The 144,179-nt window shown below is 38.7% G+C and overlaps 2 protein-coding genes and 2 long non-coding RNA genes across 6 annotated transcripts; 1 reads left to right on the top strand and 3 right to left on the bottom strand.

Moving 5' to 3' along the window:
- Nucleotides 1-7,014: 7,014 nt before the first annotated feature.
- LOC131679999 (uncharacterized) lies at nt 7,015-7,542 on the bottom strand. The gene has a single exon (XM_058960737.1). The coding sequence runs from the start codon at nt 7,540-7,542 to the stop codon at nt 7,015-7,017; it is 528 nt and encodes a 175-aa protein (XP_058816720.1).
- A 9,867-nt stretch (nt 7,543-17,409) lies between these two features.
- On the bottom strand, nt 17,410-18,955 carry LOC131678770 (uncharacterized). Its single transcript, XR_009303733.1, has 4 exons — nt 18,537-18,955; nt 18,375-18,466; nt 18,196-18,319; nt 17,410-18,139 (listed from the first exon to the last, which is right to left on the bottom strand). It is a non-coding gene; the product is annotated as an uncharacterized LOC131678770 (long non-coding RNA).
- Nucleotides 18,956-32,056: 13,101 nt separating this feature from the next.
- Nucleotides 32,057-33,715, bottom strand: LOC131678769 (uncharacterized). The gene is made up of 4 exons (XR_009303732.1): nt 33,189-33,715; nt 33,027-33,118; nt 32,848-32,971; nt 32,057-32,791 (listed from the first exon to the last, which is right to left on the bottom strand). It is a non-coding gene; the product is annotated as an uncharacterized LOC131678769 (long non-coding RNA).
- Nucleotides 33,716-51,646: 17,931 nt separating this feature from the next.
- LOC131682771 (eukaryotic translation elongation factor 1 epsilon-1) lies at nt 51,647-127,570 on the top strand. 3 transcript variants are annotated; one of them, XM_058964491.1, is made up of 4 exons: nt 51,650-51,887; nt 51,944-52,156; nt 116,940-117,035; nt 121,100-121,775. In XM_058964491.1, exons 1-4 carry the CDS (start codon nt 51,807-51,809, stop codon nt 121,250-121,252), a joined length of 543 nt encoding a protein of 180 aa, XP_058820474.1. In that variant the 5' UTR covers nt 51,650-51,806; the 3' UTR covers nt 121,253-121,775. The 3 variants fall into 3 exon arrangements, with proteins under 3 accessions (XP_058820476.1, XP_058820474.1, XP_058820475.1); XM_058964492.1 differs by lacking the exons at nt 116,940-117,035; nt 121,100-121,775 and adding exons at nt 126,740-126,873; nt 126,934-127,570 and having other exon boundaries at nt 51,676-51,887; XM_058964493.1 differs by lacking the exon at nt 116,940-117,035 and having other exon boundaries at nt 51,647-51,887.
- The last annotated feature ends 16,609 nt before the right edge of the window (nt 127,571-144,179 follow it).

The raw sequence follows: 144,179 nt of genomic DNA, 5'->3' as shown, positions 1-144,179 counted from the left end.
CCGTGCAAGTCTAGCACGATTGTTTTGCTCGGAATCGTCATCCGAGGTACTTCTATGTGTTTCAGTTCGGCAAGTGATGCCTCATACTTCATCCATGCATTGAAAACGTAGTCTGGCACTTCGTCGTCCCAGCTAATATTGTGAGTCCATAACTCTTGCATCAAAATTTTTGCTGTTACGATCAGTGCTGGGAAAATCACCGAAAATCAAAAATCATCAGTGATAATTATCACTGCTGATCATGCAGTGCTATGATCACAACCATAAAAAATCGCTAGTGATTTTCTCTGAAGCGATAATGTGCTTAGCAAAAAATCATTGCAACAAAATCACCGCCTGTGATCACGGCCTGAATATGATTTTTTTTTGATCAGGATTATGAAGTTGAGAAAATCAGGTACGATAGAAAAGATGCAAAATCGGGGTTGATGGTATTGTACATGATTATTGTAAGAAACTCCTTATGATGATGATTTGGCCATATGATTTTGGGAGTGAGAGCGATCCAGCACACATGTAGGGATGCAAAATAATCCAAATGCTAACGATTTCAGCTTTTCAGGAATGTGTTTTATATTGAAGGACAAGTTGTTGGTAGTTGAACATCAATAGTTTTGAACATTTTCAATGCACAGGGGGGTCCGCCGATGTGCCAAAATGGATTTTTTTTTCAACTTTTCGGGAAAGTGTTTCATATTGAAGGACAAGTCGTTGGTAGTTGAAAATCAATAGTTTTGGACATTTTCAATGCACAGGGGGTCCGCCGACGCGCTAAAATTGAATTTTTTCAACTTTTCGAGAAAGTGATTTAAATTTAAGGACAAGTTGTTGGTAGTTGAAAATCAATAGTTTTGAACATTTTCAATGCACAGGGGGGTCCGCCGATGTGCCAAAATGGATTTTTTTCAACTTTTCGGGAAAGTGTTTCATCTTGAAGGACAAGTCGTTGGTAGTTGAAAATCAATAGTTTTGGACATTTTCAATGCACAGGGGGTCGCCGATGCGCTAAAATTGAATTTTTTCAACTTTTTGGGAAAGTGTTTTATATTGAAGGACAAGTTGTTGGTAGTTGAAAATCAATAGTTTTGGACATTTTCAATGCACAGGGGGGTCCTCCGATGCGTTCAAATTGATTTTATTTAACTCTTCGGGAAAGTGTTTTATATTGAAGGACAAGTTGTTGGTAACTCAAAATCAATAGTTTTGGACATTTTCAATGCACAGTGGGTCCGCCGATGCGCTAAAATTGAATTTTTTCAACTTTTCGGGAAAGTGATTTATATTGAAGGACAAGTTGTTGGTAGTTGAAAATCAATAGTTTTGAACATTTTCAAAGCACAGGGGGGTCCGCCGATGTGCCAAAATGGATTTTTTTCAACTTTTCGGGAAAGTGTTTCATCTTGAAGGACAAGTCGTTGGTTGTTGAAAATCAATAGTTTTGGACATTTTCAATGCACAGGGGGGTCCGCCGATGTGTCAAAATGGAATTTTTTCAACTTTTCCTGAAAGTGTTTTATATTGAAGGACAAGTTGTTGGTAGTTGAAAATCAATAGTTTTGGACATTTTCAATGCACAGGGGGTCCGCCGATGAGTTAAAATTGATTTTTTTAACTTTTCGGGAAAGTGTTTTATATTGAAGGACAAGTTGTTGGTAGTTGAAAATCAATAGTTTTGGACATTTTCAATGCACAGGGGGTCGCCGATGCGCCAAAATTGAATTTTTTTCAACTTTTTGGGAAAGTGTTTTATATTGAAGGACAAGTTGTTGGTAGTTGAAAATCAATAGTTTTGGACATTTTTAATGCACAGGGGGTCCGCCGATGTGTCAAAATGGATTTTTTTCAACTTTTCGGGAAAGTGTTTTATATTGAAGGACAAGTTGTTGGTAGTTGAAAATCAATAGTTTTGGACATTTTCAATGCATAGGGGGGTCCGCCGATGCGTTAAAATTGATTTTTTTAACTTTTCGGGAAAGTGTTTTATATTGAAGGACAAGTTGTTGGTAGTTGAAAATCAATAGTTTTGAACATTTTCAAAGCACAGGGGGGTCCGCCGATGTGCCAAAATGGATTTTTTTTTCAACTTTTCGGGAAAGTGTTTCATCTTGAAGGACAAGTCGTTGGTAGTAGAAAATCAATAGTTTTGGACATTTTCAATGCACAGGGGGTCGCCGATGCGCTAAAATTGAACTTTTTTCAACTTTTTGGGAAAGTGTTTTATATTGAAGGACAAGTTGTTGGTAGTTCAAAATCAATAGTTTTGGACATTTTCAATGTACAGGGGGTCCGCCGATGTGTCAAAATGGAATTTTTTCAACTTTTCGGGAAAGTGTTTTATATTGATGGACAAGTTGTTGGTAGTTGAAAATCAATACTTTTGGACAGTTTCAATGCACAGGGGGATCCGCCGATGTGTCAAAATTGAATTTTTTTGGAAAATTGTTTTGTTTATTTCTTTCTTTTTTATAAATATGACAAAATCGTCAAAAGCTGACAAAATTGGGGATAAACAAAATCGGGGGCTGATAAAGGTCTTTTCTTTGTCTACAATAATTTAAGGCTAAAGATTGCGTTATCCATTTTTTTATTTTTCGAGCAATTCAAAATTGTTCAAGTTGTTACTTAGAAAAGTTAATAAAGTTAAGACCCGATTTTATCAGCTCCCGATTTTGTCTACCCAGATTTTATCAGCTTTTTAACCCGATTTTGTCAGCCCCTGATTTTATCAGCTTTCTAACCCGTTTTTGTCAGCCTCATATTAACATATGTTTGATAAGCTCTAGCAGACGAACCAAGCCCAATTCGTTCAAATCCTTTCTTGAGCATATTTTCCGTGCCTTAGTTTTTTTTTAATTTTGTGCTGGAAGACCTCTTTAAGTGAAATTTATACAAAATCAGAAAAAGTTATAAGCCTATGTTTAGGGACTATAGAAGAATACATTAACAGCTTCGGTTTATAAGAGTAAATTAAGTGTTTATTATAGTAAATTAAGAGTAAAAACGAAATTAAAGTTTGTTTGCTATTGTTAGGAATATATTGATTTGTAGACAGAGCTGCGCTAAATAAATTTAAGTGTTGGATACGTTGTACATAAAAACGTATTGACTCCAAAAATACGTCTGTTGAACTTTTATTTTCATAAATAGTTCTTCGGGATAATGACGGATATCAATATTTTTGTAATTATCTTTGTTTTTGGAACGAGTTTGACGAGTGGGTTTAGAAATACCGTCATCGGTGATTACTTTACGCCAAAAATAGAACGTTTTGTACATTACACTCAAGAACTACGATCACGCGACTTCAAATTTGAAACTGTTCGATGTTTTACATATGGCACAAGTACCTCCAAAGTCATTGAAAAGAACTTTTGGAAAATCAAGATTGAAAGTGAAATCTAAAGAGCTAAAATTGGCGTAAAGTCACCCCCACAAGGGGGCTACTTTACGCCAAATTTTTTTTTCACGAAATCATGTTAACTCCTAGATTTATTGTTATGGATTATGCTCGTTATTTATATGTGAAAGCAAATGAATGTAGTGCTCGTAAAAATAAAAGGATGTGTTCAAAAACTGCGTACCACGCATCCAATAACCTTGTTTTGGAGAGTCGATAAGTCCTACAATGAAAAAAAGCAAGCCGAGAAAAAAAAGCTCTACATGATATACTTGATATTGATGATATTGAGTATTAAGAATTAGACCACCTTGTTTTAGTATTTTTCTAAAAGTAGTTTTAATTGTGTTACGGAGTGCAAAGGCTTATCCAACAGAAACGTTTTAATGGTCAGGTCAGTTCGGGAAATATTTTTTAGAGGTGAGCCGCCTCTAATTTTTACCTACAATCGGCGGCGGCGGGGTGCACGCTTCTAATATTTTTTCTTTCTTTTTAATAAATCGAAGCTATTAAAATATTCTTCTATCGTCCCTAGACATAGCCTTGAAATCCTTTCGGATTATTTCGTAAAAAATTCCTTAAGGGGTCTTCCAGCGCAAAATTTAAAATAAATGATTTTTTGGTTTTTGCTAATTTTGCATCTCTAAGACAAGAAAAATATGCTCCAGAAAGGATTTACTATTTTGCCAATTATAGAACCTCGTCCTTCACATAGTGAAAAAATCATCTTTTTAAAAACAAATCTACTTTGAAAATTTGTTCGAGGTCTGTCTCCTTTGCTTAAACATTTATCAAAAGCCCCTACTGTTTAATATTTGTAATACATTGACAGACCCCAAGCTCATTTAAAATGTCAACAACTGATTTTTACCTGCCAACAACTTGCCCTTCACTATAAAACACTTCCAAAAAGTTGAAATCATTCCCAATTAGATACTTCGACAGAGCCCACTTTCCCAAAAAGTTGAAAAAAATTCCATTTTGACACATTGGCGAACCCCCCTGTGCATTGAAAATGTCCAAAACTATTGATTTTCAACAGACCTCAACTTGCCTTTCAATATAAAACACTATCCCGAAAAGTTGAAAAAAATTCCATTTTGACACATCGGCGAACCCCCTTGTGCATTGAAAATGTCCAAAACTATTGTTTTTCAACAGCCCTCCACTTGCCTTTCAATATAAAACACTTTCCCCAAAAAATCGAAAATAATTCCATTTTGACACATCGGCGGACCCCCCTGTGCATTGAAAATGTCCAAAACTATTGTTTTTCAACAGCCCTCAACTTGCCTTTCAATATAAAACACTTTCCCCAAAAAATCGAAAATAATTCCATTTTGACACATCGGCGGACCCCCCCTGTGCATTGAAAATGTCCAAAACTATTGTTTTCAATAGCCCTCAACTTGCCTTTCAATATAAAACACTTTCCCAAAAACTTAAAAAAGAACCATTTTGATGCATTGGCGGACCCCCTGTGCATTGAAAATGTTCAAAACTATTGATTTTCAAAAGCCCTCAACTTGCCTTTCAATATAAAACACTTTTCCGAAAAGTTGAAAAAAATCCATTTTGACACATCGGCGGACTCCCCTGTGCATTGGAAATGTCCAAAACTATTGATTTTCAACAGCCCTCAACTTGCCTTTCAATATAAAACACTTTCCCAAAAAGTTGAAAAAAATTCCATTTTGATGCATCGGCGTACCCGCCTGTGCATTGAAAATGTTCAAAACTATTCGATCGTGATCCGACAAATGGGCGAAACTAACAAATGTACACAAACAGAGATTTGATTAATATCTGAAAGAGGAGTAAAAATACTTTATAAAACATATAAAAACTCATTTATAAATATTTCACACTTCATGAAAATCAATAAAAAACAAAACGGCGAATCCGACTTTCAACTGTAAACAAAAAGCCAGGCGGGTTACGCCTCTGCATTACTAAGGTAGTGTATACAGGCGAAATTGACAGCATCATTGTTTACAAGGTCCGTAAACAAAATCGCCCCAAACAAAAACCAAGTGCTTGTTACGCCCAGGGGGAAGAACAAATTTTCCCCTCCAGCGAGCACAGCGAAAGCCACATTTGATTTTTGTTTTTTGGCGACACTGCAGGGCGAAATTGAGAGTCGTCAAAACAAGAGGGCGACTCAAAAATGGCCTAATCAACATTTCATAACAACACTCGGCGAAATAATCTGTTTTCAATTTTATCAACGAAAACGTTATTATATAAAACATTTTAGTTATGCTTCCGAAAACTAGTATTGTTTCAATACATTTGAAGGCGCAGTATGCAAACACTGTTAAAATACGATTTAATTTTCTGAACCGAATTTTCAAAGCTATTTTTCTCGATTCGATATCATTGCGACTTCGGCCCTTTGGTCGATTCATGATCGTATTGATTTTCAACAGCCCTCAACTTGCCTTTCAATATAAAACACTTTCCCGAAAAGTTGAAAAAAATTCCATTTTGATGCATCGGCGGACCCCCCTGTGCATTGAAAATGTTCAAAACTATTGATTTTCAAAAGACCTCAACATGCCTTTCAATATAAAACACTTTCCCAAAAAGTTGAAAAAAATTCCATTTTGACACATCGGCGAACCCCCCTGTGCATTGAAAATGTCCAAAACTATTGATTTTCAACAGCCCTCAACTTGCCTTTCAATATAAAACACTTTCCCAAAAAATCGAAAATAATTCCATTTTGACACATCGGCGGACCCCCCTGTGCATTGAAAATGTCCAAAACTATTGTTTTCCACAGCCCTCAACTTGCCTTTCAATATAAAACACTTTCCCAAAAAGTTGAAAAAAATTCTATTTTGATGCATCGGCGGACCCCCCTGTGCATTGAAAATGTCCAAAACTATTGATTTTCAACAGCCCTCAACTTGCCTTTCAATATAAAACACTTTCCCAAAAAGTTGAAAAAATTTCAGCTTGGCTCATTGACACCCCTAACATATCCATAAGGTCCGAAAATAGATAATGATCAATGATCCAAGAATTAAATCAAATCGCAATCATGGCTGATAGTGCTCACTTGTGATTTTTTCCGAATTGCTCGCTGCAGATAGAATCATGCCGTGATCACCCTCTTAATTATCAAATTCAACCACAGATCAAAATCACCACTGATAGAGGGCAAGAAAAAATCGGTAGTGATTTTTGTGAGATGATCTTTTGACAGTTGAGAGAGTGATCACGGCATGATTTTATCGGCAGTGAGAATTTTCGAAAAAATCATAAGCGATAATTATCAGCCATGATTGCGGTTTGATTTTTTTTTGATTATGATTTTCCCAGCACTGGTTACGATCACGGGTTGTACTAAGCCCAATGGATCGTATAACCTTAGTATTTTGGAGACCATTTGTCTCTTGGTGAGGGCTTTCAAGGCCTTGCTTATTACGTTGACACTGATGAACTGGAATACGTCTTTGTTAGGATTCCAGGCAACTCCTAATGTTTTGATAACCTCCTGATCTCCAACTTGGATCAGAGGCTCCAAGTCTTGTTCTGGTATCCCTGCCAGAGCACTCATGTCGTTTGCTGCCCACTTTCGTAGCGGAAATCCGTGGCGCAGTAATGCCTGTTCAATGTGTTGTTTCATGCTCATCAACTCCGTAGTGGTTGATGCTCCGGTTGTCAACGTAAAATGATTGTTGAATAATATTAGCGATTTTTGGATTTATCTCTCGATATTTTTCGGCTGGTTTATGCAGTGCCCTACAGGCCAAAAATGAAGAAGATGCTTCACCATACGTGACAGTCATCAAACTGTATGCTTTCAATGGTTTTTCTGGACTGTCTCGCCACAGAATGCATTGCAACCAGGTGTCTTGATCTGCAATCAGTATTTGCCGATACATCTTAGCTATATCGGCCATCAGTACCAAGTAGTGTGTTTCGAATTCGATCAGTTGATCAAACAATTCTCTTTGAATGGTGGGTTCCACGATTTGAATATCGTTGAGGGATATCCCGCTAGTCGTCTTGGCACTAGCGTCGAACACTACTCTCACCTTAGTAGAAGTGGAATCTGGTTTCACTACGCATGAATGCGGAATGAAGTATTTAATCTTATGAAGGTCCTCTGCGGCGATGGGTACCGTATGCCCCATATCCTAATATTCTTGCATGATGGATTTGTATTCGTTGTACAGCCCTGGATTCTGTCTAAGTCGCCGCTCGAGCGACATGAACCTCTTGTTAACTTGTGGGAAAGAGTCACCCAACGACGATGGCTCCCCCCGTAACGGGATTTTCGTGATAAATCTGCCGTCTGCAGCAACTTTGTGAGTGTTGCGAAAGTGCGACTCTGCATCGCATTCATCAATTTCTTTTGGTTCCCAGTCCTTTACGCCAGACTCTTCAAGACGCCAAAATTTCTCGATTAATTTGGCTAATTCATCTTGTGGATAATTCGATTCGATTTTGCTGCAGGTCGATGCATCCAGTGATGCGGTGCTGGAGCTTCCATGTTGGAGCAATCCACACGCAATCCAGCCTAGAGCTGATTCTTGATAAGTATGACCGGTGGAAGTACTGATTCGTCCAGGTCCCAAAACCTTATAAAATATTCTTGCTCCGAGAAGAATATCTATCTCTCTTGATTTGTGAAATTCAGGATCGGCTAGATCCAAACCGTCGGGAATTTCCATTGCATTTTTGTCTATTGTTGTGTTTGGCTGGTCATCCAGGATTCTGGGAACGATCATAAATTCGATTTCTTCTTGGTAACTGTGAACGTGTGAGGCAATTACCGTTTTAATGCCCCGCTTAGCAGTGATTGTCCGGTGATACCGTTAATCATTACGTTGATAGGGTGTTGCGGGATTCCTAGTGCGCGAGCGGCTTTTTCGTTAATCGTTTCGACTTGGCTGCCCGAGTCCAATAAACATCTAAATGAGTGCCACTCGAATTTTCCGAGTACATAAATCATTGCTGTTCCCAAGAAGACATATTCTTTTTCCGAGTACATAATCATTGCTGTTTCCAAGAAGACATATTCTTCTTGGCTTAGTCACGCTGTCGTGCTGGTGGATGCTTGCGTAACATCTTTTCCTCTTTGTGCATCTGGAACATGCTCCGTTTTGGCAGATTCCTCCCTATGAAGCATTGTGTGATGCTTACCATTGCATTTTTGACATGTTTTCGTCGACTTGCATAACTTCGTTCCGTGCCCTTTTCCGAAACAATTGAAACAGTTTCTTGCAACTTTAATTGTTTCCCATCGCACGGGAACGTCTAATTTTGAAAAAGTAGGACATTCATACACATTATATCCCTCCTTGTTACAGACGAAGCACCGATATGCTCCTCTTTTTTCGTTTTGTGGTGTTGCTTTGCCGCTTGCTGTGGCTGCGGCTCGTTATTGGGGTCGGGTAGGACTTATTCGGCGGCGGCTTTGCAAGAGAGCTGATTTGCAAATCTCTCCAACTCGTGTTTGAATTCCTCCCATTTATAAATTTTTTGAAGGTCCATTTTTTCTTCAATGCGTGATAGCGTCTGTTCATCCAAGCGCTCTTTTACTATGCACACCAACAGCCCGTCGGCAATGCAATTAAGCTGCTGGGGGTATTCGTTAGCAATTTGTTTTGTAGCGGACAACAATGTGTCTACTGCGTCGATCAAACCATGATTTGTCTTCTGTGGCGGCTTACTGATTTTTCGCATTTTCAGTAAGTTGAAAAAAAATAATATATAAAATCTCTCCTCCAGTTTGATCCATGCCTCGTTGAATGGTAAACCGGAGTTTTCGAGAGCCTCGCAAGTGTTCCTTGCTGGCTCGTACTCTAAGCATTTGGTGAGGAACGCATATTTGTTTGCGTCCTCCGTTAGTGTTGATACACGCTTCTCGAAGTGCGCTTTGAAAGACAGCCACTTGTGGCTGAGCCATGGAACTTAGGTAGTTCCAATCGAGGTAAATGGTCTGTTCGGCTACTACCTAAGATGATTGATTGATCTAATTGAGGGTTTCGCTCTGCTGTTCCGTCCGAATTCTTCTTGCTAGGGCAAACCTAGCCTTCACGTAGATCGGGAGCAATGCCTCCCTTCGGTTCGAGTGGCCCGTTCGGCCTTCAATTTTAAGTATGATCGCGCAAGCCTGCTCATAGAGGCTTGTCAAAATTTCCTGTTGGACGACCAACGTCTCTAGGTCATCCTCTTGCGAGGAGTCTTCTGCAGCCCTGGCGATTGGAGTGATGCTATTCTCCAGGGCCGCAAGCTTTTTCGCCAGATCAGCGTAGGCTCCTCTACTGGATCTGTAATTGTAACTCACGCGGTTTCCTAACTACTTTTGTTATTGTCCTACGCGAGAGACATTTTCAATGCATTTGCACTTCATATGTGCATTACTTTCGCGGGAGGCACTTTATTGATTTCGTACTTCGTCGTGTGCGTCACGTTTCACTACGGGTCTCACGGGGCAATCATCATTACATTTCACTGTCCCGAGGCATTTTCATTAATTTCACACTTCGTCGTGTGCGTCACGTTTCACTACGGGCCTCACGGGGCAATCATCATTACACTTCACTGTCCCGAGGCATTTTCATTAATTTCGTCGTGTTTATTTCATTTCGTTTTACAAAGTTTCGATGTGTGATCGACGTGCTGCCGACTGAAGCATTTTCAGGCGCTTCGTGTTGCGCCGCCACCTCCATATGATGATGACGATGACGATCACTAGGATAAAGGCGCCGTCCATGGAGTAAGACACCACGTCGTGCACGCTGACGTTGGTATTAACAGATTCGTCATTTCCGAACGGCCACATGATGCTGTAATTTGATTCCTTGGTCTACTTACTGAAGACTGATTGACTCAAGTCAACGTTTCATTGATAGGCACCCCGTGGTGCGGTCGTTCAGCGGATGTTTATACAGCATGTTTGCTGTTTCATGCATTTCGCGAAGTATAACAATTCAATTGTGGTTTTTACTGGGTTTTATTTTCAAATTCAAAGAGTGTTTACCCATTCCGAATTTGAGTACTTCCAACTATGTTCCAGAAACCTGTAACATGGCCAAAAACCTCGTCTCTCAATATTACTGCGATAGCTCAATTGGATAAAGCGTCAGTCCACTGAGTGGCAACGAAGCTTTCTTCAGAAGGATGGGGTGTAACAAAATAAAACTTTATCAATCGATAGAATTGATATGTGAAAAGGAAGAGATATTTTTTCTCCGCCTAATATTTGATGCATTGCTAACTCTAAAATATAGGGTAAGGTGGGGCAAATCCGACCTAGTTAATGGTTTTGGCTGCAAAATGCTCATTTTACATCGAATCAAGTTAATTAAAGGTTAGACTTCTGGACAACTTTCTAAATATAGCATATATCTTCGCACCTTGGGAAAATTTTGAGATACAAGCGTTTTACGAAAACGTTCATTTTTGCTGTTTTCAAAAATGGTGGGGTAAATCCGACCGCCTATGTTTTTGGTTGATTTAGTACCGATATTACCCAAATTTTATGAATTTCAATGATAAATCAAATAATGTTATGTTATTGAATTGTAACATGAATAAAATGGAAGTAACACGTAAAGATATTCATCGGAGCAATTGCTCGACGAATACTATATTCATCACGTTTTTGTGTCTTTCGTTTGTAATTTTGAGCCATAGTGCAATAAATAATAAAAGCATATTACCAATGTGCTAACAAATAATAAAAATACATTTCAATTTGATAAATAAACATTTTCTTAGCATAAAAAGCGGTCGGATTTACCCCACTATTTGGAGGTCGGATTTGCCCCACCGCGTCATTTTTCATTACGATGCAATTAAAAAAAAATTATGAAAAAAGTTTGACTAAATTCATTTATGCACTTTCGTAGGGCTTTAATCAGAGAATTTAAATCCACTTACATTTTTTATGCAATCACTTGAACAGTCAGAAATACCCTGTAGTCAATTATGCACAAAAATCAAATTAAAACTTGTAAAAACACATTTATTGTCGTTTGTGCTTCTCAATGTAGACTAATAAAATGCTGTCATGTCACCATTATGATTATTTTCGATGCTCTACACCGCAACATTGATATTAGTTCGCATAGTGCTTCCGATTTTCGATAACAGAGGGGGTCGGGTTTACCCAACGGTCGGATTTACTCCACCTTACCCTACATGTCACCATAATATGTATGGTTCTGGAATGGTGTGTTGTCAAAATGTATATGGAAAAGAACATATTTTGGTATGGTGACTGTTCTTAACAACCCGTAGTTTGTATTGTCGAGTATGGAAAAACGATAATGCTTATGTTCAATATTATATCAGGCAATGGTTATTATACTGTTGAACGAACCGTATTGGAAAAGGTTTATAAACGTTTGATAAAATGGTTTGGCATATGGTACGCAATTATGCGGGATATATTCATCACGTTTTTGTGTCTTTTGTTTGTAATAATGAACCATTGTGCAAAAAATAAGTAATAACAATAAAAATATTTTTCAATTTGATAAACAAACGTTTTCTTAGCGAAAAAAGCAGTCGGATTTACCCCACTATTTTTCATTACGATGCAATTCAAAAATAAAAACCTGTTTTAATCCACCTAGCGGTGCAATTGTGCCTTTCTCATTTCTCTAAACTATGGCACGGAGGCTTTTTATGTTCAACATACTCGTGGAAATGTCCATTACATTCTTAGTACACTTTGCACTTATACACAATGGCATGCCAGCCACGAACTTGATGAGCTACGTGTCGACTTGAAACAAAAAAATATCATACTCCATTAGCTTAATCAGCATTAGATCAATGTTATCTGCTTGCTAACTCATTTTGTCATGCGGGGGTGGGTATGTGAAGAGGGCGAAAGTCCCATGAACGAACGACTCCCCAGCTTAAATTGGTATGCTTTGTGATATAGTGGTGGTTTAAAGATGATGGGGTTGAAAGGGAGTGGTATGAGGGCTGGATGGGGTGGTGGTCTGAGGGGTGATTTAAGGAGATTTTTAAAGGAGGGGCGCGAACAGTACAGGGGGGGGGGGGTTACCCCGTAAACCATCAACTACGCCCCCCGCCGGGATTAGGTTGACATTTTTCAGAGTGATTGCATAACCTTTCTCTATGAGAAAGGCAAAAATGTGCCAAAATCCAAAAAAGTGAATCGTAGTCAAATTTTTTTTTCGAGTTTGCATCAAATCTCGACGTTTCATGCACCTTGAATACATTTAGCATCAAAAATAAAAATTCTATTTTTAATTTTTCCTATAGTTTATTTGAGAAATTTCTGTGTGGCCGCACTCTGAAACCCGTAATTCCGGAACCAGAATTCCGATCGATCCAAAATTCAATAGCAGCCGATGGGAAGGTTGCACCTTTCATTTGAGACTAAGTTTGGGCAAATCGATCCAGCCATCTCTGAGAAAAATGAGTGACATTATTTGACACATACGCACATACATACACACACACATACACACACATACATACATACACACATACAGACTTTTTCCGATCTCGACGAACTGAGTCGAATGGGATATGACACTCGGCCCTCCGGGCCGGGATTAGGTTGACGTTTTTCAGAGTGATTGCATAACCTTTCTATATGAGAAAGGCAAAAAGGTGCGAAATCGGCAGTCTCAAAAAGTCGATTTTTATAAAAAAAAATTTTTCGAGATAACATAAAATCTCGACGTTTCATGCATTTTAAAGATGTGTGGCATCAAAAATACGAATTCGATTTCTGAAATTTCATGGGGTCCCCCCTTTGGAAAAAAAATTTGAGTTCCGGCTTATATGGGAATTTCATATGTGACCGGACGATTTAGTCTATATTTCCGGACCCATATAAGCGATCCGTACGAAATTTTATAGACTATAGCTATCATTTGGGACTAAGTTTGTGAAAATCGGCCCAACCATTTCAGGGAAACTGATGTGAGTTCGTAAATTTTGAAAGATGGCCGCTTTTCCCGGGCACTTCCGGAACCGTCTATGGTGATCAATGTAGTCAACGAAAGTTTGTTTGGCCGTCGGTGACCTAGAACTGCAAAGTTAAGTTATTTGAGAGACATTTTAGCGAAATTTTTACCTTTTTTGCTTTCATCGGAGTATCGGTTTGAATCACAATTTGCTATGTGATCGCACGCCACAACCAGTAACTCCGAAACCGGAAGTCGGTTGGGGATAAAATTTAATAGCCATTTACGGGGACGCAACATCTTTCATTTGAGACTAAGTTTGGTTGATTCGGTCTAGCCATCTCCGAGAAACCGATGTGACTGTTAGTCTGAATTTGGATAGTTCCGCCGGGGCTTCCGGAACCGATGATGGTGGCCAATGTGACCAAAGAGACTTTGAATGGCTGTTAATGACCTAGTACTACAAATCGAAGCAGTTGTGGTCACATTTTGGAAAAATTTCACCATTATACATTCATTGCAGAATTTCTTAAAATCGACATTTTCTGCGTAATCGTACTCATCACCCTGTAATTCCGGAACCGGAAGTCGGATCCATTAGAAATTCAATAGCAGCCTATGGGAACGTTGCACCTTTCATTTGGGACTAAGTTTGTAAAAATCGGTTCATCCATCTCTGAGAAAAGTGAGTGAGATTGTGTTCGCGTACACACACAGACGCACATACACACACACATACATACACACACATACATACACACACAGACATTTGCCGAACTCGACGAACTGAATCGAATGGTATATGTCACTCGGCTCTCCGGGCCTCCGTTAAAAAGTCGGTTTTCAGAGCAATTGCAATACCTTTCTATTGAGAAAGGCAAAAAGGTGCAAAATCGGCAAAGTCCCAAAAAGTCGATTTCTAAAAAAAAAAAAAAATTTCGTGATAACTTAAAATCTCGACGTTTCATGCATTTTAAAGATGTTTGGCATCAAAAATACGAATTCGATTTCTGAAATTTCATGGGGTCCCCCCTTTGAAAAAAATTTTGAGTTCCGGCTTATATGGGAATTTCATGTGTGACCGGACCGTTCAGTCTATATTTCCGGAACCATACAAGCGGTCCGTGCGAAATGTTACAGACATCTGTGGGGATAATATAGCTATCATTTGGGACTAAGTTTGTGAAAATCGGCCCAACCATTTCCGAGAAACTGATATGAGTTTGCTAGTTATGAAAGATGGCCGCTTTTCCCGGGCACTTCTGGAACCGTCTATGGTGGTCAATGTAGTCAACGAAAGTTTGTTTGGCCGTCGGTGACCTAGAACTGCAAAGTTAAGTTATTTGAGAGACATTTTAGCGAAATTTTTGCCTTTTTTGCTTCCATCGGGGTATCGGTTTGAATCACAATTTGCTATGTGATCGCACGCCACAACCCGTAACTCCGGAACCGGAAGTCGGTTGGGGATAAAATTTAATAGCCATTTACGGGGACGCAATGCCTTTCATTTGAGGTCAAGTTTAGTCGAATCGGTCTAGCCATCTCCGAGAAACCGATGTGACTGTTACTCTGAATTTGGATACTTCCGCCGGGGCTTCCGGAACCGATGATGGTGGCCAATGTGACCAAAGAGACTTTGAATGGCTGTTAATGACCTAGTACTACAAATCGAAGCAGTTGTGGTCACATATTGGAAAAATTTTCACCATTATACATTCATTGCAGAATTTCTTAAAATCGACGTTTTCTGCGTGATCGTACTCATCACCCTGTAATTCCGGAACCGGAAGTCGGATCCATTAGAAATTCAATAGCAGCCTATGGGAACGTTGCACCTTTCATTTGGGACTAAGTTTGTAAAAATCGGTTCATCCATCTCTGAGAAAAGTGAGTGAGATTGTGTTCGCGTACACACACACAGACGCACATACACACACACACACATACATACACACACACACAGACATTTGCCGAACTCGACGAACTGAATCGAATGGTATATGTCACTCGGCCCTCCGGGCCTCCGTTAAAAAGTCGGTTTTCAGAGCAATTGCAATACCTTTCTATTGAGAAAGGCAAAAATAAAAACCTGTTTTAATCCACCTAGAGGTGCAATTGTGCCTTTCTCATTTCTCCAAACTATGATTTAAAAATTGATTCGTCGATGGTGGCCAGTGTGGCCAAAGAGACTTTGAATGACTGTTGGTGACCTAGATCTACAAATTCAACAGTTGTGTTTACATTTTGGAAAAAAATTCACCTTTTTACATTCATCGCAGAATTCGTTAGAATTGGGATTTGCTGCGTGATCGTACGTATCAACCTGTAATTCAGGAACCAGAACTCGGATCCACACAAAATTCAACGAATATATGTGTTGCTTTCGATCATCGGGTATAATCGGGCGACGCAATACTCAAATGCATATTTTGCCTTCCATTTGAGACTTGGTTTGAGAAAATCGGTTCAGTCATCACCGATGAACCGATGTGACTTTGATTGTGGAATATGCCCGGAATTCCGGACTTCCGGAATCGTCGATAGTGGACAATGTATTCAAAGAATGTTTGATTGGCAATCAGTGATCTAGATCTGCGATTAGAAGTAATTTGGTGACCATTTCAATAGTTTTTAGCCTTTGAGGTACTACGATTGTACCGATTTATATGAGAAATTCCAGTGTATCCTTACTAACACCCCTGTAACTCCGGAAGCAAGAGTCAGAACCGAATGAAATTCAGCAGCAGTGAATGGTATTACTGTATCTTTCATTTGAAATCAAGTTTGTAAAAATCGGTAGAGAATTCGTTGTGGAATGGGTGTGATATTAGATTAGGAACTTGGCGGGTTCCCCGGGGGCGTCATGAACCGTCATAGGTGGCCAATATGGTCAAAGCTGCTTTGATTGATCATTAGTGATCCAGACCCGCAAACTAGAGTAATGTTACATCAATTTTAATATGTTTTACATCATTTGAACATCATGGTGGTACCAGTTTATATGGGAATTTGCTGTGTGACCGCACTCTTCAACCCGTAACTCCGGAACCGGAAGTCGGATCAACTAAAAATTCAATAGCAGCTCATGGGAGCGTTATACCTTTCAGATGAAACTAAGTTTGCGAAAATCGGTTCAGCCATCTCTGAGAAAATTGTGTGAGTTTAAATGACACACACACATACACACACACATACACACACACATACATACACACACAGACATTTGCCGATCTCGACGAACTGAATCGAATGGTGTATGGCACTCGGCCCTCCGGGCCTCGGTTAAAAAGTTGATTTTTACAGTGATTGCATAGCCTTTCTTTATATGAGAAAGGCAAAAAGGTTGGACTAAATTCATCTATGCACTTTGTTGGACTTTAATCAAAGAATTGAAATCCACTTACATTTTTTATGCAATCACTTTAACGATCAGAAATATCCTGTAGTCAATGATGCACAAAAATCAAATCAAAAGTTTTAAAAACACACTAATGTAGACTAATAAAATGCGGTCATACCACCACTATTATTATTTTCGATGCTCTACACGACAACATTGACATTAGTTCGCGTAGTGCTTCTGATTTTCGATAACAGAGGGGGGTCGGGTTTACCCAACGGTCGGAGTTTGCCCCACCTTACCCTACATACACTAATGATTTTATGCTTTCAGTTGAGCTGTTGGACTGAATTCGTTGTCACGGCAAACCTTTTTGAAAAAAACGCGTTTTGCGGAAATTGCTATAACTTCGACAATTATTAATATTTTTAATGTTCTCAAGAGGATTTTGCAAATTGGACATTGTCAGTAGGATTCCGTTTTGGGCAACAATTTTATTTTTTTCAGTTGCCAAAAACGGAACCGTGGCAAAAATGGAACCTTATTTTTGAAGTTTGGATTTTCAATTTACTACTTCAAAAATGCTTCCAAGGTATTTTAATCATGTGTGAAATGGAATGAGATGAAAGAAAAAAGTAAGAAAAATCAATTTTATTCATGTTTTATCAAATTCAGTTGTCGCACAGTGATAGGGTGACCATATGAGGCGCGTAAAAAACCAGGACAGTTGAAAGGGGACAGCCTCTTCCCGTGTTGCATTTCCACATACCAATAAAGAACCACAAAATTTGCTCATACATAAATTTATTGTGACACAGTTTCACACGCCCCAAGTCATGCTCTTATCTTCTACACTCTTCCTCTAATCACTCCTCCTTCACTTTATTCCTCCACCATTTTCCACTTCGATCTGAACCTAATCTCCGCTCACTCTATCAGCTTACTCCTCGCCTTCATCCCCAGTGATGGAACGTACTCACCATCGACATGTCTGCACTCGACGTCACACGGTATCGTAGGATCGTGACGATGACTCTGAGCTCGCCTCCGTCGGCTCAGGAAACAGTCGTTCGATACGGGCGGCCAATCCCCCGTCTTTTCACTCCAGTAGTGGAATGCTTCCACTCCTTGTCTCACGCCGATGCCCTGCGTACCAACGCTTGGCTCGTTCGTGTGAGTCGCGCCGAGTTGATCTGTGCGGTCGTTTATCTCAGGGTCGCCAGATGCGTTGACTCGATCCCTGTCGAAGTCCGTTGCGTGCGCGATGAATGTGTCGACTAGATTTGCGCCTTCCTTCGCGCCTGAAACGACAATTGTATCCACTCGATTTGCGTCGTTCGTCGCTGGCTTGACAAGTGTATCACTCCGATCCGTGCCGTTGTTTGTTTCGTGCTCAGCCCGTGCAGGAGTCACCCGGTATTTGGCCAAGAAAAACGTCCCGTTCCGTGCCGTCCGTCTCTGGAGAAAGAAAACCAAGAAAAAACCGCCCTACAGGGAACACAGTCAGCTAGTTCCTCTACTGATATGGCCTGATTTGGTCTTACCCTTGCCTTGGGGCGATTTGTCTGGTGGTTGCGGTTCTCGCCGGAAATCAATCCTTTCTTTCAGACTCTTTTTCGGCTCGCTGCTTGCCTTGCACGTGGTTCGTGCTGAAGCCTTATTTGTTTTCTAAAATGTAATTTTCTTTATTCACGACCAGCTCGTCAAGATAGAAAACATTTACCTTTCCGTGTGCTTTTGCACCACTCCTCAGCGTCCTTTCTGACAGGCTGCTCTCGCGCAAGGTTTTTGCCGGCCGAACGGAACGAACTCTTCCTAAGAATGAGAGTATACATGCGACACTTGTGAAGGTTACTTTCTCTCACATTATTTACTGCTTAATTACCTGTCTTTATATCAATCTTTGCAGCTTATATGCCACTTGGCTTTGTCGCATGTGCCAAGACTATGTTTGGCGACGGAGACTCCAGACACACCCGCACGGCTTAACACTGGGACATGAAATGACGACGATCAGCTTTTCTTGGTCTTGTGTCACTGCTGATTCCAGCGGAAATATTCCTCTCCATTTCTCTATGTGACATTTGTCGATGTAGAGTTTAAGCGGAAATGTCTCTCTCATTTTCATTTTCGTTTGTCGTTTGACATTTCTCGATGCGTCATTTTTCGGTGCATCGTTTTTTCAAAAGGGCGTGTGACGGTTTATTTGTAAGATGTGTCAAAATGTGAAGTGTGTTTAATCTTTGCATTCGACATGTACACGCAAAAATTGAAACGTTACACAACTTCACTGTGGGGATTGAATTTTTCATGAATCGGTTTAAACTCGATTCATGAAAAATTCTAAACTATCACTTCTATTAAGAAGTTTTCTAGAGACTGAACTGATCTGGTAGTTTAGCTTGAAAGAACTTCAAGACGTACTAAACGGCACATAATTCCAAACTAAATTTACGCAAGTCGCACCACTTGCCAAAGCGGGAGACTTGAATCCAAAACTCATACTACATTATAACGACAGCGTTTCCTGTCAGACAAATTGATCAGACACCAACGAAATTTTGGCAAATGGTCTCTAGAGAAGTTCTTGTCCATCGTCTCTACGCTAGCTGTCCCACAGGGAAACATTCAAAAAGATTATATCTTGTTATGACAAAAACTAGAATAATCTTACATATATCGAGATAGATGTTTGACGATAATTATTGGCTAAGTTTCTTAAGGCTAGGACATTATCGGTGAAACGATTTCTGTAGCTGCCTATGTTCGTGCTTTACAGCATAGTAACCGACGAAAATCGGATGCATAGCTTGCGTAGTATTGTCAGAATAGGGCGCATTTCCTCACTCACAATTTGCATGAGCCCATGAATAAGGGATAATTTCAAGTTACCTTGAAATGTGCCGCGCCCTCAGCTCGCGTTACTTTTGGGTGACCGTTTCATGCAAATGTCTGAACTACTACGAGATTCTTAGAGAGACCTTTTATTTGACAGTTTTGTGAGATTACGATACACGCTGGACATGACCGATACTTATCAATGATACAGATTCAGTCAGCACACCTTCCAGGGCTTATTGTTGTTTGATTTTGTGAGCCAAGCTCTTCGTAACTGGTGTCGTTCATTGCTAGTGATTTTGCTTGGGCGTGGACAAATCTATGATTGCTGCCCGTCATGCTGTGCGATTTTCCAAACTCGGCCAACGGTGATTGCCACAAAGTGGGTTTTGTTTGCATCGTCCATGGAATCTCTTGCCTGCATGCATGGTCGATTTGTCTCGTTCTGTCAACGATTTTGGAAGAACTCTTGCTTGACGAGAGCGCGAAAGTGGTTTTAAACTCCAGAGCGTTTTATTCCTCATTCATCAGTGACTTAGCTGCCTTAAGCTGTAGTTCAGTGTATTCGAGCTGCTAACCGCGCGGTTTGTATGTCTGCTGCGTCTAGAACCTCTCAGTAGAGGCTTGTCGAGAACTGCTCCGCTAAACACTGAATGCCAGTAGTGTTACTGTTGTCCTGGGAACTACAGCTCCGTGCCGTGTTTTTGCCTGCTGAAATCATACACTGCTCCGTGTTTTCTTCGTACTTTCTGGTCCTCCTTTTTTTTCAATTCGTTTATTTGATAAGGCAGGTTTGCGTTAGCTTAAAGGTGCCAATTTTGTTTTGTTTTACATTTTAAATTACTTAAAACAAGGGGATTACATATTGACTTTTGAAATTAAACTAAGGCGCATTTATAGCTATACATATACACAAGGGGGTAATATAATTTTCGTAAGATTAGGGGGTCATTTAGTTTTTATGGCAATATGGTTTGACATTTTTAGCAATGAGATTATTGGAGCAAATAATGTTTAACTAAGGGGGAAAATTTTTACGACTATCTTAAAAGTAGAAATAATTAGAGGGCGTGATTAAATTTTGTAAATATTCGGAGACATTAATTAGAGTTATTTTATGTGGTAGTAGAGTTGGGCATTTGCAACGAGATCATATAATATAATAGTTAAAACTAGAAAAGGCAAGAAGAGCTAAATGCTTCATGAAGATATTTGGGGGGGAGGGGGGAGGGGTGTTACTTCTGTGTATAAGAGTCAGGGGAAGTAAGGTGGACAAACATGGTAGGGGGAGAACATTATTTCAGTTTCAGACTTCGGGAGATCAACGGATGGATTACAGAATCAGGGTGGCCTTCATCAGGAAGAATCATGTACTGGGACGCCGGGTGGTCGTTCTCAAGATGGCAGGGGTTTCTCCAGACGATTTCGTAGTGCGGCTCAGATGTTGATCGGCTACATTTCGAGTTGTGCGTGTGATGTTCGTGCTTTAGGTCCCGTGTTTGTTGGCTCATTCGACAGGGATGTTTTGTGTCGCCTTGGAGTCGCATCAAACCATCGTGGGTGTATGGTACAGGTGGAAGAGAGCGTTTCTGAGAATGATAAGGAAAAAGGGGCAGTTAAAGTTGGATATTGGTGGTTTTTATGAAGGTGTATATAAGGGACATATAGAGGACATCGCGGCTTGCCAACACATCTCGAACCGGGACGTTGGGTGGTCTTCCTCGGGCCCGGAGGGTGTCCATAAGCCGAGACCTGGCGGAACTGTACTCGGTGCACGCCCAGACTATGTGCTCTATATCGTGATAACCGTCGCCACAAGCGCAGATACCACTCTCCACGAGCCCAATACGTCGGAGATGTGTATCCAGCGTGTAATGGTTCGCCATGAGTCGGGACATCACACGAATGAAGTCACGACCCACATCCATCCCCTTGAACCAAGGTTTCGTCGATACCTTAGGGACTATCGAATGTAGCCACCTTCCTAGCTCCCCATTGCTCCACGAGGTTTGCCAACTTTCGAGGGTTCTCTGATGAGTAATACTGAAAAATTCGTGGAAGCAAATTGGTCTTTCAAAAACGTCACCTTCAATGGCACCCACCTTAGCTAAGGAGTCCGCCTTCTCATTGCCCGGAATGGAGCAATGAGAAGGGACCCACACCAAGGTAATCTGGAAAGATTTGTCAGATAAAGCACTCAGTAGCTCCCGTATTTTCCCCAAAAAATACGAGGAATGCTTTCCATGTTTCATCGAGCGAATAGCGTCAATAGAACTCAGACTATCCGAGACGATGAAGTAATGGTCTGCGGGTAATGTGTCAATGACTCCAAGGGTATACTGAATAGCAGCTAGTTCTGCGGCGTAAACTGAAGCAGGGTCACTGAGTTTGTAGGAGGCGGTGAACTTTTGATTGAAAATACCGAAGCCAGTGGACCCTTCGAGGTGTGATCCGTCAGTATAAAACATCTTAGAACAGTCGACTTCTCGGAATTTATTATAAAAAATATTTGGAACCACTTGTGGGCGTATGTGGTCCGGAATTCCAATAATCTCATCTTTCATGGATGTGTCGAAGAAAACAGTAGATTCAGAAGTATTTATGAAATGCACACGGTTGGGATTGTAAGAAGAAGGATTAATATTTTGCGCCATGTAGTCAAAGTACAGGGACATAAAACGGGTCTGAGAATTGAGCTCAACAAGCCTTTCGAAATTTTCAATCACCAACGGGTTCAAGATATCGCATCGAATGAGCAATCGATATGAGAGTTCCCAAAATCGATTTTTCAGCGGGAGAACGCCCGACAGGACTTCGAGACTCATCGTATGGGTCGACTGCATGCACCCTAAGGCGATACGCAAACAACGATACTGAATTCTTTCGAGTTTGATGAAATGTATGTTCGCGGCGGATCGAAAGCAGAAGCATCCGTATTCCAGTACCGACAGTATCGTTGTTTGATACAACCTAATTAGGTCTCCTGGGTGGGCACCCCACCACGTTCCGGTTATTGTACGAAGAAAGTTGATCCTTTGTTGGCATTTCTGTTTCAGATACCGAATATGGCATCCCCAAGTACCTTTCGAGTCGAACCAGACCCCTAGATATTTTACTGTGAAGATCTGAGCTATAGTTTGACCCATTAATAGAAGCTGTAGTTGTGCTGGTTCACGCTTCCTAGAAAATACAACTAGCTCAGTTTTCTCCGTGGAGAATTCGATACCCAGCTTAATAGCCCATGCAGACAAATTGTCCAAGGTATTCTGTAATGGTCCTTGTAGATCGACAGCTTTGGGTCCCGTAACAGACACCACGCCATCGTCTGCAAGTTGTCTTAACGTGCAGGAATTGTCAAGACATTCATCAATGTCGTTGACGTAGAAATTGTATAACAGGGGGCTTAGACATGAGCCCTGGGGAAGGCCCATGTAGCTAAATCGTGATGTCGATAAGTCACCATGCGAAAAATGCATGTGCTTTTCCGACAACAAGTTTAGTAAAAAGTTGTTTAAAGTCGCTGAAAGACCATGCTGGTGCAGCTTCTCTGAAAGAATGTTGATAGAAACTGAATCAAAAGCCCCCTTTATATCGAGGAACACTGATGCCATCTGCTCTTTACTAGCATAGGCCATTTGAATTTCGGTTGAAAGCAACGCAAGACAATCGTTCGTCCCTTTGCCTTTGCGAAAGCCAAATTGTGTATCTGACAGTAAGCCATTTGCTTCGACCCAATTGTCGAGGCGGGATAGGATCATTTTCTCGAACAACTTCCGGATACAAGATAGCATTGCGATCGGTCGATACGAATTGTGGTCGGAGGCTGGTTTTCCTGGTTTTTGGATGGCGATGACCTTCACTTGCCTCCAATCGTGTGGGACAATGTTAGCCTCAAGAAACTTATTAAATAAGTTCAACAAGCGTCTCTTGGCAGAGTCTGGCAGATTCTTCAACAAGTTGAATTTGATTCTGTCTGGCCCTGGAGCTTTATTGTTACACGACAAGAGAGCAAGTGAGAACTCCACCATCGAAAAAGGTGTTTCGTTCGCGTTATCGTGACGGGACGCGGCGCGGTAGATCTTCTGTGCCGGGGCGGAATCCGGACAAACCTTCTTGGCGAAATCGAATATCCAACGGTTTGAATATTCCACGCTCTCATTAGTACTGTTTCGATTTCGCATACGTCGGGCTGTTCCCCAAAGAGTGCTCATCGATGTTTCTCTCGTTAATCCGTCGACGAACCGGCGCCAATAACCGCGTTTTTTGGCTTTCATCAAACTCTTCATTCGCTTGTCTAACGTCGCGTACTGTCGAAAACTAGCGGGTAACCCGTCGTTCCGGAAGGTCTTAAACGCGGCGGCCTTCTCTGCGTACACGTCTGAGCACTCTTTATCCCCCCAGGGATTGGGAGAACGTTTTTGTATGTTCGTGCCGGGTACTGGCTTAGTCTGAGCTTGATTCGCGCTGTCGAGAATCAAGCCAGCCAAAAAGCTGTACTCTTCCTCCGGAGGAAGTTCTTGAGTAGATTCGATGTTGTCGGATATCGCGGCAGCATAGCTCTTCCAATCGATATTTCGTGTGGGGTCATACGAAATATTGATTGTTTCCAATGGCCTTGAGCCGTTATTGATTGAGACTACGATCGGCAGATGGTCGCTACCGTGGGGATCAGGGATTACCTTCCACGCGCAATCTAACTGTAGCGAGGTCGAGCAAAGGGATAAATCTAATGCGCTTGGGTGCGCTGGTGGGGGACAAATCCGTGTCATTTCACCCGTGTTTAGAATTGTCATGTTGAAGTTGTCGCAAATATTGTGAATTAAAGAGGAACGGTTATCATCATAAAGGCAACCCCATTCCGTACCGTGAGAGTTAAAGTCGCCTAAAACTAGTCGCGGTGCAGGCAGGGATTCTATGATGTCATGTAGCCGGCGATGCCCAATCGCGGTGTTGGGGGGAATATATATGGAAGCTATGCAAAGATCTTTGCCTTTGGTTGTTACTTGACAAGCGACAACTTCAATACCTGTTATCGAGGGAAGGTTAATTCTGTAGAAGGAATAGCGCTTTTTGATCCCCAAAAGCACTCCTCCATAGGGGGTGTCTCGATCCAGGCGAATAATATTAAAGTCGTGGAAGTTGAGATCTATGTCGGAAGTTAACCAAGTTTCACATAATGCAAATGCATCGCAACTCAAATTATTTATTAAAATTTTGAAGGAATCGATTTTCGGGATGATACTTCTGCAATTCCACTGTAGAACAGTGATCAAATCCGTGACCTCGTTCGATGAGTTAGCCATCGAAGGATACAATCGCTGAAAGGAGGGGCCATTTAGCAGTCAACTGCTTCAAAAATGTTCTTACTGTAGGGAGAAAAGCTAACATAAGACTTTTAATAGGATCAGTTATATTGAAAGTTTTTATTATCCAGTCCACAATGTCCGAGAGTTTGATAATTCCAGTGCCGCGATTATTCTCGAACTGAAACAGAGGAACACTTGGGATTTTTGGTGTTCCGGGAAGTGCTGGGAACTCCTTCTCTGAGTTTAATCCTCCGAGACCAGGAGCTAATTGCTTCGGTTTGGTTGCAACACTTCCAATAGATGTGACTTTCGGAGTCCCATCAAGGGATACCTTCTGGCCTTTACAACGAACTTTAGGAGAGGAAAAGTTCCTCCTTTTCCTATAACTTCTAGGCGCCCTAGTAGATGTTCCCTCTTGTGGGTCATCAGCCTCGCCCTCGTTAGGAGGCAAGTGAGCATAGATGTTTGTTGAGGTTGGTGGTGTAGCTTTCTTTAGCATTTCTGAGAATGAACGCTCGGATCGTCCCGCAAGGGAACGTTTTAGTTTATCCCCGCGTAGTTTGTACGCGGGACATGCCGAGATATCATGCAGATTCTCTGCACAGTAAGGACACTTCTCAGCATTCTTACTGCACGAATCATCTAGATGATTCTCCCCGCATTTTCCACAGCGGGCCTTATTGCTACAATGGGTGGCTGTGTGACCCAATTGTTTACACTTTGTGCAATTCATGACCCGCGGCACAAACAGACGCACAGGCAGACGAACCTTGTGCAACAGGACGTAATTTGGCAAAGCGGTACCAGCGAAAGTCAACCGATAAGAGTTTGATTGGGGGTACGTTTTTGAACCATCCCCCGCAACTACTACTGAGTGCAAACGCTTGCACTCGAGTATTTTCACTGGCTGAAGTATGCGGTCTCTAAAACGGCCAACCCCGTACTGCAGCAGATCCTCGCATGTCAAACTGTCATCGGTAACAACGCCTTCAGACTGTACTTTTACAGCTGGAATATACACGTGATAGTCCTTCGTAAAGTGCTCGCAGCAAGCAATATCGTTTGCCTGCTTTGAGTTAGTCAGCACGACCCTCAGCCTGTCTGAGCGGACCTTTTTTATTTCGGTCACAGCCGAGAACCGTTCCGTCAGGTCTTTTGAAATCTGTAATAGATTCAGCGATTTTGTTTTGGGCCGAAAGAAGACCACAAAGGGACCGGTCGAGAGCTCTGGATATTGTTTGGGTCGGGGGAGAGCCTTAGGAGTCGACTCGATCTCCATTTGGCCATCCGGGGAGGAAGCCATCGACACCGTCAACGCACGGGGTCAGCGCCCGCGCAGACGGGAAAAAGCCGTAAATGTATCAAAAAGGTAGATTTCACTTATCTGTATACTCGTTTCCCACGACGCACCAGTCCAGCTTAAATAGCTGGTTATTGTTTAATCCTCGCTTTACGAACAAAAGGTTGAGAAATGTGGCCTAACGGTTAACACACGCACAAAAGAAAATAAAAGTCCAAACCTCGAAGAGGCAGAGAATGGCAAAATAACCTTGAACGCGGATTACTGCACTGTTCTTTTTCCAACAGACCGAAAGCAAAACACTTCTATCTCGATCGAGCGATGCGTAGAGACTGTTTCTGGTCCTCCTCTCTTGAAGGCTACATAGCTTTATAACAGCGTGAAACTGTGGGTGTCCTAGACCTACTTCGGCTGTGACTTTACGATGTTTGGCCGACGTTACTAACAGTTGTTTCTTGTCTCTGCCGGCCGTGTTATCGTCTTGTCAGTTCCTTCCGATCTCTGCCTACGGTTCAAAGTCCAGACTAAGGAAGTCCTACCCCGTCCCTCGTGTCTCGACAGCGTCTGGCTGCGACTACGAGTTGTCTTGGGCCTTCCTAGACAAATCTTCGGGCGAAACTGATATTGGCTGATGTGCCAAGGTGGGGAGATAGTTTTAATAAGTTGTTACTCGCCAACACCTTGACAGAAGCACGATTTATCCCGATCGGCAAACGGTTTTTCTGGAGTACTTAACTCATTGTTGACAGGCTGAACCTGTGGACATAGCTGAACTTTGATTCTTTAATCCGCCTTTATATCCTTTGCATGATGGCGACCTTGCTTGCCATCTGCTACGTCTTCCAACAGGTAGATGTTCTTCCCGATCATCTGTTTCACCATGGCTGGTACGAATTTTGGTTCCAGCTTTTTATTCACTTGGTCTGCCTTGGAGGATTGGGTAAATGTGCGTCTCCAAACCAGGTCTCCGATCTTGAAGTCGACTTGACGAGTGCGTAAGTTGTAGCGCTGCTTAGACTTCTCGTGATTTTTCTTTATCTTTTGCAAGACGAATTCATGAATCCTCTTCAATGTTGATAGGCGCATCTCTTGAGCGATCTTTGGGTCTTCTGGAGTATTCATCTCTGCTTGCGCGTAAAGGTCCGTGTGAAGCAGAAGATCTCTCCCAAAGTTCGCAAAATGTGGACTAACTCCTGTCACTTCATGTTTCGCGCTGTTGATTGCTGCCATTATCGCAGCCAGCTTCTCGTCCCAATCTGCATGATTATCATCCAGAAGTGCACGTATGCAGGTTATTAGCACGCGGTTGACCCGCTCTGCGTTGTTCACCATGGGCGAATAGAATGCGGTTTTCATGTGTGCGATGTTGTGTCGCGACAGAAATGACTTGAAAGCGATGGACTCAAACTGCCGCCCATTGTCCGAGAGAATGATTCTTGGCCGCGAAAACTTCAAAAAGACTTGCTGTTCCAAGAATTCCACCATTTTACCTGAGTCTGCGCTGCGCATTGGATGAGCGATGACATACTTGGTTATCCAATCCACCACGACTAAGAGCACGGTGTTACCGTGCTTTGAGCGAGTCAAGGGACCCACAAAGTCAACTGATACGAGTTCCCAGGGTATTCTAGCTGGTTTTAGCCCGCCCATATTCGGCATCATGGTAGAGTTAGGCGCTTTGCTGCTTTTACAAACAGCACAACCTCTGACGTATTCACCTACATGTTCTCTCATTTTAGGCCAGTAGAAGTGTGCTTGAATTTTACCCAATGTCTTATGAAAACCTAGATGACCTGCCGTCGGTTCGTCATGGTAACGTTTTATGATCCCCGCTCGATTCCCAATTGGTACGACTCGTTTCCATTTATGTGCCTTGGCTCCGCTTGATTCGTTAAAAAGACAGTTTTTGTAGATCTCGTTGTTCACTAGTCTGAAGTCTGGGAAGTCTTCTCCTTTGGTTTTTATTCTGTGCGCCAGACTTTCATACCAGGAGTCCTCTGCAGGATGTGCGTCAAATGTCGTGGTCGCTACAATCCGTGATAGCGCATCTGGAACTATGTTAACGCTTCCCTTGCGATACCTGATTTGAAAATCAAACGCATTTAGCCTCAGGATCCATCGACTTAGAAGCGCCGTTGGGTTTTTCATAGACAGCAGGTAGGATAATGCAGCGTGATCGCAGTATACCACAAATTTTACTCCTTCAATGTAACCTCTGAACTTCTCCACGGCTCGGATGACCGCCAGGCACTCTCGTTCGGTTACAGAGTATTTTCGCTCCGACGACGCTTTTGCGAAAAATAACTTACTGGATGCTCCTCACCATTTACTTCCTGGGTTAACACACCTCCTATGGCTAGGTCGCTAGCATCACACGCTACCGAGAATGGTTTGCTATAGTCTGGCATTACCAGGACCGGAGCCGATATCAATGCTGTTTTTAAATTCAAGAACGCTTCTTCTGCCTTGGATGTCCAGCGGAACTTCATTTTTGTCTTCGTCAACTCGGTTAACGGTGCAGCAATGCGTGAGAAATGAGCTATGAATCTTCTGTACCAGTTAGCCAAACCGAGGAATCTCTGGACTTCTTTCTTAGTCGCCGGCGCTGGATACTTTACGATGCAGGCTATTTTTTCGTCATCTACTTTCCATCCATTCTGATTGAGTACATAGCCCAGGTAGCGTATTTCTTCCCTGCAGAACTTCGATTTCTCTGGCGAAATTGTCAGGTTTGCATGACGCAGTCGAGCTGCCACTTCCTCTAGCATGTCCAGGTGTTCCTCAAACGTGCTGGAGCAGATGACGATGTCGTCCAGGTAATGGAAGACCCGTGGCTCCAAGTCTGCAAACAAATGTGTCATTACTCGAGCTAGAGCTTGGCTTGCCGTGCATAGGCCAAATGGGACGACTTTGAACTGAAAGTGTCCCCTCGAAGGAACTGTGAAGGCCGTTAACGGCCTGGATGCTACCTCAAGTGGGAGTTGCCAGAATGCATCCTTCAGGTCAATTGATGAGATGTATGCGCATCCTCCTAAATTGTTTATGATGGCTGACATTTGTGGGATAGGATATCCTTCGTTTGTCATGATCGAGTTTAGATGCCTTGCGTCGAGACATACTCTGCAATTTCCGTTCTTCTTTCTTACCGCGACGAGTGGGTTATTCCAGGGAGAGAACATTGCTTCCTCTATCACGTCCAGTGCTAGCATCCTATCAATTTCTTTATTTACTTCGTCCAGTACGTATTTGGACATTGGATAGTGCCGCTGCTTTTTCGGTGTTGCATCCTTCACCTCTATGCGATGCTTGTACATGCTGGTTCGCCCGAGCTTACCGTCCTCTGCTACAGGGAACTTCGCAATGACTCGGTCCAATGCTTCCTTCTGGGCTGGCGTGATCTTCTTCATCGGCTCCTTAACGGTGTCGTTTCCTGTGTTTCCTTGATTAGGATGACCATCCATCTGAACATTCTCGCTATCTACTGTACAGCATACGGCTTTAACTCCAAAGGAGTTCCAGAAGTTCATTCCTAGCACCACACACTCGGGTAAGGACGGTACTAACAGAAGCGAAATCGTTTCAATTCTATCATTGAAAGATATGGGCACGTTGACAAAGTGGCGAATGTTATGCTGTGTTCCATCGACTGTTTTGATTTGACCTTTTGCTTCTCCTTTTCGAAGGCTCAACTCATCTATGATCTTCACCGTGTTTCCTCCAAGCAGTGAACAACTGGCTCCGCTGTCTAACAGTCCGCATAGCTTCTTGCCTAAAATGGTTATCTCCGCGTGTGGGCGTTCGTCATCTTTCGTGTTGATAATGATCGAGTTGATCAATTCTGGGCTGGGAATTTGTGAGGGATTGTAAAAGTTTTGCGAGGATTCCACTCCCTCGATTAATGATTCCCCGCTCTTCCGTTTCCCACAACCGTTATGCAGCTAGGGCAGTTCCGTAACGAATAACCTTTGTGTCCACACCGATAGCAAAACATGACGGCTTGCGGTTTCGGGCAATCCATGAACCGGTGCCCTTCTTCATCGCAGTTCCAACAGATTAAACCAGATCGCTGTTCATTTCTCTGCTGTTGGTGCTGTTCTACAGCTTGCCGTGATTGCGGGTGCTGTTGAGAGTTTTGGTACGGTCTATCTTCCCTGTTGTCCTGCCTCAACTTTAGCGCATTTACTTGTTCGGTCAGTTCCAGAATCCTTTGCTGCCAGTCCTCCTTTCCTGCAATGCGATGAGTTTCTGGCCGTGTTCGCTGATCATTGACGACGTCCGTAGATCTGTGCGTTATTGGTTGATGCCAGTTGTTGCAACCTTCTTGCTGAAGCGGTTCTTCATCCACGTCTAGAGCGTGCACTCTTCCAAACCGCGGAATTCCCGAGTTTATCTGCGGCGGCCTGTTGGATGACGGCGTTGCTAAGTGTGGTTCTAACAAACTGCTGTGCGGAATTGGAACTCGTCGTTGCCGGTTGAGCAGCATCCGTGTTTCATCGTAACTGCAACAAATCTCCACCATGTCATTCAGTGAACTTGGCCTGGCTGCTGTGACGATGGTGGCATAATCAGCGTTCATGTTTTTTTTTGACGATGAAATATTTCTCTTGGTCACTCATCGGTGGCTGTACGAAGCGGAACAGCGCCGATATGTCACGGTAGTATTTGGCAAAGGATTCATTTGGTGCTTGAAATCGAAATATAGCTTCTAATTTTAAGATTTCTGTATAGCTACTGGGTAAGTACTCTCTGCGTATTTCATTCTTGAATGCCTCCCATGTCACCAGCAAGTTTTGTGCAACCGCACGTCCGTACCAATCCAACGCATCGTCTAATAAGAGATGCTTAACTGATTTTAGAAGAATTTCATCCGACAATCCTTCCGATCGTGCGAAAGTTTCAACTCTATCCAGGAATGTGTTTAATGAAGTGGTGTCCTTTTCACCTTTGAATTTGAAGGGCCAGTTGTGAATCGCCTTCAGACCTCTCCCTGTTTCTGAGCGATCTTGACCATACATGCTTTGTTCTCGTCGCAATAGCTGCATCAGTAGTTCATCCCTCAACCGATCTGTCGTGCTCATGCTCGATACCCTGGCTTCTGTTTGATTGTATGCAGGCGGTGGCGTGTCCTGCGCGAGTGGCGTTTCTCTCCAGCTGCTTGATGCCCGCTGAAAGCTACTTAGTCCATCCCGATTTATAGGTTGCGCATGTATACCCCGACCTCTTCCTCTTCCTAAAGGAACAGGTGAACTTGTTGAACGACTCAAGCTGATGTCATTTCGTGAAGCATTACTATGCTTGTAGAGTGTTCCTGTGCTGGTTAATGACCTCTGCTCTGCTACGTTGTTAGTTACTAGCTCCTCTTCAGCTACCAAGTCACCATTTAGCTGCTGCTGTAGTTCAAGCGATTCTGCTCCTTCCGTTTGCCTCACTTGTTCACTGTTCACTGGTTCACCAAGTCTTTCATTTATGTCTTCGATGATGAATTTCACTAATAATGACAACGACGCGTGATTATCGATCATGTCTCGCGGGGGAATGACGATTGACAAACGATCGCGATAATGTATCATGCGAGATTTAGACTGAATCAAAAAGTCTGTATTTCGCTTCTTTGGTGCAGTTTCTATCAATGGGTACAGCAATCTGATTTGCTGTTCGCATCGGTGAATGTTAACATCTGCTTCTATCGCGTGAGCCGATGAAACATGTTTAAAATCTTGAGCGAACTCTTGTTGGATGAGCGTTCTTAGCTTCATCCCTTTGGTGCGGCGCGTAGCAGCTCCTAGCTGCTTAATATGACGCAATGCTAACTCATAATTGAGTTCCTCTTCACTGAGGTATAATGGATCATACTGTCTAAAAGGTCTCAAATGTATCTAAACTTAGCCAAAATGGACGAAAGAACTAATTTCCCCACAAATTATAATTTAATCACAGGTTCGTTTTGGTTGGGCGCCAATGTTGCATTTCCACATACCAATAAAGAACCACAAAATTTGCTCATACATAAATTTATTGTGACACAGTTTCACACGCCCCAAGTCATGCTCTTATCTTCTACACTCTTCCTCTAATCACTCCTCCTTCACTTTATTCCTCCACCATTTTCCACTTCGATCTGAACCTTATCTCCGCTCACTCTATCAGCTTACTCCTCGCCTTCATCCCCAGTGATGGAACGTACTCACCATCGACATGTCTGCACTCGACGTCACACGGTATCGTAGGATCGTGACGATGACTCTGAGCTCGCCTCCGTCGGCTCAGGAAACAGTCGTTCGATACGGGCGGCCAATCCCCCGTCTTTTCACTCCAGTAGTGGAATGCTTCCACTCCTTGTCTCACGCCGACGCCCTGCGTACCAACGCTTGGCTCGTTCGTGTGAGTCGCGCCGAGTTGATCTGAGCCGTCGTTTATCTCAGGGTCGCCAGATGCGTTGGCTCGATCCCTGTCGAAGTCCGTTGCGTGCGCGATGAATGTGTCGACTAGATTTGCGCCTTCCTTCGCGCCTGAAACGACAATTGTATCCACTCGATTTGCGTCGTTCGTCGCTGGCTTGACAAGTGTATCACTCCGATCCGTGCCGTTGTTTGTTTCGTGCTCAGCCCGTGCAGGAGTCACCCGGTATTTGGCCAAGAAAAACGTCCCGTTCCGTGCCGTCCGTCTCTGGAGAAAGAAAACCAAGAAAAAACCGCCCTACAGGGAACACAGTCAGCTAGTTCCTCTACTGATATGGCCTGATTTGGTCTTACCCTTGCCTTGGGGCGATTTGTCTGATGGTTGCGGTTCTCGCCGGAAATCAATCCTTTCTTTCAGACTCTTTTTCGGCTCGCTGCTTGCCTTGCACGTGGTTCGTGCTGAAGCCTTATTTGTTTTCTAAAATGTAATTTTCTTTATTCACGACCAGCTCGTCAAGATAGAAAACATTTACCTTTCCGTGTGCTTTTGCACCACTCCTCAGCGTCCTTTCTGACAGGCTGCTCTCGCGCAAGGTTTTTGCCGGCCGAACGGAACGAACTCTTCCTAAGAATGAGAGTATACATGCGACACTTGTGAAGGTTACTTTCTCTCACATTATTTACTGCTTAATTACCTGTCTTTATATCAATCTTTGCAGCTTATATGCCACTTGGCTTTGTCGCATGTGCCAAGACTATGTTTGGCGACGGAGACTCCAGACACACCCGCACGGCTTAACACTGGCACATGAAATGACGACGATCAGCTTTTCTTGGTCTTGTGTCACTGCTGATTCCAGCGGAAATATTCCTCTCCATATCTCTATGTGACATTTGTCGATGTAGAGTTTAAGCGGAAATGTCTCTCTCATTTTCATTTTCGTTTGTCGTTTGACATTTCTCGATGCGTCATTTTTCGGTGCATCGTTTTTTCAAAAGGGCGTGTGACGGTTTATTTGTAAGATGTGTCAAAATGTGAAGTGTGTTTAATCTTTGCATTCGACATGTACACGCAAAAATTGAAACGTTACACCCGTTACCTCACAATCGACTGTGTCTTATCCAAAGGTTTTCGGCAGTTACAAAGTTCTTGGGTCTGGCAGGCAAAGCTTCGGCAGTAAAAAAGTTCTGTGGGTCTGGGAGGAAGAGTTCTATCAGAAAATTTTTCGTGTGATTTCTATCACCGTGCTTTTTCGGATTTACACACACAAACGCAGTTCTTGCTACACCACTACCGGCGAAAGTTTCATGCTGTTGTCAAAGAAATGGGATATCCTGAATAGAGCAAATGAGACGAAATATTATGAGATCGTTTGTGCAGGAACCGGCGAGGAGTTTTCAGCACTAAATACATGTCATTGAAGTAAAACCGAAACATCAACGATCCCTAGTAGCTTCCCTGCGCTATATCTGGCAATCTCCAATGAAAACCATTTTCTCTCGAGAGCTAGGATCGAAACAGTTGCAATACCTACCGTTGATTTCAAATTTCTCCATTTTATCGATTGCTATATTAAAACCGGCGGATAGTTTGGTGTTGCTAGTATCAGTTTAAGCGCGACTTTCGCACATGGTTTGGCACATAGGTATCTGGCCTACATATGTGCACAGCGTGATTTGCGATTTGCTTACACGAAATACGTATTGAAGGATCAGGTGTGAAGGAATAGGTTTCGTAACTCGCATTCTCACGATACGAAGACCATTGGATATACCTGGAAAAAAGTTTCTCCAGGTTTCCAACTTTCACCGTTACGTACTCCGACATGATGGTTGTAGTGAATTTATTGGTAGTACGCGGGGATAGATCGTCCAGACGCACATCAGTCTTATCATCGTCGATCTAAACGGGTATCTTGATTCTAACATTGTCATGCGCAACGACGTGTTGCATGTTGTTTCCGATAGCCAAACTTTGGACATTTTTAAATGCTATCAGCACTGCATTACGAGTATGCGCCTTTATTAATTGTTCCACTTCGCGAACACAAGGATGAATTGGACAAATAATCACTGTATTGTACCGAAGATCGTTCAAATTGTGCTGCTGAGTTTCACGCATTTTTAAATAAACGATCGATACCGCATCGATGAAAGTGACGGTGCTTTATTGTTCACACTGGCTTGGGACAACTGTTATTTTTCGATTGCTCTGCTGGCGCGGTACATGTAGATAGCAGACAGTATGTAGAAACATTCGTTTGATTCACTGCACAGTTAACAAGCACACCGATTAGCTTTCGATTCGATTGAGATGGAAAAATAGTTATTAGGAACTGGTATTGATTTTAAAGGGGCTCCATAATCACCAGCTCGAGAGAGCGTTCAACGAGGTTATTCCATGATAGTTATTGATGTTGCGCCATTTTACTTTTTATGAAATGGATTTCCAGTAAAACGAAAAACTACCACTAGCAAGAGAACTCTAGGAGAAGAAGAGTCACCAAAACTTCAATGTATTTAGGTTTTATTGGTCACCGCAAAATTGTTATGTATTTGGTTTATTGATTTTCTCAGTGAAATTAAAAAACGAAACCTTCTTTCTTCGTTGTTACGTTACGTTTCGGCCTACTACGCTTCAGCCATCGTCGGACGCCTACAAACATTGAATAATTATTCGAAATAAATGTTTGTAGGCGTCCGACGATAGCTGAAGCGTAGTAGGACGAAACGTAACGTAACAATGAAGAAAGACGGTTTCGTTTTTTTTTAATTTCACCGAGAAAAATTAGTGAACCAAATACATAAAAGCTTCAATGTGTCTTCTCAGATCTACCAAAGGAAATTTTTCGGATCCCGGATTGAAAGACGATTTAAGCCAAGAAGAAACTCTGATAATCATTGTTTCATCGACATTGATTTGTTCGGTTGCCAAAGTTTCTTGCAAACAGACTAAAGCTCATTCATATGCTACATACATACGAACACCTCTTTCTCTTTTCAATTTCCATGTAAAAAAGTTGAAAAATGAAATAACCTGGTACTATCGAGAGAATTAAAAAGGTATCGGATGGTACAATTGGGAGATTGGAGTGTATTAAGTTTTGTTTGTCGAACTCTGGAGCAGAGTGAATAAAGCGAAAATTCAATTAGAAATATAACAGGTGTTCAATAAAAAATGATAATGATTTCAATACCTTTCTGTCATTAAAGTAAAGAGTTTTTTCTCTCCAAGAGAATTGCTCTCTGGACTCCCTAGAAATGGACGGCATGTTTCTTTTCGACGGGTGCTATCAGATTAATCGTAGATGGCGTCGAAACAGCAAGCACTCCGCGAGCGTGTTGTACGGTTTTACAAAACACATGGCCATCGTGAAAAAATGTTTACGGTAAACCACTTTGGAGACGAAAACGTGCCAGTGAGTACAGCTTACCGGATCCTGGCATCCCTGAACGTGGAGTGGAAGGCCTGTAGCGGCCGTCTGGCGAAGATAATGACGAAGAAGAAGAAGAAGGAATCGTTGAAAGAGCTGTTCGAAAACAAAGACGGAACGAGTTTGCGTGACGCCTGTCGAAAATATCACTGCTCCTATATCTTGATTCACCGAACCCCTTAAGATGATGGACATCATTTATCGGAAGAACATTTGTTCCCCCGAGTACACGGAAGAGCAGATAGCGATCGTGAAATCGCAGTGCCGGTGGATGACGAAGAACTATCGCGAGATGTCGTTCGTGCTGGACGACGGAACTTACTTTCCGCTTTCGAAGATCCACATTCCAGGAAATGACAACTACGACAAGTCGGCCCCACCCCTGGAATAAAAGTGACTTGAAAAAATTCCTCTGCGATTCTTGAAAGAATATCACACGGGTCGGAAGTACGTCTTCTGGCTGGACAAGGCGTCTTCCCATTACGCCAAGAAGACGCTGGAGTATCTTGAGCAGAAAAAGATACCGTACGTGCCGAAAGAAAGGAACTCGACCAACTTGCCCCAGTGCCGTCCCATTGGGGATTTTATTGGCTCCCTCAGTGCCCTAGTGTACAAAAATCATTTTATTATTTTGAACACCCTTTATTAGGCTTACAGGAGGAAAAACCAGGACAAATCAAGCTTTTTCCTCGACTTCCCAGGACACCAGGACAGCCAGTGCAAAACCAGGACGTATGGTCACCCTACACAGTGATCACCTTCCATACAAAAGTCGGACAAAACCTCAAAAGGGGTCCGAATTTGGTGAAAACGTCACTTTGGGGTAATTTTACGTCGCTGAATTCATATTTGGTGTTAATTATTAATTTTTTTTACCTCGAAATTTTGGCCCCTAGGGTGGCTTGAAAATTCAATATTTACGAATATAAAGTGCACTATATCTGAAAAGGGAGTAGGCAGTAGGCCCTGCCTAGAACAGGCGTGCACATTTTTATCCTTGTCATTTTTGCTACTATTTCTTTAATTCGATATAATTTTTTTTCAAGTGGAGTGAAAATGTGTGTAATTGAAAGCAGTCTCCACAATTCGTAGTTATTTGATTGTTTCGAGGGTGACGATGGACACTTTCGGTGCTGAAGTGCCTTATTGGAAGCTGTGTAAACGGTGCTGTCTACGAGCAAGTTGTGGGGACGGCTCTTCAATCGACGCAAAATTACATAAGATAAGTGCATATGTTTTATTTATTCGTCAATTGTTACTATTTTGGTTCTGTGTGATCTCCAGTTGGACCACATTATTGTGATCGTCCGTTTAGACACCTCCCCAATAGCAACTACACACGGAAACGAAAGCGCTAGTATTTCGCTGTCGAATCTGTACGCAGTTCCGCGTTTGCAGAATAAATTTGTAAATGTTACCGATAAGCAAATGGAAGGTCTGGAATTGCCCCTTTCATGAGTGAAAATAAACCATATTCCACCTATTTCAACGAGTAAAAGAAAAGCTAGTAAGCATAACAATGCCACCGTCGTACGGGGTATCTTTGCGCACTTTTCTATAAATTTCTATAAATATAACTTTGACGAATTATAACTCCTTTAATATTCGATGGATTTGTATCATATCAGCACAGATTTATCGTTATTGTGTAAGTATTATGTATGCCAAATATGAACAGAATTGGTTCACACATAAAAAAGTTGTTCATATAGCGTTAAAAAATATTTTTTGTGGACTAGCTGGGGGCTACTTTGCACAGTAGAAACCTCTACTCTCGAAATTGGAAAATACAAAAAACATTTCGAGGATCCGTAAGTTGCTTTTCATGCACAGTAGCGGTCGAGATCATCACGGAACTCATCGGGTGAGAGAATTCCAATTATTTTTTAGAAGACTAGTTGGAAATTCTTTGTTTTTGTTATTTTTTGCTACATTTTCAAAATGACATATTTTAACATGTTGTTTTGAGCTGCGTTTAGCTATTTTATTTTTCATGTGTCAGTAGAAGGAGTGTTGTATGGTCGGATCCACAGGAGGTTTTGTGGTAATTGTTCCGTGTCGCGAGTAAAAAAAAAGAAAGATTTTTTGGAAACCGATACTAAAAATCGACTGCTCAGTCGATTTTTAATATCGGTTTGGCGTATTGTGAAATATACGGTAAAGTTATGTGTGTTTTCCGTTAACGCTCAACGAACGCGGAAGGTTTCTGTTTTCATGATCCTGTACTGCCTATTAGGACATAGAATGGATGGATTTTTGTCGAAGGTGAGTTGTCTGTTGGGTTGTGTTTTTTATGCGTTTTTTGTTTATATTACTACTAATTAACCGATTTCGCCAATTTTCTCTATTGTCTCAGAGAGCGAATAAGGGCGCTATAACCCGGGCTCATTAGCCACGGCAGGGCTAAATGCTTCTGTCCCATCCCAGGAACCTAGGACCAAAGGAGTGACATTAACCCTCTTAGCAAAGTCACTCCCAACGATTTATAAACAAATTGAAACAGTTGTCCACGTTTCTTCCTTATTCAAGGTTTAAAATGATCCGTTGATTAAATTATTCATTGAATAAATAATTTGATTGCCGTATAATTTTGAATCATCTTTATTTTGTGCGCTGCACATGCTTGTGCCATATTCAATATGTACTACAAACCAGACTTGTTATAAACACTTCAACACACAATGAGGGCTGCTATCCCTCCCTCAGGATGAGGTAGAAAAGAATGATGCAACGGGAGCATCTCTACCGTTGTGTGTGAGGACCCGAAAAATGAGAGAGTTCCTCTCTTGCTCAACGAAATGATGTGGAAAAATATTTTATTACGCATGGGATATTTGCTCCGTGGAGGAGAGTGGGCTACACCTCATGATGATTCAAGAGGAGTTTGTGATGTCCTCACACGCCTTGTGAGGAGGTAATGATTAGTTGCTATGAGGTTTTGTTATATGGGTTTGATGCGTGTGCAAAGTTTATTTCTGATATATTTTTGTTTTTGAAATGAATGTATAGTTAAGCGTTGCATGAAGCAATTCAACTGTTTAAATATATACAAAGTTTTCAAATATGTATAGGGTCATGAGCCTCTTTTCGCCCTATTACAATTAGCTCTTAACCCATTTGAAACCATTGGTTAGAGTAGCGTTTGCCATATATTTGTACTATCTTTTGACTTAAATGATAGTGCGATATTTTTTGGGCACCAGATTAGAGTTTTCGTTGCACTCAAACAGAAGTATTCCACCATTCTCGGGCCATTTATTATTTTACTAGTGGTTCTTAGGAACGAAGCCAACGTGTTGGTGCCAATTTATAGAAATTTCATCGATTGTAGGCTTCGTAAGTGATAAAATAGTACAGTACCCTCCTTAAGGGGCCATAATTTGCCAAGCGATATATTATTAAAATATAATACTCGTTTAGGAAGAAGTAGTTAGGTATCAAAAATTGCTACGTTTTTTGACGTATGGCACCTAGGGTTCGTCGCGGTTGCGGTAATTACCGCAACCGCGCGGTGTTTACCGCACCCGCACCGCAAAAACAGCGGTGCGGTGAGACACTTTTTCTCGCGGATACGGTGCGGGAAATGAGCTTTTACCGCGCGGTATTACCGCAACCGCGCTTCAAAAAATAATTGATAAAGTCTGCAGTCTGCATTAAAAAGTGGATTAAAGCTATGACTTTTACCATTTAAGAAGGACGCAACTAGATTGATTTTCTGAACGAATACTTAGCAATGTCATTATTAGAAACATCTCTCTCTCTCTCTCTCTCTCTCTCTCTCTCTCTCTCTCTCTCTCAGAACGTTGGAGTTTTATTTATTACCCTACAATAGAGAAACATGATAAACATTTAATTGCTCTAATTTCCATAGACTTGACAATGATTTGAAAAGAAATCTGAATATAATCTGTATTCGACCCATCGCTACTTGATTTTTTACATTTTGGTCATTCAAACATGATAAAACATACTATTACTAAGAAATAAAATCTATAAGCTGTGTCCAATATAATTTGGCACCATTATTTTAACGACATATTTTGAAAACTATTTATTTTATACTTCAAAGAAAAAAAATACAAATAAACCTTTTCAAATACATAAAACGCAAAATCCAATCATTGAAAAACAATTGAATTTTACTGTCAAATCCAATTACAAAATGCATCATTTCTCCTGATTCCTCTTAGAAATCGTGGAATTATGAATCGTTTTCGATGACATTGTCTCAACTGTTAATTTTGGTTAATTTGGAGAATTTAGAGATGGACTAATGATAAAAACAATCCAAAGAATGTAATTATCATCATCAAACCAAACGAATTCGAAGGAATTTTTTTCGCGTGCGTCCATTGTTTGTCCAACTGGGAACATTTTCTACCAAATTAACAAATAATATTTTTCAGCTAGGAGTATTTTGTAACATTTTGAAAGTAAAGCTTTCGAAGTTAGTGTAGGGCATTGCGATTTTTTTTGTGTTTCTCAAAGTCTCCCTCAAGGTCTTCCTTCATATTGTGACAAGTCAAAGTTAGCCCAGATGCCAAATTTTGCATAGTTTGGAAAGTTTTTGTCTCAATTGAAAATTTATCTCGAAACTTTAACGTAGGGGTTTTTACATAGAATCTGTATACAAAGTTTGAAAGAAATCGGTTAAGTAGTTTTTGAATGGCAGGTAACACCGCAAATCATGTTTTTTCAGAGACGTTCTACAAAAAGCTTCGTCACCGAGTTGTTTGTCGATATTTTTGCATGGAAGAATTACAGCATGTTATTGAAATGGTACACTATAATGTACAAAAGTTTTGATCAGTTCACTTCACTCAAAGTTTAAAAAAATCGAGAAAAAGTGTTTTTTCACGCCAAAACCCTCACCCCTCTTAATAAAACTTGCAAAGTTGAATATTTTCATAAAAGTTACATTCTGAGGAGTCCGTCAAAGATAAATTTCGTGTAAATAAGAATAACATTTTACTATATATGGCTACTCAAAACAAATGAATAATTTTTCAGCACAATTTTTAAAATACATGATTTTTACCGCATTACCGCGCGGTTATTTTTTCAAATTTTTCATTGCACTTTGAAGGCAATACATTCGTTAAGAAATCGGTTAACATGTTATTTAAAAACTAATAATGATGTTGTAAAGCACTCCCGTGGGTACCTGGGCAATGATGTGAGAAAGAACTCTGCGAAATTTCTAAACGATTAGTATAGGAGGTTTTAAGTTAGTGTGTACACCGCATTTTTTCGAGTTTCCTCCTGAAAATTCAATGCCACTCACCCAATTTTTAATACTTTGCAATGAAAATTTACAAATGTCAATCAATCTGTTTAAAACATTATTTCTCTTCTAGGGGGATTATTTAGTGAAATCAGTATCAAAATAAGAAGCTTCGTCTTCTGCTCCGAATATAGGGAAAAGAGGTAAACCTCTTACAAACCTATAACTAAACTATTTATGGAGAAGCGTTTCGAGTACGAGAACAAAATTTGTGAATCTGATTGAATTGGTATGAAAGCTGTAAAATGTTCGTATTTAAGCGCAACGAAAACTCGAATCGAGTGTTTCAATTATTGCCTTACCTTTTAATCCAATACGTTGAACAAAGATGGGAAAAACTGCTCTAACCAACGGCTACAAATAAGTAGGGTGATAATAGAAACAGGCCGAACATAGGCTCATTACCCTAGCGTTGAAAGATAATCAGAATAGCTTAAAATTTTCGACTATATATAATTTTAAATATTGCTGTCGATAAATATCTCATTTTAAAAATGTATTGCCCATTGGAAATTAATCCGCACAAACTTTCTACTTTGACATTTAATAAATAAACACAAACAACTATTTTTTAAAACTTCATTACTTGGAAACTAACCGGCCAAAACAATATATAATAGAGATAAAAACGAAACTATTTGATAAAAACATTTTTTTTTTTAAATTTTATTGAGAAAGAACGCTAGAATAGAATCGAATATTTTGCACCCATTTTACTTGGATGTGATTTCATGTTGTATTAGATTTCAAAATCAAAATATTTATTTTCTATTATGGTGTTATTGAGTTTGACGAATAGGATTGATTTTAAATTTTCCGAGCTTAGTGTTGTCTGATCGTTAGTATTTTAGTTAGGCCACTGAATCCTCGCTCAATTGAAACCTGTGCTCAAGGCCGTTTGCCACAGTAGAGTCAAAACTGGATCCTCCAGCCTCTTACATTCCCACCACATGATGATATCCATATTCCACGAAGCACTGATCTACACCACGAAAATTATACTTATATCCCCATCCTACGCAGCAGATTCCATTAAAACAAGAGAGGGAAACAATCACTCTCGCGCTCCACACTCTCAGCATTTTGGAAGAGGGATTCCAACCCATCTTCAATCAGTTTTGCGCTCTCGCCTCTCCTGTGTGATGCACATAACATCCTCTAATCATTGAACAAGTCATCACCTCTGATGATGAGTTTGCTTGTTGAGTGGGAGAAGAGTTTTTTTCTGCTATTGGAGAGGTGTGTGAAGTCCTCCTCAGAATATTGATACCTCACCTCATTTTTGCATCATGAGTGATGCTCCAGCAAGCCTGCTACAAACATTAATAATGACAAGCAAAATTGTGGACGAACGTCTGCAATTTTCCAGGATCCCTACATGTATTGGCTGTGTATGTGTAGACTAGACTAGACTAGATAAAGTGCACTATATCTGAAAATTCATTTAAAAAAATTGGTTTAGTGAATTTTTAGCAGAATTCACATTTTTTCAATTGTTGATAATGCTAAGAGACATTTATAAATTATATTATATTGGAAAATTAAACATTACCATGCGTCTCCTTCCCATGATGAAAAAATGAAAAATCTCCAGAAAGAGGCAAAACAAGACATTTATTTTCGAAAAGTACACTAATTTTCAAGAGTCATGAACTACAAGCGATCTTTCCGAACTGTTTCGAAAAAAAGTACAGCCCCTTTGAATAAATAATTTTAATTTAATGCACGATTTATTATTTGTTCTTCAGAAAAAGTGACTGAGGAGAAAGCAGTATCGACTAAATTGAATGGCAAATATAAGTCCACCGAATAACCTTACTAATGAAATATCGAAATCTTAACTAAAACGATATATTCATTTGAATAACATAGCTTTGAACACGGTTTTTTTTTCCAGAATTGATCATCTATTTCACCTTTGAAGGTCTGTAAAAAATCTATCTTTTGTCCTCAAGACATAATATTTTGAGAACTCTATGCAACCTGTTTACAAACAGAGAAAAATGTTAAATCATGAAAAATCCAAAATTAAATTTTGAGGTTTTGTGCGGTTAGGCGACACTGTGCGTCGTCCAGTAGAATTCTCACAATCTTCGCGCACTTCTCGAGTACAATGCCTCTTATTACGGAGGTGTAACATATCATTTAATTCGAATCGTTTTTCTTCGGTCCACTGGACGTCAAAACTCAAACAACTCACTGCATGGTAGTGTTGATTTCGGTACTAGGGCTGTTATCTCTTCTTTCTGAAAATTAATAAACAATTTTTCAAGAGACACCCTACCTAGGGTTGTGGTACCGGTAATACCGCTACCGAAAATCCCGGAAATACCGACCCATTTTTGGTACCGTAATACCGGTACTGAACAATAGCCAGTATTTTCGTATACAATTTTTTTATGAAAATAATGTAGACTCTCTAGGTGGACCTGGTTCAAAATATCGGTCTGCAAGATGACTTTTAATTATATTAATTTCCTTCTAGATAAATCGTTGAGCTAACACCTTTGTGAGGGAATGAGGTGGGGCCATCATCATAATAATTCTAGAAGTTAAATATTACTAGCTCCCGTTGTACTGAACGGTATGTTTAAATTCCTGCTCTATTTTGTCGAAATCATATTTTAGCGATCTTGTACTAAATTTAAAAATATTCACATCTAGTGTAAGAGACAGAAAAAATTTCTATGCATTTGTTATTAGCGACATTCTGATTGGTTTCCATTATTCACTGGGTGGCGCGTAATAAGACTATGGTCTAAGTCATGTCTGTATTTGGTTTGCTCTTTAAACTTTATTCATAAATGAACGACCAGCGATTTAGTAGCCAACAAATTTAGACTTGGTGAACGACTTCAAATGGGGTGATTTGTAATTATTGGTGATCGGAAAATTCAGCAAAACCAAATACAAATATTTGTATTTGGCAAAACTCTTACTTACAGGAAAGCAAGGGTTGAAACCAATTTACAGAAAAGCAAGAGAGGAAATGCGAGCAACCTGCTCGGATTTACTGCCATTCTCGCTTTGATTTACTGTTGTTAATAGGGTTTCTTATATTTACACATCTGTTGAAGTCGTCGTAAGTCGCACCGCTTAGCAGTTAGTGTTTTCAAAGTGGCCTATATTTCAAAATAAAAGGTGCCGCATACGAAAAATATCTTCTACTGAAATGAGCATGCCATTCCAAAGCAATTTAAAACAATTAACATGTTTTTTTGATCAGCACAAATCAATCATCTAAGAATAAGGTCATCAGTTTGAGTATTCAATTTCACTTTGAAGCTTTTTTCGAATTTTAAAAAAAATCGAGTGCCGGTACTTTCCCGGTACTACCGGTACTGAGAGCTTCAGCTTTTTTCGAATTTAAAAAAAAATCGAGTGCCGGTACTTTCCCGGTACTACCGGTACTGAGGGCTTCAGTACCGTAGTACCGGTTCTCGCCAAAAAGGGTCGGTACTGTGAACCCTAACCCTACCCCAAATCTTTAAAAAAAATCATAACAAATTAACCATTATAGATAGCCTTGTTTATTCAGTAAAGTTATTGTCTGTGCGCTGGTAAACTTCACACATTCACATCTAAACAGTCGATACTTTGAACACCCTAACCAAAGGCGTTGTTTACTTATGTAAAGGCTCGCACCAGGTATCTGCTACGCCGCCATGATTTCTATGCCAACATCTAAAACGTCGCGTTAGGGTCGATCCACAATAAACAGAATCAATTTCATTCGACACAATTTTGTTATAGTCGAGTTCGTTTAATTTGTTGGTGCACCATGGTGTAAAGTTTTTGTTATTCACCGACATGCCCAAAACAACACATTTCTTCAGTTAACTATCCAATATTTTCGCTGTTTAACAAATGTCTAAAAATTGAGTCATGCCGTACGGTATCTGTTTAGTGAAAATCGAGTTTCGAGCAAAATAAGTCGAACAATTTGAACTGTCAGTGGGGCCCATAATTTGTGTGCCCGCTGAGATGTTGACTTATGTCAGTTCAATACAAACGGGATAGGGGTGCCATATACGTGGCTCGCACAGAATGAAGCCAAATCTACCAATCGAACACGTCACCGGCTAACTATCGTGCAAAGTAAACAAACATACTTCTTTATCTATATCCTCATGCGTGCTCGCAAGGGGAGTATTGTTATTGGCAGTAAAAATATTACAATGGTAGGAGTGAAAAACTATGTGTTTATATATTTACCTTTTCTCATTTCTTCTCCTCTACAGTGCCATTGAACGACTATCAGACTTCTATAGTTGATAAATTCACAAACGGAACGTTACAAAATGCTCTATTATCTAATTGCGAATATTATAACATTCTTCTTCAAAGATATTTGTGGTAAGTGAATTTATGAGTGTTGCCAGGTTTGATGAAACGTTTTCATTACAAGTGACGAGACTCGAAGTATTCTCCTCTCCAGCGCGATAAAAAACAAATAAACAACTTCTGTTACATACAATAGTGCTTCCCCACTAAAATCTTTAAGTATAGTATACTTTGTAATTTGTTTTAAAATGGGGTCGTACTAATACATGGTGTAAAGCATGCCTCACAAACAGTATAGTTTTCGGGACACTCTTAAGAATAAATCCTGCAATATGGTACGCTAGATTACGTTCTGAGTTATCGAACACGCTATCGTCAGAAATCTTCAGAATACTCCTACTCCACTAGATCTACCTGAAAAAAGGAAGACATTTTAGACCAAGACTATATTTGGTACCACCTGGTTTACTTTTTCTTCCATCTGTTCATTATACTCTTCTTGATCTGATCTGATTTGATTAGTTTGATTTACGGATGCCTTCGGCTAGGTTCATTAGCCATTTTATATAACTTATAAGATGATGAAGGAATTTCAGATATAAACTATGATAAAGAAAGCAATCTCAAGTTATCTTTAAATTGAAGAGCAGTTGGGCGTTATTCAAGCAGTGTTCTTGCAATACATTTACACCAAAATTTCAAGTAACAATTAATGTCATTTTCCAACAAACAATGATTCAGTAAATTAGCATTAAATGTTGAATGCGTGGAACAAAATGATTTGTTAAATAACATTAAAAAAATAAAAATCAACACATAGCCAACCCTAGTTACCGTAAAAGTCTTGTTTTGGTATTATAGTATAACATTGGATTTCACTGCAAATGGATATTATTGTTCTGTCACAGTGACATGGTTTTCTTACTGTTCTATTAGAGTGTCAGGTTCATCCGAAAAATTCCGCTTAAAATAACCTGAGTCCTGCATTGACTCGAATTCTGTGAATAAATTTAAACACGTTATTAATTGAATAAATAGCATTCAATAAATCAGATGAAATAATGTTTGAAGTGGTTTTCGCTGGGATGTTCCGTTTGCCACGATAAAGTTGCTAAATTTTCATTCAGAATGAATTTATTTTGTGATTTGATCTAAGTCACTCAAAGTTACAGCAAATATTCCGGTTGCCAGAAAAAAATAAATAGTCTGTATTCTACGCAGTGTTGCGCATTTCTCTGTACGGGCCTCTATATTGTATACAGACTCTAACCGAAGACTCCATATCAAGAAGACTGATATCTCTTTCCTTCCCCCATACAAACGAGAAGCGACAGAGGTTACACCGCCTCTATTGGAAGAAGGGAGGAAGCTTTATGTAAAAATGTATATGTGTGTGTGCATCACTATGGAAAGTACCACCTTTACCCGCAAGTGGCGTTGCTGTTACTGTCTCCGGATTCTGGACAGAGTTGCCAGTCTTCTTGATATGGAGTCTTCGCTCTAACCCTAACCACAAGAACCACCCTGATTCCATTTATTTGAAAAAATCGTCAAAAACTAACAAATTTGCCAAAGCCATCATAAAGCTAAAACAAACTATTTAAAAGCTATCAGTTTTGTATTCCTAAATACGGGCTTTCGATATGTACTGAAAATTTAGTGCCAATTTTAGTAGTGACGTCGTAATAATCGAAAGAGAAAGAGGCTCGCAATGTTACTAAGGTTCTATTGAAAATTTTCTCCAGAACTAGTGTTATTATACAGTGTAGCTCATTGCTCTGTACTTGACTCTTACGGCCAATTTATTCACTGGATGAAACCCGGTTTTCGCTGAAAACCAGTTTTCAGGTTGCTGGTGACCAATTAGCCGAAAACCGGTTTTTAACAAAAACCGGTTTTCATCCGAGTGAAGAAATTGGCCGCTAAAGTTCACAGACTCTGGGTCTTACTATAAAAATTGATTCCGTCAGACACTAGTTACACGGTTACCACTTATATTATACATAAATTTAATGATTACTTACTTATAGTAATCATTAAATGTGACACGTATAGTGTAAAATATAGTTAACCCTTAAATGCATAACGCTGTTTCAAAACAACATTGCGAAAAACATCTCAAAATTATCACAGTAATGAATTGAAACTATGAGACTATTTCCACAAAATTTTAAAAAACATTTGCGCCTTTGAGGGTTAATATGACTCCCATGTTTGAAAATAAAGTCAAATGTGATGTCATTTGATACGAAAAAAATATATGCTGCACATTTTTCAAAGATTTATTATGTACAAGAATGTTGCCAAAAACGGAACCCATTTGTTTCCAAAATCGGAGTGCGCCAAAATGGGAGCATGTCAAAAACGGAACGTGCCAAAAACGGACTACGTTCACACTACGCGTTAAAACGTGTGTTAACGCTATCTTGATGATGTTTTTCTTGTTGCTAATTGTTATAACATGTTTTAACTCTGTAGTGTGAACATAGTATTACTGTACTAAGCTGATGTATCGTCTGAATCCACTGAAAAAACAACACGTTAATATCATGTGGAAATCTATTGAATTATTTCAATCCACAAACACATGAAATGCACGCGGTTGCCACTTGAATCCAGATTTTTACGTGCCATAATGGCGGTCTAAATTGTTCAGTTCGTAATACGTTTAATTGCACTTTTTTGACAATAATCGTTTACGCCAGCTTAACAGCAACGCCCAGTTGAAGATGTCGGGCGTTCATTGAATAAACATCCAACGCATTGGACTAACGTAAGATGACTTACTCTCATTGGGCGGTTGACGTAAACGATTATTGTCAAAAAGGGCCATTGAGATATCTGACGTTTAAAATACGCCCACTGATATCTCGCATTTTTATACTACCGCCCTCCCTTGAGCCCAGAAGCGGTTTGTTTTCCTCCCAAATCGCCCAAACCTTTTTAACATGAGAACGCATATTAAAGTTATGTTTAATTGCACATGGTTTTATTGTGTCGATTATTTTCAGTGTCGGGTTTTATAGTTAAATGGAATATTAGACTTTTCAATGGCTCATGTACGTACACGTCACATGACACAAACACTACATCACTAACTGATGGAAAATAATAAAGACGGCAAAATCAAATGGGATTGTTTTCAACCAGGAAGCTGCAGAAGTGTTCGTGAGACCAAGCGACAAGAACTCAATAGTGGTGCCATATTATAGTTACTATATTCATAGTTAGGCGGAGACACTGATTAAACATGTCAAATGCCTGAGCCAATCGAGCATGACGTCACATAACATGTTCTCCTTGGACAAGGTATTGTTATTATGGTCATAATTATTTTACTCTTTTCTTGTGTTACCGAATGAAGTGAAACGAAAAGAACAAGACTTTTTCTGTAACACCAAGAGACATTCGCACAAGTATGAAATCATTATATCCTCGAATTGTTTTTCTATTCGTACCTGTAAAGTTCTTACAGCGACAATGAAATTATTACGCTAGAGCTTGAACATTCGCATGGGATGCCAGTTTCTTCCTGAAACAAGAGCTGCCAGTTTTCCAGCTTTTGTGTCCGCCTAACTCTGAATATAGTAACTCTATGCCACACTGTTAAATAAAACAACCTGCAGCATAAGTTCTTTTAGCTTACTTTTGAGTTGTGCGTCGCTTTCGCACTTATTACAGCCAATTTCTTCACCGGATGAAAACCGGTTTTCGCTGAAAACCAGTTTTCGGGTTGCTGGTGACCAATTAGCCGAAAACCAGTTTTCAACGAACGCCGGTTTTCATCCAGGTGAAGAAATTGGCCGTTAGTGTTGTCAAAAACAAAACGAGAGATTCGACTCAGTCGAGGTCTTCCGTGGAGGAAGGTACTTTTGAGTTGTTTATGGTATACTCAAAATTAGGTAAATTCAACTTAAATTTGAGTATAAAAAACCTATCAATGAGTTTTTGCCGTGGTTAAATGGAAACTACCTTCAACACGGTTTACCTAATTTTAAGTTCCCCCACGATACCACGAGATTGAGTCAAAGGAACTCAATTTTAGGTAGTTTTTCGTTTCCGTGCATATGCGGAATTGACTGACAGATTTACCACCGAGCAAAATTTACTAATGAAACCGATCAGAACTACTTATGACTTTGCGCCACAAGTAATTAATATGGAAATCATAAGTTTATCTTATGAATCGGAGAGAAAGATGGCCATCGAGTCACTTACAGATTCCATAAGTCAAACTTATGAAATTTTTAAGGCATTATTATAATTTTCATACGACTATAGTTATTGTAATCATTGTCTTCAAATATGAAGTTTAAATGCAAACTGTTATGAGATTCATATCTGTATTATTACATGTGCTGTTAATAAAATACCATAAGTTTATTTCATCGCATATTTTAAGTATTTATTTGATATTATTAAATATACATACATCTATATTCAAGCTCCCTCCCGTCATTTTTTTGGCTGTAACTGTGTCAGGCGCTCCAATAGAAAAGAGTAGAGCTGATCGGAATCCCAGTAGTTTCGGATACCTTCTCACTTGATATTTCAGAAGCTTCTACTGTGTCACAGGATTGCCGAGCTGTTGTAAATTATGTAAAAAATTATATAAAGTAATGGTCATAATTTAAAAACAAAAATTTACATATATTTTCCATCACTTTGCAACAGACCGCCAGAAATGAACTATGACACTTTAACAGCATGTAATATATAATATATTATTTTCTTATGACACGAGCATGAATTTCATAAGGCAAACTAATGAAATTCATATACTGCTTATGAAATGCATAAGTGTCTAATGGAATCAATTTTATACAGGTTCATAAGTCGTGGCTTATGAAATCCTTAAGTCTTTTTGCTTCGGTGTATATGACAGCTGGAGGCAGGGTTACCAAAAATACAGAATAATCTGTATTTATACAGATTTTTCAGCCATTTTCAGACCAAGAATCTGTGTGTACAGATATACAGATTTTTCCGTGTGTGTACAGATATACAGATTTTTGAGAAATGATGTTACAAAAACTATTTTTAGAAATATTTTTTATGTTTCAGTAATACTTCCTCTCTCTCTCTCTAAACTTAGCCCTCTATATTAAAATATATCTTCACTTTTGAGATTGGTCGCTCACTCTGAAAGGTAAAGGTTTGCAATACACTCAGGTTAGCACCCAGCAAACGCCTGGCTGAAGTTTTCTTCCAGAAAAGTTAATTGTAATGCTCTGTGACTTTGTTAATTTTTAATTTTTTTCCGAAAATTCGACAGCTACATTGGTCGACTAAATGTTTATAATATCATATATCAACAAAAGTCATTAAATGAAGAAGAAAATTATTTTTCCATTGTGCTATCGATGTTCAAGTTTCTGGATATAAAATATCAGAACGACTTGTAGACGGCGCCGGTGGTTGAGTGGTACGCGTTACCGCCACTCATTCCAGTTGCCTGGGTTCAATTCTAGCCGAGGTCGTTGAGATTTTTCTGAGGTGAAAAAATCTGTGGTCACGTCTTCCTTCGGAAGGGAAGTAAAGCCGTTGGTGCCCGGTCTATGAGTTTGGTGGATCGATATCTAGTCCAGATAGTGAAGTCACCTCTCTGGCGTCGGTAAGGAAGAAGTAGATCCAACTTCTATACTCTTACTAACAAAAATATCCTCCTCCCGTGATACTTGTGGAGCGCGCAGTAGTATATACGGCCTCTAGGAAAAGCAAGTATCGGACTAACCCCATTGCTTCCCTTTCCTTCGCGATCTACGTTCGGGCCTGGGCGGCGCCGGTATTGAACAATAAACACTTTAGGATTACCAGGAGTTGCACATTGAAAGATGTTTCGCTACTCCCAAGCATAATTATCTACTTATTTTCTGTTCAACTTCAGCTAGTCCAGATCGATAACGGAGTAGCAGCCAGGGGTGGTCGCACAAGCTCAAGCTCAATATCAGAACGACTTGTAGTGTTTTTTTTATGAAAATGTAAACAGGTCCTTGCTTGACTGATTTAAACAACAAGAATTAATCGATATAAAATTCAGCAAAAGGTTAAACGACTCAACTGATTCGATACAGACTTCGACACAGAATGTTCGAAGAGTAAATACAGATGAAAAGATTTTTTTGGACAAAAATACAGATTTAATTTTGGCAACCCTGGCTGGAGGAAAACGAACCCCCAAGTAATGTGACTGAAATGAATTGCATATGACTCTATACCAGAGGGATTCAGCGTCTTTAAATAATATTTCCTTCATATTCATTCATATTCATATTTTTTTGCTAAAACACAGTCTAATAGTGTAGAAAACTATGGGTACAGTTGAAAACATTACCAAAGCTGCAAGCTTTATGAAGGTATCTCCTGGTAAAATTAGATATAACTCTGAAAAGGTAGGCATATATAAATTATTTCCATAACCTGGTAAAAATCAATATTTTATTTTTAGATCATTACTCGATACGTTCCTAAAACAAATGAGAGCATTTCGGGATATTCTTCGATTTTACAGTCATTGGCACGGGAAAGCAAGAATGAGTTAATTCGTGATATATACAAGGATATTGAGACTGAGTTACAAGTTGTGCAATGGATAGATTATTCTGTTCTCTTTGTTTCACCGGCAGCGAAAGATAAGCACGTTTTAAAGGCGCTCCTAGAGGTGCGTTTAGTACTAATTTTTATATATAGAAATTTGCCTATTTCGACATTAGCAACTATTCAGATTTTCACCTGGGACGGAGACTGCGGATAGATGTTTTCTTCTATTTTTTCTGTTCCTTTTATCTTTTGTCTTGCTTATCCGCTTTCACATATTTTAAATTGACAGGCTGCATTGGACAGTACCCCCTGGTTGCATTTGGCGTTTATTTTTTGCTATTAGGCAATCCATGAGACGTTTCTGATAAGCTGATTATTTCTTGTTTACTTCTGACGTTACTCCGACATCCGACAATATCGTTGATTCGATCCAACATCAAACGAGTCGGACTAACGAAAGACTATGAAATTACTCGTCGGCAAACAGAATTTCTGTGCTTAATATCAAGACATCACTCGGTATAAGCCAGTTGTTTTGTGTTCACACAAGACGTGTGACTTTTTGGATTTTAGTGTCTAACTAGTACTAATTTGGGTACTAGTTTAGATACATCGTCTAACTAGACACCCAGTTGGTGCTAGTTACTGACGAGGAGAATCCGAAACACTAAAATAAAAACCATACTTTATGTAAGGCCTTGTGTCCTTATGCACAAAAAATTTGGTATTGTCCAAAATTTTCCCATTTGGGAATTTGCATATGTTTGTCGGAGGAGTTTTTCTGTTCGCAGGAGTAGCCTTGTTGACAGAACCCACCGCTGGATTGTCAAACAAACGCCTAATGGATTGCCTAATTCGCATGCATCGTTTCGTTTTTTATTTTGGTTGCAGTTGAAACCTGGAAAATCCAACCAGTGACAATTGTATTTTCTCTGGTTCTAAACAAATGAATCACTTCGGAAATAGTGCGCATTTCGTATAGTGAATACCTAAGAGATGAATACGTTTGTTGAAGAAATGACTACATTGGGCTAAAGTAGGATGACTTAGGTAAACATATCGACACAGATCTTTCATTAGGGCCTAAGTCACAATATACTCAAAATGGAGAATAATTAGTTTGAATATTCGACGATGCTTTTTAAATGCAGCTTTTATTGTAGCTACAAATTATTTTTTAACAATGTTTTTCCTTAAGCATATATGGTTAAACCTGATAACAATATAACAAAGAATTTGATTTCGTTTCGAGTTGGTGGAGAAATACGAAGAGAAGCGCTGGTGTTCAGACGTGCAGCCGCGTAGCTCCTTAGTTTTTGTTTCAAGAACGATTTTGAGCGAATAAACAAATATTACTTTGTGTAGTTTTTTCGAGGAATAGTTGAATGGTGCCAGTGAATCAAATTTTTGGAGTCGTTCTGTTCAATTTGTGAGGCTTAGGATGTTTTATTTAAGACAATTGAGTTCTTGTCGGCCGGTCTCAAGAACACCAATGCAGTCTGCTGGTTGAAAACAATCCCATTTGCTCTTGCCGTCTTTGTTTATTGTTTTCCACCAGCTAGTGATGTAGTGTTTGTGTCATATGACGTGTACGTACATGAGCCTGCGGATGGGATGGATGAGCCGTAGAAAAGTCTATAGCGTTTTTTGTTTTGTGCATAGGGTGATGAACCTTTTTTCGCCATGTTTCTATTATTACCCTACACCGAAGCAAAAAGACTTAAGGATTTCATAAGCCAAGACTTATGAACCTGTATAAATTTGATTCCATTAGACATTTGTGCATTTCATAAGTAGTATATGAATTTCATTAGTTTGCCTTATGTGTCATAAGAAAATTATAATAGGGTGATGAGCCTATTTTGGCACCATTAGGGAGAGGGTCGCACTATTTTTTGAACAACTTTAAAAGAAGCCATATTATCTATAACCTTTCTCAGAATAAAGTTTCAGTGTACTGTTTCTTAAACATCTATATAATGCTTATTTGCCTCAAATTTCAGCATAAATGAAAATAAATGTTCCATTCTGTGCATCTATTCCCACCTCGACGATCCAATTATCGCCTCATGGGTGTGCCAATTTCCACCTCATCGAAAAACAATCTAGTTGAAACGCAATGCCTCATATTCCATTTGCGTCGATTCTAACTAGGTATCCAGATTCCAGATCATGGACGCCAACGTGTGATTTGTAAAACGAATCATTCTGCTTTTTTCAGCCGATCAAAACAAACGTCGCACGTCAATGAAACTCATCAGCTGTTACCCAAGTAGCAAATCGCAACTAGTTTTAATAGTCTAAGTCCGAACTATGTTGCAACGAGGGAACAATAAAGTTATTTTTGTTGCACTGGTTGAACATAGATAACATCACGGTTATTTCATAACATCTTTTGTCACCAAATGGTCATTTATGTTGCTAGCTAGAACATGTTCATTAATGTTCCGAAGTGGTTGGTGATGCTGCAGAGTTTGTTGAAATGTAGTTGCTATTTTGATTTTGTGATATTTATTTTAACAATTGCACAGTTGTCAAACACCAAAATTCTGACTGAAAACGTTTCCATTTACAAAGTTGTATTCGTGTTATACGTATATTTCCGTCACATATCATTATTACGCCTTTCAGCACAAACTCACACGTATTAATAAAATGCTTTCGTAACACGGAATCAACAAGTTCACAACTAATGCTAAGCAAAACGAAAAATAAGTTATATTTTTGTTGGCATTACGTTGCGAAAATTCACCGATAACGCTTTATGCGCTCCACTTGATATTATAGAGGCATTGAACTGTACGGTGGCGCCAACTATAATATGTTCGGTGTTTCGGAAAAATGTAAAAAAATGGCATGTATGTTATTGCTGATTTGAAATGAAATGATTAAATGCCTCCCGCACAGATTATATTATTGATATATTATTGATTCATATAAAAATAATTTTGGTACTAAGAACAGTAGGTATATCGGAACAAGTATTATCAATTTAAGACAAATCGTATACTTAGTGTACCTTCGAAAAACAATTGAAAAGTTAACGTAATCTTAGGAGTATTTAGCAAATTCCTTGTATAAACTGTGAAGTGTCTTTAAATACTAGTCCATGATATGTTAATTTTCGAAAAAGTTTTTGTCATTTTTTGCTGAATGAAAAAGTTTTTGTCATTTTTCTCAAAAAATGATATTGCTTGCTTGTTGATGCAAACGGTTTGGAACACCTTTAGTTTCAACAAGCTGGAGTAATAAGTCATTCGGCCGTTGCAACTATCGATTTATGTAAACCATATTGAAAAAGGATAATGTCGAATGACCAGCTGCTCTTACGCTTCGATGCCATTCGAATTTATGAGGTTATGTAAGTCTCTCATCTACGTCGACAATCCTTAATCAACTGAAGAGCTAGATGGTTGTATACCATTCCCCCGAAAGCCATTTCCCAGAAAGCCATTCCCCAGAATTCCTTTTCCCAGAATGTACCATTCGCCAGAAAGACATTTCCCAGAATGTACCAATCCCTAGAAAACCATTATCCAGAATGCCCCATTCCCCAGAAAGTCATTCCCCAGAATGCACCATTCCCCAGAAAAGTTATGTTTTTTATTTATTATTTGTAGTTAAGCCAAAGGTTTACGCATACCTAATTAAAGAAACTTATGCGGTGTTAAGCTGCTGAGGATGTACCGTCGAATGCGGCGGCCTCTCGCAAGCAAACCTGTTATCCTCTCGTATAGCCGGTTTACTCGAACATAGGACTTGGTTCCTTCTTTCAAACATGAGCAGTTCTTTGAATTTGTACGCCAAGCAACTCTTGCACGCAAACTTGTGATCTTTTCGTCTGCCCGGTTTATTTAAACATAGATGTTGATTCCTTCTTTGGAGCTTTGGTTGAATCCATATTAAAATCGAAATGAATGCATATTTTGACAAATGGTTTCGTGGGTTTTTAGAGCATTTATCATTCTTTTGTATTGGGAATGTTTCGTACGCAAAGGTCCAATTCACCCGATTGCTCGGTTTACTCAAATAGGTTGCACTAAATACATTCGAAAGTATTTTCATACCTTACGCCAAATGGTACTTATAGCACAGAGTTACAGACATAATACTCGACAACAATTATTCGTCAATGTTAGCGATCATTTTGAATTGAATATATTATTAGTTGGGACTGTTATCGCATTTGCGATTATGGCGCCACTGACATATGCGCAAGTATACGGGGGATATACCAATTGCTCCTGGGCCTGAGGGTTGACTAATTTGTAAATGAGTGGTTGGAACCGTGTATAAAAGGTGTAGCTAGTGTTTTGGCCGAATTGGCGCAACGATATTTTTGCGAGGAGCCGCCGCTTTCGACGGCCTATCCGTACCAGCTTAACCAGCTTGCATCAGTTCCTTAACTTAGGTAATGTACAAAGTATTCGTTTCGCCACACCTTACTTACATAACACTGTTACATTCTTTTGGATCCTAGGAAGGGAGCTACCCTAAGGGCAGATCACTTGTGATGCATTTTTAAAAATCAGCGAAATTAAATGCATTTATTTCCATCAAAATAGAAATTCATAATGTATTTTGCGTTGCGTGCAATGTTTTTGCGTTGCGTGCAATGTTGTTTGTGTTGCGTGTAAGACGTCAAAACCAAACAGAAAAACTAGCCCTACATTTAACAAAACGTCGAACAAAGTGGATCAGCGTAGGACGTTTGTTAAACAAACTTTTCTGCGAGTCAGTGATTGATGTTGATGCAAAAATGGAAATTAAATGCATTTTTTTCAATTTGATGCAAATTTGTTATACATTCTTAGAGTGATCTGCCCCTAGGGGCTACCGCTTTCTATGGTTGTTGTTAAATGGCACTGAAAAACACACCTGTACTGAATTTCGCGATTTGTCCTATATGTATGTTTATATTATTAAAAGAAAAGTAAAAATATTGCTATTGTCTAATGATGCTAACAGTACACTTTTCGAGGGGAGCAATATGGCCAACATAATGGAAAAATGTTTTGATTTTTATCAACAAAATTTCCCACTTGAAAAAAAAATGTCTGGGAAATGGTTATATCTGTGGAATGAACTTATGAGCATTGGTTCATTCTGGATATAGTTTTCTGGAGAATGGTTCTTTCTGGGGAAAACACTTCGGTATTTTAGCTTCTGTGGAATGATTTTTCGGGAAAGTTAGCTATTCTTTATTTAAATTCGGAATAAATAATGTCATCCTAACTTCCGGTTTCAACACAATGCAAATCATTTCAAATGTGACCGAATCGAAGAATGTCGTTCGATGGAAATGGGAACGAGTAGTACGTTCGAAAAGATCAAATCTATAAAAAAAAGTTAAACTTTTCTGGGGAATGACTTTCTGGGAGATGGTGCATTCTGGGGTATGGAATTCTGGGGAATGGTACATTCTGGAAAATGACTTTCTGGGGAATAGTACATTCTGGGGGATGATATTCTGGGGAGTGGAATTCTGGGGAATGGCTTTCTGGGGAATGATTTTCGGGGGAATAGTATACAATCGAGCTAGATTCCATCATTGAATACCTTATTCACATTCTTCAGTCGTTCTTGAGAAAGAGACTAAAAAGGTGAACTAGGGAAAGTTTGGTTCATCAGACTGTCATTTGTGATGATTTAGGAGATAATTATAACTGAAATAATGAAAAATAAACGCTGAAAGCACCCTTTATAGATACAAATATTACTACTGAGAAAAATATTACAGCAATCAAATACTCTTCATTTCCTATGTTATTGGAAAAATATCAAAGTTGCGAGTAATTATTTTTTTCAATTTGTAGTGTCGTGGTTCACTAATGGAACATATGTGTACCACTGGTGGCGTTATTTCCAGTTCCATTGAGTTCTTATTTATACCCATTGATTTTTTATAAGCTGCGCAAGTATAAATAAATACATTTGATTTTCCGTTGGTTTAAATTAATTCCAATTTTAGTGGAAATTGTTCATTTTCATAGTGTCTTGTAATAATATTACCCTGTGCTTCTCATAGGAGTATGACCCAATAGCTCAAGTATTGATATTAATGCTACTACTGCGGCAACAGCAAGATTTCGTTAAAATCATTCATGTCAGATGTTCACATTTTTCCGATAAACCGAACATGTTATAGTTGGCGCCACCGTTCAGTTCGATGCCTGTATAATATGAAGTGTATCGCATTAAGTGTGATCGGTAAATTTTCGCAACGTAATGGGAACAAAATTACAACTTAATTATTATTTTGCTGAACTTTAGTTATGAATTGGTCAATTCCGTGTTGCGAATGCCTTTCATCAATACGTGTGAGTTTGTGATTCAAGGTAGAATGATGATATGTGCTTGATACGTACGTATGACAAGAATACGACTTTGTAACTAGAGCGATTTCAGCAAGAATAGTATAGTACAGGGTCATATTAAGGAAAGGTATATTTTGGTGTGAACTGAAAATTTCTCAATGGAGACAAACCGTATGCTAGAGAATAGTTGTTCACAAATAAAAATCTTTGCTCATTGATATAAATTTGTTTGAAAAGCGAGCGTCGTTGTATTCACTAAAATCGTATCCTTAATTCGGGCCTGAATGGCTTGAAATCCATGTTGTTTAGGGGCCATGCATAAATGACGTAGCATTTTGGGGGGTAGGGGTGGTATACTAAATTTGTGACGAAGTGTGACGAGGGGGAGGGTAGGGTCAGAAGTTGCGCGACGTAGCATTAAGATTTTTTTTTACGAGAATTAAAACCCATTGATTAGAAAAAAAACAATTTGATGGATGATGGGAATGGAGGACCCAAGAGAAATAAATTTAAATTCACACAAGTTACTTTTCATGAAATTTTTAATGTGGTAAGTTTACGTGTATACGGATTTAACCTGCTACATTAGTTAGCTAATCTTGCTAACTAGTAGACTTAGTTTGTTAGCTGAATTAAGTTTTCTCTTCGGATTCAACCAAACAAAATTTAGTAATTTTATCGAATGTATGCTTCTTAGAATCATGGGCAGCTGCAGCATCGTGAACTGAGAGATCTTTTGTTCATGTTCCATGACATATAAAACTCAAAACAAAATTATTAACGCGATATTTGTCATGAAATGGGTTTATTTTGTTCGCAATTTGCTGTTATAATCAAAATGTTGATAAAATCCGTCAAAAATTTTGTAAACACACGTATTTAAAAAAATTGTAAAACATATTTTTTCTTCATTCCCCGGTCGCGTTGGAAAGGGGGGGGGGGGGGGGGGGTTGTCAGAAATGCTACGTTATTTACAAGGGGGAGGTTAGAGTTTTGTGACAAAATGCTACGAGGGGGGAGGGAGGGGTCGAAAAACGCCGAAAAAAAGCTACGTCATTTGTGTACGGCCCCTAAGGTGATTTTGTTTTAATTAAAAGTTGGATTTAGAGGATAGTTCTAAATACATATGTGCACAACAAATAAAGAATATAACTTGAGCTTATTTTTTCTCACCTGTTTTAGCCAAATCGATAGTGTCATTATCTCATATGCTTGGTTCGAAACCAAGGGGTACGAAATAGGGTCACAATAGGCTCTACTGCCATAATAGGCACATCACCCTATATTACATGCTGTTAAAGTGTCATAGTTCATTTCTGGCGGTCTGTTGCAAAGTGATGGAAAATATATGTAAATTTTTGTTTTTAAATTATGACCATTACTTTATTTAATTTTTTACATAATTTACACAGCTCGGCAATTCTGTGACACAGTAGAAGCTTCTGAAATATCAATTGAGAAGGTATCCGGAACTACTGGGCTTCCCATCAGCTCTACTCTTTCCTATTGGAGCGCCAGACACAGTTACAGCAAAAAAAAAAAATGACGGGAGGGTGCTTGAATATAGCTGTATGTATATTTAATAATATCAAATAAATACTTAAAATATGCGATGAAATAAACTTATGGTATTTTATTAATAGCACATGTAATAACACAGATTTGAAGCTCATAACAGTTTGCATTTAAACTTCATATTTGAAGACAATGATTAACATAACTATAGTCGTACGAAAATTATAAGAATGCCTTAAAAATTTCATAAGTTTGACTTATGGAATCTGTAAGTGACTCGATGGCCATCTTTCTCTTCGATTCATAAGATAAACTTATGATTTCCATATTAATTACTTGTGGCGCAAAGTCATAAGTAGTTCTGATGGGTTTCATTAGTAAATTTTGCTCGGTGTACCCATTTGAAGCCGTTGGTTAGAGCAGCGCCTGTCATCTTTGTTCAACGCATTGAGTCAAAGGATAGCGCAACAATAGGGGCACTCGATTCGAGTTATCGTTGCACTCAAACACGAGAATTTCGCTATTTTCAGCGCATTTGTGTTATCTTCGTTCATAATATCGAAGCAAAACTGTTGATGCCAATTTGTACGCATTCCATTGATTGCAGGCCGAGTAATTAGTAATAATTAGTAAGGCACGCTCCTTAGTATGGTGAAAATTGGCACTTTACCCTATGTGTGACTTTGATTCCTGTGAGGAGTGAACATTCGTCAGTGAGAAAGCGAACCCTACACGAGCAGGTGTATTGACAATAAACCAATTATTGATCAATATATTAATCTGTAAGGACTTTTTGAAAAAATTGATTCCGTATTCACGGTAAAAAAACTTAAGCCATTTTATGTATTCAAATTGCCCATTTTAGGAAGTTATTCGAGCTGTCAAAAAATGGGTATTTTTTGTTTCTAACAATGAGTACTTTTTATCCATTTCACAACTACTCGATGAGGTAATGTCAATGGGTATATTGATCTTAATAATAGGTAAAAAATCAAGCGTATTTCAGCAGTATTTCAAGCGAGTTAACCTGTAAACTAAGGATCGTAGCGGAACCTGCAAATTATCGGCCTGCATCGGAGTCCGTGGCGGAAACTGAACATTTTTTTGAGATATGGGCAACGAATAGCCTTCGATCAGGTATCCCCTGGGCAGGCCCGTAGCTAGGATTTTATTTCGGGAGGGGCTTAAAATTGTTGCATAAATGTATTAATTCTGATGACTTGAGATATTTACTGGAAACTGAACGTAATTATGAAAAGTTCTTAGCGAAAACAATTCCAAGTTAGAAATTTCCCTAGTTACAAAAATGAATATTCAAGAGTTCAAAGTATTTAGGGCTGCTTGAAAATACTACGCATTCTAGACTACACGTTTACAAGATGTAGAAGACGCTAAATTGGAATGAGTAGAAAAATATCCAAAAGCCCGTCTCACGAAACTTTACACGCATTTGCTAATCAGGAGAACGAAACCAACCTCAAGGTTCTCCCCATGGATAGGAATATATCAGTGTGAAATCCAAGTTTACCGTTGCAAAGAATGTCCGAACAAAGTGAATGTCGAAATTTGCTTCAAATCTTCTGATAAGGCAAGGGATTTGTAGATGCGGAAAATAGGTCCAACTACTATTTTCATGATCAGGCATCTTGCTACTATTACTAGTTCTATGACTTCATCCGAAGTTTGCGTTAGCTCAACTTTATGAAATTTTCAATTTAATTGATACTGAACATGTCGTAATCATAACAAACCTTAGAAAAACACATGTTGTTTCATTTGACTCTCGTGGGGAATGGGTTAAAGACTATCTTCGGCAATATTATCAGGCAACTGAGAATAACTATCTATTTATCTATTTAAGTAGATTCTTTTTAGGCACTTTTTATATAATTGGACTTACGAATCAAAATATTGTAGACTGATTTTCCTAGATCCCTGAAACTATAGTAAAAGTCAAAATGTGAAGTGAGTGCAAAAAACTACTGATTTCACTACAAAGCAAAAATAAGAACCTTAGCTCTATTGACTTTCAGCAATCTTGCAAAACCGTTGGAACTTGAGAAGACTACCTAGATTAAGTAAATATTATATTTGAACAATTGAAGGTTTTATTTCGGAATTCATGGGATTTTGGACAATGTAAAATATATATTTCAATGATTTAATCTACTAATGGAAACTACCCAGAATTTAATCTACTGAGCGAAACTGCTCAGAACTTTTTCACTAATCGAAAGAAAATTTCTCAGCACTGATGTGCTGTGAAAATTTCTCAGCACTGAAAATTTCTCAGCACTGATGTGAATGCTTCTAATTTACGTAAAATATGGTAAATATAACATTGATGACACGACCAAAATAACTAGAAACTATAAACATAGGTGAGCTTAATAATTTCAGCAATACTTGCTTCCGACACATGGAAGAGAACACATCGCACTTACCGAATTTGCTTTGTTTTAGAGTTATCTGTTTTTAAATTACACCAAATTATCCGTTTCCTGTGAAAAAATTGCAAAACTTCTTGTCAATTCGTTAAATAAATATGTGGACACTAATCTGCTCAATAATAAAACTATTTGGGAAAAAGTTTCAATTAAAATTGTTGCACCTAACGCATCAAAGTTGTACGGATAACGAAGACGAAATGAGAAGATCAGAGCGCAATTCCGAAAGCACTCGTGTTGAGTGAATAGAAAAGATCGAAGAGTGATCTTGAATCGATTTCGATTGGTTGATTTTTTTCCTCTCTTTTCTCTCTTATTTAAGATCTTTCTCATTTTATTCCATGACGAGCAAAAACAGAACGCAATACTGTCACATACTGAAGACATGAAATCGAAACACTTATCCCAATTTATTGGCTTATAGATTCAATCAGTCCCAACATTTTAGTCGCTCTTCGTGATTGCCTATTGTTTTACCACTTTTTGATCCGTTCACTTTTAAAAGAAATTTCTTTTACACGTTTGTTGCAGATATCACGGATTTACGGATAACAGTTTATTAGTACGGAACGAATTCCTCGTAATAGTGAAATGAAGCGTCAATAAAAATAAGCACATATGTAATTTTTTACATTCATGAAAAAATCAGGGAAAAAGTTATTAGCAAACAAATGCGGAAAGAAAAATCGGCCAATCAAGCCCATGGCTGGGGTAGGTTGGCCGAGTTTGGTAAAATAAGTTAAACACGTCAAATGTATCAGTGAAAAACTTTTAATTCAAAAAAACATCGTTTTTTCGTATAAATAAAATCCACTCTTTACTTTTTAACCTTTTTGAACGTAGTTTTGGCAGCCTTAGTGAACTTTTTACCAGCTATCGATGATTTTTTCCTCCACCAGCGTGCGGTTACGTTTGATTTCATTTTTCTGCTCCTCCAATACAGCTTTTATTGGGGAATCTGTTAAAATTTGAGTCAATCGGCGTTTACGACCTTGCCACTTCTTCGAATCAGATCGTGCACTCGCCTTGGGAAGAGGTCTGACGTCTTTAGAGAGGCTTACATCTGCAGCAGATTCTATGCTAATGGACGAGTTTTGCTCGGGGTTGGGTCGATCTGTGACAAATCGTGTCAGAAACTCCCCAGGAGGAAAAATTTCAGGATTGTAGGGGCCCACGCCAGACTCTGAAAGCAGCTTGGCATTTAATTCATAAAATATCGGAATCAACTTTTTTATAAACAATTTCCGAGTTTTAGTGATTCTAATCTCTTATTTCTATTTGGTAATCATTTTAAATTATGTTTATTACTTATTTCTCGTGTATATTTTTCCTTATAATCATCAATATTAGCATAATATCAAATTTTGCTGGTTCAAGGTCACAAATATCAAAGGTTGGCATTTCACAAATATCAAAGTGCACATTACACTAAATTTACAACTCGGCCAACCAGCCCCGCACAGAACTCGGCCAACCTACCACAATGTATATTTTTGAGAACAATCACGATTTACATAAACAAATATAAGGTTACACTGGTAACCGTTATACCATTTTGTTGGGTTTTGTATACCCTTTCCAGCAGTACAAAGTTATTGGAAATCGGATGTAAATTGATTCGCGTTACACATATTATTTTTCAGAAACAGAAATTTACTCACCAGCGCCGAAAAAAGAATAAACGTGCTCCTGTACAAACGACAGCACCAAAACACTTGAAATTACGTCGGTACATTGGTAACCTAATACCCCACAAAAATCACTATAGATGTCGCTACTACGCATAGTAGCCTTTTCATAAAAGGCACTCGGTCAACCTGCCCCTTCGGCCAACCAGCTCCGGTCACCCCTATTGCGTTAAAATGACGCGAAACAAAAACTGCCTTCTCGGATGAATAGTTCTCAGACAAATTGAAATATATTTTTTGTGTAGCACAGTACAAAGTATAGAGTGCACAGTGTGCACTTACTTAATACAGAAATTCAAAATTTGTGCGATTCAAAAACTTATCATTTAAAAATAACAAGCGGGGTCGTGGGCCTTTTATATATTTCCTTATGTAAACAATAGAAATAATATAACGAGTTTAAATGGTTGTCCGGCAGTAGTTCCTCACCAACTATGTTTTGGGAGGGGGGGATGTTCACTAGGGCATTGCAAAAATTTTTTTTTTTGAATTCTCGAAGGCCCCCCCCTCTCATATTGTGACAAATGTCAAAGTAAGCTCAGATGCCAAATTTCACATCATTTGGACAATTTTAGACCCCCGCCCACTTCGCTTGAAATTTTTTGAAATTTGTACTATGGAAAAATATGTAGGAAAAATAAATTAAATGCAATAACTTTTGAAGTAGCAATCAGAAAATTACAATTTATACCTCTTTTGAAAGGAAATAATTTTAGTATTTGAATAAAGATATGTTTGTTTCTAGAAAAATAGGGGAAAGTGGGGTACTGGGTCATTTTGTCCCCAAAATCCCCTATTTTTAATGATTTTTCTGCTCCGTGATGCAAATCTTACATATTTTGAAGTTTTTTAATGTGGAAAAGTCTTAGAAATCGAACGGAACCCTTTTGACCTTAGTCCGAATACGAGAAGTTGGGGTTAAATGGCCTTTTGTCATTCATATTAAACTTCATCATTTTCTCGTGAATATATCTATATTATTCTTCACTCAATTTTCATAAACTATACCTTGTTGAACGTGGAAAATCCTTAGGATTATAACAAAAATAGATTCGTTACCGGTAAAATTCAGGAACATCAAATTATCTGACATATAGTGTCGATTTCACCTTTTTATCATAAAATCGCACATATTAACTCGATTTAACAACAAAATTCTTATTTAATTTACTACTTTTAGTGTAAAATATGCTTAGGGATCACATGAGAAAAGTTTCATTCCTGGAAAAATAGGGGAAGTTGAGGTAGTAGGACAAATAATAAAAAAAATGAGATTTGTAGAGTAAATATCAAAAAATTTGATGTTCCTGAATTTTACTTTTAACGTTTTTATTTTTGTTTTATTCCTTAGAATTTTACACGTTCAATAAGTTACATTTTATGAAAATTGATTGAAGAATAATAGAGATATATGCATGAGAAAATGATAAAATTTAATATGACTGACAAAAAGCCCTATAACCCCAACTTCTCGTATTCGGACTAAGGTCAAAAGGGTTCCGTTCGATTTCTGAGATTTTTTTACATTAGAAAAACTACAAAATGTGTATGATTTGCATCACGGAGCAGAAAAATCAATAAAAATAGGGGATTTTGGGGCCAAAATGACCCAGTACCCCACTTTCCCGTATTTTTCTAGAAACAAATATATCTTTATTCAAATACTAAAATTATTTCCTTTCAAAAGAGGTATAAATTGTAATTTTCTGATTGCTACTTCAAAAGTTATTGCATTTAATGTATTTTTCCTACATATTTTCCCATAGTACAAATTTCAAAAAATTTCAAGCGAAGTGGGCGGGGGTCTAAAATTGTCCAAATGATGTGAAATTTGGCATCTGAGCTTACTTTGACATTTGTCACAATATGAGAGGGGGGGCCTTCGAGAATTAAAAAAAAAAAAAATTTTGCAATGCCCTAATGTTCACTTCTATCTCGCTATTGAACATTTGCGTGTCATCATCGTAGTTGCTGCCTTTATGTTCGCGAATATCTGATTTCTTCCTTGCTTCTCGCCCTCAATAATTGCCCTTCCGAATGGATTCCATTTCTCCCCAAAGTGACATTAAACTGCGAGTAAGCGGTATCCGATCTTGTAGCGGAACATTGATTTTCTCATCGTCCGTATATGGGAGGATCATATTTATAGTATTGTCACACACAACCATGTGTTTTAAGTTGTTCGAAATGAATGGTTTCGTCTGGGCTTATTTGTTGAGCGGTAAATGCCTGACATGGTAGAACTCGATAAAGGCGGCTTCCGGAAGTCTAACCTCCATTTACACCTTCAGGAAATGTTCCACATTATGAATGTTCTGTCCTATGCGAATCGTCAATAATTTTATAATCATCGTATTTGGCTGGAACATCACTTGTTGCTGCTGCTACTCACTGATCTCGGCAGATTACCACAACAACAATTATAGTAACAGTTTCTTTTATTCTTCAGACAAGGTACACCATATAAAAGGTACTATTTTTGTCGTTCGCTTCGCACTGGCTCGAGCAAAAGCATAAAGCACACTGAATTTCATGACCATTGCCTTTGGTTGTTTCGAAATAGCCTTCTTCAACTTTTTCTCAATAATTTGTTCATGCCAAATGAGCAACAAATTTTGTTTTGGTTTTTAAAATTCATTTTTGAAAATTTTTGGGAGGGGCTTTAGCCCCCTATCCCCCCCTCTGACTACGTGCCTGCCCCTGGGCCCATAACCTGTTGATAATACCGTAAGAAAACACGAAGTATTTCTGTACACCGAGCAAAATTTACTAAAGAAACCCAACAGAACTACCTATGACTTTGCGCCACAAGTAATTAATATGGAAATCATAAGTTTATCTTATGAATCGGACAGAAAGATGGGCATCGAGTCACTTACAGATTCCATAAGTCAAACTTATGAAATTTTTAAGGCATTCTTATAATTTTCGTACGACTATAGTTATGTTAATTATTGTCTTCAAATGTGAAGTTTAAATGCAAACTGTTATGAGATTCATATCTGTATTATTACATGTGCTGTTGATAAAATACCATAAGTTTATTTCATCGCATATTTTAGGTATTTATTTGATATTATTAAATATACATACATCTATTTTCAAGCACCCTCCCGTCATTTTTTTTTTGGCTGTAACTGTGTCCGGTGCTCTAATAGGAAAGAGTAGAGCTGATGGGAAGCCCAGTAGTTTCGGATACCTTCTCAATTGATATTTCAGAAGCTTCTACTGTGTCACAGGATTGCCGAGCTGTTGTAAATTATGTAAAAAAATATATAATGTAATGGTCATAATTTAAAAATAAAAATTTACATGTATTTTCCATCACTTTGCAACAGACCGCCAGAAATGAACTATATGACACTTTAACAGCATGTAATATATTATAATTTTCTTATGACACGAGCATGAATTTCATAATGCAAACTAATGAAATTCATATACTGCTTATGAAATGCATAAGTGTCCAATGGAATCAAATTTATACAGGTTCATAAGTCTTGGCTTATGAAATCCTTAAGTCTTTTAGCTTCGGTGTAGGTAGGTTTTGAGATAACTTTATTTGATTCTTGTTCGTCAAGTTATATAATGCTAACATAGTTCGATATCGATTGATATTTCATGCACTGTTTATCACAGTCCCTTATTGACTACCATACCCAGGGTTGCCACATTGAAATCTGTATTTTTTCGTGATAAAATCTGGAAATCTGTGTCGCGGGAGAAAAATTCTGAACCGAAAATCTGTATTCAAAAATTAACTATAAGTATCCCAAAAAACAATATTTTGACAGTAAAAAATTAATTGTGATAACCGATCACAAATAAAACAATCAGATTGATTTTATTTTTTATCTGTAGAACAAATGATTTCTAAATTTGGCGTTTTTGTTCCATGACTAGTTTACAGTTCGGGAAATCGGTCACAGGATTTGTGTCAGGATTTGATCAGGGAAAATTTTCCGTCGAGATCTCTCCAAACTGTCAAAACAAAAGTTCTGCTGCTTCTAAAAAGCACCAACAGTATCGAAATGGCACAGAATTTTAAAACTAATAAAAATACAATTTTCCCCGTAAGAAACAATTTGTGTTGAATTGCTCCCGGCCGGATTTCTATGTGAAGAGTTTTAAAATCTCCTGATGTTTCCTGCGGTTGGGTTTACACTTCATGAAAACTGTCATTTTTGTGTAGTCACGGGATTTGAAATCTCGAGCTCCATTTAAAATACACAGGAACCCAAATCCCATTACACGTTTTTCGAACTGTATACTATCCTTTAGCGGTTACTTAAGGTCTGAACTGCATAGAATGCTTTTTAAGCGTTATATGAAATTCTGATAGCTTGGGTTCTACTAACCTACACCGAAAATCTGTAAAATCTGTATTTTAGCGAAAAATCTGTAATCTGTATATACAGAATCTTGGTTGTAAATTATCTTGAAAAATCTGTAAAATACAGAATAATCTGTATATGTGGTAACCCTGTAATGGAGATCTATTGATTAGATATGTTGCTGCATATAATGCTTCTCCCCACATATCTTTCGCTAATCCACTTTCGTAAAGCAAAGATCTGACCTTTTCCATTAAAGATCTGTTAATTCGTTCCCTTAAGCGGACCCTACACGAGCAGAAATATTGACAATAAATCATATATTGATCAATATATTGATGGTGTAAGGCAATCTTGAAAATATTGATTCTGTACAATTTAAATGGGATTGATGGATTGAAGCAGTCTTGTCAATATATTTATTGACAATATTTCTGTCTCGTGTAGGGTCCGCTTTACACCATTTTGCTGCGGTGTGTATGGAACTGTGAACGTCATTCTAATACCATTTCTCTTGCAATGAGCTTGAAATTCGTTACTCATATATTCCCCTTCATCATCACACCTTAGCATTGAAATGCGTCTTTCGAAGAATGCTGTCGCCATTGCTTCGAATTCTTTAAATTTCTCGAAAACCTCCGATTTCTGTTTCATGAGGTAAACCACGAGAAAGTGCGTATAATCATCTATAAAGGTTACAAAGTAACGATAGCCATCATAGGTTTCCTGCTCCATGCTTCCACAAACGTCCGAATGTGTGAGTTCCAGTGGTCGTTTTGATCTTGGCAGCTGCAATTGTTTAAATTTGGATGCAGCCTGCTTCCCGCCATACAACCATCACATATATTCGTTTCACTAATATTTCCAGAAGTAAGATTGATACCCTCAACCATTCCCTTCTTAATTAGTTTCTCCAAGCTCGTATCACTGACATGGCCAAGTCTTTTATGCCATGTTGCCAAACTCACCTTCTTTCCAATCAATGCCAAGTTTATTCCATCTTCCGCCGACTTTTCTTCCCGAAATAGATCAAGGTGGAATAAACCATCAACGAAGATTCCTGAAGCAATTACTTCATCTTCAAATTCAAAGATGTTATCTTTTCATCTGTAAAAGTAACCCTTTTACCATTTTTGCTAACCCTTCTAACCGAAAGGAGATTTTCTTTAAGACCCGGAGTAAAAAGAACGTTGTGCAATTTCAATTCTTTTATAACCCACAACACAGGCAACAAAAGTTGGAAAAATGCGATTAAAGAATTTGTCCAACTTTTGTTGCCCGTAAATTCTGGCCCGCTTTCGCCGTCAAAATGGTGATTGGCTTCTCCAATTCTTGGACATCTTCCAGCAGCTTTTCTTCATTAACCATGTGATCGCTTGCTCCTGAGTCAATCACGAACCTGACTCTCTTACCACGATCCGCTTTGGTCATCATTGCAAAGCTCTTTTTAGGCTCCATTTTTTGCTGCTTCTTGAACTTCTCCTTCTCCTTCGCGTTAAACTTTTTCATTAGCGGGCATTTATTTTTAAAATACCCAGTTTTGTTGCAACAGAAGCGTCGGGTTACCTCTCTCCTTGGCTTATACTTTGAAGACAGCGTAACGTTTTTCGTTTCTGTCTGCTTCTCTTCCCCAGCTTCAGCATCGATGAACATTCGCTTAATCTCCAACTATGGTTTAGCACAGATTTCCTCGTTTGGCAGTATCAACAAAGCGCCTTTGACGTGTCGAAACTTCTCTGGCATAGAAATCAGTAGAGCATGAACTTTTTCCGATACTGTCATTTTTGAACCAATACGATCTAGCTCGCGAATAATCAGATAGTACTCATCAAAAATCATGGACAATTTGTCGTGATGTCTTTGTTTGATGGTATACAACCGGTCCCGCATATTAACCATAGCGGCCGTACTGCCCTTTTAGTACGTTCTGACCAGAGTATCCATGGCTTCTTTTGCATAGTTGAGCCCAATGAGTTTATTCAAAACATCATTTTTGACCATCATGACAATCTCGTCTAATGCTTCGACGTCGTAATCAAGCCGTTTTCTAAGCTGAGCCTTCCTGGTTGTTTCTAGCTCTTCCGAGGCACCTACTACTGGTTCGTACTCTTCTTCGGGCGTCCGTAGCAATGTGTGCTGGAGTTTCATCTTTATAAGATGATGTTCCATTCGCCACTTCCAGGCTGGGAACCGCAATTCCGAACCGTCGAATATTGATTCGCGGTTGACGCTACCGAAGTATGCCGTCGTCGGCACGGTGCGCTCGAGAGTTCCCCTCTTGTAGCCACCACCTCTTCTGTCCTCGAGAGTAACCCTCTCGGCAGATCCTTCAGCTTGCTGCTGGGTTGCCATCCTCTCGGCAGATCCTCCAGCTTGCTGCTGGGTTGCCATCCTCTGCTTGCTCCCGAAACGCTGATGCTCGCTGGATGTCGTTTCTTCCCGAAACGCTGGTCCTCGCCAGATGTCGCTTCTGTCCGAAACGACGGTTCTCGCTGGCCGTTTCTACCCGAAACGCTGGTCCTCGCCGGATGTCGTTTCTGTCCGAAACGCTGGCCCTCGCCGGATGTCGTTTCTGTCCGAAACGCTGGTCGACGCTGGATGCCTCTGCTACCGGAACGATAGTGCTCGCCGGCCGTTTCTACCTGAAACGTTTATCCTCCAAAACAACTATATTACAATAGTCCAGGTGGCTAGTTCCATTTAACTACTGGGCCCATAACCTGTTGAGATATGGGCAACGAATAGCATTCGATCAGGTATCCCCTGGGCCCATAACCTGTTGATAATACCGTAAGAAAACACGAAGTATTTCTGTAGGTAGGTTTTGAGATAACTTTATTTGATTCTTGTTCGTCAAGTTATATAATGCTAACATAGTTCGATATCGATTGATATTTCATGCACTGTTTATCACAATCCCTTATTGACTACCATACCCTGTCATACCCTCTGCCTATAGTAAACAACACATCCATGCGCGGCGTCCATATGCAAAAGCTCAAGTTACCCACTTGAAGCTTTTGTCACATGACGTTCTGTCAGATGACATCTCAGAGCTTTTTATAGCATGTTCCGTATGACAGTTCTTACTGTCAACTGCCGTTCCGTGAATGGCAAATTGTTTATACACAAAGAATATTTCGTACGTATATCACTGCGAAATATTCGTTTTGAACACATTTCGCCGACGCACCGAAAACAACGGCTGATTAGACTACTAAGAATGTTGCCCATATGCGCCAATTCGGCATTTTTAGAGCAGCCAAAAGATCTAGCCATCAAAAATATATCCAGTTGGCGGTTTTATTTCGTTAAGTAGTTTTAGTATAGGATCTCTATCTAGATTCCTATACTTTTATAAGGTGACAATAATGTGAAATGAATGTTATTTTATTTATTTTTTAATTCAAAAATGATTCCATTAACAGTTTTTTTTGCATTCTGGCGCGATTTTTATGAATGGGTATTTTTTACGCATTTTGTTGTAATAGTTTCGCGAAAAATAGTGGGTAAAACATACCCAGGTTGACGTACATGGTCTGTACTCATATATGGGTACAAACTCTTTACCCATTTAATGGGTTATTCCACTTCTATTGAAAATGTGTAGTTTTCTACGCATTAATGGATACTTTATTTTATCAGTGTTCAAATGGGATTGACGTATTTATTTATTTATTTCAAGTCGTCAATCAGATGTAGATCGGTTTCTTACAATAATTATTAAACTAACTTAACACTAGTTAAAATTTTGGTTTACTTTAAACTGCTGCTTAAGTTTTGTTTTCGACATAGTGAAGTCAATGCTTTCGTAATGTTTGTTGTAAATATTCATCATTTGGTTTAAAGGGCCAAACTTGGCATAATTAGTGCGATGGCGAATTGTACAAAAGATGCTGCGGTTACGTAGTTGTCGAGAAGGAGCATAAAAATTTAGTTTCCATAAAAGTTCGATTGAATCAATACGATGTGATACAATGTCGTTTACAAATGATACCAGAGAAAATTCACGACGATCTTTCAAGGTTTGAGTGTCAATTAGCATGCACCGTGCTTCATAAGATGGCAAATGTAGTCCAGTCCAACCTAGTTTACGAAGAGCGAACATCAAAAACTGCTTTTGTACTGATTCTATCCGGTTTGCATGCGTTGCTGAAAAAGGCGACCAAACTATGCTACAATATTCTAGTGTTGAACGCACATAGGCTACATATAATGTTTTTATTGTGCAGGGATCTTGGAAATTATAGCTGAAGCGTTTAATAAAACCTAGTGTGCTGTTTGCTTTGTTAATTATTGTGTTATAATGATCTATGAATGTTATTTTGGAATCTATAATAACTCCTAGATCTCTTATTCTGTCACACTTTTCTACTTGTTGATTTCCCAATAAGACTCTATTGTTCTGTATATTACTCTTTCTACTCAATGTTATGGAATTACATTTTTTTACATTCAGTTTCAGAAGGTTTTTATTACACCATGTATAAAATATATTTACTTCGTTTTGAAATGTCTGAAAGTCTTCACCATTTCTTATTTCTAGAAATAGTTTCATATCATCAGCATATATAAGAACTTTTACATTTTTTAGAATGAAGGAAATGTCGTTAATAAATAAAATAAAGAATAGCGGGCCCAAATGAGACCCTTGAGGGACTTCTGATGTAACTTGAATTGGGATTGATTTTATCCCTTTAAATCTAACAGCTTGTTCACGATTTGTAAGATATGATTGTACCCATGTAAGAAGTCCTGGCTCAAACCCTATTTTTCTAATTTAAAAAGTAGCATGGGTATGTCGATACGATCAAATGCTTTGCTAAAATCTGTATAAAGAGCTTCAACGTGGTTTCCGTTATCCATTGCTGTTAATGTGTAGTTAATGAATTCGAGTAGATTTGTACTTGTAGAACGCCCTTTGAAAAAAACCATGTTGCACATGGGTAATTCTGTGCTTGATTTGGTGGAATAAATTTTCATTAACAATCGCCTCGAAAATCTTGGGAATGCACGAGATGATAGCTATTCCACGATAGTTACGCACATCGGATTTTTTACCATTTTTAAAAATTGGAACTAGGAAAGAGCTTTTCCATATTTTAGGAAAACAACCTGATTCTAGAGACATGTTAAAAAGCCAAAATAAAGGAGCGGTTAGTTCTATTGACAAAGTTTTTAAAAACACCTGTGGAACGCCATCAGGTCCAGGGCTTTTAGAGCTATCCAAGTTTTTTAAGGCATCCATGATTGTGTGTACTTTTATCTGTTTAATGTTAATATCTCTTGAAAGTTCTGGGAGGAATGAAAAGTATTCACGCTCTCGATCCTTCTCTGAAAAAGTAGTGTAAACTTCCTGGAAGAATGTTGCAAAAAGATTGCAGATTTCCTCTGAGTTATCGCCTACCTTTCCATCAAGATGCATTTCTGTTGGGAAATAATCCGATTTTATTTTAGTTTTTACGTACTTAAAGAAGTTTTTTGGGCAAGTTTTTATATTACGTTCTGTTCTTGCATTGTACTCTTCAAACGCGATATCAATGGCAAGGTTCAATTGATCGCATAGATTCAAATAGTTTGTTAAGTTATCTTCGCTGTTGTATTTTTTGTAGATTTTGTGTGCTTTCTGCTTACGATTTTTTAAATTTTTGATTTCTCTATTAAACCAGATGGGATGTTTTGAGTTATAGTGACGCCTTCTTCTTTTCAATGGTATATCTTCGTGAATGACTTCAAATAATATTTTGTAGAAGATGTCTACGGCAGCTTCAACATTTTCTTCATTTCTTAAAATCATTTGCCAGTTTATTGCATTAATTTTTTGCCTCAAGCTTTCATAGTTAGCGGACTCGTAATCACAATCCCTTATTGACTACCATACCCTGTCATACCCTCTGCCTATAGTAAACAACACATCCATGCGCGGCGTCCATATGCAAAAGCTCAAGTTACCCATTTGAAGCTTTTGTCACATGACGTTCTGTCAGATGACATCTCAGAGCTTTTTATAGCATGTTCCGTATGACAGTTCTTACTGTCAACTGCCGTTCCGTGAATGGCAAATTGTTTATACACAAAGAATATTTCGTACGTATATCACTGCGAAATATTCGTTTTGAACACATTTCGCCGACGCACCGAAAACAACGGCTGATTAGACTACTAAGAATGTTGCCCATATGCGCCAATTCGGCATTTTTAGAGCAGCCAAAAGATCTAGCCATCAAAAATATATCCAGTTGGCGGTTTAATTTCGTTAAGTAGTTTTAGTATAGGATCTCTATCTAGATTCCTATACTTTTATAAGGTGACAATAATGTGAAATGAATGTTATTTTATTTATTTTTTAATTCAAAAATGATTCCATTAACAGTTTTTTTTGCATTCTGGCGCGATTTTTATGAATGGGTATTTTTTACGCATTTTGTTGTAATAGTTTCGCGAAAAATAGTGGGTAAAACATACCCAGGTTGACGTACATGGTCTGTACTCATATATGGGTACAAACTCTTTACCCATTTAATGGGTTATTCCACTTCTATTGAAAATGTGTAGTTTTCTACGCATTAATGGATACTTTATTTTATCAGTGTTCAAATGGGATTGACGTATTTATTTATTTATTTCAAGTCGTCAATCAGATGTAGATCGGTTTCTTACAATAATTATTAAACTAACTTAACACTAGTTAAAATTTTGGTTTACTTTAAACTGCTGCTTAAGTTTTGTTTTCGACATAGTGAAGTCAATGCTTTCGTAATGTTTGTTGTAAATATTCATCATTTGGTTTAAAGGGCCAAACTTGGCATAATTAGTGCGATGGCGAATTGTACAAAAGATGCTGCGGTTACGTAGTTGTCGAGAAGGAGCATAAAAATTTAGTTTCGATAAAAGTTCGATTGAATCAATACGATGTGATACAATGTCGTTTACAAATGATACCAGAGAAAATTCACGACGATCTTTCAAGGTTTGAGTGTCAATTAGCATGCACCGTGCTTCATAAGATGGCAAATGTAGTCCAGTCCAACCTAGTTTACGAAGAGCGAACATCAAAAACTGCTTTTGTACTGATTCTATCCGGTTTGCATGCGTTGCTGAAAAAGGCGACCAAACTATGCTACAATATTCTAGTGTTGAACGCACATAGGCTACATATAATGTTTTTATTGTGCAGGGATCTTGGAAATTATAGCTGAAGCGTTTAATAAAACCTAGTGTGCTGTTTGCTTTGTTAATTATTGTGTTATAATGATCTATGAATGTTATTTTGGAATCTATAATAACTCCTAGATCTCTTATTCTGTCACACTTTTCTACTTGTTGATTTCCCAATAAGACTCTATTGTTCTGTATATTACTCTTTCTACTCAATGTTATGGAATTACATTTTTTTACATTCAGTTTCAGAAGGCTTTTATTACACCATGTATAAAATATATTTACTTCGTTTTGAAATGTCTGAAAGTCTTCACCATTTCTTATTTCTAGAAATAGTTTCATATCATCAGCATATATAAGAACTTTTACATTTTTTAGAATGAAGGAAATGTCGTTAACAAATAAAATAAAGAATAGCGGGCCCAAATGAGACCCTTGAGGGACTTCTGATGTAACTTGAATTGGGATTGATTTTATCCCTTTAAATCTAACAGCTTGTTCACGATTTGTAAGATATGATTGTACCCATGTAAGAAGTCCTGGCTCAAACCCTATTTTTCTAATTTAAAAAGTAGCATGGGTATGTCGATGCGATCAAATGCTTTGCTAAAATCTGTATAAAGAGCTTCAACGTGGTTTCCGTTATCCATTGCTGTTAATGTGTAGTTAATGAATTCGAGTAGATTTGTACTTGTAGAACGCCCTTTGAAATAAACCATGTTGCACATGGGTAATTCTGTTCTTGATTTGGTGGAATAAATTTTCATTAACAATCGCCTCGAAAATCTTGGGAATGCACGAGATGATAGCTATTCCACGATAGTTACGCACATCGGATTTTTTACCATTTTTAAAAATTGGAACTAGGAAAGAGCTTTTCCATATGTTAGGAAAACAACCTGATTCTAGAGACATGTTAAAAAGCCAAAATAAAGGAGCGGTTAGTTCTATTGACAAAGTTTTTAAAAACACCGGTGGAACGCCATCAGGTCCAGGGCTTTTAGAGCTATCCAAGTTTTTTAAGGCATCCATGATTGTGTGTACTTTTATCTGTTTAAGGCTCAAGTTACCTCAAGGCTTGGTAGTATGCGTAAGAAAAATTGTGTTCAGCTTTGCCACCAGATTATCCATTTATACCTTTTCAAAACTCTAAAAGAAGAATATCAGTCGATTTATTAGATCATCAGGATTCAATTCATGCAAAATACCTGCTGGAAAAACCATCGGCTTAGCTGGATGGTGCTTTTGAAAAAGTGGCTGTGATTTTTTATCACACTACCACACCGAGCGGGGGTACGCAACACAACTGCGCAATGGAAAAACCACAGCCACTTTTTCAAAAGCACCATCCAGCTAAGCCGATGGTTTTTCCAACAGGTATTTTGCATGAATTGAATCGTGATGATCTAATAAATCGACTGATATTCTTCTTTTAGAGTTTTAAAAAGGTTTATATGGATAATCCGGTGTCAAAGCTGAACACAAATTTTCCTACGCACACTACCAAGCGTTCAATTCTAACACATGCTTAAAAACGGTAACTTGAACCTTAATGTTAATAGCTCTTGAAAGTTCTGGGAGGAATGAAAAGTATTCACGCTCTCGATCCTTCTCTGAAAAAGTAGTGTAAACTTCCTGGAAGAATGTTGCAAAAAGATTGCAGATTTCCTCTGAGTTATCGCCTACCTTTCCATCAAGATGCATTTCTGTTGGGAAATATTCCGATTTTATTTTAGTTTTTACGTACTTAAAGAAGTTTTTTGGGCAAGTTTTTATATTACGTTCTGTTCTTGCATTGTACTCTTCAAACGCGATATCAATGGCAAGGTTCAATTGATCGCATAGATTCAAATAGTTTGTTAAGTTATCTTCGCTGTTGTATTTTTTGTAGATTTTGTGTGCTTTCTGCTTACGATTTTTTAAATTTTTGATTTCTCTATTAAACCAGATGGGATGTTTTGAGTTATAGTGACGCCTTCTTCTTTTCAATGGTATATCTTCGTGAATGACTTCAAATAATATTTTGTAGAAGATGTCTACGGCTTCAACATTTTCTTCTTTTCTTAAAATCATTTGCCAGTTTATTGCATTAATTTTTTGCCTCAAGCTATCATAGTTAGCGGACTCGTAATCAAATACCTCCTCAAATTCACTATCACCAGGTCTGTCGTTAACATGCAAGAATATAGAAAACTCAATGGCTGTATGATAAGCTTCATTCTTCCATAAGGGAGTAAGTGATTCCGTTACACAGAAGTCTTCGTCTATATTCGTCATTAATAAATCTAAATAGCAATGTCGCTGATTTCTTATGTGATTTATTTGATTAAGTCCTAAACTGGCAGATTTATCGCAAATGAACTTCAATGTTTCATTTTCCCCTACAACAGGAAGTAGGATGCTCTCATTATCAGCATCTGGTATGAAATCAATACCGCGTTGATTGAAATCGCCATATATGTGAACTTTTACGTGCGGGGAAAGACTATTAATAATGCATTCAGCAGCATGATAAAACTTTTCGTAAGTCGTTTTTCGAGCAAAATTTGGAGGAAAATACACCGAAGCGAAAACGTGAGTTTCGTCTTTAACATGTACTTTCACCCACACATGCTCGAATTCTTTTGATTTTATAGTTTTGATAACTTCTGCATTTAGTTTTGCTGAAATCGCAATCAAAGCGCCCCCTCCTGACTTCTTACCAGATAGGGTGTTGAGCCCATTTGCGCCATGTTTCTATTATCACCTTACGCATTTGAAACCGTTGGTTAGAGCAGTGTCTGCCATCTTTGTTTAACGCATTGAGTCAAACGGTAGCGCAACAATAGGGGCATTCGATTCGAGTTTTCGTTGCGCTCAAACACAAGAATTTCACTGTTTTCAGTTCATTTGTGTTATTATATTGGCTCTTAACAACGAAGCAAAACTGTTGATATCAATTTTTACGCATTCCATTGATTGAAGACCGAGAAATTAATGAATTAGTGAGGCACCCTGCTTAGTATGGTGAAAATAGGCTCTTTACCCTACATGACAATCACGGTCATCCCTAAAGACATTGTAATTGCTCCCGAAAACTTCTTCACTTCTCACTGTTTCGTCCCAACTAGTCTCAGTTGCTAAAATTACGGAATAATGGACAACCTAATATTTTGTTTTGAATCACATTCATCTTAGCTGCACTTTTCATGCGGTTAAAGTTTTGGCAATAGACCAAGATTTCTGTTCTTGACTGAGATTCTCTTGGAGAAGTGTTAGTTGAATGGAAATTAATTAGACCTAGCTCTACCTCTTCTAAATCTTGAATCGCAATATGATTTGTCAATTCATTATCTTGCTCTAATGAGCGCGTCGATTGCGGCAAAAACACTGACAGGCACCAATTCCGGAGTGGTACATAGGTGTGGCAGCAGCTGTTCGATGTGAGGTGCTAGGTTGGTCGGTAGGGCACGGGTTTAAAACATCGCCCCTCTGGAATGCAATGGTAGGTCTGAACGAAGTTGAAGGTGGCCTCGAAAAACGTTTCTTTGCCTCAGCCAGTAGCTCTCTATCCAACGGAAGATTGTCGATGTCGCGGCGTTTGTTATCATGGTACGGAAATCTGCTGTGGTTGTAATTACATCCGTTATTTTTGTCGAAAATTGTGTGGTGCTGGTAACTGTGATTCTTGCGACGCTTGGTATTATTATTACTGTTACGGGTGGTGTCAAGTGCATTAGCGGGCCTCTGTTTATTCCGTTTCTTCTTTATTCTTGCTTTCTCCGCCGCTTTTTGTTGATTGAGACGACGCAATTTACGTGCGTCGTATTCGGACCAATCAGCCTTCCATACCTTAGAGTTGCCAAGGAAACGCCAGCCTGAGTTGCTGGCTGCCTCGACGGACATCTCAGCCTCTAAACTAGGGGAGGAATCTGTTGTGGGTGAAGCAACAGTCTTTTGTTCCAGTGAGTTTACTGCGCTAGAAATTCGCTTTAACTCATCGATAATATCATCCGTGAAAGTTGGGTTTACATAACTCATATTCTGTGCCGAACAGTTGTTAGCCATGTCAGTTATAACGCTGCTGACCTTTTCAATTTCTGAACAAATTTGTTTCAACTCGCGTGTCATATCGGTGGTCAGTTCATTGACATAGGCTGCGATGTTGTTTTTCGTAGCTTTCATCGATATGTCGAATAATGATGTAAAGTGATTTTTTGTGGCAACGACATCAGTTTTGCCAGTTTTGTTGGAAGCAGCCAGCTCATTCCACAACTCCGAGGTTTTGGCTATGTGTGCAACCGCGTTATTATGATTAGCTGCAGTTGTTTTAATTTCGCCTTTCAACTCGTTTAAGAGCATTTCGATACATTCAAATCCATCTCGGACATTGAAGTTGCTAAATGTGGATGTGAGTTTGTGATTCGACTCCATAACTAGCTTGTTGAGGTTGATGGCTTCTTGTTGTTGTCTGTACAGTTTATCGAAATTTAACTCCATCACGAGACGCTTCTGGCACTCGTAGCATATTGGCAGCATGTATGTTAGTATTCTTTGCTCATGATTCCTCTGAGCACCAACGCATGCAGCGTGGAATTTTTTCCCGCATGATCCATGGCAGTACCACACATGTTTGTCGTCACTAACTGTACAATTATTAATCGCGCACGGCATGTTTTACTTACGCAGCAATGATAAATGAAAACAATACAAATTAAAACACGCTCGGTTAAACTTTAAACGGCGCAAATGGAAACGCGACCGAACTGTAACGACGACTTGAATGCAATGAAGCAGTCTTGACAATATTTTTATTGACAATATTCTTGTCTCGTGTAGGGTCCGCTAGAAGGCTACGTTGTCAAAATTTTGTGTAGTGGTGTTTGGATTCCGACTGGAAGAACGGCAACAACGGAGAAGCGAAACCTACACGGGACGAGAATATTGTCAATAAAAATATTGTCAAGACTGCTTCAATACGTCAATCCCATTTGATTTCTACATGATCAATATTTTAAAGATACCCTTACACGATCAATATATTGATCAATATTCAATTTATTGACAATATTTCTACACGTGTAGGGTCCGCTAGAAGCGCATACCAAACGGATAAGGACGTTCTTAAGCGGCCCTTAAGCGGACCCTACACGAGCAGAAATATAGACAATAAACCAATTATTGATCAATATATTGATCGTGTAAGGACGTTTTGAAAATATTGATTCTGTAGGATTCAAATGGGATTGACGTATAGCAGACCCTACACGAGCAGAAAAATTGACAATAAACCAATTATTGATCAATATTTTGATCGTGTAAGGACATTTTGAAAATATTGATTCTGTAGAATTCAAATGAGATTGACGTATTGAAGCAGTCTTGACAATATTTTTATTGACAATATTCTTGTCTCTTGTAGGGTCCGCTTATTGAAGCTGTCTTGACAATATTTTTATTGACAATATTCTTGTCTCGTGTAGGGTCCGCTTTAAGCGGACTCTACACGTGTAGAAATATTGACAATATTATTGATTAATATATTGATCGTGTAAGGGTATCTTGAAAATATTGATCATGTAGAAATCAAAAGCGGACCCTACACGTACAGAAATATTGTTAATAAATCGATTATTGATCAATATATTGATCGTGTAAGGGTATCTTGAAAATATTGATCATGTGGAAATCAAATATGATTGACGTATTGAAACAGTCTGGACAATACTTTTATTGACAATATTATTGTCCCGTGTAGGGTCCGCTAAATGGGTTTGACGGATTGAAGCAGTCTTGTCAATATTTTTATTGACAATATTCTTGTCCCGTGTAGGGTCCGCTATATTTTTATTGTGATGTGATGTGATGTGATTTGAAGCCACCATCAGCTCAAGGTTTTTCCAGTGAATGCGGGTAGACTTACAGTAGCCCCGAAATAGTTTATCGTGAAACCTTCACATTATTGCTGTTACTAAAGGGAAATCAAAAAGGGTTGGACGGGCCCGTAAGCAGAGACACTTACGCACACCCCGCTGGGGAAAAAGGAGGAAAAGAGTCCCTTCCAACAATAATATTCCAGTCAAAAGGTAAACAATTTCGGTATACATGCTTTACCCACCTGATGGTTTGTTTTGAGAAGGGTGCGTCAAACTCATATAAGACCTTCTGAAGAAAACAAGTTTCCTTCAAGTGACTTGGGCTGGCTATCCACGTTCCCTCGTCCAGTCGTCAATTCGTATGATACCCTGTTGCTCCCATCCCTTCCCAGTATTCAATTGTTATATAGTGTGTTTACAGCATTATATGTAATCAGGATAATGTATGTAATGAAAATTATGATTCATAATCAATATCATACAACATGCAAATAATATAATGTATGCCATGAATTTAATTATGTTAATGAGCAATATAAAACAATATAGTCCATATAATGAGTAATGAATCCAAAGGGATAATATTGTGATGATAGAGACAATCCATGTGTTGCTGAAAATAAATGATACCAGTACAGTAAAGGCCCGTTTTATCAATCTCCTGTGTATTTACGGCTGATGAAGTGTAGACATTGAAAACATTGGCTCATTACCCATAATCGGGTCGTCCAATTCAAATTTCAATTTTATTTTGCATGTTTCGCATCTATAACATAAAATAGATTTACTCAATAAAGGATTTACTCGAATATTGTTAGGTTGGTCTACTAGCAACCATTGGACAGATTTTCAATTGAGGCTAACGAAATAGTGCCAAAAAATTTTCATGTCATGCTAGCAAAAGCGGGCCTTCACTGTATAATGAAATGAAATGTTCAAGGGAATATTAAATAACAATCAATAATAAATATCAAACTATCAATTTTCATATGATGCTGACAAAATCGGGGACTGTTAAAATCGGGTCCTCATTGTACAATATAATACATTACAACATAATACAATATAATACAATTTACTACGATATGATATAGTTGAAATGACCATCCTGATATATAGAAAACCTGGAATAATGAGAATCTGACAATGCTCCTTACATAAAGACATAAGAGAAAGAGACACCGGATGTCATGAACCTTCCGCACGTACTATTTGGAGCTCGACCGTGCAAGCCCTCATGCACAATGTGTTCAGTATTCATTTGAGGAGACTAAGAAACTAATCACAAGACCAGTAATACGCCTACCGTAAGCTATATTTCCTTCCACATGACTTCATATAGTGCTTTTCCGCCTAAACCGAATTTATGTATTGAACGGAACTAAAGCGGAATATGTACAAAAACATGCAATCATACGAGAACAAACGCCGCCCTTCTTGATGATGGTTGTCTTTATTGAACGAGCTTTCTCTTCGCCCGCATTCCGAGTACAAACCGAACACGACATCACACAACAAGACTCACGGTACAGTCACAAACCAGTCGCGTTAGTAGCTGCCGGAACGGAACTCTCCTTAACCGCTTACCGCACAAGCTCGAGTGTTTGATGTGAGCACCGAAACCGATCCACAGCATGCCTGAATCTGGTCGCTCACGACATTCTGTATGTATGCGCTAACCTATACACGTTCATGGGAAGTTTGGAAGTAGTATCATATAAATTATATAATACATTTTGAGGCTATTTAGAATGAACTAATGTTATTGAACTAGCCCGGTGCTCCACATTCATATCGCGATTTCAGTGTTGTGGTGATGATCTCCTACCCTCCTTGCTACATTCTGGGATATGTTTCGTACCTATATGGAATATTTCATTATAAGTTATAGGGTAACGAGCTTATCGTCGCCGTTTTAATTATCAAATATTAGGGCGACAACTAGGACACTCGACACGAGATTCCACTGCACTCAAACACGTACTTTTCGCCGTTCTCAGGCCATTAAGAACAAAGCAAAGCTGTTGATGTCAAAATAGGCCGTTTACCCCATAATGTAAGGCCAAAATATGCTCTTCACCCTATAATGTTATATTATATATTATAATAAAGTAAAAACATTAACACAAACACAACCTCACCCAAGTTTCTCTAATGGGATCCTCGACCGACACGCACCGGTGTAGTGGAGTGCTCTGGTTTTGCACTCTCTAGCAGAAGTGTCAATGGCACATACCCAGTTTTCTGCACCTCCGCTAGAAGGCGCAAAAATGGTGCAGTTTCAGTGCACTCCACCACACCGGTGCCAATCAATCGAAAATCCCACAAGAATTTTTGCCAACCCTATCGATGACTTGCGCCTGTGACAGTGCCTCTTATATACTACAATGATACGCGGAGAGATGAGGAAGATACACAAGGGAAAGAAAAATGATGAGAAACCATCTCCTCTCAGTTACACTAACACTACATTATACAACTTGTTTCTTGTACATGTGCTGTGATGGTAGAAAAATGTGAAAGACACGGATCCGAAATCTAAAATGAGTTGTGCGCTATTGCGTACATCATTAATGAAAAAATAGAATAATGCAAATCTTTGACTTATCTTGCCATTTCGACTAGTAATTCCTTCGTTCCGAGCCACAGGCATCGCCAACCTGTTCAATTCTCCAAAACTCATATGGATGGTTCACAGCACATATACAGTGATAGCCGCTTTCTTCTCGGTTGCTGGGGAACGCCATCGACTTACTCCGCTCTTCACAATTGCACACTCTATCGTTCTCTTTCCGTTCACAATATTACGCCGTCATTTCTCACTTACATTAGAATTTCAGTTTCACTATAGATATTAAATTTCTATCAAAATAGGCGGCGCATACAAAACAATGTCATATATCTTTTTCACACACCAACCCAAAGTAACGCCCGACCGGATGGCGCAGCACCGAAATTTTCTCGCAAGAGGTAAATAAACGCGTACAGAGCAGCCCGGTGACAACTTGACAGATAGTGCTTGTTTCATATATGTACCACTAATTTGATGGTGGCGCTAGTATGCCTTCTCCGTACGAGTACCACGAACAACGAAACGAAATAGTTACAAGAGAAAAGCGTGTTTCGTTACGTGTGTTATGAACGCCGTCAATGTAGCAAGAACAACATTTAGAAAATGCGTATTCCAAAATGTGGATAAAGAAAACAATTATTAGAGAATAAATTTATCCCTAACTGGAAACTGTCACCAAGGTACATAAATCTTATTATAAATTTAACTGGAAGTCGTTGGTTTTTGTTATTGTTGTGTTAAGTGTGTAATCGGTAAATCATTTTTGTTTTTTGTCCGAGAAATGTGAATGAAAATCATTTTGACCAATGAAAGTAAATCACCAAGCGTAACAATTCGTGAACATATGACATCTTGTTTCAAATTGATTAAGAACGTCAAGAATTCTAGAATTTTGTTTTTGAATATAAACGAAATATGTGATAATATCATATCTACACAGTTAGCAAAATTTGTTTTGGATAGAATTTGTGCGCTTCTACCAGAATTCTGGCAGCAAACCGGTAGTGCCCGGTTTTAACAAGAATGCTGCCAGGAATATAGAATTATGTTCGACTCTTGCCAGAGTTTTGTTCGACTTTTTCAATAATTCTGTCCAAAAGATTTTGCGATGGTTTTGGTACGGATTCCTTCAGAATTCATTTCGCATATTACTCAGCTCCAGCCCGACAGAAAACTAATTAAACGGTGTCTAGCGGAGGATTTAATGTTGGTTCGATCCCGAAGATTTTCGGAAATTTCAATATAAGTGGAAGTGACTCGATTTTGAAAGCCATCTTCTTGTATTTCTAAAAATCGATTTATTTTTCTTGGATTTTTGAGATCCAAAATGGAATCTATGTTTCTGTTAAGGTATGGACAGTTTCTAATTTGAGCAGCGAAATAAATTTGGTGATAGAAATGCTTAAATTGTTCATTTTTACAGATATAGAAAATAATAGATGGAATGCGCCTTTTTTAAATTTTGTTCCATTCGAGCCGCCATGACATCACCAAATCACCACAAAATTTGCTTATAAGTTCAATATATGGGAGCTGTCAAGTTGTCCCCGGGCTGGTACAGAGCGATCTCGAATCGACCTCTCCCTTCGGCTCTTCGAAGCGAACTGTAGGGTCCGCTATATTTTTATTGACAATATTCTTGTCCCAGTGTAGGGCCCGCTTTACGCGTTCAATATTTTTGTCAATACTAGAGAGTATTGAACAAAGTATTGTACGTGTAAAGCGGACCCTACACGAGCAGAATTACTGTCAATAAATCAATTATTGGTCAATATATTGATCGTGTAAGCACATTTTGAAAATATTGATTCTGTAGAATTCAAATGGGATTGACGTATTGAAGCAGTCTTGTCAATATTTTTATTGACAATATTCCTGTCTCGTGTAGGGTCCGCTTAATGGAAAAAAGTTGTATTGAGGATATGGGTTTCAAACCGGACTGAAATATTGTGACCCTACATGAGTTGAAATATTGACAATAAATCATTTATTGATCAATATATTGATGGTGTAAGGTCATCTTGAAAATATTGATTCTGTAGAATTTAAATGGGATTGATGGATTGAAGCAGTCTTGTCCATATATTTATTGACAATATTTCTGTCTCGTGTAGGGTCCGCTTAAAGCAGACCCTACACGAGACAATAATATTGTCAATAAAAATATTGTCAAGACTGCTTCAATACGTCAATCCCATCTGAATTCTACAGAATCAATATTTTCCAAATGTCCTTACACGATCAATATATTGATCAATAATTGGTTTATTGTCAATATTTCCGCTCGTGTAGGGTCCGCTAACAATATCGTCAATACTGGTATTGACAAAAATATTGAACGTGCCGCTTTACACGTTCAATATGTTTGACAATACTGAAGAGTATTGACAAAAGTATTGTACGTGTAATGGAAAAAAGTGGTATTGACGATGTAGATTTCGAATGGGATTAAAATATTGTAAAGCGGACCCTACACGGGACAAGAATATCGTCAATAAAAATATTGTCAAGACTGCTTCAATACGTCAATCCCATTTGATTTCTACATGATCAATATTTTAAAGATACCCTTACACGATCAATATATTGATCAATATTCAATTTATTGACAATATTTCTACACGTGTATGGTCCGCTTAACAATATCGTCAATACTTGACAAAAAATTGAAGGTGTACGAGCCGCTTTAAGCGGACCCTACACGAGCAGAAATATTGACAATAAACCAATTATTGATCAATATATTGGTCGTGTAAGGACACTATGAAAATATTGATTCTGCAGAATTCAAAAGCGAACCCTACACGAGCAGAAATATTGACAATAAACCAATTATTGATCAATATATTGATCGTGTAAGGACATTTTGAAAATATTGATTCTATAGAATGCAGATGGGATTGACGTATTGAAGCAGTCTTGACAATATTTTTACTGACAATATTCTTGTCTCGTGTAGGGTCTGCTAAATGGGATTGACGGATTGAAGCAGTCTTGTCAATATTTTTATTGACAATATTTTTGTCTCGTGTAGGGTCCGCTTTATAAAGAACGAGTCTTAAGCGGACCCTACACGAGCAGAAATATTGACAATAAATCATATATTGATCAATATATTGATGGTGTAAGGTCATCTAGAAAATATTGATTCTGTAGAATTTAAATGGGATTGATGGATTGAAGCAGTCTTGTCAATATATTTATTGACAATATATCTATCTCGTGTAGGGTTCGCTTTAAGCGGACCCTACACGAGCCAGCAATATTTTCAATAAATGTATTGACAAGACTGTTTCAATCCATCAATCCCATTTAAATTCTACAGAATCAATATTTTCAAGATTATTATCAATATATTGATCGTGTAAGGGCATCTTTAAAATATTGATCATGTAGAAATCAAATGGGATTGACGTATTGAAGCAGTCTTGACAATATTTTTATTGACAATATTCTTGTCCCGTGTAGGGTCCGCTTATGGTCCGCTTTAAGCGGACCCTACACGTACAGAAATATTGTCAATAAATCGATTATTGATCAATATATTGATCGTGTAAGGGTATCTTGAAAATATTGATCATGTGGAAATCAAATGGGATTGACGTATAGCGGACCCTACACGGGAAGAAATATTGTCAATAAATCGATTATGGATCAATATATTGACCGTGTAAGGGTATCTTGAAAATATTGATCATGTAGAAATCAAATGGGATTGACGTATTGAAGCAGTCTTGACAATATTTTTATTGACAATATTCTTGTCCCGTATAGGGTCCGCTTATTGAAACAGTCTTGACAATATTTTTATTGACAATATTCTTGTCTCGTGTAAGGTCCGCTTAATGGAAAACAAGTTGTATTGACGATGTACATTTCAAATGGGATTGATGCATTTAAGCAATATCGGCAATACTCGTATTGACAAAAATATTGAACGTGTAAAGCGGCCCTATGTTTATATATGTTTACTTTAGGTGTGAAGCGGGCCCTACCCGAGCAGAAATATTCACAATAAATCATATATTGATCAATATATTGATGGTGTAAGGTCATCTTGAAAATATTGATTCTGTAGAATTCAAAAGCGGACCCTACACGAGCAGAAATATTGACAATAAATCATATATTGATCAATTTATGGATGGTGTAAGGTCATTTTGAAAATATTGATTCTGTAGAATTTAAATGGGATTGATGGATTGAAGCAGTCTTGTCAATATAATTATTGACAATATTTCTGTCTCGTGTAGGGTCCGCTAAATGGGATTGACGGATAGCGGACCCTACACGAGCAGAAGTATTGACAATAAACCAATTATTGATCAATATATTGATCGTGTAAGGGCATTTTGAAATATTGATTCTGTAGAAATCAAAAGCGGACCCTACACGTGCAGAAATATTGACAATAAATCGATTATTGATCAATATATTGATCGTGTAAGGGTATCTTGAAAATATTGATCATGTAGAAATCAAATGGGATTGACGGATTGATGCAATCTTGTCAATATTTTTATTGACAATATTCTTGTCCCGTGTAGGGTCCGCTAAATAGCGGACCCTACACGAGACAGAAATATTGTCAATAAATATATTGACAAGACTGCTTCAATCCATCAATCCCATTTAAATTCTACAGAATCAATATTTTCAAGATGACCTTACACCATCAATATATTGATCAATATGTGATTTATTGTCAATATTTCTGCTCGTGTAGGGTCTACTAATGGGATTGACGTATTGGTGTAGTCTTGTCAATATTTTTATTGACAATATTCTTGTCTCATGTAGGGTCCGCTGATGGAAGCAGTCTTGTCATTATATTTATTGACAATATTTCTGTCTCAAGCGGACCCTACACGTGCAGAAATATTGACAATAAATCGATTATTGATCAATATATTGATCGTGTAAGGGTATCTTGAAAATATTGATCATGTAGAAATCAAATGGGATTGACGGATTGATGCAATCTTGTCAATATTTTTATTGACAATATTCTTGTCCCGTGTAGGGTCCGCTTCAAGCGGACCCTACCACGAGCTGAAATATTGACGATAAATCATATATTGATCAATATATTGATGGTGTAAGGTAATCTTGAAAATATTGATTCTGTAGAATTTAAATGGGATTGATGGATTGAAGCAGTCTTCTCAATATATTTATTGACAATATTTCTGTCTCGTGTAGGGTCCGCTTCATGTAGGGTCCGCTTTACGAGACTACGCCAATCCCATTTGAATTCTATAGCGGACCCTACACGGGAGAAGAATATTGTCAATAAAAATATTGTCAAGACTGCTTCAATAAGCAGTCTTGACCCTACACGGACAAGAATATTGTCAATAAAAATATTGTCAAGACTGCTTCAATACGTCAATCCCATTTGTTTTATACATGATCAATATTTTCAAGATACCCTTACATGATCAATATATTGATCAATAATCGATTTATTGACAATATTTCTGCACGTGTAGGGTCCGCTTGAGGCACGTTGAAAGTGTGAAAGTGTTTGCTTTGGGAGCGAACATGTTAAGCGGACCCTACACGGGACGAGAATATTATCAATAAAAATATTGTCAAGACTGTTTCAATACGTCAATCCCATTTGATTTCTACATTTCTACATGATCAATATTTCCAAGATTCCCTTACAAAATCAATATTGATCAATAATAGATTTATTGACAATATTTCTGCACGCGTAGGGTCCGCTTTAAGCGGCCCTTACAGGTTCAATATTTTTGTCAATGCAAGTATTGCCAATATTGCTTCAATAAGCGGATCCTACACGAGACAGAAATATTGTCAATAAATATATTGATAAGACTGCTTCAATCCAACAATCCCATTTGAATTCTACAGAATCAATATTTTTAAGATCGACTTGCACCATCAATATATTGATCTATATTTGATTTATCGTCAATATTTCTGCTCGTGCGGGGTCCGCTTTACAATACTTTATTCAATACTATCTAGTATTGACAAAAATATTTAACGCGTAAAGCGGACCCTGATCATGTAAGGACATTTTGAAAATATTGATTATGTAGAATTCAAATGGGATTGACGTATTGAAGTAGTCTTGTCAATATTTTTATTGACAATATTCTTGTCTCGTGTAGGGTCCGCTTAAAGCCCGACCTGTGACTCTCCGATAAGCGGACCCTACACGAGCAGAAATATTGACAATAAATCATATATTGATCAATATATTGATGGTGAAGGTCATTTTGAAAATATTGATTCTGTGAAAGTCTTGTCTTGTAGTCTTGTCAATATATTTATTGACAATATTTCTGTCTCGTGTAGGGTCCGCTATAGGGAAGGGTGCGAACGGCTCTGCATCTCTTGATTGTGTTTGTATGTACGAACAGGTTAGAGTCTGTGATATTATAAGCGGACCCTACACGAGCAGAAATATTATCAATAAATCATTTATTGGTCAATATATTGATGGTGTAAGGTCATCTTGAAAATATTGATTCTGTAGAATTTAAATGGGATTGATGGATTAAATCAGTCTTGTCAATATATTTATTGACAATATTTCTGTCTCGTGTAGGGTCCGCTATAGAGTCCCGAACAGAGCAATGCGCAACACTGCCTAAAATGATGCCCTTTTGTTCCTGGCACCCACAGATTTGGTGTAACTTCCCAGTTAAACTCATTCCGGAACCGGTTCGGATTTCTGAATGGAGTCTTTATGGATTCCAAATCAAATGCAACAACCGATTCCGACTCAGAATCGGTTGTTGCATTTGATTTGGAATCCATACTGACTCCATTCAGGATTCCGAATCAAATTCCGAATGGTTTGACCGGGTTTGAGTGACTTCAACCGAGTTACACTGTGGAGTGAATTGAAAACCTACTGTTTCGTGGCTTATATAACTTTATTCATAATACTATTCCATGTAATTTATTTTACGTTGTTACAAAAAAGTATAATAAACAGAATACAGTGTCTTGTTTAGACGATTGAAATATTTCGCAATGATATTATTTTTCTCAGCACTAATACTTTTCTTGCATGTTCTCCGAAAGAAGAATGTTTGTTTACTTTGCACGATAGGTAGCCATCTGACTGTTCGATAGGTAGATTTGGCTTCACTCTGTGCCGGCCTTTAAAACACAAACAACGCCTTTGGTACTGGTCTACAGTAGGGTTATCATATCAAGAGTTTTTTTTTTACAATGGAGAAGCCCAGTACACGTGCTATTGGTAGGGTCCAATCTACCACACGGGGTGCACTGGGGGCGTGTCGGGCTCGATTGGTGAGGCTGCCATTAATACCGACTAAACTCCATTGGGCTCCGCCATCATTCCTCCCAGGAACTACCTCTCGGTATTACTTCTGGGGGGATGGCTGTACTAAATGTACTCATTCACTCTCACTCACGCGTTCATACGTCCTGTATGAGGCTTACTTGGGTGCTCTCTCAATCGCACTTTGATTCACTCTCAAACACTCCCACATGAGGCTGACTTTTGTGCTCACCTTTTTCGTTCCTTGCGAGGCTGACTTGTGTGCTCACCTTACTCATTCCTTGCTAGGCTTACTTTTGTGCTCGCCCCACCCATACCACGTGAGGCTGACTTGGGTGCTCACCCTATCACCTGATTCACTCTCAATCGTGCCACTCTATTGTACCTTTGTCACTCCCCCTGGCATCCCATGTGGGACATTTTCTTAGGCCCCACTTCTGACATACCATGCGAGGCTGACTTGTGTGCTCACCTTTTTCATTCCTTGCTAGGCTGACTTTTGTGCTAGCCTCTACCATACCATGTGAGGCTGACTTTTGTGCTCACCCTTAACATGCCGTATGAGACTGATTTGGATGCTCACCCTTTCACTCCTCTGCCACGCCATGAGGCATCGATAGCTAAGTTCCAACATACTACGCTACGTCCCTCCCGTCTTGGCATGAGGCAGTCCACTTATACGCCTATACACTCACTCTTCTGTCTTGCTTCGGGGTGGCTGGGTTTACCCCTTACGCGGTTGCCAGTCGCTGCGCCAAACCTGCCTCGGCATGAACAGACCATTCACTCCCTTTTTTGCGCTTGGCCTTTTTCGCTCCAGCTAACCAATCACTAGTTAGCCGTGCCCGTCGTATGTTGCTCGGTTCGCCAGATTACCTGTAGCCTACTGGCAATCTGGATGGTAGCAGCCGAGACTGCGTTCCACTTCTCCACCGATTGACACATCCGCTGAATAAGGGTATCAGGGGTTGTGTCCCAGCCACAGACGTCAAGCATTGCTCTTCTTTCGACGTCGAACCGACGACATACGAACAGTATGTGTTCGGCAGTTTCGTCTACACCTGGGCAGTCCGGGCAGGCTGGGACCTCCGCGTGCCCGAACCTGTGGAGGTACTGTCGGAAACAGCCATGGCCTGACAGGAATTGTGTCAGGTGGAAGTGAACTTCCCCATGGGGTCTTCCCACCCAGCTGGATATGCTAGGTATCAGCCGGTCGGTCCACCTACCTTTCGAGGAGTTGTCCCACTCACGCTGCCATCTGGCGACCGAGGTCACCCTATTTCCACGTAGCTCAAAGCACTCCTCATCTTCCCGAATGACCAGCCCGACTGGCATCATGCTCGCTATCACGCAGGATGCATCGTGTGATACCGTGCGGTAGGCAGATATCACTCTGAGGCACATCATGCGGTAGGTGCTCTCCAGCAGGGTTACCAAAAATACAGAATAATCTGTATTTATACAGATTTTTCAGCCATTTTCAGACCAAGAATCTGTGTGTACAGATATACAGATTTTTCCGTGTGTGTACAGATATACAGATTTTTGAGAAATGATGTTACAAAAACTATTTTTAGAAATATTTTTTATGTTTCAGTAATACTTCCTCTCTCTCTCTAAACTTAGCCCTCTATATTAAAATATATCTATAAAAATCTCTATATTAAAATATATCTATAAACTTTTGAGATTGGTCGCTCACTCTGAAAGGTAAAGGTTTGCAATACACTCAGGTTAGCACCCAGCAAACGCCTGGCTGAAGTTTTCTTCCAGAAAAGTTAATTGTAATGCTCTGTGACTTTGTTAATTTTTAATTTTTTTCCGAAAATTCGACAGCTACATTGGTCGACTAAATGTTTATAGTATCATATATCAACAAAAGTCATTAAATGAAGAAGAAAATTATTTTTCCATTGTGCTATCGATGTTCAAGTTTCTGGATATAAAATATCAGAACGACTTGTAGACGGCGCCGGTGGTTGAGTGGTACGCGTTACCGCCACTCATTCCAGTTGCCTGGGTTCAATTCTAGCTGAGGTCGTTGAGATTTTTCTGAGGTGAAAAAACTAGGAGTGGGTAATGTCCGGGACGTAACCGCGGTGTTGACGTAGGACTAAACTTGGGCATATCATATGACATTCATGGATAATTTGAGCCAATGCACTTTTTGAATGAATGTTTACTGGAAATTTCATGTCGAATGAGATTGCCACATTCACTGATTTTCTAGGACTTGCAAAAACCTTCGGGTTTGTAGATTAATTTGATAAACATTTGCTTATATGAATCACTGGTAAATGTACACAAGAATTGACAGGCGCAAACTTATTAAATGGAACTTTCTAATTCAATTCTTTCTCCATTATGTTTTCATCCTAAAAAGAACGGTTTGTAGATAACTATGTTTGGTGATACCAGACGAGAATCCTTGCTAACGATTCGAACCTTGCCCGAATTCGCTTCTGCTGCGTACATACACGAACATTCCCCTTTCGCAGCTCACATCGAATGAGCATTGTATATCGGAATGCGATCTTTTTTATAAACTTCTTAGTGCAGATGGTAGTCCATCCCTTTGTGCGACAAATGAAAATATTTTCATCATTCGTTTTGGCGTGGCATTCGCTTAGTAGCAGGGTTGCCACATTCACTAATGTTCTAGAAAGATTTGCATTGTAGATTAATTCGATAAACATTGGTTTATATGTGTCATTGATAAAGTACAGCAGACTTGACAGGCGCAAACTCAATCCAAGTTATTAAAAGGAGCTTTCTAAATAAATTCTTTCTCCATTATATTTTCATCCTAATAAGAACGGTTTGCAGATAACTATTTTTGGTGATACCAGACGATTACATACACCAGATGCGTACATACACAAACATTCCCCTTTCGCAGCTCACATCGAATGAGCATTGTATATCGGAATGCGATCTCTTTTATAAACTTCTTAGTGCAGATGGTAGTCCATCCCTTTGTGCGACAAATGAAAATATTTTCATCATTCGTTTTGGCGTGGCATTCGCTTAGTAGCAGGGTTGCCACATTCACTAATGTTCTAGAAAGATTTGCATTGTAGATTCTTTCTAAATAAATTCTTTCTCCATTATATTTTCATCCTAATAAGAACGGTTTGCAGATAACTATTTTTGGTGATACCAGACGAGTACATACACCAGATGCGTACATACACGAACATTCCCCTTTCGCAGCTCACTTCGAATGAGCATTGTATGTCGGAATGCGATCTCTTTTATAAACTTCTTAGTGCAGATGGTAGTCCATCCCTTTGTGCGACAAATGAAAATATTTTCATCATTCGTTTTGGCGTGGCATTCGCTTAGTAGCAGGGTTGCCACATTCACTAATGTTCTAGAAAGATTTGCATTGTAGATTAATTCGATAAACATTGGTTTATATGTGTCATTGATAAAGTACAGCAGACTTGACAGGCGCAAACTCAATCCAAGTTATTAAAAGGAGCTTTCTAAATAAATTCTTTCTCCATTATATTTTCATCCTAATAAGAACGGTTTGCAGATAACTATTTTTGGTGATACCAGACGATTACATACACCAGATGCGTACATACACGAACATTCCCCTTTCGCAGCTCACATCGAATGAGCATTGTATATCGGAATGCGATCTCTTTTATAAACTTCTTAGTGCAGATGGTAGTCCATCCCTTTGTGCGACAAATGAAAATATTTTCATCATTCTTTTTGGCGTGGCATTCGCTTAGTAGCAGGGTTTCCACATTCACTAATGTTCTAGAAAGATTTGCAAAAACCTACGGGTTTGTAGATTAATTCGATAAACATTGGTTTATGTGTCACTGCTAAAGTACAGCAGACTTGACAGGCGCACACTCAATGCAAGTTATTAAATGGAACTTTCTAATTCAATTCTTTCTCCATTATGTTTTCATCCTAAAAAGAACGGTTTGTAGATAACTATGTTTGGTGATACCAGACGAGAATCCTTGCTAACGATTCGAACCTTGCCCGAATTCGCATCTGCTGCGTACATACACGAACATTCCCCTTTCGCAGCTCACATCGAATGAGCATTGTATATCGGAATGCGATCTCTTTTATAAACTTCTTAGTGCAGATGGTAGTCCATCCCTTTGTGCGACAAATGAAAATATTTTCATCATTCCACATTCACTAATGTTCTAGAAAGATTTGCAAAAACCACCATTCAAAGCACGGCTAATTAATGCTTTTACAAAATCATTTCTATCAAAATTTACGGTAAAATCTACGGAATCTACTACACAATTGTTTTAATTATTTCCCAACAAATCGCGCAAAAATCTGTTCCGTACAGCACAGCGCAAATAATTGACGTTGGAAAACAAATCGGCAACTTCAGCTGCCAAACACTTAGAAACGATCGAAGCATTTTTCCGTTAATATCACTTTTCTGACTCAAATTGTTGTAGGTATTTTATTGCTTCCGTCCAATTGGTCAGTTTATTGGTTTTATCGCACATTTTTTGGATATTATTATAGAAAATAACTAACCCGATAAGAGGGAAGTTATTTTCCAAAGCACGAAATGGAAATTTCAATTGTAATTCTTCTGAGAACGATTTTGTGGTCCTAATAAGGACCGTTTGTTGTGAATATTATTTCGCCGTTTCCCGCTCGGCATGATGATTATTCGCTTGGCATGGATAGCGCACAGATTGGTATTTTCCAACAAACTAACCAGGCAGGCCTCGCTGGCTTCTTAAAGGGCCATTACGGCTGAGCTCCGGAAGAGTAGGTTTTGAAATTCTGTGCAATCTCACGGACCAGGCACTGGAAGAGCAGCTTGCGAATTAGTAACTCTGTCCACTTCTGAGAGCAATGAATTTCACGCAGGGCGACGACTGTTCTTGGTTGGCAGCGATAAGGCAGTAGCTATGATTTGGTTGGTGGTCAAAATGCAGCTTCTCGTTGAGCAGCACACGTACGTGTGTTCTGCTCTGTGGCTTACACACGTCTGGCTTTAAGAAAAACTGTGACACCCATATTTATAGGTTTTAGCATTAATGTTGATTCGCATTAAAAGTAGTTTTTGAACTTTTTAAACAAGTTTTACATAGCAAACAAGGTATCAATAGCAAGCGTTGAACGTTTTCCTTTCGATTTATGAAACAAAATTAGTAATTCCTTGAGTAGGAGAAAAGTTATTAGAGTTCAAAGTGTACGTAACGCATCCGTTTTGAAAATTTTGAAATGACACCCAGTATAGTAAAGAAAGACGTAAGTCCTACGTCAAAATCTGTGGTCACGTCTTCCTTCGGAAGGGAAGTAAAGCCGTTGGTACCCGGTCTATGAGTTTGGTGGATCGATATCTAGTCCAGATAGTGAAGTCACCTCTCTGGCGTCGGTAAGGAAGAAGTAGATCCAACTTCTATACTCTTACTAACAAAAATATCCTCCTCCCGTGATACTTGTGGAGCGCGCAGTAGTATATACGGCCTCTAGGAAAAGCAAGTATCGGACTAACCCCATTGCTTCCCTTTCCTTCGCGATCTACGTTCGGGCCTGGGCGGCGCCGGTATTGAACAATAAACACTTTAGGATTACCAGGAGTTGCACATTGAAAGATGTTTCGCTACTCCCAAGCATAATTATCTACTTATTTTCTGTTCAACTTCAGCTAGTCCAGATCGATAACGGAGTAGCAGCCAGGGGTGGTCGCACAAGCTCAAGCTCAATATCAGAACGACTTGTAGTGTTTTTTTTAATGAAAATGTAAACAGGTCCTTGCTTGACTGATTTAAACAACAAGAATTAATCGATATAAAATTCAGCAAAAGGTTAAACGACTCAACTGATTCGATACAGACTTCGACACAGAATGTTCGAAGAGTAAATACAGATGAAAAGATTTTTTTGGACAAAAATACAGATTTAATTTTGGCAACCCTGCTCTCCAGTTTCTGTAGGTAACTGGTTACCCTCAGTGCTCTTGACCATGACGGGCCGCCGTACCTGAGGATAGATACGGCAACGCCTGCCAGTAACCTACGTCTACTGGCGCACACCTTTGAGCTGTTGGACATCATTCTCGATAGAGCCGCAACAGCAGTCGACGCTCTCTTGCACGTATAGTCGACATGGCTGCCGAAGGTCAGCTTGTCGTCTATAATGACTCCGAGAGACTTCAGACTTCGCTGTGAAGTGATCGCGACTTCTCCCACATGGATAACTGCATGTTGTGCCGACTTGCGGTTGTTGACGATAACTACCTCCGTCTTATGATGAGCGAGCTCCAGGCCTCTCGCGCTCATCCATTCCTCCACCGCGCTAATCGCGTGTTCTGCGGTTAGTTCTACCTCAGGAATTGACTCCCCGTAGACCTCCAAGGTTACGTCGTCGGCAAAGGCGACGATCTTGACCCCAGGAGGGAACTTCAGTCTCAGAACCCCGTCATACATGAGGTTCCATAGCACCGGGCCTAGGATCGAGCCCTGCGGGACTCCGGCGGTAATCGGAACCCTTTTCTGACCGGCATCGGTCTCGTATAGCAGTACGCGGTTTTGGAAGTAACTTTCCAGGATCCGGTACAGATCCACCGGTAGGCTAAGCCGGTGTAACGAGAGCGCGATGGCATCCCAGCTTGCGCTGTTGAATGCGTTCTTCACGTCAAGTGTCACTAACGCACAGTATCGAATACCTCGCCTTTTTCGTTGGATCGCTATCTCGGCAGTATTTATCACTGAGTTGAGAGCGTCCACTGTGGACTTACCCTTCCGAAAGCCAAACTGGTTGCTTGACAGACCGTCCGTACCTTCCGCGTACGGGGTTAGCCTGTTGAGGATGATCCCCTCAAGCAATTTGCCAGTCGTGTCGATCAGAGAGATTGGTCTGTACGCCGATGGGTCGCCTGGCGGCTTCCCGGGCTTCGGCAACAGCACCAATTTCTGCCTTTTCCATCTATCGGGGAAACGGCACTCGTCAAGGCATCTCTGCATAGCTAGCCTGAACATGTTCGGGTTCGCTATGATCGCTGCCTTGAGTGCGTTGTTTGGAACTCCATCCGGCCCTGGAGCTTTGTTCATTGCTAGGGATTTAGCCACTGCGAGTAGTTCTTCATTCGTCACTGGAGCCACCATTTCGGCCGAGCCCGCGCTGTCTCGTAGTGCGGGTGGCCAGGGGCTTGTGGCTCGAGACGGGAAGAGTACTTCGATAATCGTTGCCAACCGGTCCGGAGACCGGTCTGGGCGTGAGGAGCCCCCTTTGGTCTTGGCCATCACAATCCTGTAGGCGTCACCCCAGGGATTCGCGTTGGCACTCTCACACAGGTTGTCGAAACACGCTCTCTTGCTGCTTTTAATGGCCTTGTTAAGGGCCAATTTCGCAGCGCGAAACACTTCACGGTGGTTCTCTCTTGCATCCTCGGTGCGAGCTCTTTGCATCCTACGTCTAGCTCTGAGGCAGGCTGACCGTAGAGCTGCAATCTCGGCACTCCACCAGTATACCGGGCATCTTCCGTTTCTTGGCAGTGTTTTTCTCGGCATAGTGGCGTCGCACGCGTGATAGAACAGCTACCAACGCATCCCCGCTTAGACTGTCGGTGTTGGCCTCCAGTCCCAGGGCCACGGTGAAAGCTTCGCTGTCGAAGTGATTGGACTTCCACCCGCGTACCTGACAGGGATCTCCCGCCCTCGGATGCTGCACACCATAGTTGATCCTAAAGCGGATTGCTAAATGATCGCTATGGGTGTAGCCTTCGTCTACCCTCCATTCCATGCTTGGAGCCAGACTCGGGCTGGCAAATGTTATGTCAATCCACGCCTCCACTCCGTTTCTACGGAATGTACTAGCGGAGTCATTATTAACTAGCACAGTATCGAGTTTCGCAAGCGCCTCCATTAGCGCTTGACCCCTGCTATTTGTACAGCGGCTGCCCCACTCCACTGCCCAAGCGTTAAAGTCTGCCGCTATGACTACCGGTTTCCGGCCCACTAGGTCCGACGAGAGCCTGTCGATCATCTGGTTGAACTGTTCTATTGGCCACCTTGGTGGGGCGTAGCAGCTGCAATAGAACACACCATTGATCTTGGCAATCACCACACCCTCGGCGGAGGAGTGTATTACCTCTTGAACCGGGAACCGTCCCGTTGTACAGATTGCCACCATTCCAGACCCGTCCGACACCCAATTGCCGTTGCCGGCAGGGATGCGGTACGGGTCTGATAAGAGGGCGACATCTGTCCTCGACTCCGAGACCGACTGCCACAGCAGCTGTTGGGCTGCTGCACAATGGTTAAGATTTAGCTGTGTGACTTTCACGGCTTCTTATTTAACTCACCGAAGGGACACGAAGGTCCGCCCATAGCATGTTTATGGGCTTGCTTCTTAGCGGTGCAGATAAGGCACTTGTGTGCCTTAGTGCAACCCCGCTCTTTATGTCCCTCCTCGCCGCAGCGACGACATAGTTTGCTCCTATCTATGCCCTTGCACTCGTAGGCTTTGTGGCCGGACTCAAGGCACCGATAGCACCTATCCACTGAAAGCGGCTGGGGTATGCTAATAGGGCATACCGACCAGCCGATCTTCAGTTTACCTTTCTCGGTTACCTTTTTGGCATCCGCCTTCAGTAGCCTGAGGTAGGCTACTTGGGTGCCAGAGGGTCTATCTCTAAATCGCACAGAGGCCCGCTCGATTGTGACGTCGCATTGTTCCTTAACGGCTGCGACGACATCTTCTGCGGTCGTGAACTCGTCCAGATGCTTGCACTGGAGAGTCATTTCCGCCCCTAGCGACCTGACTTGGGCGCCTTCACCAAGCACCTCTTGGGCCAAGGCCTTGTATACCGCACTAGATTGTGCGCCTCGCTTCAGCACCAGAAGCATTTCTCCCGTGTTGGTGCGTCTCACGCAACGCACTTCTTGCCCAAGGGCCGAAAGGCTTTCGGCCGCCTTCATCGACTTTAGGACATCGGCGTATTTGTCCTTGTCGGTTTTTAACCACAAGGCCTCGCCTCTGTCCTTGGCCTTCCCGAGCAAACGAAAAGCCCATAATACCCCCATGCTCATGGGGTTTGACATGGGTGTTCGAAATGGGTTCAACCCATGAAAACACCATCACCATGGTCCGGTAGATCCCATATAAAATACCATATGTTGGTGTATTTATGGGTTATTGAGATCATTTTATGGTGTCTTGATGGTTGTGAATTTAGGCACGGACCATATTTAAGGTCTTTTCAAGGGGCTATGTGGTGTTTGAACCCATGAGTATTTGCTCGGGTTCTTCGCGGGCCGCGGTACCTCCGGTGTCGGTGCCGGCTTCTTCTTGGTGACCAGCGTCCAGGGGTTTGGGCCCCCCTGCTCCGGTCGCGCCGGGTTGCTGGTACCAACGCTCTGCTCAGCGAGGTCACTTTCGCCCTCGCTTACCTCAGCCAGACGGCGTTTGGCCTTAACGGTTGCACGCCGTGTGGTGTCGGCTTTTGCACCCTCGCCTGGCGACTTCCTAGGGCGCTTCGCGTTCGATGACGTCTTGCGATTGCCCTTGCTTTTTCCCTTCGAGGGGAACTCGGCCGCCGCTTCGAGCGACGTGGCTGCACCATAGAAGGTGAAGGCCACTGTCTGAGTGCCCGTATCGACCTTCTCTTTTCCCTCCCTCTTGGAGGCCACTGTCTGGGTTTCTCTGTCGGACTTCTCCCGACATTCCACCCTCTTGGCATAAGCCTGCTGTTTCTGTCTTGCGACACGAACAGTTTTTCGGAGTTCCAGGAGACTGTTTTAACTCCTTGCTTATATTTTACTTTGCGCTAGTGTACTCGATTATTGAATCGAGCTGCTCCACCACTTTGCGCATCACCGATAATGGCCCGTCCGGTGCGTTGGTAGGGCTATTTCCTACCGCTGCCGGGGGGTCACTGGTGCTTTCAGATGCAGCACTCATCGCTCCACTACTCTCCCCACAAGGGGGAGACCTCGCCAAACCACCTCTAGCGAAGGGGTTTGGCACCTCCGTTTGTTTACTATTTTTATTTTTGTTCTCCATATCAAATCCCACGAGTAGCGCGAGAATAAATGTCCGCCACGCCAGAGCTCCGCATTAGCGTGGTAAGGGACGCTTACTGTGGGGGTTGCCCAGGTACCCCACAGGCTCCGTTAACGATCGAGCATCTTTTACACCCCCTCGATCACTCATCCCTCGGCACGGGTCGCTTCACGCCTTGGAATTGGGGTTATGACTTACCTTGCTTTACGTGGTGACCTCGGCCCAGATCATCACAACCATCCTCCTTTACCAGGGCTTTGGACCTGTAGCTCTGGTTCTCAATAGTTCTATGTACGTATATTATTACAGACATGCCGCTATTGAGATCCGTCATTCGCTAGCGGAGTTCTATTATTAAGAGTTAGGCGTACACAAAAGCCGGAAAACTGGCAGCTCTTATTTCAGAAAAAACGTGTTTAATCCAACTAACAGTGTGATGAGACATTTCTTATAACTCTTATCACTCTCTTCGGATATTATATCGTTTGAGAACATTTAGAACTTCATGCTTCGCGATGTTTTTGATAACACATACTACATGGGATAGTGGCAGGACTCAGAGAATCGCTCAAATCAGCATAGGACAACATCAGTGCTAGAAATCTCAAACCAAATCAATGGGAAAGCGAAAAAATGGCCCATAAAATAGACATACAAACGAATTATTGCTAATGCTCTGTTAATAAAATATCTAAATTCCTCAATCAATGCATTGTGGTGGGAAAACTGAATTTTCCTAAAGGGGTTATGTATATTGTACTGAGCCAAAAAAAATCGATTTTTTTTTTTTGAATCGATCTGAAGTTTATACTTTACTCAAATTTCCAACGCGGCTGAGAACTAAGAAATCAACACTTTTTCTTGAAAAAAACGATACTAGCAGTGACACCATTCAAAGAAAATCAACAGTGAATATTTCCTGACTTGGTTTTATTTCCTATTTAAGAACTATTGTGTTTTTTTACATCCTAGATTGCATGATTCAGTGATCGAAACCCAAAACTTCATGAAGTATTTGAAATTATTAAATATAAATTTGTGTTTGCTATTGAAATTGACAAAATGATAGAATATATAGTATATAGCCCCTTTGGCGATTGTTTACTTTTTCGGTCCCACCTATCAGCATTGAAGTATCGCCCTTACGTTTTTTTACAATACCAATTTTACAATTGGTGGGGGTTTGGTGAAAATCGATCTTACTGTCCAAATGGCATAATTCCGAAACCGTAATTTTTGAAGTTTTAAAATTATGCAGAATTAATTTTTAAGAAAATAGTAACAGAGTTCGTGTCTTTAGCGAATTTGTTGAGACTTTATTGTAGTCATGAATATTAACCTGAGAAAATTCACCATAAATACTTCTTGGACGATATACCGTCAAAATTATTTTATCCGGAATTGGCGGTTTCAAAATGATGTTATCTTGACCTTAAATTACTGTTTTTGAATATTTGACCTATACATATAATTGGTCATACAACAAAAATCAAATTCTCATCAAAATCGATCAGGACCTGTTAGAGTCGAATGGAAATAGTCATTTTTCATAAATTTCTCTCTACATTCGGAAAGTGTTATCCTCGTTATTAATCATATTACGTTTTCGTCTCAACTCGACGCATTCCCAAAATAATAACCTGTTTTAATCCACCTAGTGGTGCAATTCTCATTTGTCCAGACTACGATTCCATGGCTGGTTATGTTCAATACAATGGTGGAAATGAATATTACATGTTCAGTACGATTTGCACATACATACCAGTGATGTCCCTATCCTCTGTGCAGTAAAGAGAAATTGAAATTACTCGCCACACTCTAGCAAGCAAAACGAGAGCGCTTCTCTTTCGTTCATATACACCACCGTATTTGATATGTGTAAGCGTATGTTGATGGCAGAGGTAAATTTTCATACACCCAACACTGAAACGATCTAGAGTGTGGAGAAGAGCTCTTGAAATTCTCTGTGGAGCGCTCAGATAATTTCGCCACCGCGCGCGCCCCAGTCATTGTGGTGTATTCACTGACGTGTATTCACTGGCTGTGATCTTTGATTTGTTTTCGTCTTACAAGCGGCAGTGCGGGTGAGATTGATTTAATTTGCACAGGTTGTTGCGTTGTGTTGTGTGGATGATGGTGGCGTATTTCAAGCTTTTATGATTGTTTACTGAAGATTTCATACAATTTGCTTGGTAAAGCTTACGAGTTTATAGAGTGTTGTTACACTACCGTGGAAAACCTGAAATATTCGAGCCTAGGGGCAAACAAGGAAAACATTTTACGTATTTACGTAACAATATAAATAAATAATAATAATAATAATAAAGTTCTTTTAACTTACTTTTGAGTTGTGCGTCGCTTTCGCACTTATTAGTGTTGTCAAAAACAGAACGAGAGTCGAGGTCTTCCGTGGAGGAAGGTACTTTTGAGTTGTTTGGGGTATACTCAAAATTAGGTAAATTCAACTTAAATTTGAGTATAAAAAACCTATCAATGAGTTGTAATTTTTGCCGTGGTTAAATGGAAACTACCTTCAACACGGTTTACCTAATTTTAAGTTCCCCCACGATACCACGAGATTGAGTCAAAGGAACTCAATTTTAGGTAGTTTTTCGTTTCCGTGTAGTATCAGATTAATCGTATAACAGATGTAAGACGGGATTTGTATATCCACATTAGGACCGGCCTATTTTTTGTTCGACTGAATAACTCAATGGTAATTTAACTTATTTTGATTGCGAATTTGGCGACGCCAAAAAGTAAAATGATCCATTACAAGTAATGTCCTGGTATTACACACGTTTTCGATTATTATCATACGCAGGCATTGTAATTCTCTCTCACTCATGCGAGAAGAGGTATATCCGATGTCCAACTTTTCCGAGATAAAGTCCACATAAAACAAGATAAATTTCACGAGAATTCACATTGTTACTTGTTTTTTTCTGTAGCGCGTTATTAAATTCCCGTCAAATAGAAGCGCTTCTACTATTTGACCGGTACAGTGCTTTCAAGGGGTTACAGCACTGTAGATTTTTTAAAACATTTAATTTTTATTTATTGGTTGAATTTTGTTTACTGGTGCTTTAGGATGCTGAAAATGATATTCCAAAAAATGAATCTCGAAAACAATAAATAAATATTCAAATTTTTCGCAACACCTTTTATGTATACCCCGAGTATACTGAAAACGTTAACCGTGTTTTTCTCGAAATAAATTTTTTTGATCTGGCCGGAAATGTAACTCGAACAAATGATTTTTGATCAGCCTAAAATTTTTACAGCATGTTAAAGATTACTTTCTCCAGCGATGTACGTGGGATTTAATTTTTTCATTGCACAATTTTTAATAAGCAATTTTGTGTCGATTTTTAACACATTTTCAGCGTTTTTCGACTAAAAAATGTGCCATTTCGCGAAAAATTAAGACATGGAAAAAATCTTACGTACGTCGCTTGCTGTCGTTATAAGAAGTTTAAAAAGCTTTGGTTTTTGGCTCTGGATAAAAAATTACGGGACATAGGGTTCCGGCCGTGGACCACTTCCAAAAAAACTCCCCGACGGGAAAGTGCTGCACAGCCGCCATCTTGTGATGAAATTACTCGAATAAATCATTTTTTTGCAATTCATTACTTATGTTATATATCTCATTAACCCTTCGGAAGTCGCGCTTATGGCCCACTGAACGAGCAGCCACTGATGCTTTAAGACGATTTCACTAGATTTTCAGAGCAGCGTGCACTGCCGGAAAGTTAAACAAGATCTCGATTCATCTTATTATTGCGTCAAGATAAATTCCCGAAATATGCTTAGTTTTCGTGCTCTATAGTGGTGTAACCCCTCAATAATTAGTTCTGGAATCTTTTGACGGCATTTTTCTTCTGTGCCATCATTTAAATAAATTAGTTGGTTTTCTCTCGAATTTCCACGCGATGGAATAATAAGAGAGAGAATTAAAATTAAAACCTAACATGTTCGGGTACGAGTATAGCAAAGAAGTTCAAAATGGCAAATCCACCGTCTTTGCAGTACATACTAAATTGTTCCAAGGAACGTTTATCTGTTTACCGTGATTTTATAATTTGTAAAACTTATGATATTAAGTTTATGTATCAGAGAATGTTAATGACCTCACCGAATTAAAATCTTGTAAACCTTGAACCTATAGTTGATTTCGTGACGTGAGGATGTGCTTTTGTTTTCATTTCGATCCGAAAAAGGAATACGATCTACATTTATCCCAAAAATTAACGTAAACTTCGTATTCTATACATATATTAATCAATTCACCTGTATGTATTCATGCATACACTTCGAATCGAGTGCACTTCCGTGATTTTTATTCTTAGCCCAATTAGGTGATTCAAATTTTCTGATAAACAGAAATATAGGATTTTATTCATGATGAAATAAGTGTTTATGGATATTTAGTAATATTATATCAGACAATACTAATTATCCTCAACATATTCCATTTTCTTCTCAAAATTTATCAATTTCGAATGCTCTAGTAATGCTAACAAAGTAAGTACGAATAGTTCAATAGTTCTGCACTCTCGGTGTGAGTCGCATTTTAGTCATGCTTGGGTCAGTAAAAACCAAATATTTTACGCTTTTTTGACTATTCTCGAGCGACGTAGCGATACAAAAAATATTTCGTTCTAATTCTAATATAAAATTTTTGAAAATCTCCACTTGTACTGCATTACAACTAGGGTTCGCAGTACCGACCCTTTTTGGCGAGAACCGGTACTACGGTACTGAAGCCCTCAGTACCGGTAGTACCGGGAAAGTACCGGCACCCGATTTTTTTTTAAATTCGAAAAAAGCTGAAGCTCTCAGTACCGGTAGTACCGGGAAAGTACCGGCACTCGATTTTTTTTTAAAATTCGAAAAAAGCTTCAAAGTGAAATTGAATACTCAAACTGATGACCTTATTCTTAGATGATTGATTTGTGCTGATCAAAAAAACATGTTAATTGTTTTAAATTGCTTTGGAATGGCATGCTCATTTCAGTAGAAGATATTTTTCGTATGCGGCACCTTCTTTTATTTTGAAATATAGGCCACTTTGAAAACACTAACTGCTAAGCGGTGCGACTTACGACGACTTCAACAGATGTGTAAATATAAGAAACTCTATTAACAACAGTAAATCAAAGCGAGAATGGCAGTAAATCCGAGCAGGTTGCTCGCATTTCCTCTCTTGCTTTTCTGTAAATTGGTTTCAACCCTTGCTTTCCTGTAAGAGTTTTGCCAAATACAAATATTTGTATTTGGTTTTGCTGAATTTTCCGATCACCAATAATTACAAATCACCCCATTTGAAGTCGTTCACCAAGTCTAAATTTGTTGGCTACTAAATCGCTGTTCGTTCATTTATGAATAAAGTTTAAAGAGCAAACCAAATACAGACATGACTTAGACCATAGTCTTATTACGCGCCACCCAGTGAATAATGGAAACCAATCAGAATGTCGCTAATAACAAATGCATAGAAATTTTTTCTGTCTCTTACACTAGATGTGAATATTTTTAAATTTAGTACAAGATATGATTTCGACAAAATAGAGCAGGAATTTAAACATACCGTTCAGTACAACGGGAGCTAGTAATATTTAACTTCTAGAATTATTATGATGATGGCCCCACCTCATTCCCTCACAAAGGTGTTAGCTCAACGATTTATCTAGAAGGAAATTAATATAATTAAAAGTCATCTTGCAGACCGATATTTTGAACCAGGTCCACCTAGAGAGTCTACATTATTTTCATAAAAAAATTGTATACGAAAATACTGGCTATTGTTCAGTACCGGTATTACGGTACCAAAAATGGGTCGGTATTTCCGGGATTTTCGGTACCGGTATTACCGGTACCACAACCCTAATTACAACGAGAGCATTAGTTAGACTAATAATATAGTGCAATAAAAGCAGAATGTTGAAAGTTGTTCTACGTGGCTTATGAAATGTTCTTGCATTTTAATTGCAAATATGGGAAATCGTTCAACGTATCTTTGGTATGTGTGCAAAGAACTAGAATATTTGAGTGAAAATTCTGCTAAAAAAATCGATGCAAAGTTCTATGGGCGATGTCAATATATTAAACGAAAGCTTTTAATCTCAGAAATGATAAAAATGTTAAGATTGTTTATTAACCATGTATGTGAAACTTCTTGTACCATTACCACTACCATGTATCATTAATGTAGCCATTGCTAATTACGGCTCCTATGGGACATGCAACTATAGATACATTAGCTCAACTATTTGTGCAAGGGAGCTCAAAATTCACCGCAATTTTTTTTTCAACTGTTTTTTGAGCAAATTTCTAAGCTTGCAATTGAAACTTTTCATTGTTCCTAGCAGTGTTGGGAAAATCATTATCAATAAAAGTTCATTCCAGGTTCATTCGCGAATCAATCTTTCCCAGAACATTTCCAAACAAAAATCTGTGAAACCAAACATCGCATCCGAATGTATCATTCTTGAGGCAAATATTCAATGATTCTTAGCATCGAAGTTCGCACACGAACTTCTACCTCAGTGAAACTCTTCAAAGAATGTTCGCCCAAAGCAACATCGAAAAAGAGACATTCGGAAGCGAAAAACGCTTTTAGTGATGCTTTGCACATCACATTGAAAATATGTTTGTATATGAAACATTCATACTCGGTCAACAACGGGTTGTTAAGAACCTGCCACCATACCAGAATTTGCTTTTTTCCATATATATATTTTGACAACATACCATTCAAGCACCATTTTAATTTTTTCCCATTTTAATTCTGTCGATTGATGAAAAGTTTTTTTTTCACGCTTTGGCTTCTGGAGAAAGCTTCGTTGACACTAAAGTAGCCTGACGCTTTATCCCATTGAGCTATCGCCGTAATATTGTAGAACATAGTTTTTTTATATCATGTTAATCTACTGGTTTTTGGAATCTTTGGAAATCCCTTGTTCGAAGATCGTGCAAGATGTTTTCATAAGGTGAACTTTTTTCTATATTTTCGTTGATATAAAAGTTCGCAAGCGATCTTTTCTTCTTCCGATATTTGCTTGAGCCGAATAATGTTCCCAAACATCGGCACTCTTGAAGTTCACTGACGATTTTTTCCGAAGCGATATTTTATATTAGTGAACTTTTGATTAGAAAATCGGCGATGAAAAGATTCTGTTGTGAACATTGATATTTTGATATTTTCCCAACACTGGTTCCTAGTACCTTTTTGATAAAACACCTCATTCAAGAAAGTTATAATGAGGAATAATTTATCACACAAAAATCGCTTGTTTAAACTTGAGGAAACACCTTACTTGTTACTTGAAAATACGAGTATTTCATAGAGATTGACAGAGATTCCGACAGATACTACCAGATACCTAATACTTTGTTTTGCTGTTGATATTACGTGAAATGAATCCGTGCATTATAATTACGGTCTAAAATACTAACTGAGGCAAAAATCTAGAATACGTATAATTAACATTGTTGCTGCTAACCCATTTATAACATCCTTTTATGGAACACAACATTCATTGATCATATAAAATAAGCGTGAACACTAGTGGCCCCGAAACTGAGCCAATTTATTTCGCTCATTGACGCGCAGAATCCCCTTCCTAGCTCCCATGCTCTTGAAACATTCGCTTTCGCCTGCTGTTTAAACGATTTCCACGCAAAATAATAGACAAATGAACAAATGAATAACGGGTGTACGCTCAATTGTGATGTCGTATGTAAATTAATTATCGCCACAAGCGAATACCTAATTTTACTGAATATGTCAAGCCTGTCGACGAAATCTAAGATTTCGTTTTAAACTTGTAGGATTAAGTTATAATAAAACTATTAGTACTTATAACACGACTTTGCATATCAGGTGCCTCTGGTCATTATAAAACGCTCTATACGATGATACGTAAAAAGTTTTCCCAATTTGCTCCGAGGACCGAGTACTTTTAGTTTTGCAGGTAGTGTAACAATACTTTTGTAAACTCGTTCGCTTTACCAAGCAAATTGTATGAAATCTTCAGTAGAAAATCATATAAGCATGAAATAAGCTACCACCATCCACACAACACAACGCAACAACCTGTGCAAATCAAATCAATCTCACCCTCACTGCCGCTTGTAAGACGAAAACAAACCAAAGATCACACGCCAGTGAATACACCACAGCGACTCTGGGGCGCGCGCGGTGGTGACTTTATCTGAGCGCGCCACAGAGAATTTAAAGAGCACGAGAGCACGGTTATCTCACACCCAACTACCTCAACACCAGCGCACACTTGAAATCGGTCTATACAGCTCCGAAAGAAAGAGCGTTCTGCTTTTTTCTGTGGTGTGTGATCATTGTATCCTCTGTGTAGGCATAACACTTACGCGCCAGTGCATCACTAGGGTGAAATGCCATCACTGCACAGTGGTCCAGATCGCTAATTTAGGAGGAATTTTTACTTTCTGACAAACCTGTATAATTTAGCCGTATCATGTCTTAGGATGAATTTGTGTACTTTAGAAGATGCTTCTTTTTATTGGAATAGTTATTAGGGTGGTTCTAATTTATCTAAAATACGAAAATAAACTTTTTACTGATGAAAGATAGAGCTCCACAGTCTTCCACAAAGTTGTAAAGTAACTTATTTTGAATAAATTTGTTGAACATATTAAAGCTCTATCTCTTTTAGTTTTTGTTATACAAGAAATTTAAAAAAAAAGATTAGGGTGTTCCTGAAAAAAACGTTTTTTTAGTATAACTTTCGTATCTTTCACTTTTTGTTAACACAACCTTTGAACAGCTTATTGAAAACTTCAAGCCGAGTATTTTTCTCCAAGACACCGAAGGTCTAACTTTTTTCTTTAAAAAGTTATGGACACTTTTCGTTAAAAAAATAGCCTATTTCAAGGCTCAATATCGCTGATGCGGGCACCTAAAATTGAATTCTGTTTCCACCACATGAAAGACCATACTTATTAGTATATTTGAGCAAAAATTGGCGAATACGATATTTTTTTAAAATTTGCAATTTAGATTTAAAGTTTGTAGTTTTGCAGGTTCAACGCATTAAAGCATTTACACACATATCGTTGTATTATGAAAAAAGCCACTTTCAAATATCATTCTCTCATCGCAGCAAGCTTTGCATAAGTGAAACGACTGTCAAAAAAGGTTTCTGATTTTATTCGTTTTAAATAAAACTAGTAAATATGGATATTAGTCGAAGAGAGTTGGCGAATTTGCTTATTGCTGGTAAAAAGACAGATGAACTGCTTAAGTTCATTACAAGTAGTAATCCAAATGTAAAATTGAGACTTGTTAATGTTCGAAAGAAATTTTATATTTTGTTAAAACAACCTTTGAACAGCTTTTAGAAAACTTCAATCCACGTTTTTTCATAACTCTGAAAGTCTAACTTTATACTTTCAAAAGTTATGGAAACTTTTCGCTCATAAATAGCCCTTTTTAAGCATGTAATTTTAAATTTACTAACCAAAGTTTTAAATTTTATCGCATAGCGACATAAAAGAAATTGCCTAAAGCCTTTGTATTTCCTTTTCTGTTTTGCTTACATATCAACAATACAGAATGTGTTCATTAAAAATAATTTGGCTATGACAACAATTTATGATTTATATAAGGAGAATTTATTCAATGCCAATTAATTCAAAAGTAGATGCAATGCATTTTCAGGTATATCCAGCGGTGCTCGTTGAATTCGACGTTTACATTTAAGAGAAATTATAGGATCTGATGAAACAAGAAGTCTCTTGAAAACGTCATCAAGATTGACGAGTCGATCGAATTTGCGTGCGTGGAATTCTCGGAATCTGCGAATACTTTTATTCCTGGTTTCTTGAACTTCTTCACTGCACATACCTACTGGCAGCATGTTATGTTGAATAATGCTTCCTCCATGGACCAGGAGTTTATGCACGGTTGGTGAGAGAGCGTACCAACCATACAGGCGTACATAAAGCAATCGTGTATCTTCGGCGTAACTCCGGTAAGCATCCGCGTTAATTCCCAATTTGCTGTTGATGATTGTTAATAGCACATACATACGTTCTAGCAACATTTCGTCCAACCCGGTTTCTTCTGCAACGACATCTCGGTTTCTGAAAAATGTTCGAGCTGTGTTACCATCGTTAGAATTTCCGCCACCTGGCAAAGGTTCGCTAATACGAAGACCTAAACGGTCACGTAACGCTTGTCGAATTTTTATTTGTCGTTCCTTAAGCTCGCTGGTATTTTTGCCTACGCGCCAACGCGGTTTTGCTAGAGCTAAACGGTAAGCAATATTCAATAGTAACTCCATTGCTCGTATTAATGCATGTAAAGGTGAAAAAACATATAAACTATCCGGTGGATCGCTGGCTTCCAGTAAAGGATCATTCAATCGCTTTCCGGAGCGTTTGCATATATAACACGCTTGAGACGGTGTGCCTGTTACGTCATTCACTACCTTCGTATCAACCATGGAAAATATGAAGCTTGAACTAATCGGAATCTTGCGCATATTAACATTTACTATAGTCGGGACTAATTCATCGATTTGCTTGTTCATCGCGGCAACTTCATCCTTTGTTAGTTCAGGATTTTCCTTCTTGAAAATTAATTTTACTGGTCGGCACAGGGATACTGAAGATGGAAAATCATTATTCCAAAGAATGCAATCTCTTGACTCATCTTTCCGGCGACTAACTACACGTAAAGGTACTATAGATAGAGCAAATATATGCGAATCGTTATACTCGAATAGTTCTCCATTTTCATCTTCGTCAACGCACATTTGCTTGTATCTATGTTCAAGTGGAAAAGAGACTGTCAGTCAAAGTTTAGAAGAAAAATAATGTTGCCTACCGGGAATGGTTGCTGCTTCCATCGCAGCCCCACTTAAAGATAACAAACGTATTATCCTCAGGATGCAGTGGTAGAACTCCAATATTCAGAAACGAGATGAGTCGTTCCACGGTATGGTTAACAAGAGCTTGAAGGGGAACATACGCACAAGAAGGCTGAACAGAAATTCCTGAAAAAAATTGTTGATTCAGGGACGAATCTTTGAGAATAGTACATACCGATCGGATAGCATAGTTTCTTTTCTTCTACTATTTTATTATACGCGGGATAAATGTCCAAACCCTTCTGCATAACTGAGCTGCGTATGTTTTGGTACTGCGCCTTAGAAAAATCATTTTCACAAATAAATCTAAGTGCCTCCTCCGCAGTAAACGCTTCTGCAATCGGGACAGCCATAGATCCTAAATTCTCTACGGTAGATCTGACGGGACTTTTCGACAATCGTTCGATTTGTCTGCCAACTAAACGGAAACCAGTAGAATAAGCGTTGACGGCTGACGCTAAACCAAGTTCTTCCGTGGAATACTTATCGCGCAACTTTCCTAATCTTTTTATTTTGGCTCTGCGACATATTTCGGAAAATGGTTTCCTCTTTCGGCCTTTACCTTTACCTTCGACTTCGAATCTTAGCTTTCCTTCAAGCCACACAAAATTTTCCAGCTCAAACCGAATTTGCGTGCGCTTACTCCGAATCCACAACCTTCTAAATTCCAACATGAAGATTTTTATTTTCTTCCGAGCACTAACAAGTCTCAATTTTACATTTGGATTACTACTTGTAATGAACTTAAGCAGTTCATCTGTCTTTTTACCAGCAATAAGCAAATTCGCCAACTCTCTTCGACTAATATCCATATTTACTAGTTTTATTTAAAACGAATAAAATCAGAAACCTTTTTTGACAGTCGTTTCACTTATGCAAAGCTTGCTGCGATGAGAGAATGATATTTGAAAGTGGCTTTTTTCATAATACAACGATATGTGTGTAAATGCTTTAATGCGTTGAACCTGCAAAACTACAAACTTTAAATCTAAATTGCAAATTTTAAAAAAATATCGTATTCGCCAATTTTTGCTCAAATATACTAATAAGTATGGTCTTTCATGTGGTGGAAACAGAATTCAATTTTAGGTGCCCGCATCAGCGATATTGAGCCTTGAAATAGGCTATTTTTTTAACGAAAAGTGTCCATAACTTTTTAAAGAAAAAAGTTAGACCTTCGGTGTCTTGGAGAAAAATACTCGGCTTGAAGTTTTCAATAAGCTGTTCAAAGGTTTTGTTAACAAAAAGTAAAAGATACGAAAGTTATACTAAAAAACGTTTTTTTCAGGAACACCCTAATCTTTTTTTTTAAATTTCTTGTATAACAAAAACTAAAAGAGATAGAGCTTTAATATGTTCAACAAATTTATTCAAAATAAGTTACTTTACAACTTTGTGGAAGACTGTGGAGCTCTATCTTTCATCAGTAAAAAGTTTATTTTCGTATTTTAGATAAATTAGAACCACCCTAATAACTATTCCAATAAAAAGAAGCATCTTCTAAAGTACACAAATTCATCCTAAGACATGATACGGCTAAATTATACAGGTTTGTCAGAAAGTAAAAATTCCTCCTAAATTAGCGATCTGGACCACTGTGCACTGATACATACAATGGATCGACATCCACGATCTTGAGATACTATGTGATACTGAAACATCGCTTGAAACCAGCGGCGGATCATTGAGAAAGATCCGGGTCCTGCCGAAAATTTTCAATTTGTTAAGAAATTTTAAACTAGTTTTAATTTCAAAGTAGCAACCCCTCACTGCATACTCCCTCCGGGCCGGTATGATTGACGATTTTTAGAGTGATTGCATAACTTTCTATATGAGAAAGGCAAAAATGTACCAAAGTCCAAAAAATCAATTTTTGTCAAGCATTATTTTTTTCGAGTTTACATCAAATCTCAATGTTTCATGCACTATAAAGTCATTTGGTATCAAAAATACAAATTTGATTTTGAAAATTTTTCATTTCAGTTTATATGGGAGTTTGCTGTGTGATAGCACTCTTCAACTCGTTACTCCGGAACCGGAAGTCCAATCAATAAAAAATTCAATTGCAGCCGATGGGAAGGTTGTACCTTTCATTTGAGACTAACTTTGTGCAAATCGATCCAGCCATCTCTGATTAACAGAGGTCACATTTTTATCCACATGCACTAGGATGTGGATAAAACACACATACATACACACAGAGACATTTTCCGATCTCGACGAACTAAGTCGATTGGCATATGACGCTCGGCCCTCCGGGTTGGGATTAGATTGACGAATTTTAGAGTGAATGAGAAAGGCAAAAACATTTTTAGCAAATGTTGAAAGTTATGCATTTTTTTGGTGAGCAGTTCTATGTTTCATAGACATTTAATCAATTTTAACTTTACACACATACATACACAGACATTTTCCGATCTCGACGAACTAAGTCGATTGGCATATGACACTCGGCCCTCCGGGTTGGGATTAGATTGACGAATTTTAGAGTGAATGAGAAAGGCAAAAACATTTTTAGCAAATGTTGAAAGTTATGCATTTTTTTGGTGAGCAGTTCTATGTTTCATAGACATTTAATCAATTTTAACTTCGCTTTCTACTAAATAAAGACCCTTATGACAGTACATCTCTACAAAAGCGAGCTCAATTTGAAAAGAAATCTGAGGATTATGATTGATTACAGAACTTTGGAATTTTCTATTGGAATGTTTTCAGGCAGGAATCTGATATTGATGCTATTAGACAACTGTGAAATCAAGACCAATAGATCAGTTACATTTCAAAAGTCCTCATGATGATTACAACAACAGGTTATCAATGTACGGATCAGATAATTGTTATTGTAATATTGAATTAAATCAGTCAGCATCAATAAATTTTCAGCTTCAATCCAATTTTTTTTGTGTTGGGGGGGGGGGGGGAGTTGTATGGTGTTAAACCCCAAAACCTTCTCTTGGCTACGCCGTCGCTTGGAGTTATTTACTTCGCTTTCATTTTCCGATATGTTTCAGATCGATCCGATGGTTATAAGTTAGAAAAAATGCAGTCAGAAGGTTCGTACAAATGAACATTTGTGCACTGATAAGTTATCAAGTTCCTTCCAGACAACTTGGAAGTGTTCGGTGATTATTTCTAGCGGTTGTAGATAGAAAAATGAAATGCAAAATTCGTTTTATCGTAATAATGTTTGGCTTATTTCAATGGATTATTACTATATTGAACAATAAATAGGCGTCAAAAGGTAATCCACAAACAACAAGCCATAACTTTTAAAGTATTCAAAATAGATATTTGTCTTCAGTAAAGTTATTCGCAATTTAAAAAAATGGATAAAAGTTGGAATGTTTACTTCAAAAGGCCATATCTCAATGGTTTGTTGACCGATTCTAATTATTTTTTTCATTATTGAACAGGTAGACGTTTCATCGTTAATTTTCATTAAGAAGAATGCAAAATTTGCATTTACACATTATATTTAACGTTTGGTAGACAACCCTATTTTCACACTTTTTTAGTGCACTATATAAATAATACCTTTTGTACTTTATATTTATGTAATTAAATGGTAAGGTTTTCCTTTAAAAACCGCGACGCGTATAAATGATCTAAATAGTCAATGAACAAACATGGACCGCATACTACACCCAAACCGTTATAAATTTCGATTCCGTCAATGAAATATTTTCAAACTTGCAGGGGATATACTTGAATACTATATCTTTCGAATGTCATGTACTAAATAAGTAGACAAATATTTTTTTGTTTATAGAGATAGGACCGAACCCGTGAGTGTTTGCTGGTAGCCTTATGAAACGTGTCATAAAACTTCAAATCGCAATTTCTCTCGAATCTCTCGAAGGATCATTTTGAAATTCACTGAGAAGATGCTTGGATACTGTATCTTTCGAATGCCGTTCGAGAAATTTTTGGTCATTTTTTTGTTATTAACGGTTTTAGGACCACCGTGAATAGCGTTATTACTGTTTGATAGTTCTTTCATTTAAAATTGGTGTGGATAAGATCGGTTCAGCCATTGCTGAGAAACACGAATGAGAGTTTGTCCGTTACATACAGACACAGACACAGTGAAAATCTCCAGGTCAAAACCAATGAGGAATATACGACATTGGGTCAAAACCACTTAAGAAGTGGCATCCCTGTGTATGTGAGTGACTAATACAATTTATATTTTTAGCACATTTGTGTGCATATGTATAGAGTACTTGACAATCTGTAACCGTATTAGTGTGTTCAACGATTTGTTTTCCTTCACCTGTCATAGTTGGAGGAAAATAAATCGAAAATAGCTTTTCGATCGGATTATTTTCATGATGGAATCTGACCAACCGGTATTGTACGTCTCCGGAATAAGTTTAACAGTGACATAGAGCATTTCAACACCATTATAAATACTTTAGGCGAGCTATTTCAAATGTTTAAATTGGCTGACAGTTTTATATATGACAGCTGGAGGAAAACAAACCGCCAATTAATGTGTGTGAAATAATTTGCTTGGAACTCTATATCATGTGTTGAATATATAAAATATAAGTTTGGATTTTTAGCAGTGTAGCATTTTAGTCCCTTAATGCTATAAAAACGAAAAATCAGTTTGTTTGCATTTACAATTTGCCTAATGAAAGATCTATATATGTCGATATATTGTCAAAAAAGAACAACATGTTACGGGCAGGGCAATGAACCTTTCTATTCCCGTTAAAAAGAAATACTACTCATAAGGAAAAGGAGAATGTTATGTCTGTGATTATTATTTTATTGATTGAAGTTTTGATGTTGCAGGAACTCAATAGCTACCTTGAGACTCGTTCCTATTTGGTAAATCACGCCCTTAGTCTTGCCGATGTAGTACTATTCTATGCTATCCAAAACACACTGGTAAGTAAAAACTATTATAGTCGTTACATTTGGGTGCATGCAGCCCAATTAAAAATCTAAGACAAGACAAGACAACTTGTAAGCGATTTCTGGAGCCAGCGTGGAGCCCAAATGATGTCTTCGAATTTGACTAATGGGATACTGTTTTCGTTACCACATGGTCCATTTCGCAGTGTTGGCATCATGATCAATGCAAGTTGCCTAATAAAATAATTTGAATTCGTCAATTCTGTATCATAAATTTTTAATATATTAAATAACGGTGAATATTTGAATAAAGACTCGACATATTAATCATTTGTTTACCATTCATATATTAGTTGCCTTCCGATCGAACACCTAACAATAGAATTCGTATGAATCCAAATCTTTATATTATTTCTCGACAAATATATGATTACGGCCTAAAAGCCAACTGTCAAAATCCACTTTGAATGAAAATTCCGGACAAACCGGTACTAGTCGAACACAGTTCACAACAGTTTATGAAAGAGAAAACTTTTCTCTTTCGTTTACTTTAACGTTTAACGGTTTGTCCGGAATTTCCATTCAAAGTGAATTTTGACAGTTGGCTTTTAGGCCGTAATCATATGTTTGTCGAGATTTATATGTGTATTTGTGACGTTAGCCTGTTATCGTATTCGCAATATTAAAATTTACTATTCTCGTGTATGAGTAAAATGTCACTGACAGAGCGCAATATTAAAATTTACTATTCTCGTGTATGAGTAAAATGTCACTGACCTAGGTATAAAAAGAAAACAAATTATAGAGATGTCGAGTCATTATCCAGTGATTCTGTGTTTTTATTGTCGTTTTTGCTTGAGGCAGAAACTAACTCAGTTTCGGACCTAACTGCTGTCAAACCGTTTGTTTGAAGCCAGCTTCGAACTTAGGTTTTGCGCCACTGAGCTGAAAACGAGTTGCGTTCCAGCCTGAAATATATTTCGGTTTCGCTCACATCACCACTGTTTTGCAAGAACCCAACACAGTTACATTAAAACGTTTGTTTGAAGCAAACTAACCTGGGTTAGTGTCTAAGCTCTCAATCGAAAACAACATTACACGGATTACACTATTACAAGGACCTTAGGTAAAATTAGGTAAACCGTGTTGAAGGTACTTTCTATTTAACTACGGCAAAAATAATAACTCAATCTTGAGTTTAATTTACTTAAATTTAAGTTGAATTTACCTAATTTTGAGTATACCCCAAACAACTTGAAAGTACCCTACTGCACGGAAGACCTCGACTGAGTCGAATCTCTCGTTTTGTTTTTGACAACACTAATAAGTGCGAAAGCGACGCACAGTTCAAAAGTACCTAAATTTAAGTTAAAAGAACTTATTCTGCAGGTTATTTTACGGTTGCGTGTAGAGCACTCTAGTTAGAGTTCGGCTAAGACGCGTTTGACGTATCCAAACGAGCAGAAATCTGACGTATTTCTATTGTGAATACGTCAAATTTCATGTTCGTTTGGATACGTCATGGCCTCTTGGCCACACTCTAACTAGAGTGCTCTAGTTGTCTCGTCTTGTCTTAGTTAAAAATAAACGTCAGTTTGACTGACATTTTGTCATAATTGGGAGGCAAAAGTACCTAAATTTAAGTTAAAAGAACTTATTCTGCAGGTTATTTTACGGTTGCGTGTAGAGCACTCTAGTTAGAGTTCGGCTAAGACGCGTTTGACGTATCCAAACGAGCAGAAATCTGACGTATTTCTATTGTGAATACGTCAAATTTCATGTTCGTTTGGATACGTTATGGCCTCTTGGCCACACTCTAACTAGAGTGCTCTAGTTGTCTCGTCTTGTCTTAGTTAAAAATAAACGTCAGTTTGACTGACATTTTGTCATAATTGGGAGGCAAAGAGAATAGGGAAAGAGACGAAGAGTGAAAATCAGTCAAAACGGCAACACTCCCTTTATGATGATTTCAACACTAGAATTTTGGCAACCGCTTCCACAGGCAGCACTTTAAATGACTCCTATTATATTTTGAAAACAAACCGTATGTCGATCGTTGGATTTGTTTATCAAACGATGCGCATTTCGAAACAAAGAGATGAAATAATTCTAAAGCTTGTTTTTACTCATACATATACTCTAGAATGCACCTCACAATCACGATTGAACCAAATTCTGACGAAAATTGAAATTTCTTTTTTAATAGATGTACAATACTTATCTCCTCCAACTCAGGCATGAGTAATGTTTATTTACATTGCACAATTGGTCTGCTCAATAAGGTATTTTTGGCTTCATACTATTCGTCTCTTTCCCTATTCTCTTTGTTGGGAGGGACATTTTTTAATATAATATTAGGTAGTAAATAGTGTAACATGAAATGGTGATACAGTGAACACCCGATTTTATCTGCCCCGATTAGGTTTACCCCCGATTTTGTTAGCTTTTTGACCCGAATTTGACAGCCTCATATGAAAATCCAATTGATGGGCTCTAGCAGACGAAACGAAGCCAAATTTGAGTAAATCCTTTTCTTACCTTAGGCTTAGAGATGCAAAATGTGCAAAACTAAAAACATTATTTTTTTAAATTTTGCACTGTAATACTACGTTCACACTACGAGTTAAAATGTGTTTTAACGCTATCTTGATGACATTCTTTTTATTGGTAGTTATTATAACGTGTTTTAACTCTGCAGTGTGAACATAGTATAACACCCTCCTAAAGGAAATTTATACTAAATAGCCAGAGAACGTTATAATGCTATGTCTAGGGAGCAAAGAAGAATATTTTAGCAGTTTTGGTTACTAAAAAGAAAGAAATAATATGTCCCGATTGTGTCGATGTCCACGTTCTGTCAGCTTAAAATTCGCCAAGGGACTGATTCAAGCGGGTCTTCACTGTAATCAGTCAACATTCCCAGTTAACGACACATTACTGTTTTCAAAATTATTTGAAATGGTTTAAACCTCATTTATTCAAGTCAAAATATGCGATAAATTTCAGTCTTGCATTGAATAGGGCAGACAAGCCCTTATTCATCTCATTAGTCAGGATATCACACTATTTCGGTTGTAACTCGGCTTACAGTGATTGGATTGCGCTTAAATTAGGGTGGGGCAAAATTATCGTTTTTTCAGCACAGCACTTTTTTGGTTCCATTTGGGGTCCCAAATAACTGTGCAAAATTTGGAGTCGATTGGTTTTGACCCGGCGTAGTGCATTGCGTTTGAAATGTGTATGGAAACTACCGTGGAAAACCTACTTTTTTGCATTTTTAATTTTACAGGCCATAATTCTTCCTACAGTATGCCAAAAATCAGATAGAAGTGTAGTCCAGGATATGCTGAACAACTTTTCCGAAGGATGCATGGTGTTAGAATGTCTATAAAACCAGTTATAGTTGTTCAAAGTTTGATAGATCGAGTCAAATGCCAAAATTCGATCTATCGAATTTTGAACAGCTATAACTTGTTTTAGAGACATTCTAACACGACACATCTTTCGGCAAAGTTGTTCAGCATATCCCGGACTACACTTCTATCCTATTGTCGGCATACTGTAGGATGGATTGTAGTTTATAGAATTGAAAATGCAAAAAAGTAGGTTTTCCCATACTAATTTCCATTTAAATTTCTAACGCAATGCGCTACGCCGGGTCAAAACCAATCGACTCCAAATTTTGCTCAATTATTTGGACCCCAAATGTAACTAAAAAAATGCTGTGCTCGGTTGATGTTGTTATGATTACGTTTTTCCATATAACAATGCCCCACCTTAATAGGTATCAGAATGCTTGCTTCGTTCTTAAGAAGCAGTTAACATAAGATATCTGGGTTGGAAAGTGTAAAATACTCGCGTTTGAGCGAAGTGAAAAGCCGAGTACAACGCACCCTTGTTCATCCTACCATTTGATATAATGCGTTGAATAGAGAGAGCAGACGCTGCTCTAACTAATGTATTCAAATGGGTGGGATGAATACAGGAGCTAAGATGAATTAGGGCACAGTAATCCTACCAAAAAACTGAAAAAAACATCTGCGGTTTTCATCCAAATCCTAAATTAATTTTCTCATTAAAATCTACTATATCCACAGGTTAACTTGCAGCCTTTGGACAAAGAACACTACCTCAATATTTCCCGCTGGTTCAATCATCTGCAGCAACAAAAGGCAATTAGGCAGGACGAAGATATGATAAATTTTTCCACATTGCTGCTGCTGGGGTGGGCAATGGGAACCCACGTTTAAGTGAATTATGATGCTTTCTAGGTCTACTAGTAAAATATAATAATTATGAGTTTTAATCCGGATGCGTTTTACACCAAAAAATAGGTTTAACAGTAGGTGAAAGAACAATAGTGAGACTAGCTCAGCTATTCTCAACTTGGGTTCCAGCCTAGGGGCAGATCACTTGTGATGCATTTTTAAAAATCAGCGAAATTAAATGCATTTATTTCCATCAAAATAGAAATTCATAACGTATTTTGCGTTGCGTGCAATGTTTTTGCGTTGCGTGCAATATTGTTTGCGTTGCGTGTAAGACGTCAAAACCCTACAGAAAAGCTAGCCCTACATCACAAAGTGGATCAGCGTAGGACGTTTGTTAAACAAACTTTTCTGCGAGGCAGTGCAAAGCTGATGCAAAAATGGATTTTTTTCAATTTGATGCAAATTTGTTATACATTCTTAGAGTGATCTGCCCCTAGGATCCAGCCCATTGCTCGTAAAGTAATTGCTGTACATGGAATAAAATATATTTTATGACATTAAATGGAGATGGTTTTAAATAACATTCAAAACATTCATCATAAATATTTATCCGTAGAATTACGACTACTATAATGCCGCTATTATACGCATAACTGTCCCATGTTCTATGGCATTCCCTATACACATGGGACAATTATGCGTAGAACACCAGTATAAATAACGCAACAAATGGATTTTGTGAAAGCAGCCATTATCTGCGTCATGATATGCCCTTACTGTTCGACAGGCGAGCGAGCATATTATTACAGTTTTTAAAATAATGTTTCCATAAGATCCATGAGCAGCCTGTCCCTAAATGTTTTTCATAGAATGAAATATTTCTAAAATAGGGTAAAGACTTAATAGACCTTTCTCGTCCGACCTAACCCCCTTTTTTTCTTATTTTTATTCAAAAGACTACACATTTTTAAGAATATTGCCGTTGAAATGAGACTATTTGGAGCTATCGTGATTTTTTAATGATTTTTTTAAATTTGAAAAATGCAAGAATGTTGAGTATTTTTTTCACCCTTCACGCAGAAAAAAAATTAGTAAAAATAAACAAATTTTGGTTTTAAATAACAATTTTTCTGTTTGATATAGTGACAAACAAGATTTAGGTTTGCTTCAATCAATACTGTTGGTTGAAATTACCAACTAATTCATTTGTTGTCTTTTCTGTAGTTTCAACAAATATTTCGTTTGAAACAACAAAATCATGATAAGTTTAAACGAACAAACAAGTTTGAAGAAACAAAAACAAATTGTTTGTATTAACCACAGGAGAGAACAACTCAAATTTAGTTGAAATTAAATAAAGATTCTGTTGGTTTTTAACAAAGGGATCAGTTAGAGCTAACAAATTTTATTTTGATTCAACAATGTTTCTATTTAAAATGTAAACAGAAGTATTTGTTGAATTAAACCAAATACATGCTTTCAAAAAACGCCCGTTTCAGTTTGAAACAGTCATTCGCCACGTTTTTGATTTAACTAAACGTTATGTTGATTCAAACAGGCCTGATTCTTCAGCGTGTTGCAAGAATGGTGGGACTCAAAATGTGTGTTTGGGCAACACTGTTTTGTATATTTTTGCTTGGCTTCCTGGCAAATGAAGTGGTGAGTCGCGGTACAAAGTTCATTGGTTATGTAAACAAACTAAAGTGAACCTCTCCGTTGAGAACGTTGCATGGTGATGTTTAACCTCACTTTTTTGACAGTTCAAAGAGATTGTTTACATGATCTTGAAATTTTTGTTGATTCGATCATAGTATGAGAAACTTGGTTTGGTTCGCTGCCAAATGTTAACACTTTCCCAACAAGGTCGCTCAGTTGTATTTTTTAATTGATGTCGGCATCATACATTGTTCCGTTAAATTTAACATTTTTACTTTTCTTGTACATGATTCATTGAAGAAGTAAGGAATTTCTAGCCAAACATTTGAAAAAGGCCTACTGCCAAATGCAAACAAATCGAATTTTCATGTTCTCTATTAAAATCCTGGGACAAAACCTGTGGATAGATGTTTTCTTTTTCATTTTTCTGTTCATTTGATCTCTTGTCTTGCATGGCCACTCTTTCTTCCTCACATATTTTAAATGGACTGGCTACATATGACAGTTCCCCCTCACTGCATTTGACGGTTCCCTTTGGCTGCATTTGACAGCTCCCCCTGGCTGCAATTGACATTAGGTTTTTTCGTATCCACACGTCACGTCCCAGTTAAAAACTATCTATCTGGCCATGTGCATAAACATAACGCAACAATGGATTATGAAGAATTTTGATAATGATTTTATAACAAATTATAAAAGGGCCCGGCTGATATAAAAGTCCTAACTAGCAATACGCATATTATAAAATGATTATAAAGGATTATTGTAACTGATTCCAAAACGATAATAAAGGCAGTGAAATACGTACACAATGAATTAAGGGGAGTGTCTGATGTAAACAATTTGCCCAATCAAACTAAATAAAACAGTATTAAATTTTTAAATAGAATTATAATGAATTCGACCAAAATTCTTTTGCCTTTTTCTCAAGGTTTACGTTTGGCCGTGACCCTGTTCAAATGTTTGGGTAGAATTTAGATTATTTTATCGTTGTTGCGATCAATTTGATTTGGTTTGTTTTGTTCACAATGTTAGTCGCAGAGCATTTTGGTGATCTATGGCAATTGATGACCTTTACACCCCATACTAGGTCCGCTCCTGTTGCAGCTGTTTCGCCCCGTCCGGCACCGTGTCAACCGATGTCCAGCCTGCGCCGCACTCGTCTGTCGCTATGCCAATGGCAGGGACTTGGATTGAAGGCCAAAATGTCAGCTACGGCTGGTGGTGTTGCTGCAATCGGTTTGCCTTCGGTCACGTTGGACATTCGGCTAACGGGAATATTCAGCGATTCCGATTCGAAGGAAGCAGCGCCAGTAACAGACTGCTTCGGTTCAACAATACGCTCCGGTATCGGACGAAGCTAACACTCCGGCAGGACGAAGGTTTCAATGAGGGGCTCAGGCATAAGTAGCAGAGTCCTTGCACTTACTGCTTGTCGAGTGAACAATTCCGACGAAACCACTACCGCTCTCGCCAAGTTTGATCACCGTGATAAGTGCGACGTCAGCGGTATAGTGCCAGGAATAGTCGAGAAGAGTGCCAGGACTGACTTGCCGAGAGCTACAAGAGCTACAAGTAAAATAGCAGGGCGTTTTCAAAGTGACCGTAGTATAACGTAGAGGCTTTAGGCAGATGATTTATTCAGCAGAATAAGATAGCAAAATTACCCAAAACATAAGAGCTGGCTGCCGAAGTGAATCCACACACATCGTCACCTACAGAGGCAAGCAATATTGGAACGCAGCGAAATTCCTCACAATGAATTGATCTCGTTAGATGAAATTGCAGGAAGTACAATTTTCATAGCATAATTTAATCGACCGAAATTGTAGTCCTCAGTCGAGAGAGAGAGAGAGAGAGAGAGAGAGAGAGAGAGAGAGAGAGAGAGACTGATAGAGTAGCAGCAGCTAGGAATTTTCTTTCGAAAGCTAGCAGCGGTTTCGAGTATCCTGCGCTAAGTAGAGAGCGTTAAGACAGATCCCCGAAGCATGTCAAGTGCTATCAGATGAGAAAAAACGTCGCATCTATGACCAGTACGACAAGGACGGTCTGCTGACCAACGGTTCCGTCCGGTACCACCATAACACACGGCACCGGCGACACATATATTCACAACATACTAATAGACCTTTCTCGTCCGACCTAACCCCCTTTTTTCTTATTTTTAATCGAAAGATTACACATTTTTAAGAATATTTCCGTTAAAATGAGACTTGTTAGAGCTATCGTGATTTTTTAATGATTTTTTAAAGTTTGAAAAATGCAAGAATGTTGAATATTTTTTTCACCTTTGCAAGAATGGTGAGACTCAAAAAGTGTGTTTGGGCAGCACTGGTTTGTATATTTTTTTCTCGAGTTCTTGGCAACGCGGCAAATGAAGTGGTGAGTCGCGGTACAAAATTCATTGGCAAGGTAAACAAAATAAAGTGAACCTTTCGCTGTAGAGCATTGCATGAAAATGTTTAACCTCACCTATTTGACAGTTCAGAGAGCTTGTTTACATGGTATTGAAATTTTTTGTTGATTCGATCATAGTATGAGAAACTTGGTTCGGTTCGATGCTAAATATTAACACCTTGTAAACTAGCTCGCTCAGTTGTAATTTATCGTCATCATGCAATGTTCCGTTAAATTTAGCATTTCGACTTTTGTTGTACATGATTCGTTGAAGTGAGCCATTTCAAGCCAAACATTTGAAAAAGGCTTACTCCAAAATGCAAGTTGATAGTTCATGCAAAAATGGAAATTAAAAGTATTTTTTTCTAATTTGATGCGAATTTGTTATACATTCCTAGCGTGATCTGCCCCTAGTTCTGTGCTTATATTAAACCCACATATTGTGTGCGAACCCGAACAGCGTATTTCGTACAAAAACACATGCACTTGTTCGCCTGTACAACCTCACCATTTCTCATTCTCACTCTCATCAAAACTAGCGTTGACTCTTTTTGCCTTGTGCGAATCGTTCTCGTGTACGCACCCGGTGTACGTATTTAGTATTTAGTAAGATTTATATTTATATATTCACTTCGACTGGCTTCACATATTATGCACTCTCTTTAAAATATGAAGTCAATCAGCTGAATAGTTTCTGAGTTATCGCGTCTGCCAATTTGAAAAATGCGGTTTCGTGAAAAATCCCTATTAAAGTCTGGTCATCAAATTAGATTTAACCTGAGACGAGACATGCAAATAGCAAAAAATCGAACGTCGAATACAGCCTGGGGGTACTGTCAAATGCAGCCAGTCTATTTAAACTATGTGAAGCAGAAAGAGAGGTTATGTGAGACGAACTATAGAATGAACAGAAAAAAGAAAACATCTATCGGCAAGTCACGTCTCAGGATTTAACTTCTTTATTCTAACTTTCGGTGTAATATCAGGCCTTTAAAGAATTAGCTTGCTTTTGGTGTCCAAGTAGAAACAATATGCGCAATCATACGAAATAAAACTGTATTAAATTTTTAAATATTACAGTTGTGATTCGCTGGTTGGACATTTTTTAACTGGACCGCTTTTTAGTTGGACCTTCGCTAGTTGGACCATTGTCCAACTAAAAACATCTGAATGTCAAAATCTTATGTCAAATTTACAATCAATCTGACAATTATTAGAGATGTGAATAGATGCATTTAAACTGCCAACATCTCCTTTGGAGAGTTTTTAACATCACGACTGTATAATGAATTTGACCAAAATTTTTCTCAATGTTTACATTTGGTAGTTAGACCCTCTTCAAATTTAGGGATAGAATTTAGTTCAGTTGTTGAGATCAATCTCATTTGGTTTGATTTTTTGCTGAATCACAACGTTAGTCATAAAACATTTTGACCACCCTTGGTAATTGATGACCATTACAACCCATTCTAGGTTCGCTCCAGTTGCAGTTGTTTCGTCCCGTCCGGCACCGAGTCAACCGATGGTCCAGCCTGCGACACGCTCGGCTGTTGCTACGTCAATGGCAGCCACCAGCCAGGGACTTGGATTAAAGTCAAAAATATCAGGTACGCCAGGTGGTGGTGGACATTCCCCTAACCAGAATATTCAGCGGTTCCGATTCGCAGGAGGCAGCCACAGAAGCACAGACTGCTTTGGTTCAGCAATACGCTCCGGCAGGACGATGCTCGTGGAAGATCACGCAGTTCCGGTCCTGTGCACAAGAACAGCCCGATTTGACCCTGTGCGAAGGTTTCAACGAGTCGCTCAGGCATTAGTAGCAGAGTCCTTGCACCTACAGCTTGTCGAGTGAGCAATTCCGACGAAACCACTGCCGTTCGCACCAAGTTGGATCACAATAATAAGTGCGACGTCGAGAAGAAGATTTCCCGATAGCTAAAAGCAATGCTATAAGATTAAATAGCAGAGTGTTTTTAACGTGACCATAGTATAACGTAGCGGTTTTACACAGATTTATCCCGCAGAATATGATAGCAAAATTACCCAAAAAGTAAGAGCTGACAGCCGAAGTGAAGAGACACGCATCCTCTACAGAGGCAAGCAATAACGGAACGCATCCTCACAATGAATTGCTCTCGTTAGATTAAACCCCAGGAAGTACAATTTTCATTGCATAATTTAGTCAACCGAAATAGAAGTCCTCAGTCGAGAAAGAGAGAGAGACTGATAGGGTAGCAGCAGCTAGTAATTAACTTTCGAAAGTAGCGGTTTCGCGTAGCCTGGCACTAAGTAGAGTGTGTTAAGTTATTACAAATATTGGTTCACAATGGTAGACTATTACAAAATGCTGGCGGTGACCAGAACCACTACCGATGCGGAAATCAAAAAGGCACACAAAAACTAGCGCTACGATGGCACCCAGATAAAAATCCAGAAGAATCGTATCGACGGTTTAAGGAGATCTCCGAAGCATATTAAGTGCTATCAGATGAGAAAAATCGTCGCATCTATGACCAGTACGACAAGGAGGGTCTGATGACCAACAGTTCCGAGCGGCACCACCATAACACACGACACCGGCGACACATTTATATCCACAATATACTGATGACTTGTCCTTCCGAAAAAGTAAATAAAAATCTACTCTATCTAAGCAACAAACGTTTTGACTATGCAGTTTATCATTCGCTGCCTAATTATTCTCTGCCAATTTGAACAAGACAACAATTGCAGATAGCTTTATTGCGGTGCCAAAATGATGTCAACTCGGGATGGAATATAACAAATAATTTCTCCTCCCCAATATTCTTCCGGAATGTACAATCCTCTACATTCTTATCAATCCTTCAAACTCCTTATCGTCAGTACTGAGCACTGTTTTGCACTTGCCGGCTACATCAACGACAATGCGATAATCGGTGAAACTTTTGGTTAAACTTAACTTGAACACAAATAATAATGTGTTGAACTTGTTACCTATAAAGTTCAGGTAAACTTCATCTAAAAAATGAGTTATCAATCGGGTCATCTTGTTAGGACTTATCCCATGATCGAACAAATAACTGTGTACAAATCCTTATACATCATCCAGAAAGCAATCGGTTTATAAACCAAAGCTTGATCTTGTGATTCAGCATATGCCAAAGGGGTTTCCATCCAGCGTCGATTGGTCAGTGTATGAACCAGGTTCCCAATGTTCCAATCCTTATCCTTCTTGAGTTGATTTTCTTCAAAGAGCATCGAAAGTATTCACTCAAGTGGAATCAAAATTTTGCAAGTCCATATAAACAAACTCTGAACTGTCAGAAAAGTTAGGTTATACACTTTCGTGCAGTGTTCTATGTTTTTGACAGGTATATGAATGAATTATTTTAGCATCAGTGATGCCAGATCTATTTAAACAATATCTTGCAGTAAAAATATAAAAGTCTGCAGATTTCCGCAAAAATCTTCAATAAATTTGACATAGAAATGTAGTGTGTTGATATTTTCAATGATCAGAAACGTTGAAGGATGGCTAAAATTAGCTGGCATAGGCTTTGTTCTGCTAAATATTCGTAATCTGCCAAAGATCTGAAGCGAAACTGCAAAATCCGCAGATTTACTAATATATATGCAGATCTGGCATCGTTTTAGTATTCCCCACAGGAAATTCATCCAAATGGTGTAAAAATACGGGGAAACAAGGCAAGATAGGTATTCAGAATATGGGGTTAAATGAGCAGCTCGCACAATTTTTGATTTTTTTAATAGTTAGAGGTACCAAATCATCGCGGCAATATGCAGTAACGCATCGGGGATAAAAAAGGAAGCATCCTAGCATATAAAATTTTTTGACGAGAAAGGTCTATTACTTATCCTTCAGAAAAAGTAAATAAATTGACTATGAAATCTATCATTCGCTGCCTAGTTATTTCGTGCCAATTTGAACAAGACAGCAGTTGCAGATAGCTTTATTGCGGTGCCCAAATTAATGCAACTCGGGATATAATATAAATTTACATATAATTTCTCCTTCCTGATATTCTACCAGAATATATAACGCTCTGCATTATTATCACTCCAATCAAATCCTTCTTACTCCTTGTCGTCAGTGCCGAGCACTATTTTGCATTTTCCGGCTAAATCAACGACAATGCGATAATCGACGAAACTTTTACTGTAATGGAACTTGAACACGAATAATAAATGATTGTTCCATTCGAAAGCGATAACCTTGTTGTCCTCATGTTTGCAGCTATCATACGCTGGTAGGCATTCTGACCAATGGAAACGTTCTTCGATATGGGCATTGAACGATCAAAATCATTTCAACAACTTATCATCGACCGAATTCGTTACCTATAAAGTTCAGGTAAACTTCACCACCTAAAAATGAATAATCAATCGGATCATTTTGTTAGGAATTAACCCACGAGCAAACATACAAATGTGTACAAATCCTTATCCATCATCCCGAAAGCAATCATTTTATAGCCCAATGCTTGATCTTTCGATTCAGCATATGCCACCGGGTTTTACATCCAGCGCCGATTGGTCAATGTATGAACCAGGTTTCCATTGTTCCAATCCTCATCCCTCTTGAGTTTATATTCTTTCAAAGAGCATCGAAAGGATTCAAGTAATGTAAATTTTAAAAGTCCGTGTAAACAAATCTTAGGTAAACAAGCACACCGAACTGTCAGAAAAGTGAGGTTATACATTTTCACACAATGCTCTATATTTTTGACAGGTATATGAATGAATCATTTCAGCATCAGTGATGTCAGGTCTATTTAAACAATAGCCTGCAGTAAAAATATAAAAGTCTGCAGATTGCTACAAAAATCTTCAATAAATGCGACGTAGAAATCTCGACAAACATGTGATTACGGCCTAAAAGCCAACTGTCAAAATCCACTTTGAATGGAAATTCCGGACAAACCGTTACACGCCAATCACAGATGTTGGTAGTAAACGAAAGAGAAAAGTTTTCTCTTTCATAAACTGTTGTGAACTGTGTGCGACTAGTAACGGTTTGTCCGGAATTTCCATTCAAAATGGATTTTGACAGTTGGCTTTTAGGCCGTAATCATATGTTTGTCGAGAAATGTAGTATGTATATAATTTAAATGATCAAAAATGTTGAAGGCTGGTGTATAAATTGGCTGGTATAGGCTTTGTTCTGCTAAATATTTGTAATCTGCAAAAGATCTGCAGTGAAAACGCAAAATCTACCGATTTACTAATATATATGCAGATCTGGCATCCTTTTAGTATTCCCCACAGGAAATTCATCCAAATGGTGTAAAAAAACGGGGAAACAAGGCAAGATAGGTATTCAGAATATGGGGTTAAATAAGCAGCTTGCACTATTTTTGATTTTTTCAATAGTTAGAGGCTGGGAGGGAGAAACAGACACTACGCACGAAGTGTAAATAATAGCACTTGTCAAGAAGCAAGAAAACTTTCGACAGCCAAAATCAATCAAGGTGGGCGACGCATAAATGAGCAAATTTCTTTTTGCGTGTCATTGATGCAAGTGACTTCAATCGTGTGATGGAAAGGATCTTGGGACAGTATAAAATCAGTGAAAGTTTTTTTCCCGGGTGCTTTACATTGATTTGAAGATAAAGTCAGCCGACAGTTTGCTTCCAGTACTCGAGTGAAATGGGACAAATTTCGGAACGATGTGTCTAATCTTATACTTTTAAAATAGGATTTTTGTGCCGTTCTTCTCCTTCATTCTACCACGGTTTCCTAAAAAATTGCTTAAACTGAATATTAAAAACCGATACAACATTAAATTCAATCTGAAAAAAAAAAAAGAATTTAATTTTATAAAAATTTAACTAACAGAATCCTTGAATAAGGAAACTCGCCGGTAGAGGCATGTTTATCTGATTTGTGAAATGTTGACCAATGCATAGGTATTTGATAGGTAGATATATATAGGTACGGCTGCAGCCTTGGAACGTAAATATCCATATAATGAAATAAACGACAAAACGTTTGATATAACATGTTTTCGTTTTTATATTTCCCCTTTATTTACTACTGAAAAATATTGCCATCCTAAATAAAGTACAGAAAACTGTTTCCACCTTTCTTTTTACATCATCAAACAATTTTAACCGTCGAACTGTCAATTTTAGCCAAGGTTATTTTGCAAATAACTTTCGAAGTGTAAGATTTTAACTAATAGATAGAAATGGAATTTTTTCATGATTCTGATCATCAGATTAAGCTGCATGAGCACCCGAACATTAAAAATATTATGTCGATGTCAAACTTCACGTCGAAGTAACTTGCCAATTTTTTTCGAAACTTTGTTTATATTTATTAGCATGCATCTAAGCCGTTGATGATTTTCATTTTCGCAGTATACTCTCAAAAGAAACTTTAAACTGGAGAACCATCAAATCTGACTAGCAAGGTGTCACTCATTCTAAAATTGTTAAATCAGTCACAAATTTTTAAAACTTTCTTCGCACGATTTACACAATTATTACTTGTCTTTACTATAGATATGAAAATAGCTTTTATGACATGTTTTAAATAGAAAGATGATATAAATTATTTAAAACCAAAAAGTATTTTTGAATTACCAAAAAACGTGCACGTCACAGCATATTTTTTGATTCCATATTCCCATTTCTTGGAGTAGAGAACATTTACATTTACGTCACATTTCCATAACTGGTTTTATAACAAGCATAAAATATATTTTAGGCGTAGTTCATTGAGCTTAAAATGTAAATATTATTTGACATTTTCATATAAAATTAGCGTTTATTTTACATTATAGCAAGATCGCAATATTGTCTTAAAACGATGCTCGAAACTTTTGAACGCATCTAAATTCTTATTCATCATTGAATACATAGAAATACAATTTATTTGATTGTGGCAGCACGGATTACCGAAAAATCTATCTGGCTAATTTCAAAATGGCATTAAAATCACAAAAAAACTTTAATAATATTTACTGCTACACCCAATCTAGACAAAAAATCAAGGAAATTCATCGTTCGGAAACATTTTCAAGCAAGCATATGATAACAATACTCTCATTTCCTCGATGAACACTTTTTTGTGGCTCGGAGTGACAGTTTCGTTCTGGCTGGCTATGACATTCACATTTATTGAGTCTGTTTCTCCCTCCCAGGTTAGAGGTACCAAATCTTCGCGGCAATATGAAGTAACGAATTGGGGATAAAAAAGGAAGCATCCTATCATATAAAATTTTTTGACGAGAAAGGTCTATTTTCGCCCCATTAGGGAGGGTGCCACACTATTCTATTACTTATGCAGTCTGAAGTCGATGAAATGCACATAAATTGGCATCAGTATCCTTGTTTCGTTCCCAAGAACCAATTTAATACCAAAAATGTCCTGAGAATGGGGAAATACTTCTGTTTGAGCGCCACGAAAACTCGAATCGGATGCTCCTATTTTCGCACTACCATATGGGCCAATGCGTTGAACAAAGATGGCAGACGCTGCTCTAACTAACGGCTTCAAATGGGGTGGGCGATAATAGAAATAGGGCGAAAATAGTCTCCACACCCTATGATAGTTTTTGGAGCATGATCATCTTGCTCCGTATGGTTGCTCATTTTGCCCTGGTTAAAGAGTGTAGAATAACAAAGAGACGCCAATGAAAACAATTCAACTAGCTAAAACATGGTTTTATCTAGAATGGAATTTTGCTGCAGCAAAACCACATTAGAACAAGAACAATTGCGATCTTTTCGATTCGGATCCACAACAAAAAGTGGCGTGGTTGAAGTCTTGTACATATGTTCCTGTCTTGTGAGTTTGTAAGAAACAAAAGAGCTTTGCTTTGTTTTGCTGATTCAGAACAATAACGGAACGACTTGCATTTTAAATGTTTGCATCATTTGATATTCGTAACCCTCATGCTGAATGTCGTCCTACCATCAAACTATGCCATATTTTCGTTAGCGTTTCTAAACACGATGGTATTGTAATAAATTTGGTTTGAGGATGCAGCTTTTATCTTTAAAACATTTAGTACTTTTAATAGATTGGATAACAATACTTCCTTTAACACAATGCTAAACATTTACGATTGACAACTCTCTTGTTCGTTTGGAATGACATTGACAGTTAAATTGAAGTTCCAAACGAAACATGACATCTCTTCGTTATTCTAGTCTCTTTAGTCCTGTGGTGTAGAGGTTTACTAAAAAATACTTTTTGATTGTTTATTTTCATCTCAAATTATAATATTCAGCATCAAAGACACTCATAGAGGGTAGAAAAGATCCTAAAACAGAAGTCATTGTGATTGCGCCGTCATACGTCACGATCACAAAATGAAATCATAAATCATCAACTTCGCTGATGACGCGAACTTTCTAGGTAATCAGCATAAATTGACAATTCAAGTTCAAAATTCAATATTTCGTGTGTATTTACCCTAGCGCTACGTGATAGATAGAGTTCAGAGTCAAACACATCATGTCCTTCTGCTTTGTGGAAGGCGCGAATCTTCTAGGAAATCAGGATCACAAGATAAAACATGTTTTATTCCACATATACACTAGCACCACGTAATGACCAGGGCCGCCTTAGAACAACTGGGGGCCCCTGGGCACTATTGAGCAAAGGGGCCCCTATAGTTGAACAGGCGTAAAAAGATTAAAACTCAGCAGATCTATTTTACCACGAGGTTTCCAAAATAGGACATATTGCAATGGCAATTGAAAGAATAAGAAAATAATTGAGGATTCGAAATATTCGATGCCTTTCTTTTAATAGCATATGTATAATTGAATGCGCTGTTAGCAATATACTGACATAATTAACAATAGCAATTTGACAAGCGAATTTTCATTTTCAAATGACAACGTCAACGGAACATCACAGTTTCTGTGTGAAATAAAAAATACTTTTTTGCGATTTTTTTAGAACTTTGCTAATTGATCAAAAAATTTTGTGCATTATAGTATATCATTTCAATAACACTGTGTTATTTTTCTGTGGAAAAATATCGATAAACGACTCGGCGATGAAGCTTTTTGTAGAACGTCTCTGAAAAAAAACATGATTTGCGGTGTTACCTGCCATTCAAAAACTATTTAACCGATTTTTTTTCAAACTTTGCATACACATTCTATGTTAAAAATACCTAACCCCTACGTTGAGTTTTTGAAATAAGTTAAGCTAGTTGGCGGTTGGGATAAGTTGGCGGAATCCCTTTTTCTCTGTTTCTATTAGACATATAGCGCTGCCTCTTCTTTTGTACCTCAAGTTATGTTAAACCCGTTATCCAATGTGTTTTGTTGCAAAACGATTTGTTTGGTGGAAGTTGTGGGAGATATTGTGTTTTCGAGCATACCAAGTAAATTTTCTAAATTTTAAATACTTTGCGTTATTTAGGGTGATTTTCAATTTATTTCTCGAATGATTATATTTTTCGATAGCGCATGAAAAGAGCTTTCAGTATCCGTAAGCTGACCAACTCTGACGAAAAAATCCGTACACTATGAAAACCGTTTGCCTGAGCTTGATGAACGATTTCGCTTCGTTGCGGTATGGTGTACGGATTTTTTCGTTAGAGTTGATCAGCTTAAGTATCCGTATAGATATTACATCTATCCATAAACAAAAGTTATTTTTTAAATAGTTTTTAATTAAATATGCGGTTGGGGTAAGTTGGCGGTGCTGCACGCGGGGCAAGTTGGCGGTACTATTTACAGTGCAAAAAAGTCATCAAAAAATTTTATTTCTGGAATTCACTCCAAAGTAAGAAAATCTTTTTCTTGTGTATCTCACCAATGTAGCAGACATTTATTCTGGCCAATTGCATGAACAATTTCGAAAATTTGCTTTTGAATAGGGAGTACACGTCAAAGTCAAAATGCTGGGGTATTGAAACTGAAAGGTAATAGCAAATGTCGGTTAATATACTGTTCAACATGTCTACTTCAAAACGATAACGTAACTTTTGCGAACTGATTCGAAGAAATTATAATTGCGCAGTTAACTCAAACCAAACAGCTGCCACTTTTAATGATCGAGTAAGGCTAGTAATGACGGAATTTTCGTGCAATTCCAGTAATGTCATTACTCAATAAGCTTGGGTAAGGGTTCCTAATAGAATGCTCAGACATGGGACTAGCATGCGATTATTTGTTCAACTATCACAAAAAGTAACCGCATAACAGTCTCGTGCTATTTTGTACACATACAGTCAATATTTTTCATAGTTTTATATAATTTACAGTATGTAGAAGTCATTTTATCATATTGATTTGAGAAATATTACTTACAATTCAAAAAACACTCTTAGAAAAGAAAAACGAATCAAACATTTCAAATGGCATTTTCTTCGCTGCTTGTTTTGCAACATGGGACTGATTTGCGATTATGGCCAGTGAATATGGTACTTAATTTTTGGTGTGCGTTTCAGATATATGAGCGTCATTTTTTTATTGGTCTAACTGAAGGCATGCATCTAGGCTGCTAAGAACGAGGGCAGGGACTACCGGACGTGACCGATTCATGATCGGGCAAGCGGTAGATTCATGCTTGAGATCTCATTTGTAAATTTATAAGTGCCAAAACGTTCATTTAATTGCCCGGGTTTTTAAATGTTGGCGATATCGCGGGTGTAAGTATGTGTGGATGATTGCAATTGTATGTTCGCGTTTGTGACCAGGTTTGTGTTATTGCAAAGGCTAGGGACGTTTGTACGTTTTGGATGAGAGAGATTGTTAGTGTTTATGAGAGAATATGCAATTGATTGTGTTAGTGAGTGTTAGTATGAATCTAACTTAAGATATAGTGATAATAGGAAAAATAACATGGCGAATAAAAAGAAAAGAAAAATGCGTTGCGTTGCGTTGTGACGATGATTTTGGCGGATTGCACACTGACTTCATCATGTATGACTTCTGATTATCTAATAAGAGTTGCTTAGGAAGTGGTAAGTAGGAATTCATACCAATCCGACACATATTAAAACCTCAACACATGATAGCCATCATTGCCGACTGCCCCCATCTCCATCGTTCACGGGAAAGGATAAAGGATAAGGTAGACGGGAAATGTTGATGCTCCACCTACTTAACGGCAGGACGACGATTCATCAGACTCTTCCATAGGTGTCGCGGAGTTGGTGGTTTGGAAGGGTATAAGGTCTAGGATACGCTCCAAGCAAGCGATGCGACCTGTAAAGAATATTTTATTATGTAGTTGTTTAGTTAGTCTTCGAGTACACGATCACTTGAAAAAGAAAAGATCTTGTTTATTTGTTGGTTTTTTTTAAACTCTGGGCAGCCGGCTACTGAAAGTATCCTATGTTTCCTAAACAAAAGCAATTTGAACTCCACACAGCCGACCGTGGGAGTATGTCCTAGAAAAGCTAGTCTTATATTAGTAATGGGCCGGACCACTATCTATTGTAACAGTATTTAGACAGAGCTCGCTACGTATTCTCTATGGACGGCACCGGTGGTTGAGTGGTAAGCGTGACCGTCATTCATTCCAGTTGACCTGAGTTCAATTTCAGCCGAGGTCGTTGAGATTTTTCTGAGGTGAAAAAATCTGTGGTCAAGTCTTCCTTCGGAAGGGAAGTAAAGCCGTTGGTCCCCGGTCCATGAGATTGGTGGATTGATATCTAGTCCAGGTAGTGGAATCACCTCTCTGGCATTGGTAAAGAAGAAGTAGATCCAACTTCTATACTCTGACTAACATAAAAAATATCCTCCTCCCGAGATACTTGTGGAGTGCGCAGTAGTATATAAGGCCTCTAGCAAAAGCAAGTATCGGACTAACCATTCCTTCCCTTTCCTTCCGCGATCTACGTTCGGGCCTGGCCGGTGCCGGTTTTGATCAGAAACACTTTAGGATTACCAGGAGTTGCACATTGAAAGATGTTTCGCTACTCCCAAGCATAATTATCTACTGATTCCCTGTGCAACTTCAGCTAGTCTCGATCGATAACGGAGTAGCAGCCAGGGGTGGTCGCACAAGCGCAAGAACTCGCTACGCATTCTCTGCGATATATTTGTTTGGTTGAAAACTACCTGGTGATAACACGTTATACAGACAAATAGTTGATAGCGCGATATGTTATAAATCAAGGTATGTATTTCCTATTTTACGTATCGGATGGTTTGTAAAATACACGTATACGAGCTATAATAACGACCATTGAAGAGAAATACAAAGAATTGTAAACCTGATACACGGGCTTAATAGCAATAACGAAACTTGAAATTAGATTAATAAAAACAGACCCGGCGAATCTTCAGCATGTATCGACCCGCGATCATCGACACTAGTCAGATTAAAGTCTTGTTGCGGCCGATCAGATATTCATTTTTACAGTAGTGTTTCCTTGATTAGATCTGTTCGCACCCTCACATTCTGCTACTATCGGCAGAAGGCTGATAGCACCCAGTCGTCTCCGGTCTAAGGACTAAATGTCATCAATAATTTTTTTTTAGTATACCCTCCACTATCCCCCATACCAATGGGATTTTCGATTAATTGACACCGGTGTAGTGGATTGCACTGGTTTTGCACTTTCTAGCAGAAGTGGCAATGGAACATACCCAGTTTTCTGCACTTCTGCTAGAAAGTGCAAAAACGGTGCAGTTTCAGTGCACTCCACTACACCGGTGTCAATCAATCGAAAACCCCACAAGAAACTCGCTCAGAGAGTCCCCTGGTAATGGACACAACAATAATAAAAACAATACAGAAAAACGCGAAGATATAAAAATAGCAAAAAATGAACAAAGTGAAATCCCAGTGGAATCGAGTTCCTTTGAAGGGATTCACAAAGCTTACTTGAATTCTAAATACTAAATTTTTAACTAAGTGATAACGTTTGTGGTTACGAACAAAGACGAAAATTCCTAAATTTTTATAAAAGAATGAAAAGTAGGAACAAACTAGCAGGAGCCAGAAAAACTTACACACTTTGATGGTTGACACACTTACAAGATATTCGTTTACGTTTCGTATCATATGTTGCTTAAGCTTGCTTTTAAAGAGGATGTTATTTGTTACGGTTACGGACAATTGGAAGTGCGTTAAATTTGGAAGGTCCGTGGATTGAGATGCGCGTTAAACCTAAGTTTGTGTATGCACTGCTTCTCGGTAGCTCGTTTGCGCTTCTGTATTCTGAAGGTTTACTCTAGCTGAGAATTTTACAATGTTATGATGAAATTTTAGGTTGTTTAAAATATTGTGTACATATATAATAGTTTGAGTATCTCGTAAACCAGCAACGGGGATAATTCTGTGGCGTAAACTGGTATGTAACAAAACCGTTGAAAATAAGGGAGGCAAATTAAAGATTACTTTGATACATCTATTTTGCAATATTTGAATCCTTTTCAGTTTCGATTTGGCAGCGTGACCCCAGACGACAATCAAATATTGAATGATTGAGTGAATGCATGCATGATAGAATTGCAATAGTGCATCTTTGGGAACAAAAGAACGTACTCTTTTCATAAGACCACATAGTGATGTGATTTTGTTGGCAACATGTTGAATGTGTATGTCCCATGAAAGGCATGAGTCTAAATCTCGACAAACATATGATTACGGCCTAAAAGCCAACTGTCAAAATCCACTTTGAATGGAAATTCCAGACAAACCGTTACTAGTCGAACTCAGTTCACAACAGTTTATGAAAGAGAAAACTTTTCTCTTTCGTTTATTATCAACATCTGTGATTGGCGTGTAACGGTTTGTCCGGAATTTCCATTCAAAGTGGATTTTGACAGTTGGCTTTTAGGCCGTAATCATATGTTTGTCAAGAAATGAAGTCCTAAGTATTGGAATGATGAAACTTTTTCAATCAGTAATGTTCCGACGAATGGATCGGAATGCGGCATTTTCTTCCGTGGCGAGTGAAATATATATATTTTGTTTTTGTCAGATTCAGTGAAAGGTGATTGTCGTTAAAATATTCGATGAGACTCGCTAAATCTGATTCAATGTATTTGATGATTGGCTGAACATTGGAATGGGGATAGAGCAATGCTGTGTCATCAGAAAAAAGTCTTGGAGTCCCATGCAGTTTCAAATTGCCTAAGTCATTGATGAAAATCAAGAACAGCAAAGGACTTATGTTACTCCCTTGTGGAACTCAATCGGTCGTAGAGTGCTGCGGGCACCATTTATTACCACAAATTGCTTTCGATCTGTTAGATAACTTCTAATTAATTCATTGGCAATACCTCTTATCCCATATCGGTCGAGCTTTTCTAATAAGATGCTGTGGTTTATTGTATCAAATGCTTTTTTAAGGTCGATGAATAAACCCCCCACGACCTCTTTTTGGTCAATTTCACGGATAAGCTCATCAGTGAATTCAGTAATAGCAGTCGCCGTTCCACAACCTTCCCGGAAACCACATCGATAATAGATATTTTGAAAATGTTTCTCAGTCTGAATTGCCACCGTTTACAGTCAGTTACCATTCATAAAAACCATATCGAAAATTGTAAATATTAAGCGACTCTAGTGAAGGCAACCCTCCCGCAACTTGACGTTTAGCCTAAGTTGCTTGAAACCACCGTGTTTCGAATGATGTCACCACCATAGAACGCCGTCCACTAATTGCGATACAGTAAATTTCTATGCGAGAAAATAATTTCGTGACGTCTTTTACGAACTTGTTTTCTTTATTTACATTCGGAAGAGATAATCAAGATGATCATTTCAAAACAGCGTAATAATTTAAGATAAATACAAACAAGTTAAGGATTACAAATTGTGCCGAATGTAAAATATAAAATGCATGATTTGATTTGAGTGCGCTTCTAGTGTGAACTTTTTCCTCTCCCATTGCCCTTGAAATATCTTTCGCATATGACAATTCTCGAAAGTTTGTCGTTAATCTTTAAATACATTTAGTTTTGTGATTATCATTTTTAACTACGCATTTAACAAAGGCAGGATTGACTTCGACTGTTTATTTCTGACAGTGTAGCATCTAACTGATATATAGGTGCTGCGACATGTACAGTGCAAAGGTTTCCACAAAAATCAGAAGTGATGACTGTTCATTTTTTATCGGAGAGGGAGCAAAATAGTCCAGTATCATTGTGTGTGTTTTTTACATTGAAATACAAATATTACTACCTAATATCTTAAGACTAAATAAAGGTGCTCACTAACTAGTATAAGCGCCGCTTGTTTGTATGCTGATGATTCCAAAAAATCATGAATCATTTAAAAATAATGCATCGGAATAAAGATGCATTTTTATAACAAAACAACACCAAACGCCCAAAAAGTCTTCAAAAATGAATTATCGAAAGTAAAAAAAATGAACAAGAAAATTTTCACTGTGAACAAGTTTACGCTTTTTTTAGAAATTGTTCTTGAATAAAAATTGATCCGCCATTTTAGACCCAGAGACCCAAATAAAGTGGTTTCAACGATTTGTATAGGAGCTGTCAAGTTGTTCCCCCTCTGAGTGAAGGTGATGATAACTTTTCGGACAGCTCGTTTCGTGTTGAAATGACGAATAGATTGCAAAATATGATTCAAGACCAATTAATCAATAACATTATTAAGAAAATACTAAGCTTTTCATAAAGTAAATGCTTCAAATCCCGTGTTGAAAAATGGGAATAAAATGCACGATGTTTGTTTACATATTTCTGATTTTTCTCTAAACTTTTGTAGAGGGCACCTCATTACACTTGAATTTCCCCATGGCCCGTGTGTTTAACTTTCATCATCCGTTCCGTTGGAACTGTTGCAAATAAATTTCATAGCAGCGGTTCAAAATGAATGTAGTGAACGACATTCATGGCTTATATTTGCAAGATTGGAATGTGCGGCAGTTCTTTTTTCGCTTGCTATAGGAAAGGACTGCAAGCAAATATTAGCGGTCTCCTGGCAGTGTTGAAGGGGAATTGGTGGCAATTGAAAATCAATAGTTTTGGACATTTGCACTGCGCAGGGGGGTCCGCCGATGCATGAAAATGGAAATGTTTTCAACTTTTCAGTAATGAGTTTTATATTGAAGGAGAAGTTGTCCGTTTAAAATCAATGGTTTTCTACATGTACAATGCGCAGGGGGGTCCGCCGATGTGTCAAAATGGAATTATTTCCACCTTTTTGTAATGAGTTTTATATTCTGGTTGCAGTTGAAAGTCGAAATAGTGAACTGGCACCTTTCGATTTTTCTCCTGATTAGCTCTTGCCCATCTAAAGCGCATCTGGTATAGATGATGGGCAAGTTTATTCTCTAACATGTACACAAAAAACAAAAGGCGCAAGTTCAAAGTTAGATTTTCAACTGCCACCAGAATATTGAAGGGGAAATTGTTGGCCGTTGAAAATCAATAGTTTTGTACATTTACAATGCGCCGATGCGCCAAAATGGTTTTTTAACTTGTTGGTAATGAGTTTTATATTGAAGGAGAAGTTGTTGGTCATTCAAAAACAATAGGGGGGTCTGTCGATGTGTCAAAATGGAAATGTTTTCAACTATTTAGTAAAGAGATTTATATTGAAGGGGAAATTTTTGGCCATTGAAAATTAATAGTTTTGACATTTACAATGCGCAAGGGGGTCCGCCGATGCGTCAAAATGGAAATGTTTTCAACTTTTTGGTAATGAGTTTTATATTGAAGGAGAAGTTGAAAACTTTTTGATAATGAGTTTTATATTGTTGACCATTGAAAATCAATAGTTTTGTACATTTACAATGCGCAGGAGGTCTGCCGATGCGCCAACATGGTTTTTATTTCAACTTGTTTTTAATGAATTTTATATTGAAGGGGAAGTTGTTGGCCATTCAAAATCAATAGTTTTGGACATTTAAAATACACAGGGGGTCCGCCGTTGCGCCAAATGAATTTTTTCAATCTTTTGGTAATAAGTTTATATTAGGAGAAGTTCTTGGCCATTGAAAATCAATAGCTTTGTACATTTACAATGTGCAGGGGAGTCCGCCGATGCGTGAAAATAGAAATATTTTCAGCTTTTTAGTAATGAGTTTTATATTGAAGGCGGAATTGTTGGCCATTGAAAATCAATAGTTAAGTAATAATAGTTTTTTTTATTCATTTCGTTTATTTGATAGGCACAAATGCGTTAGCTTGGCGGTGCCAAATTCTTTAGTTTTTACATTTTGGATATCAGGAGGTTACAATGTTGAAATATTTTTTTTACAAAAGAAAAGAAAGTTTACAGCTATCTTAAGACTAGAAATAAGATTCAATATACAAGAGGGGACCAAAAGATTTTTTTAAGAGAAATTTTAAAACAAGGGATTCAGTTTGATATACAAGAGGGAAAGTAATAGTATTTTACGAAATATTTTACAGTTATCTTAAAACTAACAATATAGTTTAATACACAAAAGGGGGAACAAATTTATGAGAAATTTCACAGATATCTTAAAACTAGGGATACAATTCTATTTACAAGATGGAGGACAAGAGTTTCAATAAAGAGTAAAAATTACAGCTATCTTTAAACTAGGAAAACAGAATACAAATTTGATTTTTTTAACGAAAACTTATGCTTGGTCAAGATATTCAGAGGGTGGCTTATTTCCACATTAGTGTAGCAGCAGTTGTATCAATGATAGGGGAGAGAAGGCGTATGCTGACAGAGAAAGAAGAGCAAAACTTGCAACTTTCGTTCAAACGGGGGGGGGGGGGGGGGGGATCAGCGAAACAAATTAGCACCTCAGTCTAGTAAATCGTCGAGTACCGGATCGGCGGATGGTATTCTTCGGACCCGCGGGGAATCCTTCAAGTCATCGGACCTCGAGTCCCTCTCGCTTCAGTTTCCTTCTATGCGGGCGTAGTGGTAAGGGCGACGGCGGTTACATAGTGGCGCTCTGGAGCTGATCGGTTCCACAAGGCAGGAGGAAATTTCTAAAAACGAGAAATAAAAGAGAGGGGCTAAATTGGGATATTTATCGTTTTTATGAAAGTATAAATAAGGGCCATATAGGGGAAATCACGAGTTGCCAGCATATCTCGGACTGGTACATTGGGCGGTCTACCTCGGGCCCGAAGGGAATCCTTTAACTGAGACCTGGCGTCCAAATACCCGGCGCATACCCAGACAACGTGCTCGATGTCGTGATAGCCCTCGTCACAAGCGCACAGACTACTCTCCGCAAGCCCAATACGCCGCAAATGCGCATCCAAGGTGTAGTGATTAGACATAAGTCGGGACATTACACGAATAAAATTCCGACCCACATCCATGCCCCCGAACCAAGGCTTCGTTGATACCTTCGGGATAATCGAATGTAGCCATCGTCCAAGTTCCCCATTGCTCCACGAGGTTTGTCAACTGTTGAGCGTCCTCCGACGACAAATACTAAAAAATTCGTTGAAGCAGATTGGTCTTTCGTATATGTCACCATTCAATGCGCCCACCTTTGCTAATGAGTCGGCCTTTTCATTGCCCGGGATAGAGCAATGAGAGGGGACCCAAACAAAGGTAATCTGATAAGATTCAGATAACGTACACAAGGACTCCCGTATCTTCCCCAGGAAATATGGGAATTGCTTTTTGGGCTTCATCGCAGGAAGAGCCTCAATAGAGCTGAGGCTGTCCGAAATGATGAAGTAGTGATCTGTGGGCAGAGTGTCGATGATCCCAAGGGTGTATTGAATTGCAGCTAATTCTGCGACGTAAACTGAAGCAGGATCATTGGGCTTGAATGAAGCGGTGATAGTATTATTGAAGATACCGAAGCCAGTGGACCCATCGAGATTTGATCCGTCAGTGTAAAACATTTTGTCGCAGTCGACTTCTCGGAATTTATTATAAAATATATTGGGGATCACTTGCGGGCGTATATGGTCCGGGATTCCACGAATCTCTTCCTTCATGGATGTGTCGAAGAATACAGTTGAATCAGAAGTATCTAGGAAACGAACACGGTTGGGAGTATATG

The sequence above is a fragment of the Topomyia yanbarensis genome, chromosome 2 (genome assembly GCF_030247195.1).
Source record: "Topomyia yanbarensis strain Yona2022 chromosome 2, ASM3024719v1, whole genome shotgun sequence".
Lineage (NCBI taxonomy): Eukaryota > Metazoa > Arthropoda > Insecta > Diptera > Culicidae > Topomyia > Topomyia yanbarensis.
This window is presented reverse-complemented; position numbering and strand designations above follow the sequence as displayed.

What these genes read in the sequence shown, in the direction of transcription:
- LOC131682771 (XM_058964491.1), top strand. Translation starts at nt 51,807, where the DNA reads ATGGGTACAGTTGAAAACATTACCAAAGCTGCAAGCTTTATGAAGGTA. An exon ending in TTAGATATAACTCTGAAAAG is followed by an intron (nt 51,888 to 51,943) that starts GTAGGCATATAT and finishes TTTTATTTTTAG; the next exon opens with ATCATTACTCGATACGTTCC. An exon ending in ATGCTATCCAAAACACACTG is followed by an intron (nt 117,036 to 121,099) that starts GTAAGTAAAAAC and finishes CTATATCCACAG; the next exon opens with GTTAACTTGCAGCCTTTGGA.
- LOC131679999 (XM_058960737.1), bottom strand. Translation starts at nt 7,542, where the DNA reads ATGGGGCATACGGTACCCATCGCCGCAGAGGACCTTCATAAGATTAAA.